At 40.5% G+C, this 144,179-nt stretch overlaps 9 protein-coding genes across 11 annotated transcripts; all 9 read left to right on the top strand.

The window, feature by feature from the left end:
• Window positions 1-27,344: 27,344 nt before the first annotated feature.
• On the top strand, window positions 27,345-42,330 carry camkvl (CaM kinase-like vesicle-associated, like; the record flags this gene model as incomplete). The annotated part of the gene is made up of 10 exons (XM_083895755.1): window positions 27,345-27,439; window positions 29,866-29,997; window positions 30,218-30,292; window positions 31,924-32,062; window positions 34,113-34,233; window positions 34,713-34,788; window positions 34,911-35,047; window positions 36,416-36,494; window positions 36,581-36,668; window positions 40,900-42,330. 10 exons carry the CDS (start codon window positions 27,345-27,347, stop codon window positions 42,328-42,330), a joined length of 2,373 nt encoding a protein of 790 aa, XP_083751881.1.
• Window positions 42,331-45,900: 3,570 nt separating this feature from the next.
• Window positions 45,901-66,023, top strand: uba1 (ubiquitin-like modifier activating enzyme 1). Of its 3 annotated transcripts, none has more exons than XM_083895267.1 (26): window positions 45,901-46,041; window positions 51,069-51,185; window positions 51,272-51,330; window positions 51,414-51,582; window positions 53,427-53,561; window positions 53,643-53,749; window positions 53,842-53,932; window positions 54,041-54,173; window positions 54,266-54,363; window positions 54,464-54,610; window positions 55,254-55,430; window positions 55,582-55,689; window positions 55,783-55,863; window positions 56,219-56,371; window positions 56,851-57,016; window positions 57,147-57,343; window positions 57,769-57,833; window positions 58,457-58,652; window positions 59,563-59,637; window positions 59,734-59,944; window positions 60,681-60,766; window positions 60,853-60,945; window positions 61,515-61,706; window positions 64,162-64,263; window positions 64,356-64,456; window positions 65,202-66,023. In XM_083895267.1, exons 2-26 carry the CDS (start codon window positions 51,069-51,071, stop codon window positions 65,335-65,337), a joined length of 3,195 nt encoding a protein of 1,064 aa, XP_083751393.1. In that variant the 5' UTR covers window positions 45,901-46,041; the 3' UTR covers window positions 65,338-66,023. The 3 variants fall into 3 exon arrangements, with proteins under 3 accessions (XP_083751393.1, XP_083751394.1, XP_083751392.1); XM_083895268.1 differs by lacking the exon at window positions 45,901-46,041 and adding an exon at window positions 47,897-48,088 and having other exon boundaries at window positions 59,734-59,923; XM_083895266.1 differs by lacking the exon at window positions 45,901-46,041 and adding an exon at window positions 47,897-48,088.
• A 2,229-nt stretch (window positions 66,024-68,252) lies between these two features.
• Window positions 68,253-76,614, top strand: arhgef3l (Rho guanine nucleotide exchange factor (GEF) 3, like; the record flags this gene model as incomplete). The annotated part of the gene is made up of 12 exons (XM_083895436.1): window positions 68,253-68,414; window positions 70,038-70,088; window positions 70,536-70,610; window positions 70,694-70,801; window positions 71,122-71,280; window positions 71,808-71,870; window positions 72,847-72,943; window positions 73,661-73,737; window positions 73,880-74,137; window positions 75,857-76,027; window positions 76,106-76,301; window positions 76,391-76,614. 12 exons carry the CDS (start codon window positions 68,253-68,255, stop codon window positions 76,612-76,614), a joined length of 1,641 nt encoding a protein of 546 aa, XP_083751562.1.
• A 1,804-nt stretch (window positions 76,615-78,418) lies between these two features.
• Window positions 78,419-86,063, top strand: usp21 (ubiquitin specific peptidase 21; the record flags this gene model as incomplete). The annotated part of the gene is made up of 11 exons (XM_083894755.1): window positions 78,419-78,571; window positions 80,193-80,249; window positions 80,374-80,491; window positions 81,140-81,251; window positions 83,464-83,583; window positions 84,096-84,157; window positions 84,245-84,432; window positions 84,710-84,788; window positions 84,930-85,037; window positions 85,750-85,864; window positions 85,970-86,063. The coding sequence occupies 11 exons, from the start codon at window positions 78,419-78,421 to the stop codon at window positions 86,061-86,063; spliced, it is 1,206 nt and encodes a 401-aa protein (XP_083750881.1).
• A 942-nt stretch (window positions 86,064-87,005) lies between these two features.
• On the top strand, window positions 87,006-94,102 carry LOC310931504 (rho-related GTP-binding protein RhoA-C-like). Its single transcript, XM_083894678.1, has 5 exons — window positions 87,006-87,062; window positions 89,441-89,596; window positions 91,975-92,095; window positions 92,196-92,326; window positions 92,405-94,102. The coding sequence occupies exons 2-5, from the start codon at window positions 89,441-89,443 to the stop codon at window positions 92,576-92,578; spliced, it is 582 nt and encodes a 193-aa protein (XP_083750804.1). The 5' UTR covers window positions 87,006-87,062; the 3' UTR covers window positions 92,579-94,102.
• An 836-nt stretch (window positions 94,103-94,938) lies between these two features.
• On the top strand, window positions 94,939-110,381 carry rbm10 (RNA binding motif protein 10). Its single transcript, XM_083894854.1, has 23 exons — window positions 94,939-95,062; window positions 95,171-95,228; window positions 96,906-97,434; window positions 97,533-97,703; window positions 98,462-98,531; window positions 100,924-100,997; window positions 102,433-102,519; window positions 102,613-102,673; window positions 102,775-102,933; window positions 104,414-104,574; window positions 104,679-104,776; window positions 105,177-105,264; window positions 105,382-105,583; window positions 105,679-105,788; window positions 105,862-105,943; window positions 106,488-106,579; window positions 106,681-106,872; window positions 107,091-107,279; window positions 107,356-107,412; window positions 108,088-108,282; window positions 109,234-109,281; window positions 109,399-109,454; window positions 109,857-110,381. The coding sequence occupies exons 2-23, from the start codon at window positions 95,212-95,214 to the stop codon at window positions 109,945-109,947; spliced, it is 2,829 nt and encodes a 942-aa protein (XP_083750980.1). The 5' UTR covers window positions 94,939-95,062; window positions 95,171-95,211; the 3' UTR covers window positions 109,948-110,381.
• Window positions 110,382-111,512: 1,131 nt separating this feature from the next.
• Window positions 111,513-115,825, top strand: lrrc23 (leucine rich repeat containing 23; the record flags this gene model as incomplete). Its single annotated transcript, XM_083895435.1, has 8 exons — window positions 111,513-111,599; window positions 113,097-113,200; window positions 113,305-113,425; window positions 113,513-113,654; window positions 114,111-114,241; window positions 115,256-115,392; window positions 115,493-115,697; window positions 115,793-115,825. The coding sequence occupies 8 exons, from the start codon at window positions 111,513-111,515 to the stop codon at window positions 115,823-115,825; spliced, it is 960 nt and encodes a 319-aa protein (XP_083751561.1).
• A 1,619-nt stretch (window positions 115,826-117,444) lies between these two features.
• On the top strand, window positions 117,445-128,399 carry tktb (transketolase b). The gene is made up of 14 exons (XM_083894837.1): window positions 117,445-117,663; window positions 120,817-120,934; window positions 121,018-121,131; window positions 121,932-122,029; window positions 122,302-122,493; window positions 123,384-123,511; window positions 123,594-123,790; window positions 123,900-124,064; window positions 125,189-125,345; window positions 125,430-125,560; window positions 125,638-125,721; window positions 125,836-125,932; window positions 126,088-126,207; window positions 127,629-128,399. Exons 1-14 carry the CDS (start codon window positions 117,557-117,559, stop codon window positions 127,799-127,801), a joined length of 1,881 nt encoding a protein of 626 aa, XP_083750963.1. The 5' UTR covers window positions 117,445-117,556; the 3' UTR covers window positions 127,802-128,399.
• Window positions 128,400-132,063: 3,664 nt separating this feature from the next.
• Window positions 132,064-143,856, top strand: LOC310932141 (extracellular matrix protein 2; the record flags this gene model as incomplete). Its single annotated transcript, XM_083895434.1, has 9 exons — window positions 132,064-132,138; window positions 132,257-132,463; window positions 132,545-132,797; window positions 132,889-133,016; window positions 136,761-136,896; window positions 137,309-137,466; window positions 137,904-138,043; window positions 142,431-142,757; window positions 143,709-143,856. 9 exons carry the CDS (start codon window positions 132,064-132,066, stop codon window positions 143,854-143,856), a joined length of 1,572 nt encoding a protein of 523 aa, XP_083751560.1.
• Window positions 143,857-144,179: the final 323 nt, after the last annotated feature.

Here is a 144,179-nt window from a genome sequence, read left to right as displayed (position 1 = left end):
AATGCACCTTTAATGAAGTATCTGACATTTTGTGAGAAAAATAAGTACAATTTCAATAACATTATGCCTAATTTTACCATTTACACATGTGCATTATAACTTACAGGTAATAGTGTATTTACAAAGAGGTATCTGGAACTGAAAAACATAGTCATGCTGCGGGCCGGATTGGACCCTCTGGTGATCCAATTCTGGCCCGTGGGCTATATGTTTGACACCCGTGGTGTACATGGTGTTCATACACATCACTTCTATCTGGTGCTTGTGTTTTGTTGGTCTCTCTCATTCATAAGGTACAGTATCTTAAAGGGACAGTTCAGGATTTTTGAAATGGCGTTGCATGAAGCACACATACTGTACATGTCATTGTGCCACATACATGTGTTTGTGCTCTCCACGCTGAGAAGGTCCGTGACCAGGTCAATTGTAAAACACTGTCTTGAAAATGCATCTGCTTTACCTTGCAGCTAGTATCCAACAGGAAACCCCTTACTCCCTCACACGCCACGGGTGTTTTAGCTCACAGGACAGAACAGTGCTGCTTCCATCAGTAATGTCAGTTGTGATTTGTGTGTTTTGAAACCATTCGACCCTGGTATGGAGCGAGGAAGTGGTTAGCTATGACACAACAGCAGTGAAAGTAATCCTCATATCAAATACACTGAGGCGCACAGTTTTTCTTAGGTGAGCCTTGTTAATTACTCCATATCTGTTTTATCTGTTGTCCCTATTTGCCATGCATGTTTTGCATGCAGTTTGTGCCCGGGGAGAGAAAACCACTTCTGTGAACAAAAAAAGGCAATATCAAGAAGGAAAAAAAAAAGGCAGGAGCACGCACCGCCTTTACTCTGACCTGTTTCCAGTAAATCCGCCTACTTTACAAGATGAACATTACCTCCACATTGTATTTATAGAGCCTTTTGGTGAGTGTTTGTGTGCATAAGCTGGTGTGGACAGTATATGATTGTGACTTTCTTTTACGTAATTGCAAACCAAAAGCAATTTGGCCCATGTCCCATATCAGCTGTTCCGATCCCCATGACAGGTACCAGGCCTTGGCTTGGCTGAAGGGGCCACCTGTCCTATGTGGATACAGGGTCTGACATTATAGTTGGGAAAATAAACAGGGCTGAATACGTGAGCCATGATGGAGGCACATACAACAAGAAACATTTCCTTCATGACCCACTGGATGTTAGTTTTCTGAAACCTTGAGAATGAATGAATTCAGTGTCAGTTTCTGTTGAAACGGGGTACAATGTCGGTATTTGCTGTACAATATGTAATCATTGCCAACAAAAGCTTTAAAGCTTTCAGCCATGCTGGCTGGAATCATAGGTGTCCTTGGCTTTGTTCAGACCATGTTTGACGCTGTGTGGAAACATTTTGCACTTTCATTCTTTTCAATGTGGCAAGTATAGTAGAGGCAGAGGATGTGACAAATGGACATTGCCGTGAAGGCAAGATATTGCCATCACTAGAGCGTTAGTTATTCATTTCTTTTAATCCATTGTCTATGCCATACATGAGGGTTGTGGGGAGCTGGAGCCAATCCCAGCTGACACGGGGCAAACGGCAGGGTACACCCAGGACCGGTCATCACCGGGAACAACACTCAGAGATAAACAACCTTTCAGTCTCACATTCACACCTACAGTCTTTTAAGTGTCCCCTGCATGTTTTTGGACTATGGGAGGAAACCGGAGAACCAGAGAACCCTATTTGTATTGACTTTTACTGCTTCTTATAGCAGGTACGCCTTATACGTAGGTATGGTCTGTATTTATATAGTGCTGTTCTTGTCTTGATGACCACTCAAAGCTGCTTTACACTACAGTTTTGCAGTTCATACCCATTCTCTCACACATTTATATCTAATTTCCCTGAGGGAGACATCCCAAGGGATCAATAAAGTCAAGTCTAAGGTCTATTTTTACAGCACGTCTATGTGCAACACTTTATATCACACATCTTTCATACCCATTCACAAACTGCCGGCACACTACATGCTATCAGTAGAGCCGCGGATCGAACCCTCGACACTCGCTCTACCTCACTCTACTCTCTACGAACCAATACCAAAATTAGACCAACAGGACACACCTCATTTCTATTGGAACCTACTCCAATATAATGTCGATATTACTATTAAAATGCATGCTTTTCTTCACGTTCATGTCATGTGACACTTTTGCATTTTTACTAGTATTCAAAATGACCTCTTCTTTTCAGTAGCTTCCATACCATGTGACCTATAGGCCTGTAGTAATAAGTACCAATGTCACAGTTTGGTTCGTATCACAATTTTCCACCCACGGTACAATATGTGTATTTGTTTTAAGGGGACTTTAGACTATTTATTAAAACACGTCATGGATATAACAAACAATGGAAGCATATTAAATCAGTGGCTAGAGCTTCCATATTCTGCAACAAAAGTAAATGACATAAATTATTGTTAAAAAATAATCTCCTCCACACTCTCAACCACAAAAAAAGTAAAAACAAATCAACATTTATCTTTTCTCTTACAAAAGACTGTCTGAATTAAACTCATTGTGGAGATGATTTAAGCTTTGGACACAAACTCTCTGTCTGTGCCATAAACCACAAATATGTAAACACTGACCACATAAACCACACAATAAACACATTTACAACTCTTTTCTAAAGAGAACCAAACGTGTTGCATTGCAGAATTGATTCAAGAAAAGATGAAAAATCACCATCAGAGACACCATCATGTCCACATTGTGGTGGTAGGCTTGCTCTCTGTGCTGTGACAATGTCCCCTGCTGTGGAAAAACCCTCTCATTGGGAACAGATGTGGCTGCTGGGGCTCGAGCACACTGAGCAAATACTTGAACCCCTTATTCTCGAACCAGCACACACAGGCGCATATGCAGTGACATGGAAAACCCATTTCATCTGCTCCTCACATTGTTGAACTAGCGGTAGCCAAACCTATTGAAAATTCCACTTAGAGCCCCAGTTTGGCTCGGGGCTGCCCTGCTTCAAACGCACCCTGTCTGAGGGTCGATTTGCCATCAATCGGAGACGCCCGCGTCTTCCACGGCTGGGGTCAGTTCATGCCCCTAAGTGCAGAGCTGTGTGACGGTCTCCCTCAACTTTTATTGTGTAGGAACGAGTAACGAAGACGATTAAGGGAAATGTATCGGCGTAAAAGTACACATTTTTTTTAGGAAATGTAGTGGAGTAAAAGTAAAAGTTATAAATAATGTAGTCAAGTATAAATATGTGAACATTCTACTTAAGTACAGTATGTCAAGTAAAAGGACCAACGGTTGGTGTAGTGTTTAGCGCTCTCGCCTTTGCAGCAAGAAGACCCAGGTCGCCGGGTTCGAGCCCCGGTTGGAACAACTTCGAGCCTGGGTTGGAACACGGGCCTTTCTGCATGGAGTTTGCATGTTCTCCCAGTGTGTGCGTGGGTTTACTCCCGGTTCTCCAGCTTCCTCCCACAGTCCAACAACATGCAATATGGGGATTAGGTGAATTGGTCCCTCTAAATTAACCGTAGGCGTGAGAGTGTGAGTGAATGATTGTTTGTCTCTATGTGTGGCCCTGAAATGCACTGGCGAACTGTCCAGGGTGTACCCCGCCTATCGCCCTATGTCAGCTGAGATAGGCACAGCACCCCCCGCGACCCTCGAGGCGACCGGTAGTTAAAGGATGGATGGATGTCAAGTAAAAGTATTTGTACTTAGTTACATTATAACACTGCGAGCTGATCTTTTGAATCAGGTGTGTCGGAGCAGAGCAGTGTTCCCTGAGGACCAGGGTTGGGAAACAATGGCAGTGTCGCAATTTCGGTTTTGAATTTGAATACAGGCTTAGTGACTTCAAACAAATGCCAAAGACTATTATGAACCTAGAAAAACTGGAAGGTCGAAGAGAGCTTACAGTATACTATTTAAAAGAAAAAAGAAAATCATTAATATTTCAAGACCATTCAATCTCATAAATGTATTCCTAGGAAAGTGAAGGGGAATGAAGAGCGAGTGGATGATGCCAAACAAAAGCAAACATTCATGGGAGAAAAAAAAATTAAGATGAAAATGACAAGTGAAGGGAACAATGAAAGACGGAGACAAAGCGTGGAGAACGACAGACATGAAGAGACGGGGAATGAAAGTGAGAACACTTCCGTGAAAAGTAAGCAGTGTGTGCATTCTGTGAAATATTCAGCGTGATAGAAGACTTACAGAAGCGAAATCTCCTCCCTGGAGACAGATGAGAGCAGAGGAGAGGAGAGGGTAGGAAGAGCAGAAAGGAGCAGTGATTGAGGTTCTCAGAAAAGAGTCATAAGGCTTGAGACCAATTCAACAGTGATATCGCTGCTGTGAACCTTTTTGTAGGACTGTCAGGGCCCTCTCTATTTTTAAAAAAGTGTGTGGGTATACTGCTCACACCTTACATCCAGTACACTTGTTGTGCTCGCTTGAGGTGAGCGCATGTGGAGTTCTCATCTTGCAACAGGGTGGTGTTTGGACCCAATGGCAGCACACTGGCAAGCAAGCTCAGTTCTCAGCACGCTTCAAAACGTTTCTTTGTTCGTCTCCGGCTTTTAGAACAAAAAGAGCATACACACAATTCAGATTCTTGTCAGGCAACCGTATACCGTCGGGGAGCAGGCAGGGGCGGTAGTAAAGGGTAGAAGAGTCAAAAGCCAGTTAAACAGTTAAACAGTCCAACCAGGCAGACAAATCCAAAGGGAACAGGCAGGAGAGTTGTTGTCGAGGAGGTAGGCCAGTAGTCAAAAATGTAAGAGTCCACACAGGCTTAGCCAAACAAGTCCAAAAGACAAAACTGACAGGCACAAATACAAACAGATACAAATACATAATATACAAATGTACACTACATAAGTACACAATATGAACCAAACGGAAAAGTGTTGTTATAAGTAGGGAAGATTTCCAAAATCTCTGTAACTTGCGGCAGTACCACAGGACATATGTTAAAGTAACCCTGTCAGGGCTTTTCCATTTTGACCAGAGAAAATGAAACAAATAATAATACATAAACTAATAATAATAATTAGTCACCTTATCTCTCGCTCCATCTTAATCTAATTTTACGACACCCGTGGCTGAAGTATAATGTGAGGAAGAGGAGGATGATGAGACAGCAAATTATCTTATTGGGAATAAATCATAAATCAGCCTCCTGTGAAAAGTCCATAGCTGACTTTGCTCGGCCTAATTACACCACTGTATTTTAACGTTGGCGTTACTGCGGGAGCTCAACAGTTTCTCAGGTGGTACTTGGTATAAAAGGTTTTTACAACCACTGATCTAGAGGGTGTCAAATACATTCATCATCTCTTAAATTGAATTAAGCTTGTACAAATATCACACGACATAGTTTCCATTCAATCTGAGTCAATATTGCTATATATCTGTAGCAGCAAGCCATAGAAAAGAGATGCAATCTGAAATGGGAGTTTGCATCTCATTCACATGTTTGGGAGGGCTGCGTGAGGTTCAGAAGTTGATTTCAATATAAATAACACCAATATTGTTTGTGCACCTTGAATTCAACCTGTAAGTCAGAGTCCCTGGTCTATGTGAAGGTCACCAAGATCTTTAATTCCTTTTTCCACCCATAGTTTCCAATAGAAGTCAGACTTACCAATATGTAGGCAGGGATTGTACCATATATACTATACCACACATATAAAATACAGGAAAGGGTCAATATTTGGGATCTATGCAGTCTTTTTTTTTTCAATCTCCCTTAAGACATGACAGAACAGGATGAGACTGAGCCACAGGGGGTGTTAGACAAGCAAAGGAAGCTCAGAGCAAGAGTGTGAGTGAATACAACATCACTAGACAGTTTCCTGAGGAGTGCGTGGTCTCAATCACTACTTTCAGGTCTTAATACAGCGTGGTCTCCATTGTGTGAATGATGGTCCCCTTTAGAACCAAATACATGATGAAGCAGCAGATGCTTTGGGGCATGGCAATATGTGATTGACAGCACATGACTTAAACCAGTCCTTTTACTTTCAGTAAGATCCACCCCTCACTTCTTCCCCAGCTCCTCTCATCCTCGTACTGTATGGTCTTTTCAAAAAGCCAAACTCGCAGTCCAGTGGATGACATCATGGCTGATTGAATCACAGGAACCATGCCATTACAGTAATGGCTCATGCCCATTAATATAAAAAGTCTATATACTGGAATGGATGCACAGATAGTCCACTTAAGTATATAAATAATAATAGCTCATACCTTTTCATGTTGGTACATTTTTAATATTATATTTGTCAGTGCGTCACTGAAGATTGCATATACCTTGATGAATAATTTATATGGCTGTGTGTGTGTGTGTGTGTGTGTGTGTGTGTGTGTGTGTGTGTGTGTGTGTGTGTGTGTGTGTGTGTGTGTGTGTGTGTGTGTGTGTGTGTGTGTGTGTCTCCCTGGATTTTTAATAATATGTTGTGTGTCACGAAATGAGATTCTTCATTTGATCATCTCTGTTCAGCAACGCTTGCTCACTGCTTGTTTGTTTGTTCCCGCTCTGATCCGCAATCAATTCTCATCATTTTAGAGGCATTGTGATATTAACTCCATCAAATGCTACGAAAATTGGCGTAATTCTGACCACAATGACTGTATTTCTTGATCTCGCTGTGACAGCGTGAGTTCTGGAGAGTTTGACATCTGGGATCCAAAACAGTATGTTATTGAAAACCCCCATGTCAAATTAGTAGACAAGGTCAGTCTAGTCAGGGACAATCAAGCATTCTTTTTTTGCTTGTAGACATCAAACAAGACTCACTGGAATAACAAATGAAGGGTGTCTGTACCGTTCGATATGTAGTATCTGTACTTAATTAGACTTTTTTTACTGACACTTTTATTTGCATACCAGAACATCTCAAGATATGCCAGTACTTTGTTTAGGTTTTCTCCATCCATTCATCCTTTATTAACCGCTCTGTCCTCCACTGGAGGGTCGCGGGGGGTGCTGGGCCTATCTCAGCTGACATAGGGCGATAAGCAGGGTACACCCTGGACAGTTCGCCAGTCCATGGCAGGGCCACATATAGAGACAAACAACCATTCATTCACACTCACACCTATGGTCAATTTAGAGTGACAAATTTACCTAAGTTTAGGTTTTCTGTCCAAATTATTATTATTGCCAAAAATAATAATTTCCCAAGGTGCACTACATGACGTTCACCCATTCTCGCAAGCGTTTTATTAAGAGTTTTTATTCACTGACTTCGAGTGCAGACTGATTGTATAGGCATAAATCGATTGTCTTTTTCCTGTTTTCAGGATGGTGCCTCAATTTGGCTAAGTTGATCACTTACTTATCTTCCCTAAATGTTTTGAATTAATACATTAATTATAATTATTTAATTATTATAACAATCAAATTATTGTCAATAACCTTGTCCCCCAACTATGAGTAGATAGGAGGTTTTTGTGAGCGGAGGTCTAGGCCGCAATTATAGGTGCTGGTTCGTTGTCTGCTATTTTGTTCCTTGAAATAAAGGCCTCATCACACTTAGTTGATGTTCTTATTATACATGATAATATTATTGACATTATAATTGACTTGTCATGTGTGATGCTTCATTATCTTTTGATTATCTCGCAGCACAAAAACGTTAATTCTCCTGTGTATTGTAGTGAAGATAATTGGTTGTACCGTTGCTAACATGCCCAAACATAGATAAAGGGTTGTGTGACGGAGGATTGATGTCCATCATGCTCCTGACCTCCCACTGTCTCTCCCACACTCACTTTCCCATAAGACCACATGACTCCATTTTCACTTATAGATGTGTGATTGAGCAGAGTCGTTCTCATCACACCCTCATTAACATGCAGAATAATAAAATAAAATCTGACAGCAAGGTGGAAGTTTGCTCTGCCTCACAGCATAAACATGTCTGGAAAAAAAAAACAGTCACAGTATGTGCATATCAACATTTTAAAAACGTGTGGGTCTTTTGGGGAAAATAGGAAAATGGTCATGATTTTTTTCTATTTTTTTAATGTGTTTGGGTTAAGGCACAAAGAAGTTTGGTTTGGTTTTTCCTCATAGCAATTTCCTCTCCATAAAACGCACTTGAATGTCCTAATAACTAGGGATTGGCAAAGACTGCAGAGGAGGTAACTGGACTCAGGAGCACAGCTCGAACACACAGTAAAAGTCCAGGGTTTTAATGTCCAAATAGTCTTCTTCTTATCAGAACACGGCCTAGACATCTCTGGAGGAGCTTGATTAAGTTCATAGTGTTGTATTTTGCATTGTGACCACCACCAAAAATGTACCTGGAAGATATTGCAAACGCAGAATTGAATTATCAAGGCGTCATAGCCTCATTATCCAATTATCCGGTATCAATATCGAGATCGGCGCATCCCCACTAAGAATTATTGACGTTGAAGTTTTGAAAATTAATTGGTAAAAATGTATGACAACCCTGTGTCAGTGTTTGGTGTTGAACTGGAGTAGAAGTGTGGTTTGTTGCTTGGCAGAAATCTCGCTTTGTTACCCTCAACTCAAACCTGCACGGTGCATCCAAAAGCAGTTGTGATCGACACATTTACACATGAACTTTCACATTAGCATAACTCAGAGATGGTGAATGCAGGGGAACACACGGTTTTGAGGTGTGATTCATTTTCTTTGGAGGGCAAATCGATCAACCTACCTGTCTATGTGTGTGTTTATAGTGTGAGAGTGTGAGTATGAAGGTGGATTGTGGGTAGGTGCCTTAGTGGGTCTGTATGTGTTTGACAGAGTGAATAGAGGTGTTAACAAGCGTGTGTGTGTGTGTGTGAGAGAGAGACGTCATCCAAAAGTAGATATTTTAGATTTTAGATCCCCACAACATGAGTAATACCCAGAACACACACGCACATTTTTAGTTGTGATATGTTGCACGCAAACATACAGTAAGTTTTCAACCTTGTGCTGCACATTCCTCTTGGGCAGTGGTCCTCAATAGTCGGTGATTAATTCCCCCTTTGTTTTGGTTTGGTCAGCACCTGTAAACATGGATTTTTATCTCCATGTGGTTGCAACGTGAGTGGCACTTTTTTACTTTACACTTTCGGAACGGTTCACTTATTGATACATAGCCAGCAGGAGGAGCCTAGATTGAACAGAAACGGCATGTTCCAATTTCGTCCGCTAAAGTGGACAGTGAAAAATAACACTTCAAAGACAAATCAACAGCAATTTTGCATTTGTTCTCCCTTCAACCAGCACATGACCAATGTGCCTGATATGCCAGGAGACCATAGCTATGAAAAAGATTTCCAATTTGAAACGGCATTATGAGAACAAGCATAGGAATTTAGAAAATTTGCTCAATATTCAGTGGACAACAAAAATAAATTGTCATATCAAGCTGCAGGCAGGATTCTTGTTACATCTATGACGCAACAACCAAAAGCAACAGACTGCTCACTCAGAGTAGCGTTTATTTTGGGTAAGCACAAGAAGCCATTCTCTGATGCAGAAAAACAAATGTGCATTAACTTAGTTGTGGATGAGTCCTCAGACATCACTGATAATGCTCAGTTGATGGTGTTATGACGAGTCAAAGAGGGAGTTTGATTTTTGTGGGTGGAGGCCTAGGCCTGTTTATCCGAGATATCCTGTTCATTTTTGAAATCCTGAGATGCTTGATTTCCTTGATTTTTCTGATTTCTTGTGGTTCTGTGTATCTATATTTAAAAAGAAAACTGTTCTTTATTTGTTTAGTACGTATTTGAAATTGTATTTTATGTTAGTGTGTATTTTTTATTGTTGTTTTGAATGTAAAGGACATTTTGTTTTGAATATAGTATGATGGTTTTATGGCTTGACTGTTGATAAATGGATCTTTTGACTCATTGAAAAATGTATTTGTGGCCCTAAGATTTGTATTTGAGTGCCCCTACTGTAGGGGATGCCACTTGACAGGGACTGATAAAAAAATTTAAACTTGATTTATTCAGACCGTGTCCTGTGTGAATGCAGCATAAGACACAAACGAACAATGAAAGATTGGTACAGTCCTTAGCTCACCATGTTTCTTACTCTCAGTGTTTCATTATGTTAATATTTTTTGTGTCAGCTTGTTGAAGCATTAGCAGCATTTCTCTTTTGTTTCGTCTCTCATGTCGACTAAAAGCATTCAGCATGTTGCATTCTGTGAGGTGTACATGTGTCACAGCAGACAGGAGCCAATTCATTCACACACTTACTTTCATGTTTGCAGTGTGAGCCATGGGCGACTTGGTGAAGTCTGCCTGAATGGTTTATTTTTCTCAAATCTTTATTTCTTCTTCATTTTTTTTATTGAGGTACATAAAAATGCAAGATGATGAAGATGAAGATCAATTGTCATTTCTTGTGAAAAATATATATATATTGCTCCCCCCCAGCCCATACAGTAACACAGAAAGGCAAAATTAAAAATAGTAAGTATGAGAATAAAAATGAAGAAGAAGACAAAAAGCAATCATAAAAAAACTTTAGTATCCACTGTAATACCAGAATAATATTGTCCTCCTTAAAGCTGGGATTGGCACATATTTTGGCATTTTTCATCAGTAGTGAGAGGGGCAGTCGATGTCCTCGTGTATAGGGAACTTTTAAACAGAGGGTTGCCAGTTTAAATCCTGAGAGGTCAAGCGGTGGAGTACCTCTCAGCAAGGTATCCAATTCCTATGGGGGGGGGGGGGGGGGCACATCCAGTGTACTCCTAGTGCCAATCTCAAGCCCAGATAAATCAGGGGATTGTGTCAGGAGAGGACTTCTTTGTAAAAACATCTCTGTCAAATCAAATCAAGTACACGTACATGAACCGTACAGCATAAATAGGAAATGCAAGTCACCCAAACAACCCTAACCCTAACATCAGACCCAAAATTGGATCACCTATTACCAAACAAGAATTAACGAGTGATGTCTGTTACATGTATACAACTAGGGATGCACCAATGTGATTGTCATTGTTTTTAATGCCGCTATCAGCACTGTTTTCCCCAGTGAGCAGGCTTTTTACAAAACGGTGACGGCTGGGATTACGTCGGCTGCAGGAGGTTGCAGAGCCGATTTTCTTGCTAGCTGGCTGTAAACTGAGGAATGGATTTCCTTAACGGATCGTGCATCATTACGCCGGAAGCGCGCTCCCGTTCAGAAAATCCATTCGACTTTTTGCAGCTAGCAGGGCAGTCAGGGAATCACCTGTGGAGACATTTCAGCAGACAACATTAAAGCACAGATGGATCAGATCGGAAATCTCTACAGTTGGATTGGAAATTTCCGATCCGTAAATTACGTCTGTATCGGAACCCGATGCTGATACTGGATCGGCCCCATCGCCTACATACAACTTGTCACACTAGCAGCTCAATGAACAGCTGAGCCAACCTATTTGTTTCATTACTTTACCATTAATGAACCAGAACTACTTCCACACACTGCTTTTCAGAAGCTTTGGTATTGCGATCGTCAACTCAGAACAAAGCTTTACTTTGTTTGTGTCCTCCACTGTCACCTCGAAGGCAGTGGTTGCCGGACAGAAGACCAGACACTAGGAATACAAAAGCTGAAGGGCATGATGGGGCAATTATCTGTGGAGATATGGGATTGTCACTGGTTGCAGCATCTCATCTTGATGTAGATGGTCTCCAATGATGACAAGCCTTGTTTTCCCAGTGAGATAATCTGCAGAAGAATCATTGTTACAACAAAGAAATAATCAAACAAATACACATTTCCTCACTTTTTTTAACATCATTAAGAAGTGTAAAGATGCAACGACAGTTGTAAATTATGTTTCCCTGAAATTTCCCCTTAACTGCAGACCAGGAAGCTGCAAATCTGGAGGATTTTTTTATAGCTGTGATCCACCTCTGCAGTTCTTGGGATCTTTGGCGACCCAGTAAAATCTTCTTCACTTTTTATGATAACAGCTGGTGAAGAGATGCGTTCCCTGATGCATTGCCAGGTATAAACGCTGCCAGTTACCTATATCTATGGCTGTGAACAGCAACGTCGCCTGCCGAAATAGCATTAACTTGGTCGCGTGACTTCAGCTACTGGAGCTCTATTGTAAAAAAATAATGAAGACACTGTAGCCTGACTGAACAGTGCCTATGATCCGGCAGACTGGTAGTGGCAAAAGATGGTGAAATGAAGGCATGCTGATTGCAGGATCGGTTGCAGCTGCTGATTCTGCTCTGCTCTGTCTGCACGCCTGAAACACTTCAGTCATCAAGCACACACAGGGGAGGGGAGAGAGAGAGAGAGAGAGAGAGATACACAAGAAGATGAATTGAATGAGCAGCGGAGGCAGATGTAACACTGTTGAGCTCACTTCGCTAAATTTAGAGGGAAATGCAACAACATGTGTCATATGTATATAAAAAGCAGATGTGAATAAACCATGCATATTGACGATAGCGATCCGATGAAACAATTACCAATACAACGCTGTATACGCGTGAGGCGGTGCAGAATGTTTTCGACGTTTCTGTTGCTGTCGATGGAACAGCAGTGGCCTCGATGCAGCCTTCTGGCTCTGTGTGACGGCCGCTGGGCCTTCTGTGTTGCTCTCTTCATTTCCCTCTGTCTGTGCCTTATAAAGCTGGGAACACAATACACAACTTTCACAGTCTTTACCAGTTTTGAAAAGACTTGGAGTACATACTAAGCGACTGGTTTACTACTATAATACTAAGACTACATGATTTGTCAAGCCAACTGAAGCCATGTCTTCGAGAGCAACAGTTTAGATCAGGGTTCTTCAATCCTGGTCCTTGGGACCCGCTGCCCTGCATGTTTTTCCTTGCTCCAACACACTGTTCAGCTCATCAACAAGCTCTGCGGAAGCCTGACTATTTCAATCAGGTGTGTTGGAGACTTCTAAAACATGCAGGGCAGTGGGTCCTCATGACCAGGATTGAAGAACCCTGGTTTAGAGGGTAAAAAAACATGTGTCCCACCTGCTCTTTTTCATTGGCTGTTTGCAAAATGTGTTTGCAGTTGGATCAGTAATTAGTACACACTATCCGATAGCTTCCAGAGTCAGCTCAAAAAATTCAAACATGTTTGATTGACTGCTACTGAGGTTGAATCTGTTACCCTCACACACCAGCCCTTCTTAATCGAACCCTGGTTTGTTTGCTCGGAAAGTCCAGTTCGTTTGGAGAGGTGGGAATGCACAACCGAACGCTGATGCGCACCAAAGAAGCAAACTCTTTTTTGTTTGCAGCTCCATGTTTTGCTCTTATCTGGCGGAAACAGAAGTTGCCTTGCATAAACCAATAGATGAGTGAGTGTTCTTGTTCATTGTTTGCTTGTTTTCTCATTCAGTAATTCTTGATGCAGCGCTGCCTCAGGCAAGGAGGGGAATACATTATTCAAAAGGTTTGGTTTGTTTCACTAAAGTGTGAACGTGTAAAAGCAAACTCAGATGGACTGAATGTTGCAACCCCCCAATTGAACAGAGTCCCCGATTGTGCCGAGTCTAGTTGACTACTAGGTGTGAAAACAACCTAACAGCTTTCTGTACCAGCTAGTGATGCTGAATGTATGAGTGGTGCCCAACTGTGAATCATGGGTAAAAGCGATCAAAAAATCTTGTAGTGTGTCCCCAGCTTAAGACTAGTTTCAGGTGTGTTCGTGGGTGGGGCCACCCTTTAACAGCTGGTTGATATACCTGTGCTGTGTAGCCTGGCAGCTCAACTGTCTCTCTCGTATGTTTGTCTTTGAAAAGCACCTTCCTCACATTCCACCCTCTACAACACTCTGAAACCATGCCACTCTGACTTCTCAATTGCATTCTGCTCACTCTCACCTCCCTTTTATTGTTTCGGCTACATTACACCTTACCAATATAGGGACTAGTCAATAATTGTCCATAAAATGTCCATAATTTAACACTGAAACAGAATATTTCACTCTTCTTTTGTGGGGTGGGGGGGGTGACATATGAGAATTTAAATTGTAAGACCTTATCATGGAAATCGCCTGTATCGACAGTATACAAATTTAATCGAATTTAAATAACTGACAACAGGAGGAAGCTCCAACAGCTAAAATGTAATAATGTTACATCAAGGCAAATGGCTCAACTTCATATCTGATATTATTTGCCAGAATCTCAAGTCAATCAAACTGATCAGGATGGAGTGTGCCTCTCTTTTCCTTTACAGCACCAAATACCCTGTGGATGAGAACACGCACTCAGAGTGACAGATGTCCTCGCCACATACACATATATTTATGAGTCAGCTTACAGAGAGTATTAGGTTATAAGCGGGTATTTGGTGCAGACAGTGTCTTCTTAACCAAAGCTGGGAGTGCGATCAGCAGATAGAGGAGAGAGGGGAGTCTCCCTCATCTACTGTAGGGTTTGCATCTCTAAGATGCTGTCCCTGCTGTCCCTACATCCTGTCCTGCATCTGGTAGGAAAACTTATGTTCACCCTCTGCTGGATTCTAAGGGGTAAGAGCTTATATGATGCAGAAAATTAATTTTGAATTGAAAAGTGATAGCTCTAACCTGTACACATCAGCATTTTGGCATATAGCTATATAACATTGTCGTGGCTCAGTTTCAGTATGCTGGCCAACTGTGTATATTTTAGTTTGCAAAACAAAATACTCCCACTCACTTGGTTCTGGTCAGTTGCATCAAGCTTTGTTGTGTGTCAGGGAGCAGAGGCAGACTAAAAGTAAAAATGTTCCTTTGCGAGTATGAGTATGCAAACTTTAAATAAATGCCGTCTCTCTCTCTCTCACACACACACACACACACACACACACAAACCAGATGGCGTACAGAATGTACACATTTTGTGTGCGTACGTCTGTGTTAGACCTTTTCTGACCTTCTCAGGAGCAGTAATCATCATGAGACGTGGGTTTGATTCCTGCCTCCACAAGTCTACACGTGGGTCCTCTAGCAAGACACTTAACCCCATGTTACTCCCGACAGCTGTGCCAGCATTGTGTGAATGGGTATGAAATGTATTATGTGATAGAAAATGTGCTGCACATAGATGCACTGTATGAATGTGTGTCTGAATGGATGTGAATGCCAAAAACTGTAGTGTAAAGCAGCTTTGAGTGGTCATCAAAAATGTGCTCTATAAATACAGACCATTTACCGTTTATCCAAATGAATGATGAATTTTCATCAGAGCATTTTCTAATTAAGCCCACTTCTGGCCATGTATTTGCCTTGCAGTCACGCACACACACGCAAACACAAATGCACACAGGCCTTAGATGAGAGCCACTCTGTGAGCAACAAGGGAATTAGTGTTTATAACAAGCTCAGAGAAGACACCGCACTGGGAAGTCAGAAAGCAAACATAATGTGTGCTGATGCCGAAGACATATTGCATGATGTGTTGTGTCTATACATGTGTAGCTTTTAACTCTGTGAATTGTGTGTGCGAATATGTTTATTTTGAACAATAATTCCTTTTACTCTCCCCCTCACTCTTGCACCCTGTTGTACATTTGATTTTAATAAGCAGGATAATGTAGATAATTGGCTCTTCATGTGCACATCCACTCCGTAGCCCACAGTTCTACTCTCCTGTGTCCTCTCAGCTCTTTTATTTATTCCACTTTTCTGCCACAGCATCCCAATAAAGGCCAGAATCAACCGCAGGCTACTGCTGCTGCTCCACTCATTAACTCAAGCAATGAGCTCAGTCAGGCTAATTTCTTCTTAATACCATTATATTCTTAGTGGAAATACATTTTGCAGGCCAAAATGATATTAATGACAGCATATAGTGCTGTCAGCTGTGTCCAAAAAATGTATTGCAGTGATGGGAACTCCAGCTCGATTCAAAGATACAACACTTGGCTCCCTTAGAGGAGCAAACAGGCAAACAGTTCCCAAACAGCTCTTCGCTTAGGCTCACTCAGAGCTATTTTTGCCTAATTTAGCAATTATGAATGATTTGTGTGTCTTAAAAGCCTTATTTTTATGCATGGTTTTCATTACAAAAAATACTGTTTTTTTAATATGAACAACTGATGAACAACTGAACACAGAAACCTAACCAACCAACCTAATCCTAGTCTGAAGTCCCACCCCTGCCTGCATGGATTGAGCAGGAGCAGCTGAACATTCGGCTCTCCCTGACGGGAGTCCTCTCATCAATACACATCACTAATTTATTGTATTATTTTCCAATTACACTGTGAGTTTTCCATGTGGTTGTAAACCTACTGAAACTCCATCTGAAGAACTTTATACCCTGCGTTAAAGGTCAGTGTGTAGTGCCAACCAGGAAACTGTGAATCTGGATGCAAACTTCGTGTCATGAATTACGACAGTGGCTTATTTGAAGTAATCACACTATAAGAGCAATCTGTGGTTGCCATCACTCCGGGATCCTCAGGATCTTTGGTGATCCAGTAACATGTTCTCCAGTTATCCTGTCCCCGACTATTTCATCATCTTGGCTCCCAGTCTATCCACATTCATCACCGCTGGAGAAGAGACCAGTTGCCTGGTGGTTATATATTATCTATGCACGTGAACAGTCTCATTGCCTGTCACATTGGTGTTACATTGATTGTGTGACGTAAGCTACAGAAGCTCTATACAGTGAAGGCACAACATCAGATGGATAGTCTCCACACTACTGATAACAATGGGCCGTTTAATTACCCCTATGATAAGGATTCAGATAGCGTGCATACATTTATCTCTTAAATGTTACCATCAACCACATGGAGGTTGTATTACAGTAGAAGTCCTGGTTGTGAGTGGCCAATACATCCCCTGATGTTTTCTTCCACTACCTGAAACGTATATGCATGCAGAGAAAGGGAAAAGTCCAGGAAGCAGAGAAGATTGGAGAGTTGAAGAGACAGAGGAGGAGAGCGAAATAGGCTTTTAAAGAAACAACGCCATTGTAGTTGAAAGGATAAATGTATTATTCTTTGTAGAGGAACACACCTGTGTCCATGCTGCCATGATATTGGTGAGTGACGTGAGGAACAGATATAGTATTCTTCTCTGTCACGTAATTGTACAGTGAAGTGCACTGATGTGTGGTGTTGTTTAATGTTTGTGAGTGAGTGCATGTGTGTGCGCACAGATGTACCGTGTGTGAGCACTCATGCGTATGTGAATCCCTCAAATGGTTAGCGCTCATGTAGAGTCTCATGCGAGGCCTGTCATCTCTTGTTCATCATGGCAGAAGTACATCAGTAGGTCAGCAGGGATCCTCCTGCTCCTGTACTTCACCCTAGGCAAACACACTTATTAACCTCTTCTTCCCTGACCCTCTTTTTTGGAGTCCCTGCTCGAAAATGACATGCCCAAACTAAATAGAGTAATATGTGGATTATCTTGTTATCAAAATAAAGATAGCACTTGTGAGATTCCAGAGGTGTAAGTTTCACTGAAGTTGCCACTGTGTCAAAGTAAATGTCTTAAAAACACATGGAGGTCATGTAATAACATGTGGACATTAGCTGTGCAAAGTCTGATGCTGCTGAAGTGAAGCAGAGTAAAATGACAGAGGTTTTAGTAAAGAGATGTCTAGGCGTTCTTTCGTTTGGCACAGTTTGGCACCATCTGTGCCATTTGAGATTTCTTAGGTACCAAACTATTAAAACCCATTACATTTTATTTACATGTCACTATTGGTCTAAAAAGAACTTGTTTTGAAAAAAAAAAGAAGAAAACTCGCTGTAAACTTTTGCTCCCTGTGCGGAGCGTAATAACAACTCTGTGACTCTGCAGCATCTTCAGTTTACGTTGTAAACCTCTAAAACGGTAAGACAAAAAGGTAAAAGCAAAGGTAAGACAACATTTCTGCTTGTATTTCTTGAAAGTTTGATGTTGTTTTGCTCTTATTTTGGGGCCGGATCCGTGAATCTTGGTCGTAGAGTGATAAAAATGGTACCGTTGGAATCTGTGGATTCTGCACTCTCCAACGATGATGCTCAGGTACCGCTTTTCCACTCTGCTGGATTGATCCATCGGTGTTTTAACTGTGTCTCGTGAACATAAGAATGGTTTACAGCTTTTAGCTGAGTTTCTGACCTTCCTGTGGGTATACAGCATAGCTGTGTTTATTAAAGTTAGACATGGTTTTATGACGTTCTTTTGTCGCTGATTAATTTAGTAATCGATTAATTATCAATTTATCGCTGAAGCCCTATTCACATCATACATTCTTTCCTGTAATGGAGGCCCATCAACACAGACAGCTTTTATTCACTGTGTCATTCTGTTTGTTTCATTAGCAAATTTTGTTCAAGTAACCTTGACGCCGAGCAGCACCTCGGAACAACTTCCCCTCTGAGCTGATAAAAAGTTATTCTATTCTCGTGCGATTAATTTTTTCTGCATCCTAAGCACAACACCTGTGAACGAGCACACAGAGACACTGCAGAAGATCTTTTACTTATGGCGCAGATAGCTGAAGTGTGATGTCTCACCTAGCTTGGTGTGCCTTCACACCTGAGTCTGTGTGTGCCAAAGTGTGCTAATGGCTGAGTATTTTAGGGATATCAGGTTAATTTTATATTGCATGCCAACATTGCAACTGTACATCTTCATTCAGGGAAAGGGATTGATGTACACTAGAGCACAGCTTGGGTCACATTTCCTCTGTCCAAACCTGACCTGAGCCTTGCTTGAGTGTGCTACCCTGTCTGTGAAGTGCAACTGCTGCCATGGTTACTGCTCACAAAGATATGAAACCAATGTGAGTGCATTGGTTTACCTGGGTTTGACCTGTCAGATATCCACACTCTAATACAGTGTGGTCCAAGACCCACAGCTTGAGGCTTCAAGGAAAAAATTGCAATATAAAATAATAAAATGATACCATACTTGGCAAAAACAACATGTGAGAAAATATTCAGGCTTGCTTAAATGATGGAGAAACGTAATGGCGGGCTGGACGTGGTGTAAGTTGCATTAGCAGGTGCTCACATCCAAATACATGAAAATAGATCGGTCTGTTTTCAATGCAGCTGTGACTGGAGTTTGTGGAAGCTGCCTTTGTGTTTGTTTGAACTTAGCATCATGTCCATGATGCTGGACAAGATTCACAGCTGTATCACTGTAATGATAGATGGTGCACTTGTACTGCAGATTTGGTATGATTAAGTCATCAGGCTTGAAAAAGATATACAACTCTTCTGGAAAATGTTTACAGATGACGGTTAAATTCTCATGGACTTACATTAAAATGAGTTATTTTTGCAACCAGAAAAATTCAGCTTATGTTTGACTCTCAATAACAATACAAACACTTCATATAGAATATGCTGAGCACTCAACTCAGAGTTTTCTAGATCACAATGAAAATGACTAGGGCTGTCAAAGTTAACGCGTGAATGGTTACGATTGATACAGCCGAGATCAACGCGATAAAACAATTTAACGCAAGTTTGTTTACTTGTGGTGTGCGCTGACCTCTGACATGAAAGCCGGGAATTATCCACGCGAAACAGTCACTCGCCTGCAGTCAGTCAGAGAGGAAAGACAGAGATAGTAGCTGAAGACGGAGAGAGGTGAGAGATTGTTGGGCGGAAGGTTGAATTGTAAGAAGCTGAGCGGCATGCAGAACCATCGATAAAAACAAAAGTTTTAAGGACATCCTCGGGTGGATTGCTTTGTTGTGATGTTAACACATGTTCTTGATGCATACAGGATGACAGTCATCCCTGTTGGCCTTTATTTTAAGATGACCTGGTTGGCACTTGATAGGCCTGAGCTTCTTTGAAACCACACAGTTATATGTGCAGTTCTGTGTTTAAAAAGAAAGATACATTTAAACAATGGTGTCTGAAATGTACACTGTCTGATTACTCATTCATTTAGTCATTCAACACACATACATTTGCCATACCATGCCATTATTCATATATACCATGTGGCCACTACTTCACCATGTGGAGCCCAGATCACCATTCATTTTTTTCACTGTAGTCAACAAACGCAGTTTTTAAATCGCCTTTCTTCCACATTCTGTTGCTTGGTTGATTTGAACTGCAGCAGCTTGTCTTGAACAACACTCTGCCAAAATGCAATGACTTCCTGTTAACAACAACAAGCAGATAATTAAGTGGAAGGCAAGTGTACATTTTGCACCAGATCTCAAAGCCTAATTTGATTTCAAAACCTTCACCTTCTTCAAAACTGTGAAGAATTCAGCAGGATTTGTGATGTGCGTTGGTTCTGTGGAGAAGAAGAGTGCAGAGATCTGTCAGTGTGTTTTCATGTTTTCTGACTTTGGGGGTAACCCTCACGCACATGAGTCATATAACACATCATCATAGTGTTAACACACCCACATGCACACTTTCACCTGTGGAAACATTGACACATAGCTGTGAAGGTTGAGAGCTACTCTCAATCTGCCTCTGCAGTTTCATGTTTTACACTTTGCTCCTTTCATGTACGGCATTTTCTCTATTCACTTTTTTTTAGTCAGTCACAGTCGATGTCTTTACATTTCTCTTCCTATCCCTTCTCAAATATTTTTTCCACTCCTTTATTCTAACCATTTTCTCCATCCTCCACTGCAAGTTTCATCCTGGCTGTTTTCTGCAGGTGCTTTATTTCTTTACTGCATCTTTAGAGTGAGAAACAAATCACCAGTGGACAAAGACAAACAAAAAAGGCACAGAGACCAAAAACTGAGGGGCGTCCTCCTGTGCATAGCCAACAATAAAGAACTCACAAAAGTTTCCACATAATGATTGCTATTCTAAGCTCCCTCTCAACTTGGGCCCCAGGCAACTTGATGCTTTGTCCACCCTTTGCAATGCCCCTGATAGTAAGCCACAACATTAAAAGACTTTCGGGATTTGGTATTTGACAACAAAAAGTATGCCACTTTAACTTTCATGAAGAGACAAATAAAAACATTGATGTGTCTAGTTGTTTCTGTTTGGTGACACACCATAAAGACCCTGGTATACTTCCGCGCACAGATCGTTCAGACACAACGCATATTGTGTGCATGACGCAATGTGTGTCACCAACGTGCAGGCAGATTTTTGGAACTTCTTTGAATATTTAATGTTAAAAAAACGAGATATTTTTGTGTGTTAGAAACAATTAAATAGGGTCAAATTCTACAGTAACATAAAACATAAATTATACGCGGTGTGTTTTTTTTATCACGACATGACAATATCCAAAATCCAAGAGGATATATTCACACAATGTAAGTCACAATGTAGATATAATATCGCCAGGTCTTCCCACTGGGAATCCACTGCATGTCTTTCTGTCGCACAGCGTCTCATTTGCAGCATTGGAAATGATATGCATCCACATCCACCGACTCCATTTGCTTCGTGTACCGGCTCCGTTGTTGTTCCGTCAGTCTGTTGATCCCACAGAAAGCATGCTGTTCTATTTTTGCCAGATGACAGAACACAATGCTTACCCTAACCCTAACCCGCACGAAAAGGACACTTGGAATATATGATGTGAACAGTTGGTCAGGAAGATCCATTTCTTATTGGATACGCTTACAAATCCAATCTGGTCTAAAACAAGGCCAATCAGACCTGCTATTGTTTGTGAAATCTAGTTTCTTCTTTCTCTAAAGGCCTAACTAGGGACAGCAGTTGGAAAAGAGCATTAGCTATAATCTATAAACCATTAGTTACTGCAGCATGTATAGCAGGCCATTGTACTATGGTATTGCATTTTCCCTATTAAATAAATGACATAAATAAATAAAATATTGTTAATGCATATAGCATTGTATTTTGGTGCTCACAATAGATTGCATTATATAAAAATAATTTTGTCCCCACTGAATTTGGATATATATTGTATTACCACATTCTTGCCAATAAACAGCTGATGTTTTGAAAGTAACCTACAGAGTGAACAGGTGTGGAAATGTATGGTTCTAAAGCAGGTAAAATCAAAGTTTGTCCTCTTTTCCCCCCGATGCACACACTCATGCATGCATCCACAATCACATGCACAGTGTTTTTGCAGCGCTTTGGATTACAGATTAGAGATTAAGACCAGTGCAGGGATTACATAGTAGTCGCCATCTCTGCCTCCACTATAGAGCTCGAGCACCTCTAACCTATCATCTACAGTGGCGAGGCCACGCACACACACACACACACACTGAAACACAATAAACAGAGAAAAAGAGGGAGCAGATTGTACATCACAGACACACGTCATCCGATTTGTCCTCCACATGAGGGTCGCAGAGTCACATTCACACCTACAGTCAATTTTGTCCAATTAACCTCTGCATGTTTTTGGATTGTGGGTAGAAATCGGAGAACCCGGAGAAATCCCCACACACATATATATACGGAGAAGATGCAAACTCTGTACAGAAAGTTCCCACAGTCGGACCGGGTCGTGCACCCTGATCTTTTTGCTGTAAGACAACAGTGCCCGTCGCTGTGCTGCTGTGTGACTTCTGTCGATTTTCTATCTTCTTACAGTTCCTTTCTTTCTCTGTCTCTTTTTCTTACACAGATATACTACAACACACTCACTATAGCTGCCCATGGAATCATTTAAATGAATCGTCATATAAACTTGCTTACGTCGTCACTTTTATGACTCAACTCGTAAATCTGGCAGTGCCAGTCCCCCTTTCTCGTTGGACTTTGTTAAAGTTTTGAAGGCTCTTCTAGGTGAAGAGTTCTTCCAGATGAAGGTAAAGTGAAGATAAAGTATTTAACGCCATAAATAAAATGGTCGTCAACATTTTGTTTATGGATTTAACTTAAAGGGACACTGTGTAGTATTTATGGGTTTATATGATCCAAAATCCACTTTTGTATACATATTATGTGCTCCTGCATTGTCTAGTCGCTGTATAATAGTTTTTGTTTCATTTTCGTATAGTGTTTCAAAAAGGCATGTAAAATAACATGGTCGCGGACCGCTGTTGCATTGCCACGACGCCATGTTTCTACCAGAGCCTGTAAGGACAAACGCGAGAGAACAAATCAAGCGTCTCTTTACTTGTAGCAGAAGTCCCGCCTCCTCTCTCTCTGCTTCGTCTGCTACGGCCGCGGTAGCTCACCCTCTCCCTCACCTCACGAACCTCATCTGCTGACATGGAGAAAGACGACGAGGACGACATTTGACCAGCTGCGGATACCGTAGCACTCAGGGAAGGGAGGGGGTGAGCAGAGGAGCAGTTCTTTGTTGTAAATTTCAGCCTCTCTTCTAGATGGCACTATAAACTACTTACTTCACCTTTAAATTGAAGTAACAAGGCAGTGACTGAAATAAGTAACTAAACCGTAGCAGTACGTTCATTTTAATGACATTAATCCATCTGAGAAATGAGATGGTGGAGCATTCTCCAATGTTATAATTCTCCCTTAATCTTTCTGAGTAATGGGACATAATTTAGGCGATACAGATCTTTAAGTCTTGGAGACACATCCACTCCTAAGTACTTAAAGCCGTTTTGATCCCAAGTGAAGGGTGAGATGATCTTGAGCTTATTAGAGACTGGTGAGTTCATTAGTAAGGCATTGGATTTTGTCAGATTAAGTTTGTAACCCAAATTCGGTGATGAGTTCTAACACTGCTGGAATGTATCTCTCAGGGCTGGTTAAATATAAAATTATATAATCACTGTACAATGAAATTGTGTTATTTATTTTCCCAGTAGTAATCTCTTCATTGGCTTCTGCAAGTCGTTCAATCGCCAAGTTAAATAGAAACCGAGATGGTGGGCATCCTTGACGAATGCAGTGAGGATGCCATTTATCCATATTTGAGCTTATGGGTTGCTATACATAGCTCTGATCCACCCTATACATTTCTCCAAAGTTCCATTTTTCCAAAACAGCAAAACAGATATGACCACTCAAACATATCAAACACCTTTTCTGCGTCAACTGATAGTAGTGAGGCTGTTCTATCGAGTAAGGTCGAGAGGTCAGTTATATATACACTCTTAGAAATAAAAGAGCGAAGTAGAACCATATAAAGTTCTTTGGCTTGTCCTCATAGGAGAACCCTTTTTGGCTCCAGGTAGAACGTTTTTTATAAAGGTTCCACCTGTAATCCTTTTGGAGGGTTCCACCAAGCACCCTTTTAAAACCCTTTATTCAGGAAAGGGGTTTTAAAGAGTTCTCTGGATCAAAATGGTTCTTACTGGAACCATTAGTGTTACCAAGAACCCTTGAAAAACCCTTTCTTCGGGAAAGGAGCAAATGGAAGCAAATGGTTCCAGGTAGAACCACAGCCCTTATAGAAGGACCCTTTTGGAACCCTTATTTCTAAGAGTGTAGTTATATATATATAGTCTCCGGTTGTTGGATTGGTCAGGAATAAGGATCTGGGGCAACAAATCTTCTAGCCTCTGTGCGATTCATTTTGATATTATCTTAAAGTCAACTGGAAGTAATTGGACAAAATGTAACACATTCAGCAGAGTCTTTATATATGTATTGAAGTAATTATTGGTGTTTTCCAAAAAATCTAGAAGCATGGGCATATAAAGTGGCTCAATTTGCGGCCAAAAAGTCTTATAGAATTCTACGGCATATCCGTCCAAACGTTTATGAAGTTGTTCCAGATTAATGAACTCCTTTTTAAGTTGTTCCCTTTGTTTTATAATTGATTTTTTTTCTTTTCAGATGTGTAAGAGATCATCTGACCCCTAATTACAGATTTGGCTGCATCCCATATCATTGCTGGAGTTACAGGGGAGGCTGCATTGTCCTGTCTGTACTGTTCCAGCCATTGCCTGATATTATTACAGGCTTCAATATCTGTGAGGAGTGAAGAGTTAAATCTCTGGTGTTTGGTTTGGCGTCTGTTGATGGAGGGATAGTCGAAGGTAGACTGGTAAATGATTTGATATAAGGATGGGCCCCTATATCGCAAGAGATTACGGACGAGAGATGTTCCTGAGGTAAAAAAAAATAATAATAATAATAATAATAATAATTTTGAGTAGGATTTGTGTCTAGCTCAGTAGAATGTATAATCTTACATTTAGGATTAAGTCCTCTCCAGACATCAACAAGGCCTTCATCAGTCTTGGCTAACCTCACACTCTTAAGCCTGTGGTATACGTCCTATACCGGGGTCCACGATATGCGATTGGCAGTCTGGACGCAGGGAATAGGACGCATTCCTACCAAAGAAGAAGATAACGATGCTCCAGGTCCCTCGGACATATCTCGTTCGAACAGCTCACAGCTGAAAGGCCGGTCGTTCAGTCAGCTGTAGTGTTGTGACGTTCACGAACGTGTTGTTCGAGCGAACAGATCTTTTGAGTGAACGAACTGAATGGAATCACTTCATGAACTGATTCATATACTTTCTCAGTTCAGTTGAGCTTGGCAGCGAGCGTGCCAGCCGGGAGCGGAACTGTCGTGCTCTGTGACTCACTTGTGAATCTTCGGCGAACGACGCTGATTTACGTTCGCTCTGTCACTCACTCGTAATTAGCGAACCTACTGCACACAGAGAACTCCTCAAAATGCTTTTTTTTTCTTCTTGTTGAGCGGGGCTTATATGCCACCTACCAGTGGGACAGAAGTTCAGTTCAAATCTTGCCTCCCGTCTTTTGTTCAAATGGGGCTCCTCTCACCACAGCACTTGAACAAATAAAATGATGAAATAGCTTGTTTATCAGCTTGATATTCTCCTCTTTCATGCTTGTTCAAAGTTTGTCCTTTGGTCACACATCAAGTCAAAACTGTTATGAAACTCCAGTGCACACTTGCATCAGTGCAACAACATGAAATATTTCACAGTGCAGGTGTAATAAAACAGATGTATGGCAAAAAGGGATGGGAGATACAGGTCATACTCACAATTCGCATAATGGACTTTATGTATGATATTAAATGGCCTGTCAGTTCTCTAGTGTTTTGGCCCAGTTTTAATATATCATTAAAATAAAATATCAAATAAATCATTATAACTTGATATTAAGTGGCAGGCCACATGAAATTGATCAGGGGGGGGCAATCTGTCGGCCGCCAGTTTGAGACCTTTGGTCTAGAAAGTGCAAGAGAAATTAATTATTTACTCCATATTCATTCACTCATCATTGATCCACTGGTGATTATACTACAGCTTTTACTTTTTAAAAAATTGGCTTTTCTTTTCGACCATCATATTCAGTGACTCACCTCGCCAAATTCATTTCACACATTAATTGAACAATTATTTCCTCTCTGTTACTAAATTGAACCTCCTTAGCTGTTATACGAGGGATAGAGCATCACAGTGTCAGAAAAGCTGACACTGCATCACTCCACTTTGCTGATTTGGTCTCTTCCATGGACTTTTCTTGTCACCAACAGGGATGTAGGACAAACTGTGAGTGGAAATCTCCACTGAGAGAAATAATAGAAATTAGATGTCCGATTGGAATGGGTTATGTCAAGTATTTAGGAGGAGGAGGAGATTGGAAATGGAGGATGGACGACTGAAGCTTCCAGTGAATCTTAGATGTGTTCAAAGAATGTGGGTGTGGATTGCCTGAGGATTGTGATGAGATGGTATATCTATCACTAAATATTCTTCCTTTGTGTGTGTTCTCTCCAAGTTCCAACTGCAGTCCAATCAGTATTAGAGGACATAATTGTCATTGCAGTTAAATGCAGAAACAATTAAAATAGGTAAGTAGTAAACACTACAACATAAACAGTATATAGCTATATAAAATACTATTATACTGATTTGCTTTTACCAAATTCTGTCCAGTTCATTGAAACCCAGTTAACCTAGGTTTAAGTCCAGAGACTCTTTCCTTTTCTTTGCATTCAGTGAGGTGAGTTTAGAGGTTGTAAATTACCGATCTATTCTGAATCAGAAGGCAAATCCAATTCAAACACGCACAACATAAAAAACGACAATAGTTTTTTTTCTGTCATTAAACCCCAGCACTGTCAGCGATTGCTGGAGAAACCAGCTGCTTTTACCGACATTGGGGCACAAACTCCTGTCAATAAAGTTTTAACTTGAACTTGACAGATGTTGCACAGACTCTGCAGACTTGCACAGAGGAAAGAGAAGCTTATGGAGTAGCTCAGTATCTGTTGACGACGAGGGTTGGCACGCAATCAAACTGCCAGACGCGTTAGTGTCCAGATTCACACAGAAACAGACTCCAATTACACCGGGTTATAGCAACAGTACATCAACCACTGGAGGCTTTCATAACATTTCATCAGTTCTTCTTAACATGCCTGCCCATGCTGCACTGCAATCCCTTTATCTCTTTATTCGTTGTCATCAATTATTGTTTTATATGTGATTTGGTCTGCCTTTCTTGTGCCATGACCGAAATGTCTTTCTCTTTTTCTGGTCAGGTGAATGACGCCATGCCATTTGGGTGCCTTGCCCTGCGAGATGGGCGGACTTACCATAACATATCTGATATCACCGAAAAATATGAGATCGGACAGGTGCTGCGAGCGTGAGTACCATGATGTTCTCCCATGTACAATTCATGGGTACATTACAGTATTCCCCTGGTTGTTTTTTTTATTCACAAGTTATTTATTGTAACTGAACTGCTTGTAATTTCACTGCAGATTTGGTTTGGAATTAATTAATACACTGAACTTATGACACAAGTGTAACGTAAAACACACATTTTGCTCAGGTTTTGTCACTTCTCTGTTTATGTCTGTAGCCTGAAAGTTCATGTAACACACTGTTGGTACTCCATGATATAATCAGTTTAAAAATTACATCATCAAACCATGTTTTTAAAGGAGGAAAAAACAAGATTCCCTGTATCGTCATTCAGCAAAAAACATCAAAGATGCAGAGCAGAACAAACCTACGAGCATGGCTTTTGATTAAAAACATAGATAAAACAGATAAACAGGGCGATAAAGGAGAGTAAATATATGAGTCTGATCAAATCGGGTTAAATTAAAAGGTGATTGCACGACATGAAATACTGAATAAATTAAAGGAAGTCTGTTACTTTGCACAAGCCTAAAAATTAAAGAAGTACTGTACGTGTTGCAGATCAGTGAACAGTTACTGGTGTGTGGTTGTGTTTAGCAGTCATTCAGGTAAGAGGGAGAACAGGCTGTGGACCAGATCCTCAATCATGGCAGTGTGTGGCCCCAATTTTCTTTTTCCCACTGACCTCACCTCTCTTATTAGGGCCTTTTTTGTCTGAGGTCTTGGAACTCTCATACCAGAGAGAGATGCAGTTGGCCAGAACACTCTCAGTGCTGCCTCTGTAGATGGTGGTGAGGACGGGTGTCCTCAGGTGGGTCCTTTTCACCCACCACTGGTCAGTGCTTTTCAATTGAGCAGAAGTGTACAGGGACCGGGACAGGTTGTCAGCCATGTGGACCCCCATGAGTTGGACTGTTGTGTTCTGAATAGTCTCCATGGCAGTTCCACTGATGAAGATCAGGGTATGCTTGGACCTTTTTTCCCTGGAATCATTTACCATCCATCCACCCATTATCTACCGCTTTATCCTTCACCACAGGGTCGAGGGGGGTGCTGTGCCTATCTCAGCTGACATTGGGCGATAGGCGGGGTACACCCTGGACAGTTCGCCAGGCCATCGCAGGGCCACATATAGAGACAAACAACCTTTCACTCTCACTCTCACACCTACGGTCAATTTAGAGTGACCAATTCACCTAATCCCCATATCGCATGTTTTTGGACTGTGGGAGGAATCCGGAGAACCCGGAGAAAACCCACGCACACACGGGGAGAACATTGCAAACTCCTTGCAGAAAGGCCCTTGTTCCAAAGTTGTTCCAAACGGGGCTCAAACCCAGGAACCCGGGTCTTCTTGCTGCAAAGGCAAGAGTGCTTTCTGCAACATTTTTCAATGTTCAGGACAGGGTTGCTGCTTCCAAATGATCCACCTCCTCTCTGTAGCGCTTCTCCTGACTGTTCTGTATCAGGCCCACCACCGTTTACTTGTCATCCACGTTACTTAATGATGAGATTTGTGCTGGTCTTCCTACGACAGTCGAGGGTCATCACAGTGAACAGTATGGGTGATGTGGAAAATGTGGGTCCAGTTGCACAGTGGAGTGTTGAGATTTTTGTTGGGAATGACCAGGATGGACAGGATTAGAAATATTTGAGGGACAGCTCAGGTTGAATGGTTTGGAAATAAAGTAACAGAGACAAGGTTGATATGGTTTGGTCACCTGCAGAGGAGGGATAGTGGAGATGATGATGGAGCTGCCGAGCAGGAGGAAAAGAGGAAAACCACAGTGAAGGTTCATGGATGTTGTGAAGGAGGACATGAGGACAGTTGGCGTAACAAACACAAGGGAGAGGGCAAGATGGAGGCAGATGCTCTGTGGCGACCCCTAAAGGGAGAAGTCTAACATAAGCAGCTTAAAGTGTCTCGTATAAAGTATTTACACATGCTTGTTAATATTTGAGACACACATTAGTAGACACCCCACAAAGCAGGAATTTGCATACTCAATCTTTAACCACTAGTAGATGAGACCCAGCATGATTGCAAATTACAATCAATTATTAGAATTATTATTAGAATCGTTTAATTTGAAAAGAAAAAGAGCAGAGAAGATACCTTTGTATTTTCCAGATGGGCATAAAACTTTGTAAACATTGGTGTTTAACGGTTATGTGTATTTAGATTTAAGTAATGTTTGCTTCAAAATACCTCGCTGATGCACTTTATAATTAAAAATGATCTCGCTGTATTTGACTATTAAACTGTGTCTCTTGTGTCGTACTCTCATCTCAAAAACGTCTAATAACATTTTTATGTGCTCTCAGCCAGTCTAACACAGCCCTCCCTCTTTCTTTTAATATGATGTTTATGCCTTTCTCAGTGTGCCCATCTGTCTTTCTCTCCATTTCTTCCTTCTCGTGTAGGAAGGAGTTTTGCGAGCTGTGCCTGGCAAAGGACAGACAGACAGACAAGGTGTTTGTCTGCAAGAAATTCCTCAAGAAGGATGGCAAGAAAGTCCGGAAGGCTGCCAAGAACGAAATCATGATCCTGAAATTGTACGCAGTCAGCTTGTTCACTGATGGCAAAGAGAGAGAGAGAGAGTGAAAGAGAAAAGGAGAGAATGAGAGAATGTATTTTTATTTGATTTATGCCCACACACTTTTGTTTGCAGACTATTCAAAAGTCAGTGAATGGGTTGGTGCCCTTCAACTGCTTGTGAGACACTTCACTGTTGTAAGGTTACAGTCTGTAATACCTCGCTCTCTGCTTTTCCAGGGTCAATCACCCAAACATCCTTCAGCTGATAGACACATATGAGACCAGGAAAGAATACTTCATCATACAGGAACTGTGAGTGTTTCTTTCTTCTTTCTCGTGTAGGGATCAATGTGCATATAGGTGTGTACGTGTTTGCGTGTGTCACACATATCCATCTGTTGATCTTTGAGACTTTCCTTTAATAATAAAAAATAAGAAGAAATAGGCAATCACTGTATGCCTGATGTTTGCAAACAGTTTGTGAACACCTTGCTCTCTTGAATCATCCTTAGTGCTCACAGATCTGTGCCGCAGGTGCACCCATGGTAAATTGCCGTGGGAATAATACACAACTCCTTATATGAACATCCTGGGGGTGTGTGTTTATAGGTCACATTCAGGCTTTTTTTATGTGTTTGCTTGTATTGTAGTGTTATAGTAGTGTATAGTGTTATTGAGTCAAAGTTATTATTCATTTTATTTCACATTTTTATTTGTAATATAAAGTACCAATACTGGTGCAGAAATCTCAAAATAGACTGTTTTTATTTTATTTTTGTTCATAAAAATGAGCCAGGTGAACTTTGAACTGTGACGTATTTCCAACGTGCACAAATTCAATCCGATTTTAAACATTTTGAGTAGTCTTTGCTCAGGTGTTTTTATATAATTGGCAAAAATTAAAGAAAGGAAAGAGAAACTCTATATTTTCCACATTCTTATATGATCTGTATATACTGTACCTTTAAACATAGTAATGGGGAAAAAAACAGCCAAAATGCTCTGTGTTCTAAGGGATAATAATAATTACATAAAGGTACAATTATTTTGACCAATCAGAGAGAGAAGCCGTCCTTACTGGCTCAGCAAACGACGGTGGAGTGAAAGGAAGATTTTTTTTTTTATTTTTTTTTTAAGCACAGACATTCAACACACATGTTCCCTCTCTTTGCTCAGCACCCACGACTCTTAAAGGTGCGACTGCACTCTTACAACAATACGATCCACAGTTGACGCTTAATCTTTGTCTTGAATTTAATGCAACTTGAAATTGATGGTTTCATCTATACAGTTCTTAAATCAAAGGACAAGACCTGATCAATATGCCACAGTTTAATAAAAGGGCTCGAGTTGGATATATTTTGGCTTTTTTATTTTTTTTTCAATAGGTAAATCCTGCCTTTGTTCAGGACCATGGTCAGGGATCAAAAAGGTTGCTGACCCCTGCAGTAGACGCACTGTATGAATGTATGGATAGATGTAATGAATATGCGTGTGAAGGGTAAAAAAAATAGGATTGTTAAGACTTTAAGTGGTTGTCAAAAACAAAAAAAACGTGTTAGATCAAACTGAGTAGTGTGACTGTCGTTAACACTCAGTTCCATCAATTGTGTTTTGGTCTCTGGTGATACAGCTCACACAGTGCCCAGGCAGTAGCCATCCTTTACACGATCCCCAAAGTCTAACCAAGTCTTTCAGAGTAATGACCAACACTCTCATTTTTAATTGCTCTGCAGCGATAGTTTCAGGCGCTTAGAAGCAGATTGCCTTACTAATGGACTATAAACAAGAGCGCGTGGTTTTTGATAACTGTGTTACTGGGAGCTTAAAGTGAATTATTGTGCTGCAACATGTGGTAAACAGTTGCACCGGCCTGCGTTAATTTGTATTAGTATGGTTGGCAATATGTGTGTATGCTGATGTATCTGTGTACCTGCCTGCAGTGCCACAGGAGGAGACGTATTCGACTGGATTCTGGACCAAGGGAATTACACAGAGAGAGACGCTTCCAATGTCATCAGACAAGTCCTCGAGGCAGTGGCTTACTTACACTCCCTCAACATAGTTCACAGGAACCTGAAGGTACACACACTCTCCCGTCTCCCTCTCTCTATATTATGGCAGGTGAGTACGGCTACAATGAGAAGAAGTCTGATGACTTAGATTAACTCCAGGGTCACTCTGGATTTATGGGGCAAGTGACCCATTTAACCACAGCCACCCCCACACCTCTGAATGCAATTTCAGTATTTAGTCAACAGACTCTCCGCAGAGACACATAAAGGCATCATGCTGTCATCTAAGCCAGCGACTCAACATTTGATAACATTTTCATCAAGGGAGTAAACACTTTCTTTATGGCCTAATGCACACACACACACACACACATACATATGTATACACAAAGAGAGGGGGAGAGATAGAGTGAGATATTTATATCAACCCAGTTGGATGAAATTGCAGCATGTCTTGGGCTTCAGACTCCCCCTGCTGGTATATTCCAGAATTGTCTTTCAGTAACTGAGTGATGTGGACTCAGTAAATCCTCATAATCTAAATGACACATTACGAGGTGTTCAGAGGCAGGTGAAACCCTAAAGAGAGTTTGAGGTGCATTAATCACATTTTAACACACATTACTGCTGTAAAGATAGATCTGGTGGCCAATTACATACAGATTATACTTAAAGGGACAGTAGTTCTGACGTTATTCATACAAATTTGAGCTTCTTTTTTTTTTTTTTTTTAAACATGTGACAATGAATCACTACACAATAATTAATAAATGGCAAGTGATTCAGTGTCCAGGAATTTCTTTTGAATTTTCTATGAAAGTCTTCTTGTAAATGTTCTGTTAAAAAGTCTCCGTTCATAATTATCTGGCATCTCATTAACTAAATGGCTGCACTGCACAATGAACAGCCAGATCAGTTGGATTAACAGTCCATCTGAACCGTCCTGATTGTTCCAAAAAACTGCAAAACACAGGAAAATGTATGTCCTGAATTTCCCAGACACTTACCTGAAATTATTCTTTTTCCACATAGGCTTCAGACTCCCCCTGCTGGTATAAGCTAGAAATGTCTTTCAATCACTGTGAGATGTGGACTCAGTAAATCCTCATAATCAAAATGACATACATTGAGATAAACTTGGTTTAAAAGACCCTTTTCACAGTAGATATTTGTCAACGTGAAATAGTAGGACAAATACAGGTTTTAAAAATAACATTAATTAGGGTTCCACTCCAGGTTGAAGAGTATGCTGTGTGCTTTTGTTCAACAATAAGGGTGGATCACACTAAATACTTGACACTTTGACCTCTAGAAGCTTTTCTTTTCTGATAAATGTGTTATTTTAAAACTGCATACTATAATGTATGGTCATTATAATCAAATTATCAAATCTAATGGTAGCCTAAGACTTTTTCACTGAGACCCACAAGCTGATACAGTATCAGTAATCCTATAATGCTTGGCCACAAAAAAAACCTCCATGGAAATGAAGGCTAGAGCTTAAAATGAAGGCAACGCAAAGAGAGGTTAGCCATCGATCAAATATTTTCCTTTTTTTGGATATATTTACAGTGTTTAGGTTGTAGAAAGAGTGTGGGCCTCACAAAAGGCATGCAAGTTATGGATTTAGCACCCTAATGATGTATAACACATATTTCCATGCCAAAATCATTGTATGAGTATGACTTGCTGCAACAAATTATGATTCTGGGAAAGCAATTTCAATGCAGAATATGACGGCCATTTTGAAATATGGCTGCCATCTTAAAATAATTTATGGCCATTTTTAAAGAAATACAGGTCAAATGCCAATGCCATGCTTGTATCACCATTTGAATGATTGTTCCACTTATCTGCTTCACGACACAAGAAGCTTCAGAAATACCAATGACTGAAAGAGAAGCTGCAGAAGATGAGGGGAGTGACCCCGGTGGATATGGGAGCACGAGGGTCTGAAACCCCCAAACTGGGAGAATGGCTCCGACAGATTCCAGGAACAAGTGACTCAGCCACTCTGACAGTTGTAGAAGTATTAGAATTAGTTATTTTGACACACTGTAAGCTGTGTTATCAGTGCTAATATCACTTTACTTTTTCTTTCTTCCATTTTCGTTCAGCTGGAAAATCTGATGTACTACACAGAAAACAACCACAAAAAAGTTGTTCTGCGAGATTTCTACCTGTCCAGGTTTGAGAATGGACCGATTACAGAACCTTGTGGAACACCAGAGTACCTGGGTAGGATCCTCTCTTATTACAACCATTTTATAGTGTTTTTCTGTCCGTCATACTCTCATACTGTTCACCCGTTCCCATTTTTGAGTTCAGTTATCTCATGTTCTTGTAAATCATAATCCATAGAGTGAAAAACAAAATCAAGTCCAGTAAAATACAGAATTGAGGGCATCTAGCACTCCACCCTCAGCTCCACCCCTGCACTGTCTTACTCCTTTCTATCCCTCTGAGATTTATGTGAGGGCTTCTTGGAGTGCAGAGCTGTGCTTTGGCCCTGTTCTTTCCTCTGAAATGTCAGGACAGTTATTCATAATGCTGAGCTGAGTAATTGTACAGATAAATAAGGAGAAGGAACAGAGGCCCTGATGGAAAAGGGAGGAGGAAGATGGAATAAAGGGGGGGAGATGAAAATTATCAATGTGGTATGATGGAGTATAAATAAAACCCCATGCTATCTGAATCTTCTCTCTGCTCTCTCTCAGCTCCTGAAGTGGTGGCCCGTCACCGGTATGGTCGTCCTGTGGACTGCTGGGCTGTGGGTGTGATTATGTACATACTGTAAGTCTCAGTCGACAAATACCAAAACTAAACTTCATCTTACAGGAGAATAAAGACTTTGAGGTGCTGATGTGTTTTCTGGGAGCTGTCTGCACCGTTTGACATGTTGTCTTGTTTTGCAGTTTATCAGGGAACCCTCCATTTTATGACGAGACAGAGGAGGAGAACACCGATTTACATAACCGCATCATCTTCTGTCGCATTGTTGCTGGGGACTTTGAGTTTGATACTCCATACTGGGATGACATTTCACCTGCAGGTATGTGTGTTTCCACACCTGCAAACACTTAATTAGCCACTACCCCAAATGTATGGAACAAACATTTAAGATATTTGATATTAAAGTAACACAAATTATGATTTGCTCTTGGGATCCCCTACCATTGTAATGTGCGTTTGTTGACAAGTTAATGATAACAGTGAACTCTGAAGCAGGACTTGTAATGATGTTTGATAAATGAAGGCCAATATGACCTTAAGACTTACTTGGAACCATATATTTAGTTGTCACTGTCACTGCACTAAACCCGTTTTTTTCTGTGCATTTGCTACAACCATTCACTTGGATTCAGAAATTGACAGATTGGTGGTCAAAGGTCAAAGTCATGGTCACTGGTGTATTTATGTGGGTGATACAGTATATTAAGAGCACCTGCAGAAAATTCACGATGACCTAATAAGAATTTGTTGATTAAAGATCAAGGTCACTGAGTGCATTAACATGCACACTAAAAAAACGATTTACTGGCAATAATCGGGTAACTGGAATAAACCATCTAATGCAGGGGTGTCAAACTCATTTTCACTGAGGGCCACATCAGCATAATGGTTACCTTCAAAGGGCCAGATGTAACTGTCATACAGAATCCATCCATCCATCCATTATCTACTGCTTTATCCTCCACCAGAGGGTCGCGGGGGGTGCTGTGCCTATCTCAGCTGACATTGGGCGATAGGCGGGGTACACCCTGGACAGTTCTTCATACAGAATAAATGTAACTTAATGTAACCAAATATAATGTAAAATAAATGAACTCTGTAACATATTGCTAAATAACTTTCTGTATTTATTACTTATTCAATTTCACTCGTCGCATGATACATATACCATGATGATACACTGCGATCTAGTGGCGGGATGCCGTCACTTTGCGGGTAACACAATCGCCATGCATTGTGGGAAATGTACTCTATGGTCAACGCACGCCTTAAAGCAGCATAGACCTATTTTAACACAGATTTTTAAGACCAATTAATCACTCACGGGCCACATCTGGGCCCCGGGCCTTGAGTTTGAGAAGAAATCCGATTATTGACAGAAACCTAGGTGTGTTGAGCAGGTTTTTCAAAAACGGATAATGGCAACAAACCGATAATGATATTGGTTTACTCTGTTTACATGAGCACTTGAATAACCTGATAACTACAAAAACACAATAATAGTCGTTTTTTTAGTGTGCATGTAAACACACTCGCTGTGACTTCACTGTGATTGTATTACCTTGAGAACACTTCTTGAATATTAAAATCCTTCAAATTAGAAAGCAAACACCAAATACATATATATATATAATAATAATAATAATAATGAGCCCTTTTTCAATGTGTGTTCCCTTTTCTCTTTCAGCTAAGGAGCTTGTCTGTCGACTTATGGAGGTGGACCAGATGCTGAGAATCACAGCACAGGATGCACTCTGGCATGAATGGTAACTGTATTCACAAGAACCCAAACGTTCTGGCTCACATTTTTAGGGCTCCCCATCATGCTTACATGGTGTGTCCCTTGTGTAAGGATTGCAGGGAACGGCGCATCAGAGAAGAACTTAAAAGATGGTGTGTGTGCCCAGTTTGAGAAGAACTTTGCAAAGGCCAAGTGGCGGGTATGAATTCATTTTTATTCTCTTTTTATAGCGGCAAAGAAGAGGAGACACGAGCTGAAGGCTATGATGAGAATAGCAAATATGACAATACTTTGTAATGGTGATTGTTCTGTGTACAGCTCAGCAGATGTGTGTTATTGTATTATACTTTACTCTATATGGTAATGTCATCACACATCAGGGTGTAAACATAGAAGCTGATAACAAAGACAGAGGTATATTTAAGAGGGTATAAGTGGTGAATGAACAGCTTATTTAAAAGCTTTAATCTTCTTTTCTCTTCCCCTATGTGGTTCCCAGGAGTTGAAGGTACTGTAGTTTGGGATTATGGACGGACAGAGCATGTGCAGAAACTCATTTAGTCTGGCATGATTCAGTAACACAACACATCTTAAATGGCTGACCCAACTTCTTGAATTAAAGGTCCATTGTGTAAAAAGCAGTCACATCCAATGGTGAGACTGCAGATTTTAACAAATGGAGGACTCATATCACTGTTTCCCAAGTACATCAGGAAACCACTGTGGCCTTCGCCTACCAGGAGGGATATACTTCTTCTTTGACTGCATATTAAGCTTCCACTTTAACATGTGAAACACAAACTCTGGCTTGCTTGTCCGTTTCGTGCTGTTTTAGAAACATGGCAGCGCAACATGGTGGCCTTTGTAAATCAAGGCCTTTGCCTAAATTACATAGACCTTATTTTTGGCAGAAAGGTAGACGTCCACCATTATTTTTGTGCGAAAACTTCAGGGTAGTATTTGGACAACAACAACAAAAAATAAAAAATTTTAATAAAAAATGGGTATCATGTATGCAGTCAGTGTGCAGTGCTCTTGAGTTGTGTCCCGAAAAGTGGTTGATAACGTTGCATAATTAAAGCCAAGTTATACTTTAACTTTTTTTTTACTACTTTTATTAATTAATTATTTAAATGTTTTTACAGTCACACTGAAATTTGTAGTATGGTTCATCACAGAAAGAAACTGTTCAGTAATCGAAAAGGGGAAAAATCTTAACTTCTGTGAGTGGGATTTGACGATGGAACAGATTTGAAGTGGAAATAAAGCAATGTCCACGTTTTAAACTGTTCAAAGTGAAATATATATAGATTTAATTCTTAGGAAATATAGAAATTAAATAAATGTTCCAAGGTACCATGTGGTGTAGGGGCTATTACTTATTTGCTGCACTTTTGAAGAAAACATATGTACATTTATACACATTTTCTTGACAAATAGACAGTAATTGAGAGACTATTTCTGTTACATAATAATTTATGGCGATGGGGTGGGAGCTAATAAGTTATACTTATTCTCACTCCTTTTTCGAGTATGCAACTTTATTTATTTGTTCTGTTCATTTTGTTTGCATATTGTTTGAATATTGTGTCTGCCATTTCCTTGTGGTACTTCCTTTGTTATCTCATACATTTGTGTTTGCGTATATACTTGCATATTCGAAAAAGGGAGGGGGGGGCATTTCACTTCATTCAGTCTTTCAACCATCCACACCAAGTGACAGCACAACATAATAAACAATATCCTCATTCGTGATATGAGGTCACTTCCTCCCACTCCGTAATATTACACAGCCATTTCGATGTTCCCTCGACATTCACAGATACATGAAGGAAAATGGCACCGGAAGTGCCGCACAAAAATAGGAAGTCGGACCTCCAGTTCCTTCTGCATTCAAAAATAAGGTCTATATTTCAGCTATTTTTAAATATACTCTAAATATATTCAATATAAACAGGAAATGCGTTGCTCAGTCTGCTTTGAGATGTACTGATCATGACTGGGCTTGTGAAGCTTTTCTCATACGCTCTGCTCCTGTTCACTGTCACTCTGCCTGCTCCAGAAGAGATCCATTCACTTTGCCCCACTTTTCTTAATCAGACTCTGCTCAGATGTTCAAAGTGGCCTGCTCTGCTCCTTTCCTACTCCTCATCTGCACTAGTCTATAAAACCAGAGTGGTGCAAACAAGATAATTGTCAACAACAGGGAGAAGAGTGTGCTCGTCACATGCCTACTTTTTATATTAGTGTAGATAAGGGGGAGAAAAGGAAAGGATGAAAGAGACACAGGCCACTGTGGACAGGTGAAGTGCAGTGATTTGAACTGGAAGGCCCTGTATCATTCCTCTTATGTGAATCATGGGTCTTTGTCCCATACTGTACCTCAGTGCTACAAGTCATACGTAAAACTACACAGAAGCTGCTCTGTTAAGCCATATTGTTCTCAGTGACATTTCTGTGGCTTTTCACTTCCAGGGAATCAACGCCATGGTTTAGAAACAACATCTAAGCTCACACATTTCCTCGGCCTGGTCTCCCAGAAATAATGTTGTCATTGTACTTTCTTGCAAACCAAAGGAATTGTTTAAAAAGTCCAGTGAGTCAGCAGAATCAAATGTTTGAATGTGAAGTTTTGGCTGATTGCAAGATTCATTGACATATAAACATATATCAACATACATCAATTTCTATTTAAGCAAGACCCTCTATACTGGAGGAGTGAAACATGGTGAGAGATCCACCAAATGACCATAGTCCAAATTGGGAGATTTTTATGAAGATGATAGGCAATGTAAGGAAAAGACACAATCTTGTCTCATCCTGTATCAAGTGCTTTTCATGCCTAAACCTAGTTGTCGTGTGGTAAGAGTGAAAAAAATGAGAGTTTTGATTATCGGGTTAGATGAACAGTTATGGAATCTATGGAGTCAGTGATGGGTTAAGTTGAAAGATTTAATTGAAAACAGCTCAGATCTGAGGAGAACTGAGACTGAAATATGAAAAGTTAGGCATCATGGCAGGTTCTCATGAGCAAATCTTTCAACTTAACTGACTCAAAAAATGCCATCACTGGTCATCTGGCCTGATATTCAAAAAGCTCCCCAATAATGTGTAATGCTGATAGAAGAATTACATTATCCGGTTTATATTGATCCCATATAAACTCTGCTTTCAGTGTGTTGTTCTTTTGCCCATCGTGTTGATATTTTTTTGGGAGAAAAATAATGAATCAGTTTATGATTGATAAGTATTGTGTCTTTTGTGTTCAAAACACTACATAGAGCACATGTGTCAAACTCAAGGACCGGGGGCCAGATGTGGCCCGCCACGTCATTTTATGTGGCCCGCGGGTGATTAATTGGTCTTAAAAATCTGCGTTAAAAAATGTCTATGCTGCTTTAAGGCGTGTGTTGACCATAAACTACATTTCCCACAATGCATGGCAATTGCTTTACCAGCAAAGTGACGGCATCACCATCGCGAATCGGGTTACATCTATAATGCATCATATTTGTAACTTGAATACGTAATAAATACAGAAGGTTATTTAGCAATATGTTACGTGTATTGCACGTGTTACGAGTAGTTACCTTTATTTTACATCATATTTGGTTACATTTAGTTACATTTATTCTGTATGACAGTTACATCTTGGCCCTTTGAGGTTAACAGTTATGCTGATGTGGCCCTCAGTGAAAATGAGTTTGACAGCCCTGACATAGAGGCATTCATCTGTCATGTTCACACAGCGATGTTTAATTATGAGACAACGCCACACCTGTTCAGAGTAAAAGTACCAGGTTTCTTACCAGTTTTTGCAACTGCTCCATCTATAAGACAGTGACCAAAGAAGAACTGCTAGAGGCATGACATATGTATGTCGCCCCTTAACAACACTATGACGTCAGCTGCTGCGTAGCTCTGGTTTGCAGAAAGTTACAATGGCAACATGCCCTATGATCCTGGCGACTGGGATGCATTTCCTCCCCAACTCCTTTTGGTGTTTGTGAATTAAATGGAATCAGATGAGTGGAGACATGACAGTTATCTGCTCATTTGCCTTTTCTACTTGGTCAGCAAGCAGTCAAGGAGTTGCTTGGGGAGGAGTGAGTCATGAGGTTGATTTAAACCAGGGTGCAATTTGTGAGAACCTCCTGGAAGTAAACAACTTGCTATAATCTTACTTCTCTCCACACTTGACACAAATCATGCCTCAGCGCTTCGTATGATGATGCTAAATCATGGTGCCTTGGCAGGCATTTTGTCAAAAGCTTCTCGATATGAAGCTTATATTTTATGCTTTACCATAACTAACTGTAGTGTCAAGGTTTTTTAAGGGAAGCAAGTCATTAGTCTTCATAAAAAGGCAACATATCGTTGATTTAAATTAGTTTTTCTTTGCTTTCCTTTTTTCTTTGTCTTCTTTACAGAAAGCGATCCGTGTGACCACCTTCATGCAACGTCTGAAGAATACAGAGTCACAAAATGACAGTTCAGCTGAGGCTCAGGGCAGTGCAGAGACAGGAGATGGTGAAGGCGGTGTGTCTGATGAGGGAGACAAAGGGACAAGTGATGGAGGGGTGACATCAAGTAGTGTGTCGTTAGAGGTTACGGTTGAAAACACGCTGCCAGGTGTGGATCAAGATGAGGGGAAGAGTGGAGAAGGAGAGAAAAAGGAGGAGGTGAAAACAACTGTAGACCTGTCTGTAGGAATGTCCCCATCAAATATTGAAGGGGACCCTCTATGCCAGGTAAATGCAACCACTGACATCACACAAAAGGACCCTGATAAGGCTGGTGCAAAGAAAGCAGCAGGTGATGTAACCAGGAAAATCGCTGCCAATTTGGGTCAAAATAAATGTGTTCCCGAATCCAAACCGACCCCTGTGGCGAAGCATGAGGCTGCCAAGCTGTCTGATGGTTCTTCAAGCATTAATCTTGACAGAAAACATGCATTCTCATCCCCTGATCACAGTAGCAAACAGAAAATGGATGCACCGCTCCATGGTCCTCTAACCACAGCCTCACCGGAGAAGACACACGCTGTTCAGAAGCAACAAAAGGATGTGAGTGACAGAAGCTGGTGTTGGACACAAGTACCTGAGGCAGTGGCTGAGAGGTCAGTGGTGGCTACAGACACGCCAGCAATTGGTCCAGTAGCTGGGCTGGACGTAGGACTGGGAGTTAGGTCAAGGGGTGATGCTAGTCCTGTTGGTAGAAGAGATAGGGATTCCAGGAGGACAGACAGGTACAGTGCTGAGTTTAGCGTAGCCAAAGCAGGTCCTGCAACTGGACAAGGTTGTTACACAGTCAGCAGTTCTGCTAGTTTGGGCCGTCACGCCACACCATACAACCCAGAATTTGGGACTGTAGGGATAGGGATGGCAGGGAGCTACGGGAGTCCATACAGCTCACCGTATACAAGTAGTGGAGGGATGGGTTTTTATGGGACGGGGCTACAGCATGGAGGAGGTGGGAGCAGTGCTACAAGCGACTGGCAAATGGACACCGTGATAGAGCAGATTGAAAAGCAAATGGCTGCTGTGCTGGAGAAGATTGAGGGCGAAATGCCCTCGCTGCTTGAGCAAATAAGTGACTGTCCCACTGAGCAGTCCACCACCTCCCGAGCGCAGCACTCCTCGACTGCAACTTCATCCAGTCCACCACCTCTTCCCACCTCTCCCAGGCCTACCCTACCGTCCCTCCCTCGCCTTACTATCCCTCCTCCCTCCTACCCTCCACCCTCTCCTCCTACACAGGCCTCAGCACAGACTGTGGCAGAGCAGGAAGACAGGGAAGGACAAAGGGTTGCTGCTCGTTCCAGCCAGTCACCCCGAGCTGGGATGGGGAGGGGCCTCTGAAGAAAGTATGCTTGGTGCAATATTCAACACCTGGAACATAAGATCGCTAGTTAAATCCTGAGGGGTTTATCGAGGCTCTCAACTGGACGTATTTTCCAATTTCTTACCAGAAGTAACATAGCATTTCAGACATGAACTCCAAGAAATTGGCGTTTGCTATTCACATATGACGCATGCAGCAGGAAATTATCTGGGTCAGACATGTTAAACAACATTCATGCAAGTGGTAGTGCCTAAGTTGAGTAATATGGGAGGCAGGACAATTGCCACACAGGCCACATACATACCACTACATTTTTATTTAATGGTGTGTACAAATACATTTCTTTACTGAAAGCTATCTGCATCCACATTAACATTCCTGAAAATGTTTTGTATATGACTATTCAAATAATCTGAGCATGCACATGCCAATGTAAACCAAAAGCAGATTTTCTCCTCCATACTAAAAAATGAATAAGAACAATGGTGAAAAGTAGGCACAGGAAGTCATTTAGTGACAATAATTAAAAACCCAATCAGGACGCAAATGTGACCATTATTATCAATGATCTCCTTTTCTGTCCGTCCAGAGCAAACCGCTTCCCAAGAGCTTTCAAACAGAGTTAGCAGCGTTTTCAAAGTGTTGAGCAGGGTCTTATGGACGGCAGGAGTATTCAAAGTTGATGCTTCTTAAAACAAAATGGGGTAGTGTGGATACAGCCTCAAATGCTGTGAATTATTCTGAAAGTTCTCTGTTGTCTTCTCACATGGGCTCCCTCAGACATTTTCCAGAAACATGACGAGGGAGTTAGAATGAGGAGAAGTTAAGTCTGACATTTGTGTTCTCACATACAGCTCCTCCAGACAATGTCAGGCATATCCAGACTGCAGTGCTTTTCTGAAAGCAGTGTTGCAGTGCGTTTGATTTTGTATTCATTTTGAAATGACTGTACCTGTGACATCCGAGTAATATCTCTAATGCTGTGGTCAAGTCGAATGTAAATTCCCACATTGTGCTGCGCCATTAGGGTCATTTTTGTGTTCATTTTGTGTCTATTTGCGTCCATTGCGCGAGTGGCATGAATTCCAGAAGTCAGCATATTTTGAGAAGACAGGAAGAGTGGCTATTTCTTTTCACCATCAACATGGCTGAGGTAATGAGGGATTGCTGCGCTCTATCTTTTATGGAAAACGACAAAGCCTTTATTGCAAGCGTTATCTTTTTCAAACAATCTGTGTAGATAAAACGTCTAGTGTTGTAGAGCTCTGGGTATGAACACAGATATGAGGTTTTTCCTGGTTTGACTTTGTCAGTAAACTTAAATGCAGCGCGGCGAACAGAGACTGGGTCAGAACCCACAGACGGGTTGTGTGAGATATGATAAATTAGGTTGTATTAAGCATATGTGCAAGCATGAAGTTGAAAGTAATTTATCAAACATATCACTTTTAAATGGCAGGTTCACCTATTCAAAATAATATTAGGTGTTGCAGAAATGGCAGTCAAAAAATTGTCAGAATTTATATTGTGAATTGGGTGGCAAGGTTTTCTCTTTTTTTCTTCTTTTTGTTCTTGTTTTAAATAATTGGGTCTCCATAAAAAATTTTTTGGAAAGCACTGCAGGGGAGAAGAAGCTATGCATCTCTTCTTATGACAGCTGCAAGATCGCAAAAGTTTTGTTTTATGAGATGATCGTGTGCATGAGTGCTGACCGTACAGTCGTTCAAGAGTCCCGGCGCAAAATTACAAACTCTGTGGAACCATTCTACATCAGCTAAGAGTGAGCAGTGATTTGATCACCCCTAGAAACTGTAAATACATAACAAAATGTGTTATTTGTTCTTGATCTGCTCACATGTTGTGACCTTCTTCATATCTAATCTGTCCTTTACTTTTTTCTAATCAGCTCATATAATTTTTATTTTTTTTATCCCTTTTTATTTATATAACTATTACTTTAATAGCAAGGCTGCAGAATCCTGAGCATGTAGTCACACCCTTATATGTGAACTGATCAGGCATTTCCACTGCCTGCTGGAGATTTACACAGGGTCTCATTCCTTACACTTGAACTGTCACTCATGTTTCACACATGTTGAAGAGGTGGGGGATGTTCCAATGCTAAATATTGTATAAAAGCTTTGCAATAACACACAAATATATTTCCTATTTTGTTGTCCAGCATTGTCCTAAAATCTTGAGCCCAGAGCTTGTTTTGTCGACACATGAATCTGGTTCCACATCGGCACCTTCACTATCCTATCCTTATGTAAACTGTGTTCTGTTTGCAAGTCTTTAAATAAAATGTAAAAATTAAGAGACATGTTGAGTTGCTTCATTGGTTCAAAAAAAGGTTTTGAAGACGAGCTGGTTTATCAGTTTGACACTTCAAAAGAAACTGTGAATTACAAATCATGCTTTTGTGTTAGTGCTGAAGGAAGGAACCTAACATTTTTACATTCAATTAATTACAAGTTCAGTTGTAAAGAATAGCAAAAGTGTATCTCACGATTAACGTTGTATGTTCATAACAAAACAAAAGACTTACATTTTATAGTGGTTATATGGGTAGATGCTGGTTATTCATAGTCTGCATGCACCTTAAAGGTGTGTAGCTTTTAAATATATAATTTAAACTATTTCTAAATATGTCCACACACTACTGATAAAAGCCATTCAGCTCCACACTACTCTGTGTTTTTCAGTATAGCAGTGTTTTGTTTTGGTGTTATTGGTGATACATATAATAGAGGGAAGGTGGAAGCATCACACGAGTAAATTGAGTTAACGTTATGGAATTATCCTTGGTTCCCTGAACCATGCTTGAGAAAAGAGGTTGAAAGAGAACTTTTGGTGAAGGAATTAACCCCTGGTTCTCTGAAACACAAGTGAACTAGTGCTATAGCAAAACATTGAAAGAGAACTGTTGGAGTTGCCCATTCATAAAGCTCTGCAGGCTCACTCTGAGGAGTGTGGTAAGTCTGAGGCTCAGTGACACTGATAACACAACAGTTACATACTGGAGCTTTTACATTTAATGAAAAAATATTAAAAGTTCAATATATCACTCATAATTTATCTTTATGGATTTAACTAAATTAATAAATTAGTAATGCATTCGTTTTTCAAATATTGATTTTATATTATAATAGTAGGCAAAGCAAATGTCGCACATTAATATACATGGCGGTCTTTTAATGTGCTTTAATCATATAAAAGAATACTAATTTGTGGTTTGTGTGGCACAATAAAGTCACTCCTTCAAGTTCCATCTGCCCCTGCGTCACCCCGGATTAGTCCATACTCGTGAAGGCACGGGGGCTACAAAACTGTTCATGTTTGTAAACAATTAATAACGTTTATTACTAGCGTGTGTTACAATACAAGCCAATGTGTGGGTGATGTTGTTGACGAGCCAGGATCAGTAGAATAATGACGTCTCGATTCATTCATTTGAATTCACTTTACGTTGGAACCCGTGGACCGGCATAATGGTAGCGCCTGTAACTTGCACATGTTGCTGCTTTGCTTTGAACTGAAATAGAGTGAGGGGAAGCGTTTGTGCAACTGCCGGGTAGGCAGGCGTCCAGCGGAAAACTCACATACTGCCCGCCACCCTGACACACTTCTCAGTTTGCAGTTATTCCGTCACGTTGTCTGTTAAGTGCCCTTGCTTAAACACAAGCCGTTTTTAATACTCCAGATCAGGCCGAGTAATATCGGATGTGGTAAGTTCAGTTATGCACACTTGTGTAAGCTATTGCCTTGGTAATGTTAGCAACCCCAGCTAGTTGGCTGCCGTTAGCTAGTTAGCTAATAGCGGCAAGAGAAGGGGAAAAGTCGTTGGGTGGCTAGATAGCACTAACGCTAGCTGGACACAAGCTAACAACTACGCAGTCGTTTGAAGTGCTTTAGTGATAGTCTTAAACATCAATTGCCGCAGGCCATGCTAAGCATTTCAGCTCCACGTACCGGATAACCATAACCAACGAACCATGTAACTGTTAACATTTATTCAGCAATGGCTCATGTTATGTCTCTGAGAGTGTTCCGATAATCCGAAATTGTGAATAACGTTAACTGTAGCTTTAAAGCTTATTGGCTACAGACACAATGTGGACAAAATCTAACTATACAAGCAGGAACCGGCTCTTAATTGCTTTAGTAAGTGGTGAATTCTGTAATGTGGACGTTTATCGATGTTATCACTGAAACGACGTATTGCATTGCATCTCATATTTGTATGCCATGCAGACTTTGACATGGATAATATGCGTGTGTTTCAGTTACACTAGCCTTGAGGAAAATGGGTGTATTTTCTACCATTTATTAGCACAGAGATGAAAACGGGGTCCCCCGTCGACATGTATGCGGCCCACTCTTTTTTTGCTGGGCCTTTGTCATTTTCCAGGCACCCCCTCCCCCAACACTCCTCCTCTACAAAGAATGCTCACCCCTAACCTCAATGTGACTGAGGGCCCAAGCGCTCAGCATCACTATAGTTAGCAAGTAGCCCTACTTAATGTTGTACCTGTCTTCATCACTATCAGGTAGTTTATCTGCTTTCCTTTTTTTATTCTAACTATACAGAATAAAGTAATTTCATAGATTTTGCAATGTGGCACATGTGTTGTAAGATTTGTATGTGCAGTCCTCTTTCACATGCTATTACTGAGTGATCTTAGCCAAGATGGGCAGCAGGTCATTTAATTTGCAGACGGATTAATGTGTGTGTGTGTGTGTGTATATATATATATATATTTGTCGAAAGTAATATAATGTAGAATATTCATTTAACTATATATTAAAACTGCCAGCATCCATTGATGATTAAAAGGGACAGTTTAAATCTTTTAAAACATCAGCCAGACTCACCAGGCTATAGTATTGGAGGTGAATTTAAAAGCAGTCAAAGAGACCAGCTCTATAAAATTCTGCTGTTTTTGCAAATTATTCCAAATCGGATGAAGCAGTGAAGTACAGTGTCATTCAGTTCAGCAAACCAAGACCATTGTGTCCACAATGTTGTATAGTTTCCCCCTTGTGTATGGAAAAGTCTGTCAGTGGTTGGATAAAGGCTGTCATACAGAGCACTAATGTGAAAGGGAAATGTGTGATGAACCTCACTGGGGAAATGCATGCGCATCGCTATAGCACAGGCATGAACTTGGCAAGCAGTCACATTTTGGCCTTAAAATTAACTTTAATTGCCAAATGTCACGTTTACAAGACACAGGATTACAGCGTACGTGTTAATATGCAACTTCTCTTCCTTATACTTCGTATGCACGCTGTATTTTTTCGGGAGAATTGAAATATGTTTCCTAATATAGATTTGTGGAGGTAAAGCAGTTCATTTTGTAGCGTCGCTCTGTACACAGCATGCATCTTCTGGTAGCAAGGGGCGGGGTGAGAGCGGTTTGGGCTTCTGTCTTCCAGCCAATGACCGCAGCGCCTGCGCTGAGCCACGTGTTCCCGGCCACCCTTTCCTGTTTAATCTTTCAGGGTTAGCGTCACAATTTCTCCGCCCCTTTCTCCCCTTCTGCCATTTTGGTTTTGTTCCCGTCTTGCAGTCGGAAAGCCACCACCGCAGTCTATAGTAGAGAGACACTCTTAGCTCAGCGATAGTGACTCGACAATATAGTGCAGATCACTTTAATCCCGTAAACCCGTCTTTCTCTTCTTTGTACAACATATTCTCATCGCCATTACTGACATTAGACACAGCGGAAGAGCAGCGGGTTCGCACTGGGAAGGGACCGAGAAGCATTATTGGTAAGGAAAGAGAAATCAATGAGGAGGCACGAGTGGAACGGCTGCCTCTTTCATTCGTCAAAAATGCAAAAACGGAGCGAAAATGTTGTATTTTGATTATTTTTGTTATGTACTTTTTATTTACAAAACGGTATCATTGTTGGACCTGCACTGACTAAGTGTCAAAATAAACCCCTTGGTGTTTTTGTGGCGATAGCAGTTAGCTACTAGCTTGTAAAGTTGTGCGGTAACGCAGGCCTGTAGGCCGAGGAGCTATTGGAAACACAGACTGACTTTGGTGTTTTATTGCCTCTAACTTATTCATTTTGTGACTCCCGTGTCCTCGCTAAATTATCAGATTAGTCGGTCTGTTTAATGGATTTCCCCCCATCTCGGGTTGATCGACACTGATGGAAGAGCTTGTTAAACCGGTTTGTTAGCGGCTAACTTTATGAATCACGGTGTTTATGAAGGAACTAGCAACAACACTGACGGAGAGGGAGGGGAATCGCTTTGCTGTATCATGCCGGATGCATTTATTTTCGATTTGGATGAAATCGACACATTTGTTTGTGTTGTTGTATGCATTCTCCGGGTAGTTTGACCTCTTCTCAGGTTTATTAACGATCGTCGATCGACATAAGGACTGAGTTGCGTTGGATGCGAATTGAGTTGAATAGCCGTCGAAATGTGCGACCGATACTGCGGCCTCTTACCGACGAAAATGAGGGACTTTGTCCTTTGTAGTTTAGGATGAGATGATGGTGAACGTCTCTTGCCCATGGGTGTTCAATTAAAATGGCAGAACAGAAAAAATAGAATAGGAATAGAGAAACACCTCACTGTCTTTTTAGTTATCCTGTGACTGCGTACAATATGTGAATCGAGTTTGACTGGTGTTGGTTTTAATACTGATAACTTGTATAGCACCTTTTTTAAAAGCATTAATACAGTTATTAGACCTGGTTGAGGAAAATATGAAGCCAAACAATTGACTATACAGTCTCTTCCTGATTTTCAATAAGGCAGCTTGACCATTTCCAGAAAGGGAGAAAAAGATGTAGTCAGTGTCTGCAGTTAAGAGTATTTAGTGGGGGAGTAACTGTAGGTAAAAGTCACAGCTTGGTGTATATATCTCAGTTTTGATATGAGATGTGAAAAAACTGTTTTTCATTTATTAGCATGCTTAAATGAGACTCAACTGTAAACACTTTCCTGAAAGAAGTTGAACAGTGTAAAAAAAAAGAGAGAGTATTTCGGAGTATTATAAAACAATTCTAGATATTGCTGCACCTACTACGAACTAACCTCAAAGATGAATGTGAAAGTTCTCAAATAAAAAGTGTTTAACACTTAAGTTGAACAGTCCTTGCTTGTTCATTCATTCTATTTTCAAGCCACATTTCTTATTTTGTTAAATATGAAAGGGAGGTCATAACAGGAGATTTATCCAAATTCCTAATAAAGACTGCTTATGTGCCAGGGGTATCTGCATTTGTAAAAAAAAAATGCACTCCGTTTTTTCTTGTTCTGGTGATATCCACATTTCAAATGAGTTAATATTTTATGTATTACCATCGGCATAGCTGATTTCTATTGAACAGGGACATCATTTGTCTTTCTCTGCTGCTACAGTAGTTCACTGGGAACCGAGTGTTCCCATACACCAGACATGAAGGAGATAGGTGGCTCTTCAAGCTTTGGGTTCGTGCTTGCATTCTCTATACAAGTCTGGTCCGTGCTTACGATAGATGTTAATGCTGAAGTCAGCTGCATTAACAGGCTTGACAACAACATGCAAGGTGATTGTGTTACGTTGTCGGGGAAACAAGGAAATGTGATTAAGCTCCGCTGTGCATTAGTGTGGTTACTGCAGAGCATATTTTGAAAATGTACACATGTACTGAATTTGTTCAGTGCCTATAGTATTTGGTGACAAATTATAGAATTAAGTGGAGGCTGTACACAGTGCTGGGCAATATATCATATATGATGTTGTTCAAAAGACTCCTTTTAGGCAATAATAGTGTGAAAAAGCTTGATCATGCGTGACAGGTATTTTTCTGCCGTGACGAAAAAATCGGAAACCTGTCCGTCATTTTGACAGATTAAACACAGAGGTCGATCTACCATAACTAATTAATGCACAACACATTACACTTTAATTTCTTGTAAAATGTTTACTCACGTAATTGTTATGTATAATTATATAAAGATATATACACGCGCATGATTCAGCTCTTTTCATTGAACCGTGTTGGCTGTTCATTCTTCCCCATCAGTATAATAAACGACAGTAGTACATAAACAAGTTCAGCACTGTCCCCATGCATGAAAAGGTTTGATAATAATGTTACTCATGCCCATTTCTCAGGCTCGGTTCATTTTCTGGCAGATTTGTTTTTGGCTCAGAGCCAGTCCACCTGCTCTTTACACTAGTAATCTTTCAAAAGGAAGGGGATTTTGGTGGCCTTTAACTTGGATAGTAATTTAAGTTTAAACCATAGCAGTGACTTGTGTTTTTCTCGCACCTCTCCAAACCCCAATTAAATGTATAATTAATAATTTTGTTTGGTCCAGAAAATGTTGGAAAAATTTAATCTGTGTCTCTTAAACCTCGGAGCAAGGGTGTAATCGGTCTACTCTCAAATGTAACCTGAAAGTACTCATTATTAAACTGAAAGCTTGGAGTTTGTTTAAATTAATTAAAAAACCTACTGAATTTGATAACTGAAAATCAAAAATACTTGGTAATTAACCAATCTATCATAATTGTATCCCTAAAATGTGTAAAAGGACTCAGTGGGCTGCCACGATCCGCTTGATACGTTTAATTGTTAAAGCTACCAACTGTAATTTCTTTTAAAGTTGATAGATTTATAAAATAATTTATAAACCTATCATTTATAAATTGTATATACATTTGTGGAAGGAACATGTGAAGTAGTACTGTCTATCAGCTTGCCGGTTGGTCCATCTAATGTTTTTCCTCAATGAACAGATGTCCAGCTCGCCGCTGTCCAAGAAGCGTCGCTTGTCAGGAACAGAGACGAAGACGGGATCCCACTGCTCCTCCTCAAACTCTGTCAGAACTGATCTGTCCCACACACCTGCCAACGTAAGCATAAATACAGACTCTGTATATATATATGTTTAGGAAGAAACTTGTAACACAAACTAATCTCTCCTCCTGTTTCTCGTTAGGGCATGGCTAAGAATGGCAACGATGCTGAGATCGATGAAGGCCTGTACTCCAGACAACTGTAAGACTTGATCCTAATAACAATACTTAAAAACCTTCAAGTTGTAGATGTGGAGTTTTGAAGATTTTTCTCTCCCTCTGTAGTTACGTGTTGGGCCATGAGGCAATGAAGCGCATGCAAAACTCCAATGTCCTTATCTCTGGAATGAGGGGACTTGGAGTGGAGATTGCCAAGAATGTAATTTTGGGAGGAGTGAGAAGTGTCACGGTCCACGACCAAGGAGTTGCAGAATGGAGAGACCTTTCCTCTCAGGTGGGAAGCATGGATGGATATTGTAGGAGTGGACAGTCATTTTCATAATATAATTTTCTTCTACATTAGGGGCAGAATAAAGGGGAAAATTGCACTTTTCAAGTTAGGGTTTTTGTGTCTGATTTTGAAGTCAAATATGCCTTTTATTACTCACTTCCTTTTAGGGCTGAGCAATATTTTATCTTTATTGTGACATGATGCAGATATGGTCTTAGAGTTTTGATATGGTCATATTGTGATAAGATATGTAATGTCTTTTCCTGGTTTTAAAGACTGTTGCCTTGATAATTGTGATATTTATCACTTTTAATAAAAAAAAAAACCAAATGTTACAAATTAGATATTACAGAGTTTTTAAAAAAAGTACAATTATATTTAAAAGTCACTCGAGAACAGCTTAATTATTTGTACTAGTGCAGTGCCCGTAGGAAGTATTTAGTCCTATAGTGGGAGCTGAAGAAGATTGGCCAAATGAGGCTGTGTGGGAAGGTTGGATGTACAAAGAGGTGTACACTTGTGTATAGTTAAAATACAAACTGTATATTGGGTAACACATGGATGTACATTGAGATATAAAGAGACACAGAAAACAGAACGGGGAAACTTGATGAGCTCAGAAAAACAACATCTGCAGCTTTATATCCTGATATCTAGCCCTAATATCACCCAGCATTGCGGAAGTATTAGATTTGTGTATGATGCATCATTATTCATTGATGATCTTTCAATAATGATCCATCTTTTTTTTTTACATTGGTCGGCACAACTTTATTCTTGTCATCCAAAAAGGTCTGTGGCCACCCCACCCTTAATAATGGTCTGACACAGATTTTTTTCTCTCTACTGGTCTGATATCCAATTAGTGGAAATATGTTTACTATGCCTTCACTCTCATTTCATATAACTCTGAGTGCCTATGGATGTTAACTGCTTTCTGCTCTGTTTGGCATTGTTGACCACAAGCCACTGTGAACCTGCTTATTTCTTTGTCTTATTTTTTTGGCAGCCATGTACATTCTTGTTATTTCTGGCACAGCGCCACAATAAGCATGCATCCTCTGGCTGTTGGTCATGAATATTGTAGCAAACATTACAACATGACATGGTGCTCAATATTGTTTTGTATCAATTAAATTATAGCTTGAAGGATGGCTAAAGTAAAAGATTCACAATGGAAACTACTGCAAAGTTGCCACTGAATGCAGTGTTTTATGTTTAGTTTGTTTTGTTTCTGGTAAATTTGTGACACCACAATCCATGTGTAATAGCAATGGAAATGGTGTTAATTGCTGCTTTACAGCAGGTTTGCCAAACCCATCAATTTTGGTGTGAAAGAGACACAACCATGGCTGAAGCCTGTGTCAACCGAACAATCCAAATTTGAATGTAGCTGTTAAAAATAAGGCAGATTAATTTGTCACAATAGCACATTCTTAGGTCTGAGTGAACCCTATCCTCAATCACCCAGTCTGAGTTAAACCTGTGTCCTCAAGTGTTTCTATTTCAGTTTCTGGCTTTTGCTCAAGCGTCCATTCGGCAGGTCTTAAACTACTAAGGATTTAGTATAGCACATATCCATCCTAAGCTCATCATCTATTCTCAAACCCTAAACAAATTTTTAGCACCTGTTTAAGTGTTTTCTCTGTTCGTACTAAAATAAGGGTCCACATGAGTCTTGCATTCCACGCATGTGTAATTGATCTCACATTCCAATTTTAGCTGTGATTTTATATGGCCCGGGTGGCTGAACTGTTCAGTCCAACCTTGTCTGAATAGTCATTATTGCTTTACAGACATATTATCAATTATTTATTGACTTTACCTTTTTTCCTGTGTGTGGTCAGTTTTACCTGCGGGAGGAAGATCTGGGTAAGAACAGGGCAGAGGTGAGCCAGCTTCGCCTTGCCGAACTCAATAACTATGTTCCTGTGACGGCCTACACTGGTGACCTCTCTGAAGACTACCTGACGAAGTTCCAGGTATAACTTGGTTGGAATCAACACACTCGCATTCAGCAATGAAAGAACAGTTTTTAATCTGTCTCTTTTTTTACGTCCAAGGTGGTAGTATTGACTAACTCAACTCTAGATGAGCAACAGCAAGTTGGAGAGCTCTGCCACAACAATGCAATCAAGCTGATCATCGCAGACACACGTGGTCTGTTTGGGTATGTTTCCAACTCCTTACGTTTGTTTTATAGTTCTCATGAAGTGTCTATCATTGTCCTAAATGGTGTGCATTTTACATTCTCTTATGTAGCCAGCTCTTCTGTGATTTTGGTGAAGAAATGATATTGTATGACACCAATGGAGAACAGCCACTAAGTGCCATGATTTCCATGATCACCAAGGTTTGTTATCATGTCCTGCTGAAGATTTAAAGCAGTTAAGCTTTTTAAGAAATAACATGAGATTTAATCTTTGTCACACTTAAAATGTTCATTTTTTGGTTCCTTTAGGACAATCCAGGGGTTGTAACGTGTCTGGACGAGGCTCGACATGGCTTTGAAAATGGTGACTTTGTGACCTTCACCGAGATTCAGGGTATGACAGATCTTAATGGCTGCCAGCCTGTGGAAATCAAAGTTCTGGGTAAGACCTTTTTTCATTTAAGAGAAGATTGTCTGTTTTTTTTTTGTCAGATTATGACTTGCAAATCGAAATGGCTTTCCTTCTCTGTGCAGGTCCCTACACCTTTAGCATCTGTGACACAACTGGATTTGTGGATTATGTAAGAGGCGGAATAGTCTCCCAGGTTAAGATGCCCAAAAAGATCTCCTTTGTAAGTATCTCATGTTGCACTTTTTCTGTTGATATGTGATAGTGATCTCAGTAACTTCATATTTACATGTCATTGTCTTGTATGTCCATTCATTCTGTAGAAATCCTTTACTTCCGCCATGGCTGAGCCAGAGTTCCTCATGACAGACTTTGCCAAGTTTGAGCGTCCAGGGCAGCTGCATGTGGGCTTCCAGGCTATCCACGCCTTCCAGAAGAAAAACAACCGCCTTCCTGTTCCATGGAGCCAGGTAAATATCTGCCGTATTTATGGCATTACTGTCTTAAAAGGTCCAGTGTGTGAGAATTGCTGACGTATAATGGTTAAGACTGCAGGCTGTGTCAAACGTCTCATCTCACCCTTACCTGGTGGCCTTACCTACAGGAAAGATGACTCTCACTTGATATGTGCATGTGAAATGTATGCTCTAGCTATTGGACTGTGGTAGAAGCATGGCGGTGCAAGACCGTCTCCAAAATACAAGGCCCCCTCCCCCCGAGCTTGAGTAGAAGGCAGCAATATCATTGCAGTTTCTTCAGAAAGTACCTCCTAGTTTATATCTTTTTTATTAAAATTATGATTATAAATTTTTCTGCATCTATTCATAGGGGTTCGATACTATATATTTTTTTTTTTTTTTACACAATTGAGAATCAAGTTTTTTCCTCCACCCTTAGTAAACCACAACATGAAAACCCTGTTACATATTTTAATGATGTGCCTTACAGGCAAGACTTTTATCACAGAATGTTGCATGGAAACCAGTATAATGAAAATACCTATGTGTTTATTTTAGAAGCTGGAAAGCTGAATTATAAATTATCAGCACAGTTGGCAATTCATTTAGTAGTTGAGTATTACATCAGTGCTGACCTGTGTGTTTTTCCCCCCAGGCTGATGGTGATGACCTGTTGATGTTAGCCAAGGAGATAAACTCTGCCCAGACGGGGGCTGCGAAAATTGAGCAGTTTGATGAAGCTCTGATCAAAAAGTTGTCGTTTGTTTGTTCTGGTGATCTGGCCCCTGTCAATGCCTACATCGGTGGTTTGGCAGCACAGGAAGTGATGAAGGTCAGTGCTGACTGTTGTGTAAATTTAAGGTGATAATCCAGTGTTAATAGCCCCTTTACTGTCCTCTGATTAGACATATTGGAACATGCACTGTTGATATGCTCATGAATGTACTGCTAATATGCTCATGTACATTGTCTCTGTTGTTTAGGCATGCACAGGAAAGTTTATGCCGATAATGCAGTGGCTGTACTTTGATGCCCTGGAGTGTCTGGCTGAAGAGGAAGGGGTCATACTCACAGAGGAAGAGTGCGCCCCTGTAGGTGTTCAAATGAAATTGCACACATTGCTTAAGGATACACATGATGTGACGAACCTTGATGTTGAACCTACCCTTGTCTTTTACTCCTAGAGGAACTGCAGATATGATGGGCAAATTGCAGTTTTTGGCACCAAGCTGCAGGATCTGCTTGGCAAACAGCGCTATTTCCTGGTGAGTTTACCAGTTGTTTTTAATGACACAGAATGTTGTTCATGAAGTACTGTCAAAACATTTTACTCAGAGGCGGAAAAACTGTAAGAGTTCCTGTGGTGGATGCGTATTGCCAGATATAGAAGATATCCTGTGATATGCTTTGTTAGTAAATGTCATGATAAATCTAATATCGGTATTATCCTTATAACATAAATTTCCATCATGCTGATTAAGCCTTTCTCCTCCATTAGACCATGTCTCAGCATAGCAGTGTATTTGTGTCTGTGGTGACACAGGAATCATAACTGATTATGACAAATGAGTGACTCAACTACTGTGATCATTTCACTGATGTGATGTGTAATCATTCCAGGTTGGAGCTGGTGCCATTGGCTGTGAGCTATTGAAAAATTTTGCTATGATTGGACTTGCCGGTGGAGAGGGTGAGGTCATTGTGACAGACATGGACACCATAGAGAAGTCCAACCTCAACAGACAGTTCCTCTTCCGACCCTCAGATGTTACGGTTAGTGTAATTTATTTGTAATTACGGCTACAAACAGCTTTGTAGTAAATTGTACTAAATAAGCAGCTGCTGGTGGACATGAACCTTGGATAATAATGTTGTGGCCACTTTCACATTGTGTGCAAGTGCAGTGCATGATGCCGGCAGTGTTGATTTGCTGCATCTTATGCACTTCTGTTTTTTACACCGGTGTGTTTCTTGCTCACCTGTCATGGGGCTCCTGTTTAACTTCTATGTTTTACAGTACAGCTTGTCTTTGTGAGAATCATAAAGCATACTTATAGTTATTCAAAATTCTCCCAAACCTGTAAATCGAGTATTAAAGTAAATGACGGTTGTTTTTTTTTTACTGTAGGATGAGTCTATTATTTGTTGCAGCCCTGAGCTTAACACTTGTTAACCACCACTCGGTTGCACTACTGGAGTTGACATTGCAATAGAAAGTGATAATGACTCTGATAATTTTTGTGTGGCAACAGAAAATGAAGAGTGACACAGCAGCAGCAGCAGTGAAGCAGATGAACCCCTCTATCAGGATCACAGGTCACCAAAACAGAGTCGGCCCTGACACAGAACGAGTATATGACGACGACTTCTTTGAAAGCCTTGATGGAGTGACCAATGCACTGGACAATGTTGATGCACGTAAGGCATTCCAATCAGTGAATTCATTTTTTTTTTTACCTTCTTGGGAATTATATTTCTAATGTGGATGTTTATAAGCCATATATTTACTATCTATGATGTGCTTTGTTTTATTTTGCCCCTGGGGTAGGTATGTACATGGATCGGAGGTGTGTGTACTACCGTAAACCCTTACTGGAGTCTGGTACTCTGGGCACCAAGGGCAATGTCCAGGTCGTGATCCCTTTCCTCACAGAGTCGTACAGCTCCAGCCAAGACCCGCCAGAGAAGTCGATCCCCATCTGTACACTGAAGAACTTCCCAAATGCTATTGAACACACACTGCAGGTAAGAGGCACACATGCAATCGATTGGGCGGGTGGCCGCCAGTTTGAGACCCCTGTTATAGATAACTCCAAAGTGATAGGGTTTTTAAATTTCAACAGTTCACCATTTTTTATTGACATTTTTTTAAAAAGTCCCATTCAAGCTGGGGTTAGTGAAATCGTATTTTTTAAAATTTGCTAAATGGATTGACAACAGTTAATGCTTCTCTTTTGAAGTTGGCCAAAAGTCATGTCAAACAGTCATAAATGCCTTTTTACAGCAGCTGTTTTATGTATAATAATCAACATATTACAATAAATTAAATTGCTATGGCATCTGAGAAATGTTACAGAATAATTAAATTTAGGATTTTTTATTATTGATTTCTTGTGTCTAGAAGGGTGAATTGAATGCATTATTGATATGTTATCTCCTCCTCTGCTCAGTGGGCCCGTGATGAGTTTGAGGGATTATTTAAACAGCCATCAGAGAACGCCATGCAGTACCTCACGTGAGTTGCTTTCATCGCTGTCATCTAAATGTAATGTAATTGTTCTATTTGACAGAACAATTGATTTCAAATAGTCATCTTTTATTGTTGCCCTCTATTCAGCCAATCGGATATGTTACTTAGTTTGAACATGCTGCGAATAATCCAAAATGATATATGTATACAAAGCTGTATAATATCACTAGAACCTGGCACCATCTAGTGGTCTGAAATGTCGATTGATTTTTTTTTTTTCCAAATGTTTATTTGTAACATCAGTTCATTTTAATGCCATTATCTATTTTCCCCCACCCTGTAATTGTGTCATCTTAATGTAAAATTAGTGGTCCTATCCAAAATAAGGACATCTATTCTGCGTGGCATGTAATGTACGATAAAAGATGATTACAATAAACTATACATTACTGTGCCAAAGTCTTGGGGCACTATTAGATGTGTTGTTTTAGCAATGCAATAATTACCATACATTATATCTTTTTTTCTCATTCTATGTCAGAAAATGTAATTTCTACTCCTACCTTTTAAATGTTAAAATTCATTAATCAATATGGATGGTGTTGCTTTATTTTTAATCCTGTGCTTAAAATGGTTCTTCAGCTGATCTTGCAGTATTGTACTTGCAGAGATCCTAAATTCATGGAGCGGACTCTCAAGCTTCCTGGAGCTCAGCCTGTAGAGGTTCTAGATGCTGTTTACAAGTGTCTGGTCTCGGACTGCCCCCACAGCTGGGCTGACTGTGTAGCTTGGGCACGCAACCACTGGCAGTGCCAATACAGCAACAACATCCGCCAGTTGCTGCACAACTTCCCCCCAGAACAGGTACACACAAAATTTGTGAGCATGTCTGATCAGAATCTGATCCACATGGATTTCTATAGTTGCAGGCCATGCCTTGGAATAACAAGTAGTCTAAACAAAATTGGCAAGAGACGTGCCCGTTACTGTCCCAAATTTCTGATTGCAAGGAAGCGGCAGAGAAGGAAACTTTTGAGTTATGCCATCTCATCACTGCTGGAATGGCAGGAGAGGCGGGTGTGTGATGCAGGCAGACCAGTGATGCCTGGTGCTTTCCCTCTTTCTTTCTTTTTAACACCAACTTGTTTTCCACTTTTAAACACGGCTCCATTAACTTCCGTCCCTCTGGGCCTATGTAGTTGTTGTTGTTTGAGTCGCACTGCGAGTGATGCAGAAGACACTTTGAAATCTTGTATGAGCGACCAAAACATTCAGATTGAAATGGATCTGTAAAAATCAGATCAGGATCACATTAGAAACCAGCTCGGTATGTGGCTTTCCACCTCCCTCGCTGCACGTTACCTACATAGATATGCACACCACTGTACAGTTGAACAAACAAATGAATTAATGAAAGTTGAGCTTTGGCTGAAGGTCAGCTGAGCCCACTGTGGATGTTATTTTAATATATTGTAATTTTTATTCTTAAAGTTTTCAGAATTGTTCTTTTCTCCTGGTCAAAATTTCCCAAACAGTGTTGTTGACTGCACTGTTAACCTAACACGAGCTGCTGTTGCATTGCATCAGTTATTTCACACCTTTTTAGATTCTTCGAAGTAGCCACCTTTTGCTTTTGACTGGTATGATAAATAAAACAAACCAGAATACCTTGTGTATTCACCTTATTTCCTTGCTGCTCCCTCAAAGACCTGCTTTTTATTTGTGAAGTGTTTTTTTTATGTTCTTTTCATGAATACATTTCTTTATCTTTCAGCTCACCAGCTCTGGTGCTCCTTTCTGGTCTGGCCCAAAGAGGTGTCCTCACGCCCTAGATTTCAGTACTAATAATGTAAGAATCCATTCAGTGTTTTTACTGCAGCCACTTGAAGCATTATGCCATTATGTAATTTACTTTAAAACAGTGACTGATGTGCTTTCCTTGTAGGAGCTGCACATGGATTACGTATTGGCAGGGGCCAACCTGTTCGCTCAGACGTATGGCTTGCCAGGCAGCACTGATCGTGCTGGTGTGGTCAAGATCTTGCAGGAGGTCAAAGTGCCTACCTTCACCCCTCGCTCCGGAGTTAAAATCCACGTCTCTGACCAGGAGCTGCAGAATAGTAATTCTTCTGTTGGTGAGATGCTCAAATTTCAAGGTCACAGTCACTTAATATATACGTGTGTGTGTGTGTATGTATGACTCAGCAAGTTCCAGAGCAATGCTGATTCTTTAGATCAGTTCAAAAGACCTATCATTCCAGAAAATGAAAAACTCCAACACTTGGCAAAATCTCTATTTTAACAGAGGGAGGTTTTGTGTATTTAGCAACAGCACTGATGGTAGCTGGAAGTACTGAACTGAATCCCAACCCATTCTGTTTCAGTTCAGTGAGTTAGACGGAGTCTGTGCTCCAGTCATGCAGGAAGAACTGAACAATTTGGTGAACCAATCTTTTGAACAAATCTTTTTAGTGAACTGATTCTAAAGATTCAGCTTTTGTTCCCATCACTAAAATGAATGGTTGCTGTTTTATGTGCATCACTTTGTATAAGATCTGCTATACAAATCAGTTTTTCACTTAATATTCATCAAAATACATGTATCTAATGTGTTCTTGTAACATTTTTTGTAAGAAACCGCATATTTTGTATCACTTAACATCTGACATCTTTTTTTGATGGAGGAAGCAGATTAATGATATTTAGAATTATGTTTCTTTTTTTATTTCTTGTATCACATTTTGATCAGGATGATCATGACAGGAAGTCACAATTTGTGTCGGTAGTGTATTTTGGAGGTTGATTTATTGCTGGTAGTCGCTTTCATGTGAAACTACTAATAAACCGTGTACATTGGTGGTTCTTAAAGATGACCTCTGTTTTGATGTATAGATGACTCAAGACTGGAGGAGCTCAAGGCCCAGCTGCCCACTTCTGAGAACTCACAGTTCAAACTCTGCCCTATTGAGTTTGAGAAGGTACATGCATTTCTCTGTAACCTTATGTCTCCTGGTTGTTCTCAGTTGAACATATGCTAACTATTGTCCTGTCTGTGTGGTAACAGGATGATGACACAAACTTCCACATGGACTTTATTGTGGCAGCGTCCAACCTGAGGGCAGAAAATTATGACATTCCCCCTGCAGACAGACACAAGGTGAGGCAATCTTATACTGAGGTTGATGTTAATTATCTGTGCTGGGGGAAAAACCTTGACTTGATTTACTGGGTTACATGATCCAGAATACATCTGTCATAGTATTACCATTGTTTTACTGCTGTGCAAATGCAATCCCAAACAAATTTTACTTTTAAAATGGTGTGAACTTGGACTGTGGAGAAAGAAAAGTACCACATCCATGTTAATGATATTAACGCAATTTAACCTATTTTGAGCTCTACAAAGAAACTTGAAGCTTTGAACCAGTCTGATCATGTCTGTAGCCACTGCCTGCAATGGGCAACTCTCCACCACTACACACCAGTGATTATGGTCTGTCAGCTCAGGAACGATTTTGCAGAGCAGCAGATGGAACCAGTTACTGCAGAAGAAAAATGTGTAAAATCCTCATGCAGCAAAATTTGCATTGTAATTTTGGTCTGACATTTATTATATAGAGTCCATGTCAGAGTCAGGTTTTGATAAATATTTACTGTCAACCTAAAGGTTAGTCAAGTCCTTTACGCTGTCTTCATTGCTCTTTTTTTCCTCACCTTCTAATCCAGAGTAAACTGATCGCTGGAAAGATCATTCCTGCCATCGCCACCACTACGTCTGCTGTGGTAGGTCTGGTGTGCCTGGAGCTATACAAGATCGTGCAAGATCACAAGAAGCTGGAGTCGTACAAAAATGGCTTCATGAACTTAGCCCTGCCCTTCTTTGCCTTCTCTGAACCTATCGCTGCTCCCAAACACAAGGTAGGCACCTGCTGGTTTAAAGCTTTGATGGTTTGGTTTGGCTGGTCTATGGATGCATGATAATATCTTAGCTGATGACCCTCACGGATCTAATAGTTAGGGGAAATGGGGGGAAAAGGACAGCAACTGTTATTTTATGTGAAAGGTGTGAAACTAAGAAGCAGCCATAGCTGTGGCAACAGTTCGAATTGTCGAGTGAAAAGAAACGGATGGATGTACTTATTTACCAAGAGGTTTATCAGATAAAGCCAAAGTACTAAAACAATCACTAAAAATCTATTAATTGCCCTCGATGCGCACTGCTTTTCCATTGTAGATGAATAATTGAGACATATCAATTGTTTGATTGCACATTCCCCAACATATTTTGGCAAAAACAAATAAAAAAAGGACATTTAAATAAAATGTGAAACGGATACAAACAAAATTTAAGCCATAACCTAAATTTAAAAAAGGGTTACATCTTAAACTTTCAGAACTAGTTGCTCAGGCCTTACTCTAAAACTGTCACAGGATTAAACTACAGCCCCAACGAACTATTAATCTGTCAATTATATTTCTCTCAAACATTGATCAGTGTTTGTCAAAGCTGGAAATGATGATGTTCTTGAATGTCTTGTTTTGTTCACATACAAATTATTCAGTTTTAGTGATTTCTTTGTTATTTGGAGCAAAGAAACAAAGAAAATGTTCACATTTAAGAAGCTAAAACAATTAGAAATCTGGTTTAAATCATGAAAAAACGCTTCAAACCGATTATCAAAATGGTTGACGATTAATTTAGTAATCGATTAATGGTTTCAGCTCTAGATTAAACAAAACTCATATTTAGGCAGCACTGGTACAGCAGCAGCCAGTATTTATCTTAATTCAAACTGACTGGCTATTGGATATTCTTTAAAATGCTTCCCTACAGTTTTTAAATGATCTTTGAAATGATTATGAATATCACATGTCGCTGATCTGTCTGTCTGCTGCTAGGAGATTAGTCTGTGAAATTTGTATAACACCCAGGTGCTTGTGAGTGCATATGTTTATGATGAGCTGAAAGGCTTTTTCCTGATACCTTGTCCAAGCACCCGAGTGTTGAACACATTTTAGCAGTAGTCGTGGCAATATGCACCACATCAACCATAATGTGATATTTACATCTGTTTCAAAGATCATTTAAGAACTGCAGGGAAGCATTAAAAGAAAAACCATTAGCCCTCTGTTTCAGTTAAGATAAACACTGACGGTTGGTGTACCAGTGCTGCTTAACTGTGAGGTGTTATGTATTTGCCCATTGGATTTGGTATGGATTTTCTGTTTAATTCTGTGTCTTTACTCAAGTGTTTTAAAGTAAGGCTTATGTTAGGCCTGATCAGTGGTGGAGGAAGTACTGAATCTCAATACATAAGTAAAAGTACAAATAACCACAGAAATATTTACTTAAGTAAAAGTAGAAGTACCAAAATGACAACCCTACGTAAGTAAAAAGTATCTGATTTGAAATGTTAATTTAAAAGTACTTAATTAACTACTACACAAATATTTAAAGTCAATTGCAGTACATTAACCATTTTGACAACACTGTTAATTACCATATGTTTAAGGCTGTAAACGTTTGTTGATTCAGTGCATGAGTTTTAATTTGACGGGAGCGGGTCATAAGCTCGCTTTGATTAAAGCCTTGTTTATTCTCGCACCTGGGATGTGGTGCGGGGCTCTGCAGACGGCGCGCCCTACACGCAAGCACTGATAAGTATTAAGATTCTCTGCCTGAGCCCAACCCGTGCGGGTCTGGGTTCCCGCCACTATCCCCAGGTCAGGCCCTTGATCAAGCACTTGTGTTTTTTCCTCCCTCGTCGTGTTCGTGTGGTATGTCATAGCACGTCGTATTGTGTGAAGGCGGCTCTTGTGTGAAGGCGGCTCTGTAGAGACTAATTTTAACAACCGGGAGTTACTTAAACATGGCGTCACGTTTGTCTTTTTCTGGTCAGTTGCCATGGAAACGCGTCATGCTTTAACGCCGTATAGTTTCCCAGCACTATATATTATAAATCAGGAAAAATTACTATTGAAGAGTCAGAACTGTTTCCTTATCCTCATAGAAAGGTTTCTTTTTAAATGAAGAAATTTGATAACCATAACAGCAATGAGATGTGGGTACCATTTGTTTTTCATGTATATTTTGCATTTCTAGTCTCAATTTTGGCACAGTGTATTCTTTCTTTACAATGTGAATGATTAGAAGCTCTCCTATGATGATCCAGCCATGCTAATACTGATACACCAGGCAGATGCATGTCGTCTGTCGGGGTGTAAGTGAGTTCAGCTCAGCTTCTCATGCTGATGGAATCAGTGTGTGCTGAGGAGAACAAATACATTAATGTTTCATGCAAAAAAATAGTGTGCTCTCTCTGACTGACATTAGTATCTCATTAATTGCCACTCTTTGAACCTGTATTTGCAGTACTATGAAATCGACTGGACGTTGTGGGATCGCTTTGAGGTCACAGGCTTGCAGTCCAACGGGGAGGAGATGACACTCCAACAGTTCCTGGACTACTTTAAAGTATGTTCCCGTCAATCCTGCTCTTCATTTTGACATTTTGCTATTTCTGACCACATTTAACAATATCCCATCCATCTCTTGTTGGTCACTAGAACGAGCACAAGCTGGAGATCACCATGCTGTCTCAGGGAGTGTCCATGCTCTATTCCTTCTTCATGCCTGCTGCCAAGCTCAAAGAAAGACTGGACCTACCGTGAGTAGTCTGTTCATTAGGAAGCAAACTGTGAGAGGAATGGGAAGAATACAAAATGTCATGTCACAGTTATTTAGTTGTAAATTGTTCAGAATGTCACAATTTGATCTCCTATGATGATCCAGCCATGCTAATACTGATACACCAGGCAGATGCATGTCGTCTGTCGGGGTGTAAGTGAGTTCAGCTCACCTTCTCATGCTGATAGAATCAGTGTGAGCTGAGGAGAACAAATACATTTTCAGGATGTCCTGAAGTGAAAGATGCAGCCTTTGTAGCACTGTGACACAGCATTTTTAACTTATGTTAATATTTAATGTATCCGCAATTGCAATTCTAATAATGGAAATTCTTAGCGAACTTACGTTAAGAATCATTAACTTATTCTTAGTGTTTTTACAGTGATTGGTGAATTTGCTATCTTTTATTTCTTTGCATTTTTGAAAGCCTTGAAATGCGATTTTTGATAATGGGGTCTCAGAGTAAGAAAATCTCAAACTGCAACCCTTGTTTTCATTTAGATAACCGCCTGCGTTCATTGTAGTTTAGCTTTGTAGTTATCGTATTATTCATGTGTTTGGAGACGGTTTATCGAGTGTTTGGGGGGGAAACATTCAAAGTAACATTGATTGTTTATGCGTTTCTTTGCATAAGGCCTGACAGAGCAGTGTGTTTGAATGCACCATCATCAGAAGCTTAATAAATTAATTGAGAAACACGTTTTTTTTTTTTCTCTGTCCTGTAGGATGACGGAGATCGTGACTAAGGTTTCCAAAAAGAAGCTGGGCAAGCACGTGAAGGCACTGGTGTTCGAGCTGTGCTGCAACGACCTGACGGACGAGGACGTGGAAGTGCCGTATGTCAGATACACCATCCGCTGAGCGTCACACTGAACCCACCTATGGGAAGGTGTGAGTGCCGGGGGGGTGGTTGTTTAAAAGTTAAAATAAAATAAAAAAGTGAGCATTTGAGGTGGGTTGAGTTGTTGGGGGTGGGTGGGTTGATCCAGGTCAGGTCAGAGTGTACATAGCCCCAGTAAGCTTGACCTAAGGGAACCCCTGTATTGTGTGTTAGGATCCAGTGGGTGCTGGACTGTGGGAACAGTGGCGTCACTGGAGAGGAGGGAGCATGTTTTACTGGACCTCCTGATGTCTCTCTGCAGCAGAGCCTCTGCTCAGTATAATTCCAAGCCTTCGTGTTCTCCTGGTACTCCATCGCTCGGCTAATGTCGTACTGTTAGTCATCAGCAGTAAGGGATTTATTATTATTATTTTTTAAATCACTCCACTCTTCTCCTCATCGACCCGTTCCCACTCTCTGTTTTGCAAATAAAGTCAGTTCAATCAACTGCTGTGGGGATTCAAAGAAGAGATTTGACTTTGGGGCAAAATTGATTCTCAGTACATGTGTAACTATCCAAAATTCAACCCCAGATGCTGAATTTACTGTAGGATCACCTTAAATTTGACCTCTCTTGACTGGATTCTTACCCAAGGCCATCACATTAGCACTCTGTGACTGAGCAGCTCTTGCACAAGACATCAGTTCTCTTTATATTTCGGTTTTTTTGGGGGATGGGGGGTGGGTGGGTCTGTCTGGGTCTAACAAGAGTTCAAGAACGGTCTGGCACACACACAACTTGTAGATCATAAACTCTTTCTACCTTGTTAACTTCAAACGACATACAGTGTAAGAGCAAAGCAATGAGATGTATCTTGAAAATGCGAGCACTTAGTGTGATAGTGAATAAACATGTTAAGAAGATTTCTGAGTCTTTTTTTTTTTATTCTTTGCCATAATATTTGATGTAGTATTTAACTCAAAAAAGAAAGAATCAACTGATTTAGCTCTTGATTTAGTCTTTCACTCTTAACAGTTCAGCTGTTGATGCATAAGAGAAAACGGTTAATGTCACAGTTATCCCGACCAGTGTTGCAATTCACATTTTCACTAATATTCTGGCACAAAAATACTTATTTAAACTCTTAATCCTTCACTTGCAAGAATATTTCAACCAAACGTCCGTTATAAAAGCAACCGTTCACTTACACGTCCTAAAGGTTTCTTTCTACCACCTTTGCTATTTGATGGTTCAGGTCATTGTTTTTGTTTCTTTAGGTATATTTTGTGCACAAATAAAGAATCAAAACCAGTTTTAGGCGATAACGTGTTTTTTTTGTCCAATTTTACAGCACAACGTTCTTACTTTCAGCAGGTTTTTGACCAGAGTTGTTTGTCTATGGGCAGCAGAACTCAAAATCAAGGATGGATTTGGATTTCAATAACTTTTCTGTCCCAAGAAAATATTAATTTTTGGTGGTGAAGTGGATTATGGCTCTGGCAGCCAATTAGTTGGGTTCTGATTTGTTAACTATGGATGTCTGAGGTTAGTGGCTATGTTCTATGCGCCCCCTGCTGGCACCCAGTGCCTACAACCAGCATGAGACGAATAGATGTATAGGCTCTGAAGACATGGCTGCTATTAGGGTGAAAATTACACATTTTTGTTTATTTACTTTTTTCACATTTAGGATGGGGAAAGGTTTTAAAATAATTTATTGTGGTCTTTAAATGGGAGGATGAATAACTATACAATGGGAGCCTGGGTCTGTAGAGTGCAAATAACGGTGGTAAAAATTGGGAGTAGTATTACGAAAGTGAGCAGCTTTGAAGGCTATATATCAGCGGTTTGTAAACTTTTTTTTTTATATACCAAGTCAGCTCCGTACTTTGAACAGGAGGCAGATTAATTCCCATTAAGATAATTTGCTCTCATCCTCCTTCCTCACAAACTTCACACACTGGTGTAGCGAAATTAGATAAAAATGGAGCTAGAAGAAAGATGTTCATTTGTTTCATTTTCTTCGTACTTGCGTCCAACTACCTCGGCTCCACTCTGATCACACCCTGGTTTATACAGTAGAACGGTATTTCTGATTTCCCTCCTAGTACCACCGGAGGAAGCACTCTGACAACCATGGGCCTATAATAATAACAATCTAAGTAAGGATATATTCACTTCGAATTCACAACTGAATTCTCTTCCTTTGTGAACAGCTCACCAAAATTAAACACAAAGTCAAAATTTGAGATGATCCACTGTTGCTGCAACAACTGTTTTTTCAAATGTTTTAATTGGTGACTTCTCTTTTTGAAATCCTTTGTTCAGATTTACCTCTGTGACACAATCAGGGCAGCTGCTCCTTGGTCCACATGAGCTAAAACACTTATGGAATTTGGTGCAGGTGAGTTTTCAACTCTGTAAAAAGCTGTGAACATAATCATGGTTTAAGGTGATGTGGCACCTTTTGCTGACCCACAAAAAGGTTCTCACAAAACCTTCAATAGTTTTTTTTTTTGTTTTTTTTTTTTATTATTTCTAGGGTCAACCACAGCATTAAAGCAGAAAACAGTGTACGCGTTTCCTCTCTGCTCTTCACAGGTTTCTATCTAACACAACCACAAAGCAACAGCCTGAATCAGCTAAATCTCCACCTGAGACATTCAGTTGGATGAGGTTTGCAACATCTGACGCGTTCTGGCTTTGGTTGTGCAAATGTGAATTAATGAGTTGGTTCATAATTCACTTAAACTTGTTCTCGTTTTTTAAACGGCTCAGTGCAACAAACCTGTGGTTGTGCTGAAGTTCTATCCTGCGAGTCGACAGGTTTCGAGCGAAAAAGGCTGCCGCAGAGTTTTGAACCCTCCTCCCTCGTGTGTGTGTGTGCGCGCGTGCGTGTGTGTGCGCGCGTGTGTGTGCGTGCGCGCAACTCTAAAGGATGTGGTCAGGTCTGAGATGAGGAAGAACCTCATGCAGAGCAGCGACGGCTGTCGGTCCCTGCAACAACCACCGACGCTGCACATCAGGGGAAACGGCAAAGATCTGTTTGGTCCTGGTGGAAATTTCCTCAACTGTTCTCATTTCCAATCAACTCTTCTCACACCAAATCCAGATTCTGTGAACATGAACTGAGGACACGGGGGGTCAGAAATGGAAGTGAAGGAGACTGGTGAAACGAGGACTTCCTGGTATGAGAACTGACATTTGCTGTTCACGGGTTCCACTGTTAGATGCTACAGAGCTGTACAATACACACATATATATATATATACACATATACAGTATAAAATGTACAGAGTTGGAGGCGTTTAATGGTACACAATGTTAGTTTCTGCATTTCCATCAGTAACGGTTCAGTGATTCTCTCTCGACAACGTATTGATTCTAACAGAAAACAACACCTCCATCCTGTCTCCTCACAAATTTGGTTTCCTGTTTGCTCGAAAACTGATTTTTCGTCAGATTTTGCTGATCACTTTGAAATGTTGATGTCGCTTCAGCGCATAAACTACTGTACGCTGAGCAGCAGCAGACTCGACCTTAGATCTGCAGAAAAGGCATCTCTGTGTTCACCTTTAGATTTCTGTTGAGGCCATAATCTAAAGGTGGACTGGAGGAGAGAAAGCTCAGATTTAGTGAATTTAGTGAATAACGGTGTTATGTTATGTTCTTGCCCCTAAATATCCTGTAAAGCGACTTGTAAATTCAACAATCTTCTGTGAACTGTAATAATTCAAGTATTTAATGATCAATCTGGACTGCATTCGTCTGATGAGATGTTTCTTATGTTCATTTTTCTCTGACATTTACTTAACACAAGACCCTCAAATTCTTATTAAAGACTTTGTCACTTTGTAATTTATAATATTTATATACATATATATATGAAACATGACTTTTTGGTCATGTTTTCAAATTGGTTAACTTTGATAATTAATATAATGAACCAAAAAAACTATTATTTTGTGCACACTAACGGTTTTGGCTTTTTTTTTTTTTTTTTTTTTTTTTTTTTTTTTTCAGGTCTTCACCTATACGAGAGACACAGTCCACCCTCTATGACCATGCCGGGGTACGTCACACCATCCATCATATTTTGCTCTTTTGCTTCTGTAACACAAATAAAAGCCAAAGAAAAGTCAAATTATGAAATAATAAGTCAGAATTATGAATTAAATGTGAGAGAAAAAAGTAAATAATGAGATACAGTCATAGTTATGACATATTATTTATTATTATCTATTTCACTTTACTGGGACATATACAGAAAATATGTATGCAGGTTTTTTTAGGTTTTTTTTGTAAAGGGGGGGGGGTGCATTTTTCAGAAAAAAAACCCCATCCTCTACAGGTGTCAAGTATTAAGCGTGATCTACCCTTACACTTGAACAATAACACAGCTCTGTTAATACTCTGGAACCTTAATTATCTTACTGGTAAATCCTGTGTTTGTCCTACTATTTAATTTAAAGAAATATCTGCTATTAAAAAAAAAACATCTATTACACCAGGTTTATTCAAGACATGCTTGAGCATTACATACACATGTTGCATGAGTTAAACTCATTAGCTCGCTGATATGTAAGACCAGCTTTAAGTTCATTCCAAATTCACATGATCACAGAATTTGACAGACAGAAAAAAACAACAGAGCTGGTGGTGCCTGAAACTTTTGCACAGTACTGTATATATAAATAATGATAAAACCCAGACTCACTTTCGCTGTTTTTCTGCTTTTAGAAGAAGAGAAAACAGGACACGGCTCCTAAGCCTGTGATCAGAATCACAGAGGTGAGGAGGATTCAGCTGTAGTGCATCTCCATCTTCATGTGTGTCTCTGTAACTCACGGAAGTTAGTCACTCTTACCTTTGCAACCACAGCGGAAAGAGAGATGTGAACACTGTGTGTTCAGCTGTGCAGCTGCTCGCTCGCTGCCTCTCTCTGCTGCACACACACACACCTCACACATTTCCCTGTTTCTGATTCCTTCTTGTGCATAATCTCATTCACTGACACACACATATGCTGTATGTCAGACGTCTGGCATCGTTGCTTCGCTCTGAGACTAGTTGAGGGGGGGAAAAGTGGCAGACATCTTGTGTTTTACTACAGTGGCCCAGTTTCAACCTTCTTCCTCTTCGAAAGAGTCACACAGGAAGCAAGAGATCTGCCGCCCAGAAACACTGTCTCAACACTGTCACTCTACTCCAGTTCACTCACCTGTTGTGTTTTGTCAGGATGAAGAGGAGGATGACGAGGACGGCGACGACGAGGATGGCAAGATGTCGTGCAACCGCATGAAAGATTCGGAGGTGAGGTGTTTGTCTTTTGTACATTATACAGTATATTTTAACAATTACGGTTTTAATGCTGGTTTCATTACTTGTTATAACAGGAGCCTTGTAATAAAAGAGTCAAACCTGTGGTCAAGTCCAACAGTCTAACAGGGGTCATCACTCCGACCAAGACCCCCGCTCTCAAACGCATCGGACAGTCCATTTCGGTAACGATACAAAAAAAGCAAGTCATTATAAAAAACATTTGGTAACACTTTAGATTAGGGAACACATATTCACCATAAGTAGCATACTAGCCCTTTATTAGTAATCATTAAACACATATTAACACCTTATTCTACCTCAATTACGACATGAATTAAGATCTTTCCTACATATGGTGTTAATTCATGCTTAATATTTACTAATAAAGGGCTAGTATGCTACTTATATGCATGTCAGTAAGCACCTAGTTAACGGTGAATATGTGTTCCCTAATCTAAAGTGATTATAACACAGATTCTAACCCTCTGTCCTCTTTTCACAGCGGTCCATAAGTTTCCGTACAGAGGCTCGACCTTTGCCCCCACCGCTCCTTCGCTCTCGCCCAAAGGCCGTGTCATTCCCACGGCGGCGCAACAGCCAGTGCTGGAGTGACACCGTGGAGAGCCACGACCTCACTGCAAAGGAGATCAAGCGCCAAGAGGTGAGCGTACCTGCAGTCCACGTGTGTGTTTAATGCAAAGGGAGTGCGGGGGGGGGGCGGAGCCAGCTGTGGGTGATGGTGCGTACCATTATTTCTGTGACGCCGAAATCTTATGAAAGAGGATGTGAAGTGGCACTGCAGGCTCAACTTCCTTTATTGAACAATCAGCTGTGATGACTGCTCATGTGGTGCATCGGTGTGTTTGACATCTTGTGTGTGTGTGCGTGCGTGTGTGTGTTCCAGGGGTTTCTCATGTTGTGGGCACCGAAATCTGTTCATACAGTTATTATGGGGGACTTGTCTTCTTTATGGGGACAAAAAAAAGCACAAAAAGCAAGTGTTATACGGCCAGGATGAGGTAAGAGTGTGGTTAGAGGGTTAGAGTTTGTCTCCAGGAAATTAATGTAGGTCAATCTAAAGTCCTGGAAACCAGACTGTCTCTCTCTTAGCTTCTGTGTGTGTGTGTCTTTGTGTGTGCATGCCTCCACTGCTGTGTAATGTGATTGAATGTTTGCGTCGTCCCGCAGGTGATTTATGAGCTGACTCAGGGAGAGAGACAACTCATTGAGGACCTCAGTCTGGTGAAGAAGGTACCATCCACCAAGCAAACACATATGTGTTACCATGTCACATTGTGGCAGCAGTTAAACCCATAATTGTGTCTACGATAAGGCTTTTTATATAGACATTATTCACTTATGCAAACAAACCATTTTTCACTTTAAAGTGTGCCCCGGAAGTCGCGTCACCAATGACACAATGCACACAAGATGCACTAATGTGAACCTGCGAGACCTTTAGGATTGTTGTTTTTTTACTTGAAAATATGTATCACACCTTAAGTTCTCTCATAGTGCGTTAGTCTCAGTTAGTTTAAAGAATATTCTTTCGATTCATCACAATGACGTCATGCACCACAGTTATTTTGGTCACGGTTATCTTGACATGACATTTTTGTATTGTACGATGACTACATATATATATATATATATATGGAGTGGGTGGAGATGAGTGTCAGGGGTGATGTGTGACATGATGATTTGCAGTAAAAGAAAGGTCTACAAGACGGTAGTGAGACTGACTATGATTTATGACTTGGAGACAGTGGCGCTGTCTTAAAGACAGGAGGTGGAGCTGGAGGTGGCAGAGAGCTGAAGGTGCTGAGACTTTCGTTGGGAGTGACCAGGATGGACAGGATTAGAAATGAGCGTATTCGAGGGAGAGCTCAGGTTGAACGGTTTGGAAATAAAGTAAGAGAGTCAAGGTTAAGATGTGCAGAGGAGGGATGGTGATTATATTGGGCAAAGGATGTTGAAGATGGAGCTGCCGGTCAGGAGGAAAAGAAGAACACCACAAAGAAGGTGTGTGAATGTTGTGAAGGAGGACGAGATGGAGGCAGATTGGAGACAATGACTAGATATATGGATATGATAGAATTGTCAGTTTACACTGCATTTTTAGGCAGCTCCATTCAAGAAAACAACACTTTCAACAATGACACCACTGACCTACACACCTAAACTGTTTCTGTCCATCATGTGACCCACCCCCCATCTGTCTTGTCAGGTGTACTATGAGCCCATGTTGAAATTGGACATCATGACAGAGAGCGAGCTTGGACAGATCTTTGGCACGTTGGACTCTCTTATTCCTCTGCATGAAGGTGAATCATCTCTCTGCTGTTCTTTCACTCATCACTGCTCAAACTTTATAATCTGTCTTCATTTTGCGATCAAGACCACATTAACAACAGGACCAAGGGCAGAATGCAACCAAGACCAAGACCTTTATAGACTAAAAACATTTTAGTCTACATATTTTTATTTTTATTTTTTTAATTTGTGTACAATCACCTGATTGTATGAATTGCTGTTTATTATTATACCAGATTGAGCCTTGAATTGGGGCAGTTCTTAGGAGGCGACCTTTTTGGACCACCATGTTGTTGGGGGACACAATCACTGTAATTGACTATAAAATCAAAAGATATCCCAGTTAAACAGTGTTGAAGTAATGAATTTGTGCTCTGGCTCTTTAAGTGAATAAAAGTAACAATTTACACAACTCAATTGCGTGATCTGGTATAACAAATGTCACTCAACATACAACACCAGTGACTGAGTGTGTGTGTGTGAGAGAGCATGGGAAACAGATAAAACAAGTTTTAGCTGAATAGCCCTGGTGTATAGTGTGGTCTCGACTACAACACCAGTACAGGTTGTTTGTTGTGGCAAATGAGCTTCACCTATGGGGCTGGACAAACCAATCGACCAGCCAACTCATCAATCAAACCACCTATGGTCTCAGGGTGACATAATTCACTGCTTTAAACATCACTTTCAATAGTTTTATTCGTGAGTTTGTCCATGTTTCATCTCAGATCTCCTGAGTCGTCTCGAGCGCCTGAGGGGATCAGAGAAGACCGTTGGAGAGGTGGGGACTACTCTGCTGAACTGGGTGAGTATCAGTACGGAGACCGCAGTGCGAGGAAAAAAGAGAAGAGAGTTCAAGTAAACCTCACTCTCTCCAGTTCCTGTATTTTCACTTATGTTCCTCTCTAAGGCAGTCTCTAAATGTATTGCCTCATCACCCTCCGCAGTTCCCCTGCCTCGAGGCTTACGTCACATACTGTTGTAACCAAGTGGGGGCCAAAGCCCTGCTTGACCAGAAGAAACACGAGAAGAGAGTAGAGCACTTCCTGCGCTTGTGCCAGGAGTCATCGTTCAGCAGGAAGCTGGACCTGTGGAACTTCCTGGATCTCCCCAGAAGCCGCTTGGTCAAATACCCTCTGCTGCTGAAGGAGATTCAGAAGTGCACGCCGCCAGATCATCCAGACGAGGACACATTACCTGATGCTGTAAGTTGATGTGCATCGCATTCATACACATATGGAAAAGCCCATCAAGGATAATTGATGAAATCAAAACAGGAAACCTCGATAATAATATCATGATACAGCAAAAAAGATGTGATACTCAGAATCTTGCAAGACAATCGTATAATAATTACGATTTCTCTAACTGAAGAAACACAAATTGTCCCTCAAAAGTTTAAGGATTTGGAGGAGATTATTATTCATGTGAAAATAAACATGTCACCTTTGTTTCACCTGAAAAAAATGTACAGAAGACACTCCAAAGACTTTAGCCGTCTAACATTTACACAACATTCTCCTCATGTATGAGATGCAGTAACTCCCCAGATCAGCAGGTGGCGGTCATCTGTACACCTGGCATTAGAATGTGTTTTCTGTGATCAGAAAAGGAAAGGATAATGCGTCAGTATTAACATGCCTCTCCAGTGTCCACATTAAGATCTGATTGCTATCCAATCTTTGCTTTTCGGAGCAAGGGAAGAAATTGTCTTCAATAAGTGGAAAACGGGCTGGGAGCCACCCACATATTTCTGCTCACGTAGTTGTTTTGGGTGGAGCGGAGACGCATTGGAGACTCGTTGCATTTAAAACTTCTGTTCAATGTGGTCACAATGTGACACAATCCGACCACCTCCCGAAGTGGTTTGGCAGAAAACACATTTTAATGTCAGGTGTAAACGGGGCCTATTTGTCACATCAAAAGAGAGAAAGTTTAGGAACAGCTTTCACCCCCCACATACTCGCTAATACAACTGTAACTAATCATTACAATGTCAGACATGAGGAAGATTCGACTGTAACTGGAGACGACATATGTCACTTCCATTTTTCCTGTTCGGTGATACACTCTGCTCACAGCCAATCCAGCCAGTTGATGTTTGACTGTTCTGGAGTTAAGTCTCTTTTACTGTTCGAGATTATTTGTTTGCCATATGTAAAAATGTGCCCAAAAACGGTTACTACATTCAAATTCAAAATACCGAGGTCTTTTAGGTTTTGTTTTCTGACGTAACTGGCAACCCGTGGTTGCTCGGCAGCAGAGACTGTACTGACTGCAATGATTGGTAGACGTCGGTAGGTGGCGCCACATGCCAAAACATGATTTGCAGTCTGCAAAATATTTTTTTAATGCAAATATTTTGGGTGTACTGTTGTTGTTGGTGAGTTCAGTTTGTTATATGAACATTATTCCTGAGTCTCTGTGACATATTAGGAGGATTTTATGACCAGTTGCTTTAGATTTATTACATAATGCACCTTTAATTTGTCTTATTCTGGACACACTGGGATAAGCACTGTTGCCTCACAGCAAGAGGGTCTCACTGGTCGTTCGTCTCTGTGTGTTGGCCCTGTGATGGACTGGCGACCTGTCCATGGTGTACCTTGCCTTTCACCTTTCACCCTTTGCCAACTGGGATTTGCTCCAGCAGCCCCGCAACCCGCATGTGAAGGATAATGCAGTAGACAATAACTGACTGAATGTCATATTATTTAGAAGTCTAACCAGGGACAAAGGCTCCTCAAATTCAGAAAAGAGAGTGAAGGGAAGTTTTCGATTTGTTTGGATTTAGGGCTCCTGATGCCTGTGCTCCCAAATTCCCGAGAAACCACCCTGTAACTGGGTTTAACCCAGAGTTTTCATTGTGTGTCTAATGTGTCTCAGTTGAGGTTGACAGTGTGTGACACTTCTTTTCTGCTCAGCTGGAGTTGATTCAGAGCGTTGTAGCGGAAGTGAATAAGAAGACGGGGGAGGCTGAGTGTCAGTTCTACAGGCGGCAGCTTATATACCTCGAAGAGAGCCAGCGACTCCCAGAGATCCAGCTGTCTCGTTTCCTCTGCTGCCATGGAGAGCTCAAGAACAACAAGGGCCAGGTAGTACACCACTTTTCCATTATCCAAAGAACTTACCAACATGTGCCGGTAGTGATAACTTTTATTTGCCTCACTCAGCGGCTGCATGTGTTCCTGTTCGAGCTGGCATTGGTGCTGAGCCGACCAAGCGAAGACAGGGAGGGTGGTCAGGTGTTTCATGTGTACAGACAGCCTTTGCCCAACGCCTCCATAAATCTGGAGGAAATCCCAGACGGAGAAGCGTGTGGTGGCGGTAGCAGCTTCAGAGGAGCCTTCACTGGGGGAAATGATAAAGGTAAACTGAACAGCACATCGAACATTCCCCCCCCCACCCCCCCTCAACCTTAGGCTCCTTCCGCTCAACCTCATCTGTCTCTCCTCTAGTGAAGAACTGTTTCCGTGTGAGCAGCAGAGGGCGCTCCAAAGCTCACCCATACAGCCTGCAGGCCAACGACTCCTTCAGCAAGCAGCAGTGGATCAGCTGTCTGCGGCAGGCCATTGTGCAGTCGCGGGACAGGACGGCTCAGACGCTCTCCCCTCACCCTGATCCTGCCCTGTATAACATGGCCGATCTCAGCCTCACTTCAGACACAGAAATGGCCACATGAGGACTGGGGAGTCTAGGCATCATGTGAAGAGACTGTTGAAAGATGATTGTACCGAACATTTCATACATGGATCTTGTTTCCCCCCCCTCTCACCCCTTCTGTGTTCTGCATGTGTTCTGTACAGCCTTGCGAACAATGTCTAAAAGGATAGTTCCAAGTTTTTCAAAGAATGGCCTTATGAGGCACTGACACATAGTCAGCACTGTGCACACCCCCACGATTGGAAAAAAGAGTGATGTTATGTTGAAGCAATGGTGGCTCAGTGGTTGCCTTTCATCGATTCCCGATTCTGCTTGACCACATGCCCATGTGTCCTTGGACAAGACATTTTAACGCCACATTGCTCCTGATTCATATGCTGTGAATGCCCATAGATTTACTGTGTGAATGGGTGAATGCTTAAGTGTATGAATACAGACATTCAGCATTTGATTTCCTGTAAAACTGAACCATCCAATCAACAAATATGACAAATATTGTAGGTTGTACATCTGGGATCGGAATGTCTTTGAAAGAATAGTGTGTGTCACATAATATTTTTGTTTAAATGTCATATTTTTGGAAAAAAAGTGATCAATGCAATCTACACCAGCTGAAGTTTTAACTATTTCAAAAAATATATTTTACTATTCTCTTTATTGTCATTTCTTGTGCACCATATACAGAAAAAACGACATTTCGTACCACAGAAAAACACAATTCAGAATAGTCCCAAAAAGATAAAAAAATAAAAGAATAAAAACAAAGAACATAGCATGACATATATGCTAAAGTGCATAATGATGTGAAAGTGGAGCACTATGGGCACCGTCCACTTATAATTTTGCCTGCGGGGAGAAGCTGTTCAGCGTCCTATTTGATTTGGCACAGAGGCTCCTGTACCGGATGGCAGAAGGGACACCATGGGAATGGTGATGGATCTTGCTGTTAGACAGCCTTTTCTCACTGGAAACTGAGGTTAGTGTTGCTTTATAAACACATCTTGGAGAAAAGCATGTTCATTTCTGTCTTATGATGTTCTCAGTGCAGCGAGCCAGCAGGGGGGTGTACATATCTTATTCAGTGATGAATATATCAGTACCTCAAACAACCACAAATTTAAAAAATAAACCTGAACTATCCCTGTAATCCACCATGGGAAATGTATATTGTTGTTTTTTTTTTTTTATGTACATTTGCCAGGTTAGAGCTTATTTGTGGCACTTGTGGAGAAGCACACAGAGCAACGTCTAATTATAGACGACTGGGTATACATAGAAAAGATTAGGGATGATTATCCTCCCTCTCTCCTTTTCAGCTGGAGCCTACAGTGAAACCATAGATGTCCCCTTAATGCATTTTTAACAGCGCAGCAGGCGATGGGAACAGTTGCTTGGGACTGTTTGTCTACAAACAGAGCAAAGGAGTCTTCAGGTGAGTCCGAACCGATGCATTCATTTGCTTAAAATATTCCTCATTTCATTCTTATTCCAGAGGACAGTTTAGTTTAGTTCTTAATTTAGGTCAATTTATAGTTTTACAACTTTAGTCATTGGACACTTAAAATGTGTTTTTGAGGTCACTGCTCTGTAGTTACAAGACAATAACTTGCCATCCATTCAAGATATAATGATTCACAAATTATTCCTGTTCTTTCTCAGCTGTGAATCAAATTTTCCTGCAGAAAAAAAGGATAACACTTTTTATGCCCTCCTGCACGTGAAAAAAAAAGGAATCCTTCCTCCAAAAACAACTTGTGGAATCTCTTGTATCTGCTCTGGGTCCCTGCTCATAGACACGTGTGAGGTTCTGCCAGTAGAGTAGGATGCCTGGAGCCAGTGCTGTCAATGTGGAGGGGTCCTGTGAGACCCTGTGTCGAACCTTGGTGTCTCAGAACGGTCTTCAGAGAGAGACAGCTGACATCTCCCAGTCTGTCCTCTACACCTCGCTGATGGGTCTGCTCCTGGTTGCTGACAAGGTTTGCAGAACAAAACGCACCCTAATATAGGCTTTAATATATATATTTTTTTTCTGACTGTGGATTTAATTCAGTGCAATAAAACAATAACACAGCGAAACCGTGTAAAGGAAACAGTCGAGAGCACAAATGTTCACACGTGTTTTCAACACCTACTCAGACACTAATAGGATGAAAGCTTGAAGCTGACCTCCTTTTAGCCTCTCTTGTGATGTTAAAGAGATAAGAAGGCTAAATCTGTTCTACCAATAATAGGCCCAGGACACTCTGCCCTCACGGTCAGCCGTTGGGCCGTCGAGGTGCTGTGTGCGGCACTGTTGGCCCATCGGAAGTGTTGAAAGGAGTCTCGTCGATGATTTCACAGCTGATTCTGCACGCTCAGAGAGATGACAGAAAGAGATTTACTGTGATTGGCTGTTAAGCTCCAGCACATCAGGACGAAAAAAAAGACACAGAAGCGAACAAAAGAGAGCACGTATACACGCACCAGACACTATTACACAGGACAGCTAATAGTTTTGTATTTGTAGTGCGCTTCTCTAGTCTTGATGACCACACAAAGCTGCTTTAGGCTACAGTTTTACCATTCACACACATTCACTCACACTTGTTCATAGAGTGCATTATCTATCACTCATCTCACTTTGCTCTCATTGTTTGCTGTCTTTAAAACGTGCGTCTGCTCCTAGAAAGTTTGGGGAACGCTGTAACAAAATATTAGACGTGGCACCTGGTGTGGTCATTGTTGCTTGTTGTGCGTTCAGAGACTTCAGGTCTTCTTCATACGTGGGATGTAAATATGTGTTCCTCTGACCTCTGTCACCAACAAGGCATTTTCTCCCAGAGAACTGCTGCTCTATATATATATATATTCTCTGTAAACCCTGGAGATGGTTGTGGTTGTGTGTAAAAATCCTAGTACAGGGGTGATGTGAGGGCCAATGAGCATCTAGTCTGGTCAAATGGGGGCAGGTCTAGAGAAAAAAGCATCTGTTCAATAGGGTGTGGGAAAAATGATGATTCACAGAATCACAACATAAAATAGTTGTGGCAATGATATGGCTTTACATATACTTCACACTAAAACATATTTACGATGCTAATTAAATCTATTTATATCAAAAACAGACAGAAGAATAAAAAGAATCTAACATTAGGCCAATTCTGTTGCCAATGTGCAAACAAGCAGAATGTGTTTTTTGTTGTTTTTTTAAATTTATGTTGCATGTAATACATTTAATAATGCTATAATATTTTTTTACTATTTTACAAACAAATATATTTAGTGTTATATACTGTCTATATTCTATTACCTTGCTGGCAGCCGTGTTTTCATTTTCATTATATGTTTACATTATTATGATGGATGGATGGATGGATGGATGGATGGATGGATGGATGGATGGATGGATGGATGGATGGATGGATGGATGGATGGATGGATGGATGGATGGATAGATAGATAGATAGATAGATAGATAGATAGATAGATAGATAGATAGATAGATAGATAGATAGATAGATAGATAGATAGATAGATAGATAGATAGATAGATAGATAGATAGATAGATATCATGACATCGATGTATGATCATGCAGGATCATGTTGATTATTCACAGAAAGAACAGCCAACCATAGGAAGTGGGAGGATTGGCCTTAGAAACATAGGAAACACAGTAAGTACTGATGCACCTCGAACAAAAAAACAAACATAATGGAATTATTGTACCTGCAGAATATACTGCTGCATAACCAACAGACACACGACTCACTCCTTCCTCTTGACTTTGTCTCTGACAGTGCTTCCTGAACGCAGTGGTCCAGTGTTTGTCTCACACTCGTGCACTGCGGGATTACTGCCTCCTCAAGTCCTACAGGCATGAGAAGTTTTCCAAAGAGGAGGCCAAGCTCATGGAAGGTATTGCAATTCAAGTGCACATCACACAGTTGTCAACAAAACACAAAAGGAGATGGGAGATGGAGTAGGAGATGGGAGGTACACACATCTCACCTGTGTCCTCTTGCCTTAAAATTCAGGACAATCCACAGGAAATAATATACACACAGTTTTTAACACTTTATGGGGTAGTTTTTTTTTTTCTTTGCTTAAAAATTGTGCGAAAGGAAAAATATATACATGATGTGACATAATCCATGTTTCGACAGTAGTGGGGTGAGTAGGAAAAAAGGTTAATATATAGATAATAGAGTAATAATATAGAAATTACATATTCGCTTACAGTCCCAGGAGGAAATTACAGTTTTCTATCGTGTGATTGGTCACTGGACTGAATACAGATCCACATCAAACGTCCTCCAGGAAACATGAAGGAGATTAAATAGCAAATATGAGTATTTCAGTGGAGTAGTGGTAGTGAGGAGCTAATACAAAAACACAACACGAGACAAAAATAAAACTCTCACCAAATCAAGAAAATGAAAGTCCAATAAATTGGACATTTAAAGAACAATTATAAGAAAAGAAGATTTAAATGAGTAAGGCCCATGTACCTGCACGCGGTGTTTTCGTTATAGTGTCTCACTGAGTCGTGTCCTCTTGTCCCAGCTTTCTCTCAGGTGCTCTCAGGCCTCTGGGATGTCAACGAGGACACCGTCGTCAATCCTCGACAGTTGTACAACATTTTTAAAGAAGTGGTGCCTTATTTCAGTGGTTACAGGTGAGTTTGCTGATATTTGCTCTTCTCTAAAGGCAGCATTATTGCTGCACGTGCAAACACTATCTGCAAGTATCAATACAGCCATTTGAAGTAGGTAATACATTATATTTCAGCAGGCTATCTACATGTTCACTGCAAGACTCTGAATGTTTTAAAAGTACAGCACACCTATATACTCATACATCATTACACTGTGCCAAGTGAGGCACCATAATATGGGGGCTTTTGTATCAGCTTCAAAAGAAGGGAGAAAATAGCCAATTCACTGATCCAATCTCATGAATTTAGCTGCTGTATTTCTTTGTGAAGGCCACTTAAGGATGCCAGGTTAGATCAGAGGTTAGTAGCATTCACATCAAGAACTGAAAGCTAAGAAGCATGGACATCACTAACATTATATTAATCTAAATGTCGACATAACAACGACACATGGACACGGAGTAAACTCAATACAATATTTCACAAGGTTAAAGAGTCTTACTAGAGGACTATGTTTCTGGTGTTTGTTGCTCAGGTTCTGTAAATTCAATTTCTCTGTCTCAGCGTTACATTTGCCCAACACTGATACCCACCCAGTACAGAATACCAGGTCCTTTGTGTATAGTGTATTGTATATTGTGTATTGTGTCTAGCCTGCACCTTCCTGCCACACCAGCAGGGAGCCAGCTCCCCGATACCTGCAGTAGACAAAGAGTGTGAAAGCACAGTCTGAATGTAGAGTCTTTGTCTATTGGAGGAATGTGAAAGCGGAGCTGCTCAGACATAAATGTGGAGTGTTCGCTTTGTTCAGGGTCTTTCTCCAGCAAGGATCACTCCTGTGAAGATTGACCTGGCAGCAGAGAAATTTCCACAACAGTTCCTACTCACAAATTTAGCTAATTGGAGATAACGTGGCGCTGGATTCTTGGTTGAGCCTTAGGCAGGTTCTGGTCACTGCCTCTGATGGGAGGATAACAGTCTCCTTTGAGCCTGCTTGGAGATCAGCAGAGAGGGTTCTCTTGCTGCCGGGAGCTTGTTTAGCTCTGTATTGAAGGGCATTCAGTTGGAGAGATGATGTCTTTTACATTGTTGATGACATGGGGTCACATGTCGCAAACTGACCAGTTAGGTGGGTTTACACTGATTTTTGGAAGAAATAGGATCTTGAGAGGCTGAGTTCTATGGCCCTGTTGGTCTTAGAACAAAGGGCCATGATGTCTCCATCCCAGATGCATGTTGGCTCTATCTTAAATGAGCTGATTCCCCACAATACAGTATAATAATATTATACTGTATTGTGGGGAACAAGGATCATCTAGTCGTATATTATACGACTAGATGATCCTTGTTACGGCAGCTTTAGCTGTACTCCTCACTATGTTGGATAAATGTGCTGTAAAAATGATTGTGTCTTACTTGGGGATGTGGTGACAATTAGTTACAGATTCTTATTTCTGCTATTTTGTTCAGTCAATAATTTTTTTTAGCCGATCTCAAGTGTTTCCTCGTTGCAAATTTGTGACAGTTTCATCACCTCCTGATTTATTTGGTTTTATGTGAATCACTGACAGTTGCATCATCATATGGACCTTATTTTTGAATGCGGAAGTAACTAGGGATCCAACTTCCTTCTAGTATTCGTTTCCTTCAAGAATCTGTGAACGGAGTGAGTTTACTTTCTTAACAATGTCAGGAACACTCAAAATGGCAGGTCAGTTCCAAATCTGTGTGGGAGGACAACATGAATGTTCTCGCATGTGGGTTTTCTCCACATACTCCTCCACCAGTCCAAAAGCACACTTTAAATTCACCATAAGTGTGATTTAGGAGTGAATTGTTGGCCCTGTGATGATGGACTGGTGAACTGTTGAAGGATGTACCCTTGCCTTTCGCCCTATATCATCTGGGATTGGCTCCATGCGACACTCATGTGGAGGATAAATGAGTGAATGAGGATGATTTAATCCTCCATCTAAGTTATCTTTCAAAGTTGTTGTCTTGCCTGCTGTGTAAAGTGTGCTAACTACTGACTGGAAATTCCAAACCAGAAATCTCACACACAAAAAATGACATCTGCTGTTTACATGTTTCTGCCCAAAACGAAGTCTATATGAAATATCCTTTGTATTATTTTTTAAAAATCGGGTTGATTGATTGATTGATTGACCTTTATAAGTCACTGACTGTAACAGTAGCACAACTAAATGTGTTGTTTTTTTCTGTGTCGGTCCAGTCAACAAGATGCTCAGGAGTTCCTCAGGTTCCTCTTAGACAAACTTCACTCAGAAATCAACCGCAGACCCAGCGTCCGACGGACGGGGAAGGAGCTGGAACAAAAATATGCCAGAATTAGGTGTGTCTGTGTGTGTGTGTGTGTGTGTGTGTCAGTCCTTTCCAAAATTAAACTACACTCTTGGAAATAAGGGTTCCAAAAGTGTCCTTCTACAAGGGCTGATGTTCTACTTTTGCTTCTGAAAAAGCCTTTTCCAAAGAAGGGGTTTTTCAAGGGTTCTTGGGAACATTAATGGTTCCTGTAAGAACCATTTTGATCCAGAGAACCCTTTAAAACCCCTTTCCTGAATAAAGGGTTATAAAGGGGTTCTTGGTGGAACCCTCCAAATGGGAGCCAAAAAGGGTTCTCCTATGAGGACAAGCCGAAGAACCTTATATGGTTCTACTTAGCACTTTTATTTCTAGGAGTGTACCTTTAACTTTTGTGAGTAGAGGCCTAGATGTGCTATTCAACTGGAATACAACAGAGGAAATGTGTATATGTTTTTTATATGAATTATTCTGCCTTTCAGGTATAAGGCAGAATATGTGTATGTAATGTTGTCCATATTTTTCTTCATATCCACTGACTAGACTTTCAGAAGAGGCAGCCATGTGGAAGAAGCACTTGGAGAGAGATGACAGCAGGATAGTAGGTGAGCAGAGCATCTGTCTGCAACAGCTGATATACTGGGCACTATATATTCACTGATATTTCTCATCATAATTCACCCTCCTGACAGATTTGTTCTCCGGACAGCTGCAGAGTTCATTGCACTGCCCGGTGTGCTCGCACTACTCCAACACGTTTGATGTGTTCTGTGATCTGTCGCTGCCTATTCCCAAGAGGAATTCTGCAGGGGAGGTGACACTGAAGGAGTGTTTGGACCACTTCTCTCAGGAGGAGAAACTAGACAAAGAGAACTCACCTGTAAGTTAACATAGAGAGAGAGAGAGAGATAAAGGTCAGACAAACAAAGATGCATCTTTATATAACTTTATATTTTTACACTATAATGTGTTACCTAGTATGAATGGCTAAGTCCAACACTGTATTATATGAAACATTATATGAAAGTAGATGACATTGCACCAATGTTTACATACCAGCCCTCAGGATTCCTCTCCCTAAACCAACTTGTGATTACATTTTTATATTCCTTTGGGGTAGTGAAATAACTTAAGTGTGTTGACTGTGTGTGTTTCAGATGTGTGAGAGGTGTAACAGACACACAGAATGCACCAAGCGGCTGTCCATCCACAGGTTTCCCCAAATTATTGTGATGCGTATCCTTGGCATTGTTATTAGAGAGTGATGTTTATGTGCTCTCAGTGATGATGCTGCTGCTGCTGCTGCTGCTGATGATGATGATGATGATGATGATGATGATGATGGTGATGATGATAATTCTTAACGGTCTCGCTCAGATCTGAATCGTTTTACATCGTCCCGGTGGTCGATCAGTAAAAGCACAGTCTTCGTATCTTTCCCACTCACAGACTTGGATCTCGGACCGTACGGACCTGTTGGCTGTGGTAAGACTATCAAACCTCTCCTTCTGTGTTTATTACTGAGTGTGATTTCATATATATATACAGTACATTTACAACACATGGATTAAAATCAATTCTTTTGACAAAACGACACTCTTTCATGAGATTGATTTGCTGCATTTTTTGATGAAAGCAAGAGACATGAGGAGAAAGTCTGTCATTTTCAGTAAATTTTGTGCCAGGGAAGACCAAAAATGAACACATTTAGTCAAACATCTGATTGTTCCTTTGACTGTCAGGATTATAATGGGGGCATTTTATATGGGTATCTCATGAGGCGTCAGTATGTTTTACTCTTCATAAATGTGGGGCGACGGTATAGCTCAGTGGTAGCTCAGAGTTGTCTTTCAACTCAAAGCTTGTGGGTTTGATTCCCAGCTCAGCTAGTCGACATGCCCACGTGTCCTTGGGCAGGATGCTTAACCCCACATTGCTCCTGACGGCTGTGCCGGCAGCGTGGGTATTGAAAGACGAGTGATAGGAAACAATGTGCTGTATGAAAGTGTGAGTGAATGGGTGTGAATGGGTGTGAATGAGCGAATGGCAAAACTGTAGTGTTTAGCAGCTTTGAAGAATAGAAAAGCATGCTATACCGTAAATGACTGTTCAACAACAGAGAGACAGTTTTTAGTAAGTTTTCCTGTTGTTTTTTCCAGTAGATTTTCCCATACATATTTATCTATGTTCCCTACAGGCCCAGTTCTGTATGATTTGTACGCAATATGTAACCATGCTGGTTCAGTCAATATGGGCCACTACACTGCCTGCTGTTCAGATGAGAATGGCTGGTGCTTCTACAACGATTCCAGGTGAAAACTCCAACTCCAACTTTTAATATGCACTCTGCTTTTAAAAGGGAATATACTGTATGGTACATATTGTATGTGAATCACTCTCCATCTATTCACCCACAGCGTGAGTCCAGTTTTAGAGAACCAGCTTCAGACCAATCAAGCCTATGTTCTGTTCTACCAGCGCAGCAACAGCACTGCCACCATCAGGAAATAGAGCTGAGACTGGCTCAATCAAGCAGCCAATCACAGCAACTTTACTTCAAGTATCCATAGAAACGAACAGAAGCAGCAGTGGCTGTATCTCTGACATCTGTGAACTTCTCAATCTCGATGAGTGTGTCCTGAAATAAAAGTTTGAGGAGGAGGAAGAAAGGAGTCTTTTGACAGTCTTAGCCCAGACTGGAGCCTGAAGAGTCTCGGTGCCCTCATTCTCAGGCAGGAGTGACAGAGCGGTGTGCATGATGCACATGGTGCAGAGCTCTTCATGTAAACGTTTATTATGTAGTATGTACTTAGTATTTAATTATGAGACAGCAATATGTCATAGTTTTTTTTATGCTTTTGTCTTTTTAATCCTGACCTCGTTGCACATATACATGTGAAACACAGAAATGTAAAAATAGCTTTAAATATATACAGCTTGAAAGTTTTGCACATATGGACTAATTATGCAGCAGAATTGATTGCATTACTGTTATTTAAAGACAATATAAATTGATTTGACTATACATGAACTTCAGAGCAACATGGGTAATCTTGTGGTTTTATTCAGAAGAATGTATAAATAAAATTACACCAAAGTACTACTGCAAAAATCAGCTGAATTTATTTAAAATATTATTCAAAGCAAAAGTATTGGTTACTTCATAATGATTAAGTTATTGTAAATGATTTGTCACAGTTGTTTTGTACTTTTCTTATGCAATAAACAATCCAACTACATTAATATTCATGTTTTTATGCATTTATTTTCCTCTTAAGTAATCAAATCAGCTATCAACATACTTTGATCTTCTTTCTTATCTTTTTTAAGAGTGGTACCCGTTTAAATTTCTTAATTCAAATGTTGAAAGCTCCCAATATTCCAATAGTGTACGTAATCACGCAGCCTGCGGATGTTCTGGCGTCATTACGCACATGCGTGTGAGTTGTGGGCGGAGTGTTTCAGTCGGTCAGGAAGAAGAGGCGAAAGGCGGACACAAAATACCGAACGGTAACGTTTCTGTCTTCTTATTACGCTTTTTAACGCGATGCCGTTTCCTTTTGTGGTCACAGATGTGTTACGGGGATGTGACGGATTCGGGATTCTACAGTTGTAGAGAATATTGTCTCGCGCTGCCAGTGACGTAAACCACTGGAAACACACTTGGCTTTGATGCTAGCTGCTGTTAGCTGGTTTGACAGGCCCCGGACTAAAGTGAAGAGTGAAAGGCGTTTGAGCAGGAATAGAAACGGAGCAGCAACATGTCTGTTGACACCCTTTTCAACTTAAGAAAGACGGTGTCTCTTTTCATACGTAGGGTCTTTTATTTTCCCTAAATTTGCCTGATGTGCTTGAGTATTTGCAACGAAAACATAAGGAGAACAGTGTGCCAGCGTTATCTGACTTACTTCTGCTTAACAGAAGGAACTGCTGAGGAAACCTACCAATCATACGTGTTGTAAATGCACCACACTCCCAAGTTTGAGTCTCTTTGACCCTGTGAGTTAATCAGTGATGGGACATGTTAGGAGATTGATTAGTTTAAATGTGTAGCTTAACGGGTAGAGGTTGGCCGATTAATATGGTCAATTTAACGATTTTTAAATGTTTTAACTGTAACTGTTATCAATGTCGATTTTTACTTTCTTAAAGCTTACGAAACTCCAAGTCCCACAGATTTTCGTTCTCAGAAACTTGATAAAAGTGTATTTGACAGTTTTATTTTATTTATTTATTTATTTTAAACAAATATTACAATAGTTTATAAAAAAATGTTTATACTTATGATCTTCAATTACACAGTAGTGTAGACAAAAAATGTTGGTTTGGAAAGACGTTGAGCTGTTAAAGTTGTTTTTTTGTATAATTTGTTGTTGACAGGAAAACAGAAAACTTGCCAAACAAATAACTCAATACCATACTTAAATGGGGTATTCAATTAAAAAAAAAAAGAGAGAATCCATGTTCAGGGCGATTAAATATTAAACATTTCAACAAATGATTGAAATGCAGTTGCACTTTAACAATAATTTTTGTCCGTTGTCATATTGTATTAGGTAGATTATAAATAAACACTGACTAATGGTAGCCAAATACTGTTTTCTCATATCAAGGCAGAAACTGAAATAGGCCTACCTAACCAAATTTAAATAAAGTGGTAACTCACAGTGCTGTGCAAAAGTTTCAGGAAGGTGTGGAAAAATGCTGTAAAGTAAATGTCCTTTGCACATCAGACACGTTGCAACTATATGGGACAAATTATGATCCTATAAATTATGAGGATGAGGGGGATGAAATCACATCACGGTCTGTCCACGACCAGGGCAGGATTCACACTTCACACACACTGCTGCTGCTGCGATGGAGACAGCAGCTAAGATGTCGGTGAAAACAATTTAGAAGTTAATTTACACACACCATCCCACTGACGCTACAATACATTATAAAATAAGTTGCAATTTTGCACATATCAATACAAAATAAAAATTGTAATTGTTTCATCAATTTACTGAGCTAATAGATGTTTTATATAGGACATTTGAATCAAATCAATATCTGGTGCAACCCCCAGCCCAGTTCCGAAGCTTGGATAAATTGGAGGGTTGGAAGGGCATCCGGCATAACAATCTCTGCCAAATCAAATAGTCAAAATCAAATCAGAAGATGTCCAGCTCAGAACTGTCAGAAACCTGTGGGTCCCAAGCACACTAATCATCTACTGCCCATAAAAGCAGATATCTATCTATTCATCATATATTTACATCAGGGAGGTTTTTTTTGTAATGTATTCTGCAGCAAACAACAAATACCTCAAACATACAGCCAATATCAAGAACTATGAAGACATGTCCTGGAAGTGATGGTAATTCTTGGTTAATTCTTCTATATGTTTGGAACAACCTACCTGCCAAGTGAACTGGGTTCAAATGTACCTAGAAGATTTATGCTGTTTTTTTCAATTTCGAATATTGATTTGATTTATATTTTTTCTGTTCAACCACTCTACATTTTGTAAATTGATAATCAATAATTTGTGAAAGCATTCTTGCCAGAGCATTTTTCCATACCTGCCTAAAACTTTTGCAGCAGTGCACATCTTAATCTTGCGTGATTAATAATTTCAGCAAAAAAATGATGTTTCCTTTCTCAGTCGTCGGCTCAGTGTCGTCATGTGGTGATTAGTAGCTTGTGTAATTGGTCTGCATTTCCTAGACCGCTATTATTATAAATGCTATCATAAATGCTATCATAAATGCTTTGTCAGCATGTATAAATTGATGCTATTTTATCAATAACATGACCGGGTCCAGATAGGATGGTGTCTGGTCCACCATTTAGAGTCCTTCAATCTAACATGACTTTGTTCTGGACTCTTTTTTTTCTCATAGATGGCAGCCATCAGGAAGAAGTTGGTGATAGTCGGTGATGGAGCGTGTGGGAAGACATGTCTGCTCATTGTCTTCAGCAAGGACCAGTTCCCAGAGGTCTACGTCCCCACTGTGTTTGAGAACTATGTGGCAGACATTGAAGTGGATGGGAAACAGGTGAGACATGCATAAAAGCAAACTAAAAGCCAGGAGACCAAAGATTCGGTGTCTGCAGCAAATACACTAATCAGACTGAAGTATATCAATTGCTCAGAAGACGTTATGCCATGTTTCCACTACTGGTCGCAGCTCGCCTCGATTCGCCTCGCCTGTACAGGGTTTAGGTTGGTTTTCCATTACAATACAGAACCTCCTCAACTTGGGCCATGAGTCATCACTGCACGGCTGCATGAAACTGCTGTGACTTCGTTTTACGCGCAATACACGCAAAACGAGTGACCCGTGACTTATAAAGCAGTTGTTTTCAGTGTAACTGAATCATCAGTTAATTAAAAAGATTTGTTCAGTACTTCCTCCTTGACTGGAGCACAGACTCCGTCTGACACAGTCACATCATCAGGGTTAGTGATGCTGCTCACCGGTGGTGATCGCAGGCTTTCAACTGTACTGTCACTAAATATACCAGACTCCTGTTAAATTATGAGATTTTAGACACTTCCTGGGTAATTGTTGGAGACTAACCCACGTTTTTCGGATTGTTAAACTTTTTAACTGATCTACAGTAAGGCATTGTTCGCTTTGATTCTTGTCTTGGTCATGAATCTTCCTGTGACGGCACTCTGACCAATCAGTGGCTGGCAGTCTGACGACATCATGCATAGTATCAGCTCAGCTCACTTGGAACCTTGCCCGAGCAGGTACTAAAAAAGTACCAGGTAGTACTATTGCCAATGGAAAATTATAACAATAACAGAGCCGAGGTGAGGTGAGGCGTGCCACGCTAGTGGAAAAGGGACTATAGTTTCAATAAAGCAGACTGCTGCTGTATCCAAAAGAGCCAATGAGTGGAACAGTGTTTCTTCTCTTATTTATTTATCTTTTTTTTAGCAGTAGTCACAGTCCTAGTTCCCTGTTATGTGTGGAAAACATAAAATTTCACAGAGACCAAGTCGGTGAAATGATTGCTTCTTTATTCGTTTGATGAACGATGAAACCTCAACCAGTTGGTCCACCTCCTGTTGTGTTTAAGTTGAGAGTAGAGGGTCCACACACAGGTTGAGAGTAGATGGTCCACACACAAAGATTCAAGATTCAAGGTTCTTTATTTGTCACATGTTGACGGTTACACAGTAACACACAGTGAAATGTTAATTTAGTTGTTTTAGTTGCTGAACATTTACTACAAGAAACAAATAATAGTTGCTTTTATTAACTTAAAGTGGCTCATCTATTCTGACCCAGTAACAATAAATTGCAGGGTGAACACGGCCAAGATGTGGCAGTGAAAACAAGCTGCCGAGGTGAAATGAATGTGATAGAACCATGGATGTATTATAAGAACTGACTAGAGCCCCCCCCCTTTGGCATAGTTCATTCCTATCGAGCTGCTCATTCAGCGCATGTACACCACGCCAAAAAAATTCTGACTTCCGCCGTTATTTCCGGGTTGTGCGGCCCATAGAGCATGTGCAGTAATGTTACTCCCACAATGCCTCTCAGCTATGTGAACGAGCCGTCTGAGTTCTCTACTTCCTCGGCACATTCATGAACAACCAAAGGCATGATGGGAGTAATGCAGTTAACAGCTGCTGTGGAGGAGGAACTGGTAGTGATATTAAATCATGGATTGATTCATGGTATTTTTACAATGTTATATTTTATCTTAATTATCTTTTATCTAAGTAATATTCTGATATATTTTAACAATGGTAATCCGCCTCAGGTTGTCATTTCACAGATATATTGTATGATAATAATCATAGTTGCTGTAAACTGCAAAACCTACAAAAAATACACTGTGTGTACATTGTGGAACATTTTTCTGTTAACTGGATGTTTATTTGAAATCAAATTTCACATCAAGTTTATGGTAAACACATTTTTGATATTTCTACAACAGTTTCATTGTCTTATTTATTATTTTATTAATGTGAGTTTTAGAACTCCAGATTCTTTTACTCAACATGCAGCTTGAAACCAACTCCACAGTCAAGTACTCTTTTTGTTTGAGTGCCGTTACATGGAGTCTTAAGACGGTTGTTTTGGTTAATACTTGTAATACTTGTAAGAATGACCCTTTGATGAGCAAATTTAGCCGATGTTTATAATGATATAAGTGAATAGTGACCATGCTCATGTTTCCTCGATGAAGAGCAGTGATCTGTGTCTCCATGCCGAGGCAGTGCAGCCACCTGGCACGATCTGATGTCCTCTCTGCCAATTAATTGCATACAATTATTTTCCAGTTAACCTCTAATAATAACAGTTTAAAATTGTATTTTTTCTCTTTCTGCTGTTGTTTTGTAAAATGTGATATTCATTGTGTAACTGAAATGCTGAAGAAACTCTCCATTCACATAAATGTGGCCTTTCAGGTGGAACTAGCACTTTGGGATACAGCTGGACAAGAAGACTATGACAGGCTGAGGCCTCTCTCCTACCCTGACACTGACGTTATCCTAATGTGCTTCTCTGTAGACAGCCCTGACAGTTTAGGTACAGTCTTTGCAACACTCAATATCGAACACCTTTCATGATTAAGTTAAAATTGATATATGTTGCTAATTGCTGCACTTCTTCCCTCTACTCTCTGAAGAGAATATTCCTGAAAAGTGGACTCCTGAAGTAAAACACTTCTGCCCAAATGTTCCCATCATCCTGGTGGGGAATAAGAAAGATTTGCGCAATGATGAGCACACCAGACGAGAGCTTGCCAAAATGAAACAGGTCAGTCTTTGGTTGTAAACATACTGCAATGTACACATTTGCTTGGTTCAAATCTCTAAATTAAAACCTTCCCTCTAGGAACCAGTCAAACAAGAAGATGGAAAGGAGATGGCAAACCGCATCAGTGCCTATGGCTACCAGGAGTGCTCTGCCAAAACCAAAGATGGTGTGAGAGAAGTGTTTGAGATGGCAACAAGGGCAGCGCTGCAGGCCAAAAAACGTGGCAAGAAGTCCCCCTGCATTCTGTTATAGGCTCCTGGAGGAGAAACGGGAGCTGCCCTCGAGCACATATGGAGAGGGCAGATTCCGACGAGATTTGACCAAGGGCAGAATTTTGGGGAGGGCTCAGAAAAATTTGGAGAGCACTCTATTTCTGATCAGCCAGTTATCCTCCGCAAATTTAAAGCAGGTCTAAAATGAATCAATAGACTTCTCCACATGTCTTTTTTCTGTACATTAGGTAATGTGCCATTTTGCTTGCATCTTATTAAAAACTTCCTCTCATTAGCTTGGCTCCTTCAGGCCCATTTTCTGACTCAGGCACTATGCAGGGTTTTGCCTAAATCTAGATTGTATAAGATAATTTTCCATAATGAATGACTTAAACTTAAAGGGATTGGTCAGATATTATGAAGTGTGGTTGAGTGATCATATAAAATCTTCACCCACTCGGTTGAAGTTGTTGATCCACTGCTGCCTTCATCAGTAACTTCAAATGAGTTATTTTTTGACTTTGGCTTTAGAAATCCATTGTTAGAATCCTTTGCTTTGGTTTTACCTATGTGATGAAAATTAACTCAGTAAGGCAGCAGTAGACCATCAGCTTCTGTGCCCCTGTGTGCTAAAAGTGCTGATTATCTCTATGGCCTTGTTTTTGCTTGCGTTTCTGCTGGCAGCCGTGCTTCTTAATACAACCACACTTCAACAAGCCTGAACTATCGCTTAAAGTGTGTGTGTGTGTGTGTGTGTATGTATGTGTATGTGTGAGAGAGTGTGTGCCCAGCTCTATGGTGGTTTGTTTATTTTCCATTGCAGGTCTGCATGCAGTGAATATGTGTATATTAATGCGAATGTGTAGTAACAAACTGTTATGTGTCTACGTACTGTATCCATGGAGAATGTGTCACTGACCTAATCCCCCACCCTACGTGTCCCATGCCGAAGTCCCGATGAGCAAAATTTATGGCTCAAGTGTATAATGGAATTAACAGCTACTCAGTGATATAGAAACATTCACTTTACTGGAAAATGTTGTACTATAGCTAGAGGCACAGTCAGGTGAAAAATATTTAGAGATTCTTTGGAATTTTTTGCTTAAACCAGAGATTCAGTGGATTGTGTTAATAATCAGTGGGTCAAATCATGAGTGGTGTAGTTGAGTTAAATATTCTTTCATATAGACAATAGGCTTATCTTATTACTGTTGTTTATTATGTACTGTATGTCTTACAAGGCTTTGTAAAGACATTTTTAATGATGTGTATTTCATTTCATGTGCATTACCTTTTACGCAATTCTCCCATTTTATGATATTGTCATTATTGAACTATAACTTTTTATTGTCTTTAATTTTTTTCTCAGTATTTTATATCATTAGACCTGATACTGGCGTTATGATCCGCATATGTCAGTTAAATGAAAAAATGTAAACATAGTATTATTTTGTTCGATTAATTGAGCTTGCCAAGCCTGGGGTGCAAAGGTTGAAAGATTTTTGGGATCGGCCACTAGAGCCATTTTTTCTGTACTGTGACATGGGGATTTCTGGATTTCTTTTTCCAAATAAAGCTTGAGTTAGGGTTTTCTGTTGTATGGTAGTTATGTTTTTTTTGATCCATTCAATTATTAAAAAGAAAGTACTCGGAGTGCACCTTCGCTAAAGGTCGTTTGGACCATAACATACATTCCCAGGAAATTCCATCCAATGCCTAATACATAATACATAATATATATATATATATTTATTTATTTATATATGCATGTATACATATGTTTATATGCACACACACACACGCACACACACACACACACACACACACACACACACACACACACAAAATTTACTTGGTGCTCGCATACTTCAGTAGAGACAGACATTGAACGAGACAATTGGGCTGCAATAGGTGTATAAACGTATATATGTACATGCATATACACGCGCACTCACTTCCTGTTAGTTTGGATCAGCCCAATTGTCTCGTCCAATCACCGTCTCTGTTGAAGTATGCGAGAACCAATTAAATTCAATAGTTACACACTAGACCCGCCTCCTTAATATGATGTTCTGGCCATTTTACACTTACTAACAGAAAAATAAACACTATCGTATCTCGGTCTTCGCGGTGCCGTTTTAACAGCGACTGACAGTTACATGGGACACTGGTAAGTCTTTATATAACTGTTCACACAAATGTAGTTTGTTGGTTGTCGTTTGTCATGACCAACAAACGCTTCTCTGCCCCTGCCCTGACTCGATATCCAACCTCAGGTTAGCATAGTTTAGCATATCTGCTAACAGACATGACCACCACACGTCATTGTTGATTTGTCCTTTTTTCTCTAAAGTTTTGAGCAACTGCACTGCGCACTCGAAACTTATGTCTGTTAACGATGAATGACCATGTCCATATCAGTCGGTGACTGATAAATGGAGTTACCGATCAGTTATGATGAATAGTTTGGAAAGCAGCGGCTACAGAGTCAAAGTTGGAGAAGTCATTATACACCTGATGACAGGTAAAGGAACGCATTGCATATTGGGTAATGTGTACTATACCATTTGACTTTGTGTTTCTTAAGGTCAAAGAATGTCCACAGCTGACTTTGATTCCTCTTTGAAATCAGATATAAAGGACAGAGAAAAGGACGAGTGACAATTGGTCAACATGGATTATGACCGGAGGTGAGTTGACTATTCTATTCCCAACCCCTCACCATCATTATGTGTACATGTCATCCATTGAAACATCCTACATCTATACCATTTGGTGACAGATAGGTGTCAGGGAGGTTACAGTGGATGGAAGGCAAAGTGCATCCCAGTACAGATGTTCTAATGCCAGTACTCTTTCAGATACACATCCTGATTAGAGATTAGTTATTAGTATTGTATATTACTGGTTATTATCACAGGATGATATTTCTGAAAAATACTCAAGTTGTACCCAATGTGATCTGTAAACCCTAAAATTACCTGAATGTTTCACTATGCTCAGGTGATATCTGGGAAAGAGATGTGAGCCACTACTCAAGGGCTGCACATACCTGAAATGCTGTTCGAGCCTTTTGTTTCGCGTTTTTGGCACGTTGAAGCTATGTGGTAAATGCTTTAGCAAAACTCTGTTATAAACAGCTTGGTTAAAGGGGTTTAAAATATAGGACTGATATTGGTAGTGGCAGATGCACACAGGGGTATTGAGCCATACCTAACTCTGATACCTGAACTTTTTGTATTTAAATAATAATTCAAGAACAATATAAAATTGCAATTTAATTTCCTTAAAAGCTACTCGGGCTGGGTGATTTGGGAAAAAAATCATCACGATATACTTATTTTTTAATGCAATCTGATGTCGCTTTCGATCGCCATACAAATCAAATATTTCCATAAGGCTGGGTGATATGGCTTATAAACAATATCTTTATTTTTAGGCTATTCAGTATTTAGGGTATTTCACCAATCTATCCAGTATAATACTTGTCAGCTACAGTATCAATTATTATCAATGCAAAGCCTATATCCAAAATCTAAGTTGATATCTTGTCTCTCATCTTGTCACAAAATAGATATAATATTGATATGTTGCCCAACCTTAAAAGCAATATAACTAAGATTAAATATGCCCTAAATCAACTGCACTGGTAATTATCAAAATAATGTTTTGTGTTTCTGTACTGGTAATACACCAGTTTGTAGAAGCTCTTTAACCAACATGTTTTTAATGTTGAAATATAAATTATTGTTGTTACCTATGCATTTTCAAAGTTACTGTGTTAGGCTCAAATTTGGGTATAAACAACATTTTTAGTTTTAAATAATATTTACGTTTCCAATAAATGTGTTGAAACGATGTTTACACAAGTTTGCCATCAGTGTTTTTGTCAGGGCTTTCCGTTATAACATGGTTATGTTAAGTCTGAACATTTTTATCCAAGTCCATCTTTTGATTGTGCCTCTCTGTTACAGTCACAATAAGATGTTATCATTGGCTAATACTTGCATATGGCTTCAAGAAAGTTGTGTGAAAAGGTACAAGTGAGTCTGTACCATTATATAGCTGAATAAATGCACTTTAAAGGAGTGGCATTAGAGAAATGCACATATTTGGATAGCTAGAGAGAGATGCCTTATGCCAGTATTTCATCTACTATTTAAAGATGGTGAACTATTGTGACCCTAATCACAATATAGATAGTGGGTGACAGAGCAAATTTGTACCACAAAAATTCTCCTGTGGGTCCTGACTCATGCTTTGGGAACCACTGCCTTATCCAACATTTTTAGCAGTATCAAAGGCATCATGATGATATTGGCTAAAATAGAGAGACAAATAAACATGATATCTTAAATGTTCTACAGGGGTGGCAGAGGTGACCGCATGGGCCGCTATGGCAACACCCAAAATGATCACAACTTCCGGGACATGGACTACAGAGGCTATGATGAAGACGCAGGAGCAGAATATGATGTCTCAGCAAAAGGGGACAAACCATGTGGCCGGGATGAGCAATCACTGGGTACCCCTGACTTTTCACTGGGTCGTCTGCAAGATTGCCTGGGGTTTCACAAGAGAGGTGATGGGAGTGAGGACATTTTGGATGAGGGTAAAGGATTTGTGTGGCCCACTTGCTCTCAGCTGCAACCTGATCTCGGCAATCCACTGCTCCAGAGGGACAAGGAAAGATCCAGACGGGAGTTTGATCAGTTACAGACTGCCCTGCAAGTCGAGGGACGAATTGGGAGAGGCTTCCCTGGGACTGGTACCCCTTACTCAGACAGTAACAAGGGAAGTTGGGATCGTGGTAGTGCCCTTTCTGAAAAAATGGATCACAATACAGCAAGACAGAGAGAGGAGGACAGATTCCCACATGTGGCGATGAAGAGGAGGGTAAGATGTACAAATTTCACCCCCTTTAGAGGGCTGAAAAGTTATTTTGTTGTTGTCATTGTTGTTTGCTCTTCTTAATTTGTGTCTGTTGTGTGCAGGCTTTCCCAGTAGGGCCAGAGGATCATGGTTGTGGGAATGTTGGTCCAGATCTAACCCACGATGAGATGGATCAGCGGGATCAGGATTACCGTGCAGATATTGACCATAACCAGAGGCCCAGTAACATCATAATGCTACGCATGCTTCCACCCAATGCCACAGCTAATGAGGTATGTGCATGTCTCATATACATGTCGTCTCTACAGTGGGGTTGTGCAGTTTGACAGACATGGTGGCTGTTGGTGATTGGCTGAGACCATGTTTTGTTTTGTTTTTCCAGATTTGTATCTATTTATTTAGTTAATATAAATGTGCGCCTCCTTGAGAATTCAACTTGTATGAATATAATTATGTTACATACATTGAATATGTCGCTCCTGACTCCTCTGTCTCTTACAAATGTCATCTGACACATCCCGATATCAGGTTGCCTCAAATTGCGAAATTTGGAAGCGGAGGGACTTTTCTCCTGATATTGTACATTTAAATAGAAAAAAATTATTAGTATTATTCAACGATAACTTGTGTTCTTGGCCAGGAAGACAAGCAATTATTTTTGTATTAGTATTGTAATCCAGAAGAGAAGTCCCAGGCCCTAAAGTTTCTCTGTAAATGATTGGACCGAGTTGTGGTGTTTTGAGGAGTTGCTTATATCCAGAAGGCAGTAGCGACTGTATAACGTACAATGTAAACGAAGTGTTTAAAATAATTATTTGGTCTTCAGCAGAGTTGATGTTGACCTACATTAATTAGGATGCTGTGTCTTTTTTTATTTAGTCCATTGTCATGCAACATACATACCTGTATAGTATTCGAGTATGAAGTGTCAGCTGGTGGGCCAATGACAGCCAATTGAAAAAAAAACTCACTAGTAAAACCCAATGATGCATTTGCCTTGTTAGATTGTAATAATGTCTCTTTTTCATAGATAAGGGCACAACTTCAGGAGCAGGGGATTCAGCCAAGAGAGGTTCGCCTCATGAGGAACAAATCATCAGGTGAGAACTTACACATTGCCCTGATTTTTTTTTTCTTGCACCCATCCATAAACTGCTCAGATATTTTTAATTTCTGTTTTGGGTAGGGCTGTCACAATAATCGCAAACATTAAATGCTGTGGTATGAGCGAGGCTATTGCAGAAGAAGACAAGATACCGCACTATCGCACATGACTTCACCTCGTTTTAAGAAAGTTTTCAGATGTCTCCTCGTTTCTGTGACTAAACAGGTGCTGTGTTCCTTTTAAGAGCACCAGTGCGTGAAAAACTGATATGCTACAACAACATATTGTGTCACTTCCTTGTTAGCTTGACACTACACTGTGTCTAATACTGGCTGCTCTCTACCACAACTCGACTTCCGTGACTACCATTCCACTGGAAAAACACTTATTTTGTTTAATTCACACATTCAGTGCTCTCAGTCTCTTAGCGACACTCTTGCTAACTGACTGTGTAACATGCATATTCTCAGGATGCACTGATACTGATCTTGGGTACTGTAATCATATTTCTATTCATAAAACTACTCAATAAGCTGATGTATCACAATGCTGGCAGCTTGATAAGCAATGATTACAAAAGTAGAGCAGAGCTCTGTTTATGTGCACTATGTTGTTAAACTACCACCAAAATGGTGAAAATATTGCTTCTCTACATGTTACCGGAGCCTTTACGTAAATATTCGGTACAAACGCTGATGACTTGAGCGGGAAGACCAAAATAGTGTGTGTGTGAGTTTGAAACAGCTGCAGTGACCATGCCTCAGACAGTCTCAGAGTAGAGAATGAAGCTTAAACTTTTTGCTATATTCTAAGTAGTTTAACATATCTTGATGCAAATAAAAGCAGATATACTGATCTCTTGTCTTATATTCATCTTATGATGCCAAATGTTTTAAGTGAACAGCAAAAGTAAAGGAATTGGTCAAATTGTCCAATACTTTTGAAAGGGACTGTAAATATTTAAACAGCAGCAGCAATAGGATCTAATGTTGTATTTTGTTCAGTTCAAGGGCGGTAAGTAATATTTAAGTAATCATACTTGTACTCAGTCAGAAAATCAGTAGTATCGGTGCGTCCCTTGTATATTCACATATGGTTGCTATCCTAGCCTAGCGGTTAGTCTCGTGTGGGTGCAGTCAATATCGATATTAATATCAGTTACAGTGGTATTAAGCCTGTTAAAATTTATTGCGGTGAGAATTTCTTCTCAGGTGACTTTCTCTTTTGTGCTCACTCTTCTCTTATTCTCTCTCTCATCCCTGTGTTCCCACTCTGAGAGTGGTGAATATAGCTAATGCGGAGAACACATTTACACATAACTTCATCGATCATACAAACTGATGCATATATGCCTGCTTTGATGCTTTGGTCTGCTGGTGTCTGCGTCCTTGCTTTAGCCGACAGAGCAGAAATACACCCATACACCCCCTTGGACATTTGCTCATAAATTGACTTTGTGTTACTCTCGCTGCACACATCCTGAGGGATTGCTGCACTCTCAAAAATGTTCTTTAATTTACAGCTTTAAAAAGAAAAAGTTATTCCACAAAAATCTGAGCTAAAACATTGAAAATATGTCTTGTATCTCACAGTATATGCACAATGCATAAACATTATGTTGAAACCTTTGTTAGATTGATATTGAAGACTGTAACAGTGTTGATAAGTGCAGGCACATGACCAGTGGATTAATTCTGAAAAAAGGAAAGGGTGCTCTATTTGTCTGCTTTCGGTTTACTGCAAGAAAAACAAAATCATGGCATGATCTTATTTGTTCTGTTTTTTGGATTCAAACAGAGAGATGAACTACCAGAACATAAGCAGATTGCAAACTCACTGCAAGGGGTACACTCATATTCTCCTGCTCTGCTCTCTCTCTCTCTTTCACTCCTATAATCACCATTTCGCTACCATTTTAAGATAGAAACTCTGTTTTAAATGCTTGAATGATTATATTTTCTGATTGAATGCAATGTTTTATTTTTTATTTTTTTATTTTTTACAAAAGCTTAATGTTACATGGTGTAATCATCTGTAGTGCGTCATGGACATGAAATTGAGCTTTAAAGATAAAACATTCCACCATCTCAGTGCTACATATTTCAGACTGCTCTCTGATGATTGGGTAGGATGTACCCCCCCTCCCCTTTTCCTTGACACTGCTGAGATATTGTTTTTCCTCTCACATTTACAGAGAATTGGACATTGGTTTTCCAACCATCTGTTATTTCTCAGGGAGAGAGGAAGCTATTTAAAAAAAAAAGAAAAAAAAAGATTAGTGCTGATACAGGGTCTCTCTGTCCTCTGTACATGAAGCACTAACCCTCACTGCGTTGTTGTCATGTTGTTGTTGTTGTTTGGTTACCATGGCGCTGGGCGGTGTCCAGGTCAGAGCCGAGGATTCGCCTTCGTCGAGTTTAATCACATACAGGAGGCCACCTGCTGGATGGAGACCAACCAGGTCACTTTTCCCCTACACTGACGCACATCTATATACACCTATATACATGCATACAGTGGGACATATGGGTTTAAAGGAAAGGTTGGGAATTTTGAATTAGGGTTGTATGTATATAGTCAGTGTGTCCACAGTAACTGTGATCTGTGCACACCCTGTGCTGAGAATAAGTCAGGGTTAGGCAGGTGTTGTGACCAGTAACAAGAGATAAAACTGATTTTTCACATTTATTAAAAGGCTCACCTAGGGTAACCTACATCCATGCACTGCCTTAACATGCTGTTCGACAGCCATTTCTGACAAGAAACTGAAATTAATGTGACTTTGTAAAACACTCACACTCTGCGCTAAAGTCCATTGACAAAAACTCAATGCTCAAATGTTGCTGCCTTATTCTGTAAAATGGTGTTATTTGTGATGGATACATCTGAACCTTTGTCAGTCACAAAATAAGACAATTGAACTTGATGATTAAGGTAGAACTCGGCCAACAACCCCTGTGTTCTGTGAGGTAAAATGTTTTGACAGTGAACTTTGGTGTGGGAGAGTCTTTTGTTCGTGAAAAGAGTGACACAAACGGTGTTAATGGTGAGATAAAGCAGTAAATATGTGTTTAAATAGCATACACCAATAGCATACACTAAGGCTAATGTAGATTTTATTAAGTGGCTCTTTTGTTAATTGGCTAAAATCATTTTTCTCTTGTCCCAGGTCACAGTCGGGCTAAGTTTGTGCCTAACCACAGCTGCTTCTCTGCACATGTAGCTTGCATTCATCAGTATGTAACACACTGAGTATGTGTAAAAGTACAACCCACTTTAAAAATCCTGAGCTATCCCTTTTAATATCAGGAAACACTTATGTTAAATATTTTTGTTGATGGGGTTCAGTAGATGGATCTTTAATCTTTTCTTTCTGCTTTAAGGATAAAAAGACCAAAAAAAACTTGTTTGGTAACACACAGGCCCCTCTTTCTTGAGCAAAATGTTCTCATTCTCTTTCTAAATATAATTTTTCATGTTCTTTTGTATGTTGAATCCAAGGGGTCATCTGCTATTAAAACTTATTTAGGAAGATATCATTGTCTGTTTGGGAAACAGAGGTGGCAACAGTGGGATGAGATGTGTGGAAAAAGGTTCCCCTTAAGGGGGGAGGGATAACACTTTTGAACAGAACACTTGTGTCCTTAAAGGTGGACACACACATACACTACATATACACCATCACAGTCTGTCCCAATTTCCTAAAGGTTGCAATTCTCTGGTGTCCTCTTTCTTTCAGCCTCAATTCTCCTTCCTCTTTCTCTCTGTCCCTCTCGTCCCTTTCACTCTTTCTCATCTCTTGTGAGATGAGGCCTTTCTCTGGCATGTGTGACCTAATTATCACTGATAATCATCCTTTGTTTCCCCCTCCTCCTGTCTTTCTCTCTTTCTTTCAGGGAGTGCTACTGATTATGGGACAGAGGGTTTTGATGCACTACAGTGACCCCAAACCACGTGCCAACGAGGACTGGCTCTGTAACAAGGTTGTGTGTGTATAAATGTGTGTAAATGTGTGTTTATGTTAATGAGTCAATGGTGGAGGTCTTCTAACAATAGCTCATGTAACATCTCAACAGTGTGGTGTGCAAAACTTTAAAAGGAGAGAAAAGTGCTTCAAATGCAGTGTTCCTAAATCAGGTACAGGTTGACCTATCTATTCTAAACATAATTTTACTGTCACACCGTTCTTTCCCACCATACAGTAATGTACGGAACAATGACATGTTGTTTTTCCTCAGAGGCTGAGCTAAAGTTGCCCCAGTTGCCAAGGGATTTGCCTGTTGGTCTCCAAAAGGATGGAGCTCAAGGTTTACTGCCTTTGCCTGTACTCTACCACTCCTCTGGTCCGATTCTCACCACAGGACAAGTGGCACAGCAGGCAGATGTTGCTAATGACAGTAAGTCCCGCCATGGAAATGTTTACAATATTTATTATTGTGTTTTATTTATTTTGTTGAGTGCTTAAATGTGCCATATGTAAGAATGTGGCCAAAAACGGTTACTACATTCAAATTCAAAATACCGAGGTCTTTTTAGGTTTTGTTTTCTGACGTAACTGGCAACCCGTGGTTGCTCGGCAGCTGCCACATGTCGAAACATGATTTCAAAACATAAACATGATTTGCAGTTGTTGGTGAGTTCAGTGTGTTATATGAACATTCCTGATTCTCTGTGACATTTTAGGAGGATTTTAGTTGCTTTAGATTTATTACATAATACACCTTTAAATTATGCAGTTTTCAAAATTATTATTTCTGATGGATTAGGGGAGATTTGTGATGATATTTATCAACTGAGCTATAGCTAACTTTATATTATCTGGTATGTGAATTGTTAGAGAGCCACTGTGTAGAATGTTGGGGGGGTTCTATCTGCCGAAATGGCACAAAATATATAATATATATATAATATAATTTCTTTTTTTTAGCTATCATCCTTCAGCTATCAGTTTTTTTTAAGAAAATCTAAATGTATATACTGTATGGAATAAGCACTGAAAAAAAAGGCTAAACACAATTGACAATAATTGGCTTCACCGAACCACTAACCCTAAGCATGAGTGAAAGAAAAGTTTTTGTATTATCATTCATATTCTCTAACAAATGGCCAAAAAAAAATCACAAATTCTGCCAGCGAATGTAAACCTAAAACACCCGGTAGCCTGGACTAAACAGAGTGGCTCTCGGGATGGCTTTTTGCATCTGGAATCTGCAGTTTCACCACTGGATGACACTAAATCTCTGGTGTGTGTGGCTTGGCACTGTCTAAAACAGTGTTTTTCAACCAGTGTGTCGTGAGAGATCGTCAGGTGTGCCGTGGGAAATTATCCAATTTGACCTAATTGGTCTAAAAACATTTTTTCAAAACAAAAAATTAATTATCTGCAAATAATATGGATATAGATATTCAAACATTTTTGTCTGGTGGTGTGGCTCATGATTTTTTCAATGAAAAAAATGTACCTTGGATCAAAAAAGGTTGAAAAACGCTGGTCTAAAAGACAGGAGGTGGAGCTGGAGGTAGCACAACTGAAGATGCTGAGATTTTTGTTGGGAGTGATGGATGGACAGGATTAAAAAATAGCATATTCAAGGGTAGCTCAGGTTGAATGGTTTGGAGATGGAGTAAGAGAGACAAGGTTGAGATGGTTTGGTCATGTTCAGAGGAAGGATAGAAATTATATTGGACAAAGGATGTTGAAGATGGAGCTGCCAGACAGGAGGAATAGTGGAAGACCATAGTGAAGGTTCATGGATGTTGTGAAGGAGTACACGAGGACAGTCAGTGTAACAGAAGGGCAAAATGGAGTCAGATGTTCCACTGTGGCAACCCCTAAAGAGAAGTAACATAATATTATCTCACCTTCTCTTTTAACAGCTCTGATACTCAGAAATCTCGGTCCTCATACTGCAGTGGAAGCAATTTTATCTGCTTTGGCTCCATTTGCAACACTCTCCCCCTCAAATATTCGCCTGATCAAGGACAAGCACACACATCTCAACAGGGGGTTTGCATTTCTACAGCTTTCTACCATAGTGGTAAGCTGTACAGACATATGAATCTGAGCATTTTCATTCAGTAATATCTAGCTAAAATGTGTATTCAGCATATGTAACTCGCATGTTTGTGTACGTTTTAACAGGAAGCCTCTCAGCTACTCCAGATCTTACAGGCGCTTAAGCCAGCACTGTCTATTGATGGGAAGGCAATCGTGGTTGAATTTGCCAAAGGCTCCAAACGGTAAGAACTTGCACACCGAAACATGAGTAAACACAAGTGCACCACTCATGATTCATATTGTATTATATATTGATTGATTGATAATATTGATTCACATGTAAACATGACTGTTACATCATTGCAATAAAATCATTGCCAATCAGCTCGACCACTCTCTCTGTGTTGCTCAGTGTAGCAGGTTTGTTTGTCCACATTATCACAGTTTAAAGGTGCTAACATACATTTGCATGCATACGTCCGCCATGTAAATAAATTGGGTAACCTCTCCATGAGGAATCAACAGGTATTCAGTTGACACGTATTGTCAATGATCCTAATTATTATTAGTAGAGATACCATAAATGGTATCAGAAATGGCTTTAGAGAAGTTGACCTACAACAGTTGTTTTTCCTATGGCAGTGATGTGTTCCTGGCAGATGGAAGCAGAGTGAATGCTGCAATGGTGGCCAGCACAGCTATAGCTGCTGCACAGTGGACTGTCACACCGGTAAATCTTCTCATTGACTTAAAGCAACAGTAAAGAATATGTGTAGGTGCAACTTGGCTGTAATTGATAATCGTATATTTGTTACTCTTTACTTTCAAAAATCCTTTCCAACCTCAGACTTCTCAAAATGGATCAGGTGGACAGAGTATGGATACAGCAATGTACCAGCAGGGTGCAGCAGTAACATACAGTCAAGAAGGACATGAATACTTTGAGCCAGATGCTGCAACTTTCAAGGCCCAGACAGACACCAGGATACCTGCTTTGCCCAATGCAGGAGCAGCCCTGATGGTGACATACACAGGAGGAACTGCGGCAGGTTGGTGTTATGGATATACCATATTAATGTACATGATCTGTTTAGCTTTATAAATGTGATTTTAACTGGATTTAACCATCCTCGTACATATGCAGTTGCTGTTTCATCGGGGATAGTGACGTCAGGGCCAACAGTTGGGCAGCAGTCTTTCAGTCATAACCAAACTGCTCTCATCACCACAGATGCAGCCATACCTGCCACACAGGTATGTTCCCGTCACCTTCTGCTATCCCTTATCCCATTAGCATCTTGCGTGTAACAGCTCTCTTTCTTCACAGGTGGAAATAGTTGGAAAACCACAGCCAGCGGCTCCCAGTCAACCTGCAACCCCAGGCACTGAACATGAGCTCAAGCAATACCGTAAGCTGTGGTGTGTGCAGTCACACCATCAAAAATTAATACATCAATAAAAACACTGCATGAATATCATACAATAAAATAAAAAAAGAGTGTAATATATGGCAGTTCAGGGTGAAATGGTTTGGATTCCTGGGTGAATTAGACGTGGAATTATTTTCTTAATTTGTCAAACAGGTTGAATAAGAAAATGTTCCCTTTGGAGTAAATCACACTATTCTCCACAGACTGAAGCTAAGAGGAGGTTGATTTACAATGTATTTGCCCAATTAACTTACTGTGTGGCATGAACACAGCAGGAATCCTTCCCCTCACCATTGAAGTTGACAGATTTAAAAATGTTCATGAAGAAGAATGATATGTATTCTCAAAACCCAAAATGTTCTGGTGCTCTGATGACGACAGAATGGAATGATTGTTTGAGTTTAGTGTATACAGCTGTTTGGTGAATTCCGAGCTAAGATACCTAATCGGTATAACTTAATCTGCATTTTCTTCATGAATATGGACACGATTTGAGACACTTGTCCTGTGTCTTTTACTGTAGCTGTGCCAGATGTGTCCACATACCAGTACGATGAAAGCTCCAGTTACTATTACGACCCACTGACGGGACTCTACTATGATCCTACCTCCCAGGTAAAGAGTGATGGATGTGGTACAAATCTGATTGTTAAGGAAGCAACTTTTAAATGTGTCTTCCAGCTCACACTTTTTTCTTGTGTCTTTACCCTTTGCAGTACTACTTCAACCCTCATACTCAGCAGTACATGTACTGGGATGGAGAGAAGCACACCTATATTCCTGCTGCCGGCCAGTCAGACACTGAAGGTGTTGCCATGAGTGACAGCTCAGTGCCTTCAGACTCTCCATTCGCTTCTCTGGGCAGCAAAGAGAAAAAGGACAAGCTGAAGAGTAAAACTGCTCAACAGGTACATACGAGACACAGTTAATTGTTTAATTCAGCCTGTATGGTATGGTTCTCTGGCTTACCTGCCTGTCACTAAATTACCTCCCTGCCTGTGCTCTCACAGCATTTGACTAATAGCTGTGGGACAAAATATTGATATGGCAACAACCTGACAAACTGTAAATGCCTCTCTGTTGAATCAATTTAACTGGTTAACATCAATTTCATTGGTGTTCACAGATTGCCAAAGACATGGAGCGCTGGGCAAAGAGTCTTAACAGACAGAAGGAGAACATGCGTTCTGTGTCGTCCTCCCCTGCCATCGGTTCGACGGCACTTCCTCCTGGTTACACCAGGACACCTGGCCGCTTAGATGACTGCCGAGAGTCTGCTAGTGCTGATGCCGGCTATGCTGTGCTGGAGAAAAAGGTGCTACAGTGCAAGTAATAAGTGTGTCTGCATGAGAGAAGAGCTTATTAACTGACTTGGCTTATCTATCCTGCAGGGGGCACTGTCTGAACGGCCTCAGATCTATGTTGACCAGATCCGACAAAGTGCAGAGGTAAGGACATGGTAACTTTTTGTGATCGTGCTCTCACATGAAACTAAATGCACATTTTTGGGCGAAGAGTAGGACTGGGCAATATATTTGTTCATATCATTCGATATTGATAAATAAAATCAATATTTCAGTTCAGTGATATGGTGTATACATAAATTGTATTGGAAGATAAAGCAGCACACAGGTTGTTTCTCTGGACTCATCAAGTTTTCTTTTGAGATATTTGTGCTTCTCAAAGGAGAGTGAAAATACACTCAAATAAAATATCTACTCCTGTTTAGGATCTGTATTACATGCTTAAAATACAGTTGGAAAATAATAAGGTTTAATATTTTAGCATTTTAATATTAAATGACAGATATTTATGTCTATTAGAAACAATGACATTAACTATATATATGGTCAAATTCAGGGCAGGGTGCCCTAAAGACGCCCTAATTTTTCCTCCCCTGTTTCCCCCTGTAACTTTGCTGAATGTGATCAAAAATAGCCACAGGGTGAACCCCATGTCACACTATAAAATATGTCATTACACCCCCAGCTAAAAGCCTGCTCACATGTGTAATGGGAGTACATTATTCAACAACAGTCAACTGTTATGATGGGAAAGCATACAGTCATTATTGCTGTATTTTGTCTTATTCACCAGTTCCTGTACTTGTCTTTTATCTGCAGACTTCTCCTCCTCAGCAACAGTTTCTTGTCCCGGCTTACAGTGGAGACACTGACAGTGAAGAGGAAGGAGGCGACAGAAATGATAATGAGGGGAGGATGACAGACTGGGTGAAACTGGCCTGTCTGCTGTGTAGGAGGCAGTTCCCCAGTAAGGAGGCTCTCATCAGGCATCAGCAACTCTCTGAGCTACACAAGGTGATGATACAAGCAGCCAGATTTAAACATGACACTGCCACAAACACTGAATAAATAATGGACAAGGAGCATCAGTTGTCTCTTGTAACGCAGCGTGATGACTCTGCATGATTTTTACACACATGTAAATACTCCAAAGCAAAGACTCCTGAAGCAAACTAAGAAAAGTCCATGTTGTAGTTCACTTTATCTTAACAGTGTGAACACAAAGTGCTTCAAGTTTGCTTTTTCCTTCACCATAGTATTTTGTTGTTGACAGATCACATATTATTGCACTGGGATATAAGAATGTAGAGTGACAGCTGCAGTTAAAAAGAGCGTGAAACTACTACACTTCTCCAGTGTGCCAAATTATCTACATCCACATTATTTTATAATAATGAGAAAAGTAATAGATTAGCAGCAAAAGAATTTAATATGTTGGTGCCAGTGTGTGAAGTTGGAAAAAAATAAGTGTCAGTATTCCCCTTATCCATATAAGGTATAAGTATTACTAAATTATTACACACAAACATTTTCAGTAGAATATATGATACCACAAGATGTTTATATTTATTTAAACTTTTATTGAAACAACTAAAACTGGACTTAGTTTACATATTTTGCCAACTTGTGTATTTAGATTATTAACATTTCCAACACACAAATGTACAGTAGTGAAAAAACACACACAAAAAAAAAAATCTCTACACCACCAGACATAAACACTGGACTCGAATGGTTGAACGTCACGTAGTGCACCCTGGGAAATTATTATTCTGGGCCGTAATAATTACAGGTAACCTAAACAGAGTGACATCTAGTGAAAAAGTTCAGTATTGATTAGAACAGAATACCATAATGTGAAAACAGCCTTACATTATATACTTGGTTATGTGATTTCCATCATTTCAGTGATACAACCTAATGATGTTTGAATTAACTTTGTCCTTTGGATCTGTCCGTTTTCAGCAAAATCTGGAGCAGAGGAGAAGCCAACAGGAAGCTGCAGGCAAAGAGGTCAGTTCACCCTCAGGCTCTGCCAGTCATAATTCAACATTATTGCAGAGTGTAATTTCTTTATTTGTTTCTGCACAAGTGCAGTTATTGTTTATGTCTGTGTTCTTTTGGTTGCAGAGATTTGCAGATGGAACTGAACCTCCTGTTCCCAAGAGGAGAATGTGCAGTCCCATGTAAGCACACTGTGAATGATCTGTGTGTTTGCCCAGATGGACTGGTGACCTGTCCAGGGTGTACCCCACTTTTTGTCCTATGTCAGCTAGCATTGACTCCCTGTCACCCTCATGTGGAGGATTAAGTGGTTGACAATTAATTCATGTCAAAATGAGCAATTGCAGCCGATTTTCACGTTTTTGTGAACTTCCTGTTACATATCCCCACATGTAGGAGGCAAACTCATTATAATGTGTTATGTCCAGACCCAATTCCCTGATATTTTCCACACTTATCTTGGCTGAAAACTAGCTTCTGTGCTGATGTCTTGTAGCTGTTAAATGTTGACAGTTGGTGTTAGATTTAGTAGTTGGGAGTAGAATTTTGAATGTGATATTTTTCTTGTTTTTGTCTTTCTTTAGTGATGGAATCACAGGCACTAGTCTTGGTGCCAGGATGCTGCAGGGAGGTGTGAAAAAGGGGCTGCTATTTCGTAATATGCAAGTGGAGTAAGCCTTCGATCTGAATTGTGAACATCCTGACCCAGACAGGACATGGACATTGTGTAGAAATCCACAGATGAAACTCTTCATTTTGGTTTGGACATTGCAGATCCTGTAGCAATGGGTGTCACGATATTGCACAGAATGCACCTTTTTTTGTTTTCTTCCTGAATGATACTTTTTTGCTTTCTACAGAGCTTGTGCCTGATAAGCAAGATTGATTTAGTTGGGAAACATTTGCCTCTTGGACATTGAAAGATCAGTATACTGTAGATCTGGAAGGCATCCCTTTGGATTTTCTAGTATAACTGTCTATGCACATTAGGTTTTTAATTTAAAGTTTATTATGACTTGATATGTGTATTCATTTTAGAATGACCACATTAATACCACAGTGGGAGATACTGTGGAAATGGTCACACTAACACTAGCGTGTGTGCATCATTACAGGAAGAAATTCACATTGTTAATAGATTCTTATATCTAGAATTCTTTTTATGTTTGTATTTGTTTATTGTGTGATTGTGTATCATAAAGACCATGTAAATGAATGCAGAATTACACATTTGCATCATCCTTGACCATTGGTTGTCTCATACAGACAGAGAGGAAACAGTTGTTGTTTCAGCATCTCAACTTGAATTTTGTAAATGTTGTGTTCTTTGTAAGTTGGAAGTTTAAAAAAGAGGAATGGAACATCTTGACCTGCAGAAAATGCAAAACACATTCAGAGGACCATGTTGCAACAGAATTAGTAAACCAGGTGAGATGTGGTTAACTAATACTAGTACTGGAAATCCATTTTCATTGTTGTTTGCCACCCCTTTTTTTTCCTGAGTCAGGAAAGCTGGGTGAACTGCTGCAACTTCATATATACACTGCATTTATACTGCATGGTGCAAATGACGCACTTGGGATCTTTTCCTCCCATGCGGCACAATCACATATGACCCAGGACGTGTAAGAGGGAATAAAGCACATGGATTCAGATGTTATCAGTGTAGTTTCAGGCCTCCCTCGTATGTGGAAATAAATCCGATGTGTGCAGTTGTGTCTGAAGAGTAAGTGAACAAATCATCAGTGTGACCTGTGCTCCCTAAAACTTAAGACAGTGGAGAATGATGTAATTACACCGTCTATGATCATATGACATACTTTCAACCTGTGCAGTGGAGGATGACTCGGAATAGATTGCTAAATTTGACAGTGACACCACTGTCACTCCCGTTTTATCATACTAACCATTTCCAGACCCCTCTCGCAGTGGTGTCGACACTTGACTCGGTTTACATGCTTGTAATGCTGCTTGCTTATCAGTTGTTCACGTGCACGAGCAGACGCACATGTGCCCTTGTCCAGTTTCCATGGCAACTGTACACACACACACACACACACACACAGTAGACGTTCGAAGCTAATCTATGCCCAGTTACGAAGCCGTTTTAAGTTACTTTCACTTAAATTTTGTAGGTGCACAGCCCTGTCCTGGCATTTACCCAGGTAAGTTAGCTCTCGTAAGCCGTTAATACAGGTGAACTTCTAACAGTTCTAACAGTATCAGCTGGTCCACTTCCAATGTCTGACGAGGACGAGCAAACTGTCATGTCGGACATAGAGACTGAAGAAAACTCGTATTCCAACGGAGATAAAGAGGAAAATGAGGTAACGTTGGTGAATTGGTAAAGTGGTTAAAAAAAAAAAACTTGTCACTCGTCACAAGATAACGCGACTGAAGAGAAGGATGTAGCTGCAGGCCTTTCAAATTACACTTTCATTTATTTCAGTTAATAATTAGATATACTTTTTGGAGAGTGATGTACATGTTAGACAAGACTACTATGAATGGCACTCTTGAAACTTGAGCTAACATTAGCCAAAATGTTAACGTTAGCTTGCAGCCCTGCAAAACTAACTAAGTTGTTCAGTGAAAACATTGCTCAATTTTGCCAAACCCAACTATATTAATTGTATATTTACTTGTAATTGAATAACTGTAAGCTAATTAGCTTAATTATATCCAGTAGATTAATTTGCCAGTTGGTTTTGCCCATACATCAATGGTTTAGCGCAAGGCTATTCAACTTAAGGCCCGGGGGCCAGAACCGGCCCTTCAAGCAATTTGGACCGGCCCGCGGCTCATTAACCCATAAATAATTAATGTATTATTAAAAAGCCAATAAAACCGTAGATTCGTCTATTTCTCCTTCTTTGCGACACTTTGTGTCCCATTTTGGCAAATACTAGTACAGCTGTAATTGTAGGCAGTCTATTTACCAGAATATTTTGCACTATGAGCCAACTGTAGCAATTGTACCTGGATATTATTGGTACTTATAGTTATGCAAAAATAGCCTTTTGTGGCCATTGAACATTAATGTTGTTTATATTGTTACCTCTAATTTTGTAAGAGCCAATTGTGATTGTTATACCCAAATGTTGGTGGTACTGTAACTAACCCTTTTGCACTATACGCAAATTGTATTGTACCTGAATGTTGGTGGTTTTGTTACGTACCTTTGCCTTACCCTTTTAGCACAAAGCTGGAAGCAATTTCAATAAATAAGTGCTAAATAATTTATAACATTCTGTATCTATATGTATCTGTTTACTGTACATGCAGCACAAAATAGTAGTACAGGGGTTGACTGGCCCACTGGCTGGACAGCCTTCCGAAATGCTGGCCCTCCGGAAATTTTAGTTGAATAGCCCTGGTTTAGCTCTTCCATTTTTTCCACGACAGCGCCACTTAGTGCCTGGGCGGAGCAATTGCAGCAGTTTCAAGCCCGCAGAATTAGGCTCTTCCATTTAACTCAAGTTTCCAACTTGATTGGAGCTGTTAAAAGACACACATCTCCTACACAGCACACTAGAAACACACAGAAATGTCACGTTCAATATTTAGGGAACTTTGTTTCATTGTTTGTTTACTTGTTTGTTTGTTTGTCTGTTTCAGTTCTGTTCAGTTTTATTAGCAGACCTAAGGTCTATCACATGCTTGTTTCTGTTTTTTGATTGCTAAAGTCATTATTATACAAAAGGAAGGTGATTTAGATTTAGATTTGATATCATTTTATATTAAGAATTTGTGCACAAACCTTTGTATGATAATTTACCAACTCCTTACCTGACATCTTTGCACTCTGTGCCCCACTGGTCCAGGTTTGCCCTCTGACCCAAGAGACTGCAAGTGAGGGGCTGTCATTACTCTGCCGGACAGGAAATGGACTTGGACATGCATTTGTCAAACTGGACCTAAAAAACAAGTAGACACTTTATAAAATCTGCTGCCTCTTGCTTGTAGCTTTAATTTTCTGTTTTCATCATACAGTACATTTGTTCTGATTACATCAATCACTCTACACCTCAGACGACTGACTGACATAGTTGCAGTTAGCAGTTACATTCACCTCCGCTTTCTGGACATATCCAACAACCATCTCAGTGACCTGTCGCCTCTGGCTTCTCTCATCCATCTGCTTTGGCTGAAGGCAAGCACCTCTTGTTCTTTTATTGAAGTGTTAGTTATCAACCAGTAAAACCAATGCTAAAATCACGAGGCATCTTCTCTTATGCAGGTTGACAATAATGCTGTGGCGCATTTCAAAGGACAACCTTTTGCTCAGTTACCGTACCTGCAGTGGCTGAGTATGGCAGCAAACCAGCTGATGGACTTGGACGGCCTTGCTGGAGCTGCTTTAGAGAGCCTCACACTTACAGGTCAGGTCTTTGGTTTTGGACACTTACCCTTTATCTTTATCTCTTTATCTCTAAAAAATTAACCAGGATAAAAGTTCAGATTACTTTGAATGATAACATTTAGTTGAACCAGAGAAAAAGAGGTTCCAATATTACAAATCTTTATTCTGCTTTTAGCTTTCTCCTTTAGGGGTCACCATAGCAGATATTCTGCCTCCATCTCACCCCATCCCTGTGTCCTCATAACAAACCTTATTTGCCAACATAGGCATATTACTTGAAACAACCTTGTTTTGTACAAGAGTGACTGGTTTGCACAGCAACACAAACGTCAGTTTCCTGGCAGAAAAGTATGTAAAGCAATGAGATAGTATTCTTCTGAAATGACATACTATTGATTTTATTTGGTGAGCTTAATTTGATTGACTAAATGTTTAATGAAGAATTATAGAAGGACTTTGTTGTAACTTATTACAGGTAACAGGATAAAGACAGTGAGTGGACTTCAGTGCAGCGGTTTTGCCAACTTGATGACTCTGGAGCTGAGAGGAAACCACCTTGATAACACTGATGGCATCAACCTTCCCAACCTTCGGAAATTATATCTGGTAATGAAACTTATGTCATATTCGAGAACTATCTAAAGCAGTGCTTTTCAAAATGTTTTCAGTGAACCCTAACCCTAATATAGAGGGAGTGCAGACAAGTGTTCTAAATCTTTTTTTAAGAATGCTTTCTATTTAGTGCGACTTACGAGAGGAAGAAAATTATACTTGAAAAGATCAGAATTTTGCCATGTTACAGCTACGCCTTGATAGGTGAAGTGTTTACATTAGATTTTAAATGGTAGAGAGTTAAGTGGACACTTATCTGATGCAGGGTTAACTGTTGTAAGTTTGTAACCAGTGAAATTTCCAAACTCTCTCAACAACTCCAAAATCTTGGGGATGCAATTCAAGGGGTCAGACACAAAAACCAACCCTGTTCCTGGTTTCTAAGAATACTGTGAACGTTACCATTGCCACGGAAGGCTATTGCAAGGGGCTCAGTTGCTTTTGCAAAAAGGAGAGGACTCCCTCAGGGAAACCCTGTCTGGTTCCTCTGTTCAGGTTAAAAAACGATGAGACTGTATTGTTGTAATTATTGAAGCCCTGTGTAGGAGTATAATAACTTGACCCAGGATATAAAATTACTGCCGAAACCAAATATTTGCAGAGTGAATAATAGGTTGTGTCCCACTCTACGCAGTTAAATGCCTTCTCTCTGTCAAATGACACTGCAACCTCCATTGTCTCTTGACGACTTATTTGACTATCAGGACGAGAGCCTCTTTACCAAGGGCATCCTGGCGCCGCAACACTGGCTGAAATAGTATGTACACCGCAGGAGAAGTAATATAAACCATTGCGTCATGATCAGCCTATAAACCTTTCAGCCTCACCCTCCTATGTCAACAGCTTTAAAAGGAAATCTGGGCTCTGTGTTCATACAGTGTGAGACTGATCAAACTTTAGTTAGTTAGTCAAACATTAGTCAAGTGTTATAAAACAAACAGACTATGCTTGTTCATTTCATACATACACACTTGAACTGTCCCTGTTTTCTTTTTCTCCTCCATCCAGGCCCAGAATTCGATCAAATGTCTGAAGGGTTTGGCGATGTTAGAGCGCCTTTCTACTCTTCATCTGCGAGACAACCAGTTAGATACTCTGCAGGGTCTTAGCTCCAACATGAAGTGTCTACAGTACCTCAATGTCAGGTACACTGATACTGTATATCACAGCTGGATACATACATGTCAGATCACCGTGACATGGTGCAAAACACCAAATTAAAAATATTCTGTCTCCTTTTCATAGAGGCAATGTAATCTCAGAGGAGAATGCCCTACAGTACCTCAGGCTTGTGTCAAAAACACTGCGCACTGTGGTGCTCTCCAATAACCCATTGGCGGAAACCACAGACTACAGAGTGAGTGTTCTGATTCATGTGCCTCAGCTGGAACGAATTGACAAAGATACTGTCTCTACTGAGGACAGGACTGAGGCCCAGGAGAGAATAAAGGTACAGCTCAGAAAGTTTTTAATTCTTTGTGGCATAGTCAAACAGGAACTATTTGTCTGATTGTTTTCTAATGGCATGTATGTATTGTGTTTTAGGAACTTAAAGAAGAGGAAATAACTGAACCATAGTATTGGTAATGATGACAAGAAGAAGGAAGTGTTTGACCTCCTTGACTTACTTCTAGTAAGAGGCGTGTGTCATGACTGGCGCTGTGTCTTTTCCATCTTGTGTGATGCATATAAATGTGTGCACACATAAATGTGTACAGTAAAATTGCTTGTGTCATATTTTTACACGGTACCAAACTATTATTTACAGTCATAAAACTTTAAATGTTAAAAAGGTTATTTGTATTTGTGTTCGTTGGTTTGTACAAATGCAGATAATTAGTCATAGCACAGTGACTAAGGAAAAAGTAATAGGCCTGACATGTCAACAGTGTGTTGCTTCTCAACTCTCTTCTCCTGAGTAAGGATGAGAGGGCAAAATTGGATGTTTCCTGATTGGCTGGCTTCCAGCTTTAGATTTAAAGGGACAGTGACACAGTGAATTCTTCTAAGAGGGAGCAAGCTGAGGGATTCTGTCAAAATAAGTGTGTAAGTACATTGTAATTTTATCAGATATAACTATTTCTGAACTATAATTTATTTTGAATGGCGTTGCCAAAACACATCATTAGACTGTAGCCAGAAACAGAAAGCCAATGCCCCACCTCACTGCACAGGTCACTGTTCATTATATGTTCATTCTAACACATTGATGTGAAATACTCTTTCTGTCATCTGGCGCCAGAGGACATACCATATCATATGTTTTGATCTTGTCCCCAGCCACGTTGCAAGACATTCATACATTTATTTACAATGAATTAAATGTTTTTTTTTAATTGTTAATAAAAGTTACAGCTCTCTATTAACTCAAGATCTGTCTGTCAGTCTGTCCCATGATGAAAGGAGTGGCTTGTCACCCACTGGTCTGTGATCTACCACCTTTTTTTTTGGACGGCAGCATATAGTTTGAGTTAGTTTGATGTAAATTACAAAAACATTTTTGTAAGGCAGCAACCATTCATTGAATATTAATTGATTACTAAATTGATCGTCAAATCATTTTATAATCAATTAATTGGTTTGAGGGTTTTTTTTTTGGATACATTTTGATTATCAAAGCTAAAATACAGTATATAGTGAATATTTATTTTATATATATATTTCTGGTTTCTTTGCTTCAATAAATAAATCATTGAGACTGAATCGTTTTGGTTTGTGTAGAAAACAAAACATTTAAAAAATATCACTTTTAGATTTGAAAAAAACTGGTCAACATTTTTCAAAATTTTAGGACCAAATAAACAGATTAATATGGACTATGGAAATAATTGTTAGTTGCAGCCCTAATTTTTGAATCAACAAACCTAATGCTCTGTATGCAACAGTTGGTTCAGAACACATCAGATGTATTTGTCTATTTATTTCAAGTATAATAATAATAAACACATAGTTTGATAGGCAAAAAATACAGTAAACATAAAATAGTACAGTTAAATGACCTAATAACATGTCATTAAAGACATTACACATTGTGCATAATAATCGTTTTAGCTGTTTAGCTGCTTTGTTTTGTGAAGGGTTAATTGACGAACACATCACGTCATTGGTAGAAGGAGGACTGGGTGGGCGTGGCTGTTGTGGGAACACATAAGTGCCTCCTCCCTGTCGCGCTCTCCCTCTTCCTCGGCCCAGCTCACGTTGTCCTGTCGCTGACAGCAGCCACAAACCTCCTACACCAGGAAGTAGCCGCGTGACCCTCAAATCAAACATTCACGTTTCCCCTCCGATAAAAACAACAACTGAGAAGCAATGGCGAGTTACCACAAACCCGACGAGAAAACTCTGCAGGGCCTGAAAGACATCGCGAACAAGCTCAGGATTCACTCCATCAAGGCTACGTGCGCCTCCAACTCTGGGTAAGTTATCATCCTCTGCTCATGTGTGTTGTAATTATAGTCGCGTTTATACAACGCTGCAAAGGTGTGTTTATATACATATATATATGTGTGTGTGTGTAGACCGAAAACCCTAAAACAAAAGTGTGTGTGAATGATGCGAGGTTATTGTAGCTGTGCGTGCTGTGTGCACGTGCTGCAGGTTAGTTATGCTCACGCGGTGGAGAAAACGTAGTTAGTGGTATACTTGGTTAGCTAGTTAGTGCACAAGCTAACTGTTTGTTTAAACTTTTCGGACGCTGTCAAATGGAAAATGGTACTGTGTGTGTATATTATGTATGTATTATATGTGGACACATTGCGTTCAGAGAACATTCCAGACTTTATCAGTTACTAGTCAAGTCACCTGCTGTGTCCTTGATATTATTAGCAGCGACCCGCTTTTCTTGTTTTTTTTTGTTCAATGAACTAACGTAAAACGCAAGGTCACGCCATATGGTAAGTCTTGTGGACTATCGCGATGCTACCGTGGTTGCGTTTACTTGCAGTTCGATTATTGAGTTTTGTCCGATAATTAAATTAACATTTCTACACGTGACCATTGCTAATGAGGATATACTTTGTTCAGATTTTAAAAAAATCCTGAAAATGCTGTGTCTTCATTGTTAATGTGGTTGATTAAACGCCACGACCATCGACCTTATCCCGAATAATATGCATGCTAATAAAGTGTTCCATTGTTCCACAGCCTAGCCAGATTATTGCTGATTCAAATCTCCCACATAAGTAGAATTTCATCTAATGTGGCTTAGATCAGAGTAATAATGTCATATGTACACACAAACCACACCTTTGATTGGCCTTTAGGAAATGTGGGTCACATATGACCACAAACATGAGAAGTTAAAGGCCATCATCTGTGTGGATTTGCTTCTTCCTGAATGTTCGCAGAGGCTTTGTGTTAACCTGACGTTTCCCTCATCACTACAATTTGAGATATGAATTACTTCGAGTTGTTTCCCTGTTGCAGCTTTGTTAGGTCTGATCAGTGATTGTTCTGGTTGACCATTGACCCCTGACTCGTGTTCTTTCACAATTATCTATCTAGGTCTGTCAACATGTACAGTTTACCAGACAAATACCAGACATTCCTGTACTTCAAATTAAGAGTTCTCGAAGTGAACACTGGTTCATTTTTTTTATATTTCCTTTTTGGTTTCTTGTTTCTGTAAGAATCTGAACCAGGAAAAAAAATGTGTATTGTTTCAGTGAAGGTTCTCAGTCATCCAGGTCATTGTCTTCAAATGTGTAGAAGAAGGAAAATGGATGTGCTTGAGAGGCCTTTTCATTTCTGAGTGATGATGGACAACTCTAACATAAGAAGTTGTTGTGATTGAATATGAATATCTACAGTAATTAAATTTTTTCTTGTTCCCGCCTAATGTGACTGCGATTTGAGTTACGTATTTAATTTTGAGTTGAGCTTCAGTGTAATATTTACCGTTATAGATTTATTCAAACGAGATGTAGCTATACCAAATGCACTGTCTTCAAAATATGAACTACTATGCTGTAATGCCTGGATGAGAACTTAACATCCTTTTAAAGTAATAAAAACGTCACTTCTGACCGTCAACCCACAGAAAATGTGTTAATGTATTATTATTAAAGGTGTCAAAATCTCGATTATAAATCGAATAGCAATCGAAAGGATGTTGCAATCTCAATAATGATCACAACCTCGAAAGCAAAGACGGACTTGACGGCTCAAACGCCCCCAGTGTGACTTGCAGACTTGCCAGGGGGGAAAAAACTTATGTGATAGCATGACCACTCGTTAGCTCCTCCCGCTAGCTCCTAGGTTAGACTATTGTCTTACCTTTTATAGTGTGTGTGTGTGTGTGTGAAGATGGGAAATGCTGAATTTGGCTTTACATGATCTATTAAAGATATTGTCTTTTTAATTGATATTGAATGTGAAACGGTTAAAAAAATTAATTGAGCAACAAAATATTGTAGACTTTGTGATCTGAAAATGGTCTTTGAAAACAACTGTTTGGTCCTACTGTACTTCAGGCATATTAAATGTATTTGTATGTAGATATCCGTGTGCTGTTAAAGTATGTGTGCACCCTATTTTGAAATCTATACTGTCAGTTGTGCACATATCTCTAAGAAAAAATTGTTGATAAACCAGTCTCTAACTTCCTTGTGTCTGAAGGAAATGGATACAATAGATTGTATTGTAACGTCATGACTGAGGCCTTTACAAATGTATTTTATTGTTGCCTTCAACAAAGGATTTCTTTGAGTTTTGACTGGAACCAAGATAAGGGATGGAGTCAGGATATGTCATTTGTCTCAGCTGAACGTGGCCTCAAGTTAATTGCATGAAAATAGGAGCTCAAAATCACCATGGAAATGTCTTTGGCGCAATTACAAGGATTTGTTAATCCTACTGGTCAATCCGTTGTCAGTTGTTGCTCCAAATGCTCCAAATGTTTTACAGTTATCTGATATATTTTACCTCTTTACTGTTTTATGCGCCTCCATTTTCATGAGTTGTGCTCATCAAACGATCGGCACAGCACAACTTTTCTTCTAAAGTTTTATTTTAATAAACTTCTGTTTATTTTTCAGCTGGTTTTCACTCAGCAGAAGGACAATTGGTAAACTGAGCATAGGTTTTTGTTTTTTTTAATGAAACATTAACAGTGATCATGATGTATGCTTCATTTTGATAACCTGGTATGTGCCCAGCATGGTTGAAATGATGCCATTTGTTACTTAAACCACACAAACGGGGAAGCAGAGATGCTGTTTGGTAATGTGGGATTTCTAAATGTCTGTTGTGACAATTGGACCACTGTTTTGCAGCATGTAACAATTTCACAAGTTGTGTTTCTCTGTTCTAACGTTTTTTTCATCAAGTTGTGGTGAGGGGTTGCAAATTAACCTGTTGATACGCGTTTGTTTTTTTAAACATTTGTCTCATAGTAAAATTAAATGTAACAAAAGGCTTTTAATGACTTGTAACAGGTGGTCTTGTACAAGACAACCAAGGCTTTCTAATTGTAGCAACACATGCATGTTTGGAAGGTCTTGGAGTGTGAATTTTATTTGAATGTTTTTGTTGTCATCTCCTAATGGCCTTTTCCCTCTCTCCACTCTCAGTCACCCAACATCATGCTGCAGTGCAGCTGAGCTCATGTCTGTGCTCTTCTTTAACACCATGCACTACAAAGCCACTGATCCTCGCAATCAGTGCAATGACCGATTTGTGCTCTCAAAGGTTGGCATGCATGTTTACATTTAGTAGAGTTTCTCCTACTCGATGCCCATGTGTTTCGGTGACAACAATGTCTTTGTCTGCAGGGCCATGCTGCACCTATCCTTTATGCTGCCTGGGTAGAGGCAGGATTTGTGAAGGAATCTGATCTTCTCAATCTGCGCAAGATTGACAGTGACCTGGAGGGACATCCCACACCAGTGAGTCCATTAATTCAGAAAACGAATATGAAGCCATCACACTGTCTGTGTAGATTATTATTCATCCAGGCCATATTCATTTCTCATCCAAGACGCTTATCTAGTTCTTCAATGAAGATGCTTTTTGGGTGAAAGGTGAAAAACTAAAGTCCAGTTGCCACTGACTTTTGTCATCACATTGCATCTTTAACACAAGGGTTGCACCGATCTGATGTGTATATACCAGTATTGGGTCTGATGCTCTACTCGTATTTGTACAACTACTCCGATACTGTTGCACATAACGCATCTTCAAGTGAGCGGAGCAGGTGTGTGGCAAGCGTATGTGTCGTAATGTCGGCAGATTGGAAATACTTAAAAGATGAGCAATGATGACAGAAGTAGAGGTGACCTGCAACCTGTGCTCTGCTAGAGGAAGAGGTGAAATGTAGGTCCTTCAACACAAGTCATAAAACATCTAAAGGACCAACATGAAGTATTATTCATTTACTGCTCACGTCTTGTATTCATCTTTTGATGTCAAACCCAAATGTTTAAAATGAATAGCGGAAGGGACTGTAAAATGTTAAAGCTTGTGCTGTCAAAGTTGTGATCAATACAGCTGATTCAATGCACAAGTATGTTCTTTCTGGTGTGCACTGACTTCTGACATGAAAGATTGTTGGATGGAAGGTTTAGTTTAAAGAAGCCGAGCGACAGCATTACGATAAAACAAAGGTTACCTGTGTCGCAGCACAATTTTCTGATAATAAAAAGTGATATCGGTGAATCTTTATTCAATTGCCTCTCTCTGTCTTCAGAAACTGGACTTTGTTGACGTGGCAACCGGCTCTCTGGGTCAGGGACTGGGCGCTGCATGTGGGATGGCCTACACTGGCAAAAACTTTGACAAATCCAGGTGATGAAGACTGTTGAAAGACGTATAATTCAGATTTAATACTTCTTCTCTTGTATGGGTTAAAATCAATTCCACCATGTTATGTTTATTCATTGAAAAGTGAAACTGTACATTTAATTTGTTTCTAAAATGTATACTGCATATTTTTTATTTACAAAGCATAAGGCCTGTGAATGTCATTTTTATTTGTTTTTCATCAACAGCTGTAAATACTGTAGTCTAATTTTAAAGGGCGACGACATTGACCTTTTCCTCTCTGCTTGGTGTTGTAGTTATCGTGTGTACTGCATGCTGGGAGATGGAGAGTGTTCCGAGGGCTCAGTGTGGGAGGCCATGGCCTTTGCCTCTTACTATAATCTGGACAACCTGGTGGCCATAATGGATGTAAACCGTCTTGGTCAGAGTGAGGCGGCACCACTGAAGCATGACATGGAGACCTACCGCAAACGCTGTGAAGCTTTTGGGTCTGTACCAACTCATCTAAATCGTGTCTAAATACACTTATCAAATATCGGCTGGTGTTTTGTTATTGCATTGTGTGGTAAACAAACTAAGCTGAAGTAATTATGATACTGTTAGCATAGCTTGTGTAAGATCTACACAGATGAGTGTCCTTGAATCAAACATGCTTTTGGCTGCCTTGTAAATTACAGATGCAGGCAAAGCCTTTGAATTAGCAGTGACTACACTAAGTTTTCCAGCTCAGCAGTAAAAGTAGTGGAGGGACACAAATTCAGACAATAAGTGCCGCAACCACATTGGACTGTAAGGGAAATACGTGGACGTGCTGCATGCATTTGCCACAACTTCATGAAAATGCAGATGAGATGATGTACAACCAGCTTATCGAGCAAGTTGTCCAAAAGTTTACCAGACTGTAGGTGAAGGCGATAAAGGCGGCATGCCCTGTGGAAGCAGCCACGCACACAACCTCTTTTCTTCTGAAGCCTCTGCGCACTTAATGAAAACAAATCAAGGTGTCAGTTGAAACCCAGAACATGGAACCATCTCACCAGCACTCCTGCTTGCGTGTAATGGACAGGACAGCTGGACAGCAGGCTCACCTTTTCGTGCGCAGCTTCCTTAACCTCGTTGGTCGTGGACTTTTCGCGTTTGTGACACTTCGACTTTTTTTAATTAAATTTTTTTTGTTGAGGTGTGCGCGTGTCGATTGTCAATAGTTTTGTCGACAAAAAAAGTCCCATCCCTAATGTTCACTGTTCAACAAATTGTTTTGGACAGGCCTAGTTTTGAAAAGCTCATCACCTGTAGACTTTCTAATGGCCTCATTATGACTTTAAACATAATACATCATGTGTTTTAGGTCCATATTTTTAATGCACATGTGTTGTAGGTGGAACACGTATGTTGTGGATGGACACGATGTGGAGGAGCTGTGCAAAGCTTTCTGGCAGGCTAAGCAGGTCAAAGGCAAACCCACCTGCATTGTTGCCAAGACGTTCAAGGGCAAAGGACTCAAAAGTAAGTGTTTTGACATAGTGAATATTTAACAACTTTTTGTTCAGTTCTCTTAATGTGATTTTCGTTCTGCCTATGGCTATAGATATTGAGGATCTTGACAACTGGCATGGAAAGCCCATCCCTAAGGACAAAGTAGATGACTACCTGAATGAGCTAAAGGCTCAGATCCAGGTCCCCAACAAGAGTCTTTGCCCTCAACTGCCAAATGATGACACAGCACCTGCAGACCAGAGCTGTATCTCCCTGCCCTCACCTCCAGACTATAAGAAGGGAGACAAGGTTAATCTCGCTTTTATACATTACCTTGTACAACTTTTAAAATATTGTGACTTTGGATTAATTGTCAATGTGTCATTGATTTATATGATTTTCTTTTGCCTTTCATCAGATGGCAACAAGAAGAGCATACGGTGTCGCCTTGGCCAAGATGGGCCAGGCAAGCAAGAGAGTGGTGGCTCTCGATGGAGACACCAAAAACTCCACTTTCTCAGACACCTTTAGGAAGGCCTTCCCTGACCGCTACATCGAGTGTTTCATCGCGGAACAGAACATGGTACATGAAGAATCCAGGTTTCATTATGCATGTAATAACTCCAGCAGATAAACACGAGGAATTGTGGTGGAGAAAGAAAACTTACTATACAAATGATTTAAAGAACACTGCTGTTTAAAAGAGTTACATTCTTAAATGCAGTTACATGGTAAGATGATAAATTATTATTTCGATATGCCCAGATTTCAACATGGGACAATCATAATGGTGCTCCACTAGGTGGCAATGTTACTCCATGAAAGTGTTTGGCTTATTGCATTAAAAAAAAAGAAGCCCCGTTCATTCTGTCACAGTGGTACAGTAATTTTAAGATGAGGAGAAAACATGACATGATTGGATATTTAATTAATTTCAGGGAGTTCAGTAACTCAACATTACATGATCCATTCTTTCAAACCATTGGCATCTCTGCGCATTTATTGAGTCAGTGATGACAACATCAAGCTTTGATCTATTGCCATCATATTAACCCGACGGAAAGCATTGCTGCATTTCTACCAGAGCCGGGAGAGTGGCTGCGTGTTTATTCTACCATAGATGCTGGTAAAGCGGATACGTCAATTTTCGGGGGGGGGGTTTCTCGGGTATAAGGGTTCCTCGCGACATTGTTTTGAAATCACTTCGCGCAAACATTGAGGACTTTGACAGCGGAGAGATTTCTGAAGGCAGTGATTTTGAGGAGTTTCTCGTCTTCAGTGACGTCATCGCTGATATCTTTGAACGCGCTGAATAAATCGACGGGGATTTATGGTTAAAACCTAATTATGTTTGAAGACGACGAGGTCCACGATAATGACGATAAATTCCACCGTGACAGTGGATTTACCTGCAGATGCCACAGCGCTGTTAGCATGATCACCATCACATGTGAAGCAGACTGTTACAGTCATTACATGTTGTTCTTGTTCTTCACACTCAATCTGACACAAGTTGATATTACTTTATTTTCTTACTGTTTTTTAATCGGAAATAGTTATAAATTTTACTTATACATTTTTGTATCTGTGTTCCTATCTGCTACAGAGGCTGAGAAATCAGTCATTTAGTAGCCATTGAAGCATTTTTTCCAAGAGCTTCAGGCCTTAATGGGTTAACCCATGTCTTTAATGTATTTGCCGTTGCAGGTGGGAGTGGCAATTGGCTGTGCTACACGTGACCGCACGGTTGCATTTGCCAGCACCTTTGCTGCCTTCATGTCCAGAGCATACGACCAGATCCGCATGGGAGCCATCTCTCAGTCAAATGTCAACCTGGTAGGATCCCACTGTGGCGTCTCCATTGGTGAGCATTCTTCTCAAGTTTCAAGTTTTCGTTTGGAAACGCTGCCGTTTGCCCTGAACCTGATCAATTTCATTTTTCTTTCAGGTGAGGACGGTCCTTCCCAGATGGCTCTAGAGGACCTAGCCATGTTCCGTGCCATCCCAACATGCACTGTCTTTTACCCCAGTGATGCAGTGTCCACAGAGAGAGCCGTCGAGCTTGCAGCCAACACGAAGGTGCATACTTCGCCTCATAGTAAAGGTTTTCCTGTACCTCATCTTCAGTGATGTGACCTGTGATTCAATGTTTGCAGGGTATCTGTTTCATCCGTACCAGTAGACCAGATACAAAAGTTCTTTACTCTCCAGATGAGAAGTTTGAATTGGGCGTAGCCAAGGTAACCATCATTTTACACACATTTGATCCTGTATTTGCAACAAGAGGTAAAAATGAGATGGACTAGTAGAAAAAAATGGTGATCTGAAAAAGAAAAAAATGTTTTCTTCACCAGGTTGTTCGTCAGTCTGACAAAGATCACGTGACTGTGATTGGGGCTGGTATTACTCTGCATGAGGCCCTTGCTGCTGCTGATATGCTGGCCAGTGAAGGTGAGTTTACATTGCCATCTAGTGGATAGATGTCGCAGCTACTCTTGTGTTGGACACAAATTCAGTATCTTAAGTTTTGGAAATTTCTCTCTGTATTTATCAGCAACTTTTGTTTTGTGACCTGTTCAACATAATTTCCTTATTTATTTCTCCAGGAAAGAACATCAGAGTAATTGACCCATTCACCATCAAACCCCTGGATGCCGCTACCATTCTTTCCAGTGCCAGAGCCACAAGAGGACAAATCATCACGGTAGAGGACCACTACAAGGAGGGTGAGTAGTTCTCATTTACTAATGTCTTGTTGCCCTTCTTAAAATGGTGGTTGTACTGACTCAGTCAATATTGACACACATCTGGTTTCACACCAATGCCAAGCACCAGCAGAGAAACAGAGACTCTCCTTTACTGAAAACATAGCTGCTAGTGGGGACATCGGGGGAAATTTTTTACCACTTTTCTTAGTCACTGCCTTGGGAGAGCATAATGCTTTTGCAGATTGGTATATCCTTCAATTATTATTACAGTCCAGTATCATCATTCATAATCTTGTATGGGATCCATGTTTTTGTTGTGCTTCCTGTAGCCTCAGTATGTGTCAATTTTTCCATTAAGAAGGTTTCTCCCACTATTATCCATTGTTGGATTTTGCCACTTTAACTTAGAGGCGACATATTATACCCTATTTAAATAAGTTAACCTAGTTCCCTGGTGTCCTAATGAACATGTCTGTGACGATGCTTTGGTCAAAATACCATAAGGATGAAGCACCACAGCAGTTCAATCACCCTGCCAAAACAGCCCTGTTCAGAAAGCTCGGTTTAGTAGCATCTCTTTTGGTCCATTTTTAAAAAATAAATAAATAAATTGCAGGCTCTAGCAGGCGCATTTCTGTCATATAACATGTATCCACTGGACAGATAAATCCTCTTAGGCTGGAAGTTTGTGTAGGACTCTGTGCTGCACTGTAGAGCCAAGAATAGAACTTTTTGCGGCCTACCGGTTTTAGGATACTGCTGCCCTCGCCAGCACTCTAGCGTAACAATTCCAGGAAGTTAGCGCATTGTGACGTCCCAAAGGGTGCCGAATCAACATTGCGTGTTTTAGCTCCTGTACTTAGACTGAGGACTTTTTTCACACTTTGCCGTCTGATAGGGCCTCCAGAGTCCCAAATTTAAGGATTTTAAATGATTAAAAACTTAACCCGAAGAGGACAGACGGAACATATGCAGAGCTTCGACGCCATTACTAGATGACGTTTGTACATTTTCCGTCACTGTGCATACGTCATGTGGATCATTGGTCTGATGTCACCCAGGCTGCTACTACTCTTAGATGTTTGGCAGAAGCTTTGACTCTTGCAGTAGGGGCCATGAATGCTTTCAAGTGACATCAGTTGGCCCTTGTATTAAAATGTTAAGATTCATTTTCTGAGGGTTTTTTTTTTCCGCCATAAGCTGCCTAGATTCTACTACGAAGAATAAACGAGGCAATCAGACTTCACCCCATTCACGCAACAAGCCTCTGCTGGTCATATTGGCAAGTGCAAGTTTGGAAGCACAAAGATTAAAAAAAAAAAAAAACACTAAAAACAATATTTCACTCCCACTCTGTGGAGTGAAGTGATAAAGCCGATAATCACAAGGATTGTGTCTTAATACCTTCCTGACCCAGATGGTCTGTCTCCTCTGTGCAGGTGGTCTTGGTGAAGCAGTGCTGTCAGCAGTGGGCTTAGAGCCTGGCATCATTGTGACCCGTTTGGCAGTGTCAGGTGTTCCCCGCAGCGGGAAGCCCAACGAGCTGCTCGACCACTTCGGTATCAGCGCCAAGCACATCGCTAACGCCGTACGTCAAACTTTCGCAAACTGAAGGACTGCTCCCGGTCTCCCTCTCATTGCGTTGTTGGATCTCATCAACTTTTTGCCTAACTTGATTCTCACTGGCATGATCTTGTGAATACCATCCATTTATGTACACTCTGGTGTCATTATGTGGCTTTGAATCAAGTGAAGTGGTCTGTTAACCAAGAGAGATGGCGATAGACGTGTGGTCACGGCAGTTCTTAACATTCCTCCCTATACACGCCCTCCAGCACCTTCTTTTCACTTGGATTCTGCAACATTCCTTTTCCATATATCTTGTTTTGAAATTATGTCTTGGAAGTATCTGAAACAGAAGTATCACTGAATACTGTAAATGTTAGTTTAAAATCGCTCTTTCCAGCACATACTGTCAGGCCACTACTGATTTATCTCTTTTACACATTCCTGGTGATCATGCCTTCTTTCCTCTAATCTTAACCCTACTTCTAAGAAGCTCTGTTACAGTTTAGTGTTCTAATGTACGAGATGACTTATATTTGTGTTCAGTTGCAGTCTTTAAGGTAGAGAACTCTTGAGTGAAACTTTTCAAACAGTTGTAACGGGTAAGAGTTGTTACTGGTCTGTCTAATGTGTCTGTTGTTGAGATGGCGCTGAATAAAAAAAATAATGAACATGATCCTTTGTGTTTGTTTGGCTCTTTTTCTAAGGCAGCGTCAGTTGATCTAACCCTGTCCACCAAGCTCGCTCTCATGTTGTAATAAAGGTTAACACAAAGACTGAAGGAAGGATGCATCTTTTAAAAACAGAATAACGTCGGGCACATTTGTTGGAAGAGGCCGACGATTCATGCGTAATTTGGGACAGTCTGTGTCACGGTGATTCATTTTGACAACATCCAGATGTGCGGTGGGGGGGACAAAGAGGTCACTGCGTTCTTGATGCGATTAGGTTTTCCCCTAGGCCTGGACGTAACAATTGGCTTTCTGATGGGACAGAGTGTTATTGATTATCCATTGATGGTATCCAAAATTCAGCATCACACAGCAAGGAGCCATGAACCCACCGCAGATGTTCTGAGTGAGTCTACTTTTTTTATTTTTATTATGTTTTCTATTATGTTTGCAAGTGGCCTTCTGATACATCACTGTCATTGTTTCAGACATCGTTGACTGTACTTGGTTGCTGAGTTCAGCGTTTAAAGTCACCTCGGCCATGGCAATTCATTGAATACTAGCTACGCTTAGCTCCATCCTGCTTGTTTCTTCTGTTGTTGCACTTTCTAAAATAATTCATAGGGCTTGTAGTCTAAGCCTCTGACAGATCCGTTTCCTCCAGAATTGTCAAGGTTAAGGCTCCTCAATCTGGTCCCTTCCTGCTACCGAATGCCTTTCCTTTCTCTGACATCTTCCATACACCTCCACTTTTGGTGGTCAGTTATTGTTGTTTAAAGGAAAGGATCTTTACGGTCATTATACTCCTGACAATGTGACCAATGTGACTGAATGTGTGTGAAAACTTTCGAACATATTTGATGGCAGGAGGAAACCAAACTACATGCTGAAAAGTCCCAGATGGTGAGTTGAACCCAGCATCTTCTTGCTGTGAAGCAACACTGCTAACCACTACATTACTGTGACCTTTATTTTGTGGTAACTGCACAACATTTTCAGGTCAGTAGTTGACTACAGTGACCCGTTTTTGTTTGATGCTGTCCACTTTGTGGTTTGGTCCCTTGTATGTAACTGTTGTATTTATTGTGCAGTTATGGTGATTAGAAAGCACAGAACGAAGCTGGCGTTCCAGTCCGTGTTTAGGTCACTACTGTGTTTTGCTCACCACACACACACACGGCAGTGAAAGATGCTGAGAGAGCCACGTAGATACGCATCGGCTGACGTGTATCCAAAATCTCGGCTCCAGCTGAAAACTGTACAACTATGAAACATCAAAAGAAGACATGGACCTCGTAAACAAAACATTTAGCCGTTCACTCACTCGCGTTTGAGGATATGAGCCAAGCTTCAACTGCTCCATTGCACATGCACATTTCAGAGAAAAGCGCACCAAGGATACATTTATGGCCTGGACATTCCTTCAGTCTCTCTTATTTTTAGTTGCATTTTGTTGTTTCTTCTCCAGTGGCAATTTTAAATGGCACCTTCCAAGTGGCAGCCTGTTCCCTGTTGGCAGCCTAATGTTACTTTTCCTGCTTTTCTTTTTTGCCTTTGTTCTTAAAAGTGTGCGCTATAGACACCACTGTGCTTGTTGTAGCCCTTTTACTGTAAATGCCCCCATTGTGGGTGTTACACCCCCCCGTAAAGTCCGGGGGATCAGGGGAGTAACAATGTAAAACAAACCTCGGGATAAACTGAAAAGAAGAAAGGCAGAGACAACCGGAGCCGTCCATAAAAAGTTTATTTAGGATGAATTAACAGAACGTAAACGTAAAGTGAGCCGCTCCAAAAGTAGCTGATCGGCCTTACGAGGGAGGGAAAAATACCAATTAACTTAAACGGTCAGATCAAACCAAGCTTAAGCCACCAAAGGTAAAATATACAGATTCTCCACAGGAGAAAGTATCACAGGCAAAGGTTGAGTGGAGTAAACACGCAGCTTCCTAAGCTGCACAGAGGAACACACCACTCAGTTGCTCGCAGACTCACAGGCCATCAGCATGGCTACAAAGAGGCCTGTCCCAGCTTTTTATCTCCACAGTGTGACTGTTGTTAAAGATCTTATCTTATGAAGCCCATTTAGTAAAGTCAACAGTCCCTGCATGCATTATATCTTAGGCTTAAGTTACAGTTGTAACATCCATATAATGTGCATTTCATTACATATATTGTGTATGTGTAGTAACTGAGCAAATAAAGAGTCACTGTCAGCAGTTTTCAGCCCACAGTGAAAAACCTCTGGCCGTTGGCTCACCACACAGCCAGTTGGCATTTGCTTGGCTTGGCGTCGAGTGTGAGGACACCACTCAGTTGAGAGTACAAGCTTTAAGCATGTATGTACAGAATGTAATGTCAGACCCGTCTGTTTCTCTGGGAATCGTGTTTGTTTTCGCATGCAGACGCCAGTTGGAGCTCGGCCACACGAGGTCGACTCCGTCCTGAACCGTCTACCAATCCTGTCCATGTTCAACATATAAAACTTGCAGTGTCTCACAAGAATCTGTCACAGATGTATGAAACATATCATGTTCTATAGTGTCTGCTCTTCTTCATAAACCACTGTCTTTCTTTTCACCTTCTGTCAGCAGACGGTTACGAAAACAGAGGAGACGAGGAGGAGCAGGGCGGGTCTGCGTATTTCACGGCATGATGACCGAGGGCCCTTATTAACAGTGTGAGAGCTTTCTGTTTTTTTTTTTTTATTCCTTGGCCTTTCTCTGTTTCTTCATTTCATGTTTCACTCTGAGAAGGAGACATGCAATATAGTAATATAGTATAGTGTCATAGCATTAGCAAGACTTTTTTCCAGGCTTAATAATCTTAAATGCTTTATCCTCTGGTGTAAACTGCTACTGCGTTTCTTTACTTTGGCTTCCTTGTTTGCCCAGCTTGTGGATTCACTTCCTCAGCTTCGGAGATCTTTGTGGTGGACGTTTTTTTTTTTTTTCCTCCAACTTCACTTGACCACACGTACTAAAATGAAGACACCAAGAACATGGATCGTGATCGTTTGTCTGAGTGGCATGATTTCATCAGGACTGAGCCTAAACTCCTCAACTGACACGGCTGCTCAAACTTATTCTGGGGCACCTGAATTAAAAACAGCAGAAGTTTTTCCAAAAGATAGAGTGGTGACCTTAGATCAACAAAGAAACTCAACTGTAACCCCTGATGCTGGTAAGCTTCTCTTTTTTGCCTGCATGCTCTTAAATAAACATGCTTTAATACACCAAATGGTTTTCAATGGATAATTCAGGTTTTTTGAAATGTGGTTGTATAAGGTAAATCCTTATTAAGTGTGCACCCCCTGTACAGTGCAACACAATAGGCTCAGTGAAAACATGGCTGCCAGAAGAAGGGAAGAGAAGGGTTGTTTAATTTTTGTTAAAACTCTGCTGTGTTATGAAATAGATGCAGGCATGAGATTGATTTGATTAGAGTAGTCTAATCAAGAGAACATATGCAGATGTGTGTCTCAAAATCAGAGTTGTAAATATTCTAAATATTGGTTTGATTGAGTTTTCAGTTTTTTTTGATTGATTAAAAAGTGAGATCACTCTCTGCTCTGTTTGGTGTCATCTCTTGTGATGAAGAAGGCAACGATGAGCATCACAGTGTGGAGGCAGAAGAGAAGATGGAGGAGCTGAAGAATCTGCACGCCGGTAGAAGAAAGAGAAATGCCTGGTGGAAGAAGAAACTTGCAGCGATAGTGAACCCCAAAACTTACAGTCTAGTATGACTAGATGGATACTGCAAATCCTAACTTTTTACAATTTGCTTGTGCATGAATTTTCTTTTTAATAACTGTGGTTTCTTGGTTGCTGTAGGCAGGCATGGGGTCACTGCTCATGGGCTGGGGGCAGCAGGGGAGAAGAGAGCAGGGATCTACCGGTCTCATGGGTATACTGAGGGAGCTCCATGATGAGAGGACGAGGCTGATGGGCCAAGAGAAAAAACAGGAGGCGGAAGATGACGACGACGACGATGACGATGATGATGATGATGATGACGATGATGACGATGATGAAGAAGAGGTTGCTTTATTTTTGCAAAATTTTCTTTTGCACTTTTGAGAACAGTCTGTCATGTAATGCTTTGCCAAAATGTTCTGTCAGGAAGAGGACGAAGAAAACGAGGAAGAAGAAGGAGAAGGAGAAGAAGAGGAAGGAGAGGAGGAGGAAGGAGGTGAGGAGGTAGAGGAGTCTGCCACTGAAGCTCCAGTCAATCAAACAGAAACACCCCGCCCCTTCACGGAGATTCTTGCCAGTGGGTGTCAGAGAACGGACAGAGAAATCCGCTGCAGAGGCATTGGTATGACTTACCTACCAGAAATGTACAACCTGGAGGTCACAAAGCTGGACATGGCAGGTGTGTGTTTGTGTGTCCATTGTGTCCTTTTCCTTCTTACACTGTTAGACTACATGTTCTACATCACATACAATGTCATTTATCTTTAAAGAGAACAACTTGAGAGGCCTCACAGCACAATCGTTCTCCGGTCTCCCGAAGCTTGACACACTGGACCTGAGCAAAAACGATCTGTACGATGAGTCCTTCAGTGAACAGCCTCTGTCTGTGAGTAACACTGTACCACTGTCGCTTTGTATCTGCTCTCCAACACAACTGTCAGTCACTTCTGTACCCATTTGCTAATGTCGTACTTTACAACTATGAAGTTTTGGTGCAAACAACAAGTCCAAAATTTATTTTTGCAAATAAGCAATTGACGAGGCAGGGTCACTGAAATTCACAACATTTGCTTCACTCTCTCGTGTTGAAATATTCAAATTGTAGTATTGGTGTCGAGATTAAGAACGGAGTTGCATGAATAAAATAGTCGTCCTCTTCAGGAGGAACTCAGGCAGATATTTATGAGTTGCATTAACTCACATGAGAAATGAAAGGACACGCATAATCTGGAGTTGCACCCTTTCCTCGCAGTCACCTTCTCCAGTTTACTTCACTTAACGTTGTCCTCATTTCTGTGATAAACAACGATTCACTCTCACACTTGCACCTATGGTCAATTTAAGTCCATTCAACCTCTGCATGTTTTTGGAGAAAACCCAGACACATTCGGAGATGACGTGCAAACTCAACACAGAAAAGTTGTGCACGTGGAGCTTCCTGCTGTAATTACCAGCAACTACATAGCTGTGTGATGAAGGTTTTGAACATTACCACAGCTTATACTTCATGGGATGCGGTCAACTTTCTCACTGGTAATCCACAGCATCCCACAGCACAGTTGGTCAGTGGTGTGGGCGGGTCTGTGCGTGCAGACAGACGTGGGCTATTTGCATATTTTCGAAAACATTTAGCTTTACACTTGGCGACCGATTTATATTTAACATTTAGATTTAGCTTCAGCATTTAGCATTTGTATTTATATTTAACATTTAGTTTTAGATTTAAAGGTGCCATATGTAAGAATGTGGCCAAAACGGTTACTACATTCAAATTCAAAACACCAAGGTCTTTTAGGTTTTGTTTTCTGGCGTAACTGGCAACCCCTGGTTTCTCTACTGACTGCAATGATTGGTAGACGGCGGTAGGTGGCGCCACATGCCAAAACATGATTTCAAAACATGATTTCAAAACATAAACACGATTTGCAGTCTGCAAAATAGTTTTTTTTAATGCAAATATTTTGGCTGTACTGTTGTTGTTGGTGAGTTCAGTTTGTTATATGAACATTATTCCTGAGTCTCTGTGACATATTAGGAGGATTTTATGACCAGTTGCTTTGTTTATTACATAATGCCCCTTTAAAGCTATACTTACCTTTCTTGGAAGTCTCACAGCACTTAGTAAAAAACATGAGCATCTCCGCCTCCCTCAAAGTCCCACCCTTCGGGGTGGAATGGCAGCGGCTATGCGCATGCGCGATTCATTAGCAGCCTGGACACAGAGTGCTCAGGTTGTCTGCTGTGCTCTGACTGTAGGCTGGGACTACGGAGGTTTCCAAACTTTGGGAGGTGATCCTGGGAACACGCTGCTTGTTGAGCTCAGTAACTGCACGTGAGAGTCTCCAAACACCACAAAAAGTCTGCAGATTTAGCGACAAAGTCACCACGTTGGCAACACTGAGATGTGCAAGACTCGCAAGCTGTGACAGCGTTCGGCGAGGCGTGCGACAGAAGACAGGCAGGTAGCTCGGCCAATTGTTTTATTCGGGCCGAATATTTTAATTGGTCATACTTTTATCATAATAAAAGAATACAATTATGATGAGTTTCAAAACCTGGTGGGTTTATCTTACGTTTTCGAGTGCCATACGCTTATTAGGCATAGATTACAAAAGAAAAGTGTAAAAATGCAAGAAAGGTAAGTATAGCTTTAACATTTAGCATTTATAGTTAACATTTCATTTCTACCTCAAATGTGAGTTCAAAAGTGAGCTCAATGTTCAAAATATATCAGTTAGAAAAGTGTGACTGAATTTTTTTATTTCAAAGAAAGAAAGAAAATTTTATTTGCATTTATTTTTTATTTAACCAGGAAAAAAAACTACATTGAGATTAAAAAGCTCTTTTTCAAGTGTGTCCGGCAGCACAGTTACAACAAGGTTACAGACAAACAGTCAGCAGCCATACGTACTATACTAAAACATAAAATAATAAAATATGCAATTGTTATTTGATAATATTATAAATCAGCAAGAACATCTATAGACAGATGTGTCCAACATTGTGCAGTTCATTCCAGGCAAAGGGAGCAGCAAACATAAAAGCCAGACAGACAGTGAGATAAAACCTGAGTCAACAGGTAGGAGGAGAGAACGCCGAGAATAGCTTTGTAAATTAACATCCACCAATGTTTTAGTCTGCATGCGTAGACAAAGAATTCCAACCAACACGCTCATATGGCAAACAGTGATGAGCGAGAGATTGCACGTTGGTGATAAACCTCAGAGCCTCGAGGGCATGTATACTCTGGGATGATGCGTGCATGTACAGAACATCTCCATAATACAAGACCAACATTAAAGTGGCAGCAAGCAGCCTCTTTTTGGACTGAAAAGAAAGCCAGGATTTAATCCTGAAATAAAAACCCAGTTTGTTGTTGTTGTTTTTTACCAGTAAGAATAATCCTATAAAATTTAATTCCATAATCACCTTTTACCGTAATACAGATCAAATGGGGGAAAATCTGTCAGCCTTGGGGGAATCTACCCTGTGAAGGAAGACTTTGAGCAGTTACATGGCAGTTCAGTGGGAGAAAGAGGGCTCCTCCTATTGACCGTTGGACTCTGCATATACACTTCACTTCATGCTGCCAATGCTACCAAAAAAGGAGAGAATGAATCTAAAAATTTAAAAGAAAGAAAAAACAACCATGTCATTATGGGCTGAGCCTTTAGAGAAGGAGAGATCGCCTCAAGTCATCCGTCGTATTTTTAAAGTGTGCGTTTCTGTCTGTGCTCATCTGGTTGGAGGAAATCAGAACAGTGCTCCTCTATTCCAAAATTTCATAATTTAATGATTTGGACATGAGACCATAACTACTACCAATACTACTCTATTTTACTTCCATATTGGTCATGTGGGTTAAAAATATGTGATATTTACATTAAAAAAAAAACCTTCTGAGATTTGAATGAAAGAATTTGTGAGTTATAAGACAGTTTTACAAGTGACTTTGCATCTAATTAAAATAAACTGGAGACCGTGTCCTGTGTCATTACTGTAATAAAAGAGCAACAAAAATTGCATTAACTAATCCTCTCTAAGAATAACCTCTGGTCTAACCTCTAATTGACACAGATCCTGCCCACACTGAGGCAGCCTACCACACTCTGACCATTCATTACACACCACCATTCACATACTCTCACAGTATTGGCTGGAGGAACCTGTTGAAAAACCACCACAGCCAATGATGGAGAGAATAAAAGAAATTTATTTATAGAGTTTTTTTTCCCCTACAATTTCTTCTGGCATCCGAGTAATAACAGAGGACTGACGGCCTGGCGAAAGGGATACTGCAAAAGATGCAGTCCACTGCTCTTACTTGAGACACACCGACCACAGCAGCCTTCACCGAGGAGCCACACAGAGCAGCTTTTATGAAAAAAAACAAAAAAATGATAGATTACATGGAAGAGATACACTGTGATTTTGTCCCGCTTGGCAGGTTGGAATGTAAAATTATGTCTTTTTTTAAGAAAAGTTGCTATATTTTGTACGTTTTATCTTGTGACCCTGGTCGGTGTATTCTCTCTCTCTCTCTCTCTCTCTCTCTCTCTCTCTCTCTCTCTCTCTCTCTCTCTCTCTCTCTCTCTCTCTCTCTCTCTCTCTCTCTCTCTCTCTCTGCTGCAATGACATGTAGAGTTTGACCTCTCTGAAGAACCTGAACCTAGATGGTAACCAGCTCACCAGGATCCCGACATTGCTGCCGACATCGCTTGCTGAGCTAAAACTCAACAGCAACAAGCTTGTAACACTCACCGATGGCTGTTTCAAAGGTAGGAATTCTGTCTGAGAAAAAAAGTACTCACTTTATCCATTCATCTGTGCTTTATCCTCCACATGAGGGTTGCGGGGATGCTTGTGCCAATCCCAGCTGACATAGGGCAATAGGTGGGGTCGACCCTGGGCAGATCCTTTAGTGTCCAATTTACCCAACCCCCATAATGCATGTTTTTGAACTGTGGGAGGAAATTGGAGAACCGGGATAAAACATGCAATCTCGAGAGACCCAACAAGAATACACTGAGACAGAATCAGACTCAAAGTGTATCTGCTGCAACCCAGTCAGGGGTAGGAGAGAGGAGAGAGGAAAGGGGAGGGATGGAGAGGACGGTGAAAAGGGGAATGGAAAGGAGAGAAGAGGACAGAGGAAAGATATCTCAACTGTGTTTGATTATTACCTTCTAGGACTGACGAACCTGTTGAATCTGGAGCTACAAGAGAACATTCTCCATGAGGGAAGTGTGTCGGCGCTCGGCTTCACACCTTTAAAGAAGCTTCAGAAACTGCAGTTGGACAACAATCGCTTCCGTTACCTCCCTCCGGGCCTTCCAGCGTCTCTGCAGGTGCACTGATATAACTTCACTGAAACATGTAGTGCTAAGAAGCTGCCCAGTGCTAAGAAGCTGCCCAGTGCTGTGATGGTGTCCTGTAGGGTGTGGGAGAGGTTGTCCATCACAGATGATAGTTTGGCTATCATTCTCCCCTCTCCCACTGTCTCCACTAAAGGTCAAAGCAAGCTTTTTTATGAGTCTGTCCAGCTTCTTCTTGTCTGCTGTTGAAATGCCACTGCCTCAGCAGAAAACATTTGCCCCACACTATTCTCTTATATAGTTTCATTGATTTGTATATAATTTCATTTAAAAAAAGAAAAAAAAAAATCATCATTGCAGACTGAATTTTGTCAAATAACCTGTATGCCTGAGGTAGTGAGATCTTTTAGATAGCCCCATTTGAATGCAACCGATCAGGTATTTGTCTCTCTTTTTTTTCCCCCATATAGGAGTTGAGAATGAAAGGAAATCAGATTCTTGAGTTGTCAGAAGCGCCATTCAGAAGCTGCAGCAATCTGAAGGTTCTGGACCTGGGTCACAACCTCCTGCATGAGCAACGTGTCATTGACCAAGCCTGGCGCCATCTCAAGTATGTCTGTCCATCCATCCATCCAACCCCACTAAAGGCCACAAGAGGGTAGACTGGTATAGTCTACCCTCTTCACAGTCTTCACAGATGTGTGCCTGCAGTTGTATGTATGTTCGTAAATGCCTCTATAGGACTGTTCTGACATAAACACTGAGATTGTCAGGACCAGTAGACCTCACAGTGATCTAAACATGGTCCTAATGAGGCAGAACCTAATTTCTAAGGATCTGGTTATGTTTTGGGCTAAGATTTGACTTGTGGCTATGTTAAGGTTAAGGTTAAGCATTAGCTGGTTTTGGTTAAGGTTTGGGATAATGCTTTGGTGAGGCTGTCCAAATGAGTGGAAGTCAGTGTAGAGTCCTAAAAAGGATAGCCACACAAACCTTTGTGTGTGTGTCGTTTAATTATAGCAGTCTTTGCTCCCTCGGATTCACAGTGAGCCACAGTAGGAGATCCAGGAAAAACTGAGGAAAAGAAAACTCGGAGGAGACGAGGAAGAGACTTTGGGTCACACTGATAAAACTGAATGACTTCGCAAGAAGTACTGTATATGTGTATATATTCATGGAATATTTGACTAAGGAAATTATGAAACTTATCTTAGATAGTGCTTTTGTACTCTTGATGACCACTCAAAGCTGCTTTACAGTAAATTTTTTGCCATTCACACATTAATAGAGTGCATGAGTGTCCAGTCCTGAACTAGGGCACCTAATTTGCATAATGTAAAGGCAAAAGCCATTTGCCTGATATAACATATATCAGACACTCTTATATGTACAGAAGCCGAGAACTGCCATGGATTTTACTTCTTTTATATTATTTCCATATAACAGAGATTATTTTCTCATGATAACCAATTAATGTATTTAGTTTTCTCCTTAAATGCTAAGGACTAATCTGAATTCCCTCCCTAACAGAAAGGCACAATGCAATATTTGCCTGTGTTAGACCTTGGTTGAAGTACATCCTGATGCGTTGATCAATAACGTGATCTGCCATTTTCACCTCCCTGGGACACTCCTGGACCACACAGTGGCAGCTCTTCTTCTTTCTGTTATATAGAACTGCAGAGTGATGCATGCTTTCACGTGAGAGTCTCCAAACACCACAAAAGTCTCCAATAACACCAGAAAAAGTTGCTAGATTTGTCGCTAGTTGCCAAGTTGGCAACACTGATTGGCACCCCTGGCCAGTTCTCCTTCCAAGTGTGAAATATAAGCCTTGGGTGAAAAATATAAGTGTTATGTAATTGGAACAAATGCAAAACCTCTTGAGAACCTCAAATGGATATCTCCACTTCACCACCCGAGCCCACCACCTCTAGGGTCCCAGTGGATGCGTAGGAGGAATGAATATTAAGTGGGTGATGAATATTGGAGAAGGTTTTTCAAGAACCTGGTTTGGTCAAGAGATATGATATTCAACTTTGCACTGTATTGCTAATACTTTAGCCAAGATCTTGTAGTCTTCATCAGGGCTGTGTTTGAACCATGACAACCGAAAGCCCAGAATGGGCTTCAAAGGGATGCCATATGGTTGCTCTGTTTCCACTGGACCGGTAGGTTAACTTTGGGTTTTTGTGATCTTTTGAGAGTATTTGTTGTTTTTTGGCATCACGTTGTCACTTGAACAAGCATCCAAAAAGGTTTGTGTCACCGAAAAGTACCCGAAAGTTCCCAATGCTGCGCAGTGCTTATGATTCTGTGTGAAACTGTGCTCTTCATGAACAAGCATTGCGTGTTCCTGTGCTCCGGAGGCGTAGCTTCGCTGGGAAGTCTGAAGAAAGGGACTTTGACTTATGAATTCAAAATGTAGAACTGCTCGAAAAGTTTTCCCAGGATCTCCAACCCTACCTTTAATAAGTGTGGAAAATCAAGGGAGTAAGGGAGTGAAATGGAGAAACAATTGTCTTGAATAATAACAAACAGCAGTGTGCTGGTTTGGGTTAGTGTAGCCCTGTGTTCAAAAATCAATGTGTTTTGCCTCTTGCTGAGTTTTGGGGATATGGAGGTTTAAGTGGAGGATACAGGGAGCTGGGGCTAGTACAGACCAGGCTGACCGCTACAGCATCTCACATAGACCTTGTACTTTGTTAATAATTTACTACATATACAATAATCTGTACTGCAGTTAAGGGATTATAGTTTTATGTTTTTATGTGTTTAGTTTATGTGGCTCTGGGTGTGTTAACTATTTTTACCAACATGTGGAAAAGCAACGTATACTGTATGTGCGTAAGCTTGGGTAGATGGCTAATCTTTCAAGACATCTGCTGATGTTACACTGACAGCAGGGCCTGCATCTGGCTCATAGGATCCCAGTCTACTGCAGAGTGACATGGGTCAGAACCCAGTGAAAGCTACCCTGCTTCCTTTAGTAGTGGTGTTGAAAATAATTCTGCATCGATGCAATGGCGAGTGGTGCGACCAGACAGTCGGATGTGTGATGAAGCATGACTGTGCTGTGAGCATGATTGCACATCACTCTTTACCGAACTCAAATGGAAATGGACATTTTGCAACCACTGCTGAACTGAACAACAGGCTCACTGTAGTCACAGAGAGCATGGCTAATTCACAATCTAACATCAGCTATTTTCAAACTTCACAGAGAGGAGCAGTGTGTGTCTAAATTAATCACAGTTCTTTCTCTCCCCCGTCTCCCTGTGTGTGTGTGTGTGTGTGTGTGAACAGTTGATCAACATAATAAAACAAATCTGAATATCTACTATACCAACACATGGCATTTTACTACTTAATTCAACATAAATAATACATACAATAAAAATTATATAACATTATTTACTTGATTTTAGCTGCAATACTACTGCTATCATAATGTCACTTTGTTATGATATAGGCTATCGCTGTGAGCCTATATATAGGATTAGTACCCCTTAGTAAAAAAAGAAAACAAAGGTTCATTTGAATTAATCAAAACCAGGAAGAACTAGTCCACAAAAGGGGTTAAACAAAAACTGACAGCAAGGCTGGGTAAAAAACTAGTTCTCTACGCTGAGTCATTGATAGATTAGATTTGCTAGTCTATGTGCAGATGTGTCCTAGATGCGCTGTATGAAATATGAGTGAATGTGTGTGAATGGCAAAACTGTAGTGTACAGCAGCTTTGAGTGGTCACCAAGACTAGAAAACATAAAAAAATAATTTTGGGGCATAAAAAAACCCATTATCAAGATTAATAAGGATAACAGGAGAATAGATTATGTGTGCACAGATCCAGATTATTGAGCTTCTGAGGATTTTACATCCATAGTTATCATAAATTGTTCTTCTGATAATGTTTTAATGTTATGGTTAGCATTCCATTCCTTTACAAAAGAGCATTGTTTAGATATAACACTATTCAAATTAAATCATTATTATCATTATAAATGTCATCATTGTGCAGAAGAGTCTATTTATGATCAGTTTAATTGCCACACCTGAAGTCGGTTCATTTGAATGGGGAGGGTATATAATGGAATGCACAGTGACGCAAAATGGCTTATTTGGCACTGCGAGAGGATGTGGCAAAAAGGAAAGGCTTTGGAGGGAGAGAATTTTCAGAGACCAGCAAGATTTGCTGGCCAGTGATAATAAATGGCTTGTGAGCCAGTTGTGACTTCCACATGTTGTACTGCTGCTGGATTTCTATGCCACACTGGCTCCAGCCTCAGAGAGAAGCACACACAGAAGTTGGGCTTTGTTGGTCCTTCTCCAAGTGCTGACAACATTTCCTCAGCCCACAGTGCGCAGAGGAGAGCAACTTAAAAGTCCACCGCAGCCACGCATGCACTGTTGCGGGGTTCTAACGTTTTGATAACCTGCTTTCCCTTTGCTGCTGTTAAAATTACCTTCACTATCTATATCTATCTATATCACCTCTTGAACAAGTTTAATGAGGGGGCAGGGCATTTCTTCACAGACAAACTTAGCCATTTGTGTGAAGAAAAGCCCCGTTAAGATACCTCATGTGAAGAGAAAACCACCTCTTTGTGGAGTTCTGTGGAGATAATCCACCTCCACCCCATTTTTAAGGGTTCATTTTGTGGGAGGGTTCATTCAGTCTGTGTGTTCCATATATGTATTCTGAGATTTTTCTTCTCTTCATCGTCCTGACCCATAATTCTGACATAATGTATGAGGTTAGGATTGAGATTAGGGGCCAGGATAGAACTGAGGTTAAGGTTAGGGCTAAGAGAAGGACTGAGGTTTAGTGCTTAGTGCATATTCACTGTTGGCTCACACTCAAACAGACATCTATTTTATAAATATTATCAGAATTTCCATGACAATAATAAGTAAATATATAATAGATTATGACACTCCAGGCTACGTTTACAGCAGCTTTAACTGATGTATGTAATTCCTCTCTTTCTCCTCAGGTCCCTGGAAGATCTCGATCTGTCTAACAACCAGTTCACCTCTGTCCCCATGAATCTGCCTGGTCGCCTTAAAAAACTGAACCTCCAACACAACAGCATCCGTCACTTACGCGCCTTCACCTTCCGTCACCTGAGGCCCGGCCTGCAGTTCCTCGGTTTATCCTACAACTTCTTGAGCAATGAGGCAATGGAGAGGCAATCTTTCGTAGGTACGTTCAGCTCCCTGCAGGAGCTCCTACTGGACAACAATCGTCTGCAGGAGGTCCCTCTCTGTGTTCGACAGTTGAAGAACCTGCAGGTGTTGAGACTGGACAACAACCAGATCAGGTAGCTCTTTAATCTGTCAAGTGCACCAAACAAAGTTTCACCTCTGTTGAGTAAAACCGATGACTAAAGCAATGGTAAACATGAACATGATCTTGCATTTCCTGGTAAGCAGCCCAAAATAATGTTCAACGTCTCACAGCCCAGTACTGACATTCTTTAATTGTAATCTCATTGCTGTTTAAATAATTAGAATTAGCCATTTTTGAACACACACCAATTAGTGATCGTGAAATTGACCTCTTCATTTAACCCATCCGGCCATGGGCAGCACTTATCTGCGCCCGGGTAGCAATGGGGAATTTGGGTATTGAACCAGTGACCCTCCAGGTACAAGCCCAGTTCCTTTCCTCTGCCCAAAGACAATGAGGAATCAGACATCAATGAGGAATGAGACATCAACAAATGGCCATATGTGTATACTTGTTCCCCAGAACCCTATCAGATGAAGTCACCAGTCATTTCAGTGACCCAGGATCTTGAATATTGAATATTGCTTTATTTTTATTTAATGTAAAACCATTCAATTTGTGTGTCAGCCAAGGGCCTAGGTTTGCGTATGGACGGTGGGGACATGCCCCCACTAGTATTTGGGTTACCTAGTATTAGCGATGGGCAATATGTACGTAAGTGTGAATGCTGTGAGAGGAGAGGGAGCGAGCATCAGTGAAAGCATCACTGTCGAGCAGAAAGAGGGAGTCACAGAGGAGACGAGAGATGTGCAGTGTCCCCACCAGTCTTGTTACCAAACCTATGCCCTTGGTGTAAGATCAGTCTTGGAACTTAGAATGTTGGTGCCTCAGACACTGTGGAGATTTCACTCAACACTGGGTTGAATTATGCATTTAATAGAACATCTTTCCCATATTTGTCATAGCAACTGTCGAGACACCACCTTGGTATGTTCCCTGAAATAAGCAGCATTGAATAATGTGTGTTTTGTTGTGGTTTCAGGCTGGTGAGGCGGTGGGGAGTGTGCCACCCGCAAAATTCCGGCTCCACCTTGATGACAGTCCACTTGGAAAACAATTATCTGAAAGTGGAGAATGTTCCCCCAAAGGCCTTCTCCTGTCTAGTTCATGCAAATGGCCTGTTCCTCTAGGAAAAGCACACAGACTCATATGTCAATTAGACTACACAGATAAACTAACTAAATATATGCATGTACAGTACATTATTGTGAGGTACAGCTTAGCAAGTACCATGCTTTATCCTTTCTCTGCCTTCACTGCTCTTCATCATTATAAGCATCACAAGACATTAGACAAAGCTTTATCATGGAGTTTGCTTAATTAGCCCAAGCTTTCAAACCCATCATTTTCTTTCTCTTCTCTGACGAGGAAAATATCTGTAATGTTTGGGTATGTATTAAAGCACATGTGTAATTTATGCAGTAATAAAACGGGTTATTATATAAGGCTTAAG

The sequence above is a fragment of the Microchirus variegatus genome (genome assembly GCF_963457635.1).
Source record: "Microchirus variegatus genome assembly, chromosome: 9".
Taxonomy (NCBI): domain Eukaryota; kingdom Metazoa; phylum Chordata; class Actinopteri; order Pleuronectiformes; family Soleidae; genus Microchirus; species Microchirus variegatus.
This window is presented reverse-complemented; position numbering and strand designations above follow the sequence as displayed.

Excerpts from the sequence above, each read along its gene's own strand:
- uba1 (XM_083895267.1), top strand. The coding sequence starts at position 51,069 with ATGTCCAGCTCGCCGCTGTCCAAGAAGCGTCGCTTGTCAGGAACAGAG. Across the intron at positions 55,864-56,218 it reads GCAAACAGCGCTATTTCCTG|GTTGGAGCTGGTGCCATTGG; the intron begins GTGAGTTTACCA and ends TAATCATTCCAG. Across the intron at positions 61,707-64,161 it reads TCGCTGCTCCCAAACACAAG|TACTATGAAATCGACTGGAC; the intron begins GTAGGCACCTGC and ends CTGTATTTGCAG.
- tktb (XM_083894837.1), top strand. The coding sequence starts at position 117,557 with ATGGCGAGTTACCACAAACCCGACGAGAAAACTCTGCAGGGCCTGAAA. Across the intron at positions 120,935-121,017 it reads ACCGATTTGTGCTCTCAAAG|GGCCATGCTGCACCTATCCT; the intron begins GTTGGCATGCAT and ends CTTTGTCTGCAG. Across the intron at positions 125,561-125,637 it reads AGCTTGCAGCCAACACGAAG|GGTATCTGTTTCATCCGTAC; the intron begins GTGCATACTTCG and ends CAATGTTTGCAG.
- rbm10 (XM_083894854.1), top strand. Across the intron at positions 105,789-105,861 it reads CAGCCATACCTGCCACACAG|GTGGAAATAGTTGGAAAACC; the intron begins GTATGTTCCCGT and ends CTTTCTTCACAG. Across the intron at positions 107,413-108,087 it reads AGATCCGACAAAGTGCAGAG|ACTTCTCCTCCTCAGCAACA; the intron begins GTAAGGACATGG and ends TTTTATCTGCAG.
- LOC310931504 (XM_083894678.1), top strand. The coding sequence starts at position 89,441 with ATGGCAGCCATCAGGAAGAAGTTGGTGATAGTCGGTGATGGAGCGTGT. Across the intron at positions 89,597-91,974 it reads TTGAAGTGGATGGGAAACAG|GTGGAACTAGCACTTTGGGA; the intron begins GTGAGACATGCA and ends GTGGCCTTTCAG. Across the intron at positions 92,327-92,404 it reads AGCTTGCCAAAATGAAACAG|GAACCAGTCAAACAAGAAGA; the intron begins GTCAGTCTTTGG and ends CCTTCCCTCTAG.